The 143,697-nt window shown below is 43.9% G+C and overlaps 3 protein-coding genes across 4 annotated transcripts; 2 read left to right on the plus strand and 1 right to left on the minus strand.

Moving 5' to 3' along the window:
• Positions 1-7,528: 7,528 nt before the first annotated feature.
• TEX55 (testis expressed 55) lies at positions 7,529-20,551 on the plus strand. 2 transcript variants are annotated; one of them, XM_062515231.1, is made up of 4 exons: positions 7,529-7,694; positions 7,956-8,018; positions 20,277-20,342; positions 20,498-20,551. In XM_062515231.1, the coding sequence occupies exons 1-4, from the start codon at positions 7,530-7,532 to the stop codon at positions 20,525-20,527; spliced, it is 324 nt and encodes a 107-aa protein (XP_062371215.1). In that variant the 5' UTR covers position 7,529; the 3' UTR covers positions 20,528-20,551. The 2 variants fall into 2 exon arrangements, with proteins under 2 accessions (XP_062371215.1, XP_062371216.1); XM_062515232.1 differs by lacking the exons at positions 20,277-20,342; positions 20,498-20,551 and adding an exon at positions 8,663-8,771.
• Positions 20,552-26,406: 5,855 nt separating this feature from the next.
• UPK1B (uroplakin 1B) lies at positions 26,407-32,678 on the plus strand. Its single transcript, XM_062512736.1, has 7 exons — positions 26,407-26,475; positions 26,990-27,190; positions 28,679-28,753; positions 29,358-29,468; positions 29,749-29,928; positions 30,695-30,778; positions 31,583-32,678. The coding sequence occupies exons 1-7, from the start codon at positions 26,407-26,409 to the stop codon at positions 31,631-31,633; spliced, it is 771 nt and encodes a 256-aa protein (XP_062368720.1). The 3' UTR covers positions 31,634-32,678.
• A 10,573-nt stretch (positions 32,679-43,251) lies between these two features.
• Positions 43,252-99,408, minus strand: ARHGAP31 (Rho GTPase activating protein 31). The gene is made up of 12 exons (XM_062512748.1): positions 99,309-99,408; positions 62,903-63,005; positions 62,273-62,417; positions 57,545-57,627; positions 56,821-56,928; positions 54,962-55,107; positions 53,467-53,665; positions 51,576-51,700; positions 48,691-48,750; positions 47,239-47,859; positions 46,615-46,916; positions 43,252-45,711 (listed from the first exon to the last, which is right to left on the minus strand). The coding sequence occupies exons 1-12, from the start codon at positions 99,406-99,408 to the stop codon at positions 43,252-43,254; spliced, it is 4,452 nt and encodes a 1,483-aa protein (XP_062368732.1).
• Positions 99,409-143,697: the final 44,289 nt, after the last annotated feature.

Genomic DNA, 143,697 nt, shown 5'->3' on the forward strand with positions numbered 1-143,697 from the left:
GAAGTCGCCAGTATCCATCCTGCCCCCTTCCACCCGTCATCATAGAAGATCACCTGTTTGCAGCATCTGGCTCCCCATGCTCCCAGGACAGCACATCTGGTCTGGTTTCTATAGGCACCAAGAGTTCTCCAGGTTTTCCAGAAATAGTAGTTATTCAGAGCCAGGTGGAACATGCACTTCTCCAATCCCTGCAGATTAGAACATTCATGAAAGTTAAGGTGAATTACTAAAGATGTGAAATGAGTGCATGTGAAAGCACGTTAAGCCCTGCATGGATATTTGGAGATAAAGTGACCTTTGCTTTGCTTTTACTTAATTGTCACCACAGTGAACCTTGACCATTTTCCTTCTGTATCAGAACCCTCACACAGAGGTTAAGTTCACTACAACTTCTGCACATCACCTCATACCTCACACTAACTTGTCTTAACTCCCCATGTAAACAAGCCCTCAGAGGACTGGATTTTTTTCCTCTCATGTGATGGTTCACTTTGTCACAAAGTGAAATGCATTGGAGAAAACCATTTGCAGTGAATTTTCCTTCAGTTGTGCCTGCAGTGACAATTTTGTTGTGAATTACTGCAAGACTTCTCCCTCTGCCTAAGCTTATCTGTTTGTTTTTTTGGGTTTTTTTTCTTTTTCACACACTTATATTGGAACAGCTTATAACTAGTAAAGCAGCATCCCTCTGCCATGCAGAGAGGGAACTTCTGGCCTGGTCTACAGGTGAGGTGCAGAGATGACCTTGGGAGATTAACTGCTGGGCTAAGGAAGACACAGGCTGTCTACATCTGAACATAAAAATAATCTAAACCCAGACCTCTTCTGCCCCTGGAAATATCTTTCCTCCTCCTCTCAGTGGATTTTTCCTTATTGGAAATAGACAATGCGCTTCTTCAAATCTCAGGATCATGCCAGTTTTGTGAGAAGGAAAAAAAAAATAAAAATTACTGCCATCTGTATGACTACCATCAAGGGACAAATCTTCCCCTCTCCCCCTCATATTCTACCCTCCCTTCTTACTTAAGAGTAGTAGGAGACCTTCATATTAAGATATTGAACCCATCACAGCTGGAATAGACAAAGTGAAAAGGGAGGTGATGGAGCCTGAGACAATGTATTTTTAGTCATTTTGATGAATTATGGAGATGTGAAGCTGATAATTTATTGACGAGAAACAGGGGACTCTATGTAAATGTTTTCAGATGAATAATTAATGTGCCTTTCTAGCATCAGGGGGTCTTTAATTAAAGCCTCTCTTAAACAAGGGAAGGCAGATAGGCCTGGTTCCTTGCAGCATCTAACTGCACCTTTCCCCATGTACAGCTACAGCTACAATTCAAAGTATCGTTTGCATCAATAAAGGATAGATCCTACTAGAGTGAGTGATGGGAGACTGTACAGGCCAGCTGAGTGACCCCGGTGGTGGGTGCTCTGCATCGTATTTTAAAATAGCTTGGCATACAGGCCAAATAAGGGGGTGTGGGAAAGAGAAGATGAAGAGGGTAGTCTGGCCACAAGACTTTGAGGAATGCAGAAAGTCCCTCACAACCATATGTGGATTACAGCCTCTTCAAGAGGGACCTACTGATAGGGTTATCCAGGGTCTTGCTGTCACTGTGTGATACATTCGCCCTCCAAAATCCTGTTCCATACCATACCTGCCTCCCTGTTCCAATGCCAGGAATAGGTCCACAGCAGAGGGAAGCACAGCAATGATGCAGTGTTCACAGGATGGAGAAAAAAGACAAACTAGAGTCTTCCCAGTACCCAGCTGCTGTCCTTAAACCCAGCATCCTCCACAGGCTGAACTTCATGTCTGGACCCTTCCTTCCTTCAGGGGTTTCACTGCTGATGGAGACAGGATTGGATGAAGGTTCACTGTGGACTTCAGCCAGAACACAGCATCCCCTCCCTCTCATGCCATGCAATGGTGAGACCAAATTTAAGCCTTCTGCCTTACAAGCACTGGGGCTCCCTGAAGGTCTGTGATTAATTTCCAGGAGAATGTATAAAACCATAATAGTTTCAGGAACTAGAATGGGACAATAAAGGTATGACAAAACCTGTCTCTGTTAATACTACTGAGGAGCTTCTAATAAATTGCAAATTTGACTTATTTAAATGCCACAGGTATAGCAGGTAAATTTCCAAACAAGGAACAGTCTTGTTTTTCTTGAGAATGTTATCTAAACTAGACACAAATTAACTAGTTTTGACACCCTGGCAAAGAAACTTTATTCCACATTTTTCATACATCATTATCTCTAATAACATTCCTGGTAACATTACAAATGAGGGAATGAAAGTCAGCTGAAACTTTATTTTTAACAGAAGGGATTAAATCTAAGGTAGGCTAAACAGGTTCCCAAAGCAAATATTTCCAAACACAAGCTAATAACGTCTCTCTCCTGCATTGCTGAAGACTGGACTGAAGGATACCTCGAGGGGCTACCTAGTCTGTGCCAGTCATCTATGAAAGAGGTTTGCTTATCCTGTTGCGCCCCACTTTCTGGAGCCATACTTGAGGCATTCCTTTTCAGCAAACTTTGAGCAGAAAGACAATTCAGAGAACACCCCTTCAAGAAAGGTCTTGCTGATTTCTGCAAACATTTTGGCTTTCAGGAAAGCCCCGAATCTTCGATATTGAGAGCATGTGTTTTCTGTGCCCACACCAATGCTCTTGATAAGCCTGACATGCCTGCGAGCTCAGCGAAGGTTTACGGCTGTGTTTTGGGGAGGCAATCATTGCCAGAAAGTCCCAGAGGCTGCCGCACTCCGTGGCCCGGCGAGCAGCTACGAGACTCTGCTGCTCTCTGCTGGGAAATGTGGGCAGAGCCCGAGCTGCTGGAAGTGCTGGGGGAAAAGCTGCCTTTGCCAGCACGCAAACACTAAGAGCCACCTGTACAAGCACAGACACATGGGTATAGTCTCCTCTTCATCATCGCTGCCAGAAGCACACCCACATCAACGTTTGCTCGTACAGGAGCAGTCTGGATGCAAATCAGCAGCCCCAGCCATCGCTCTTCCCCTTGCACCCCAGCCTTCTACCTCACAGAGGAGTTGGCTTTCTCCACTCTCTTGCACTTACACCTGCTCTCCTCTCAGCCTGTTTTCTTCTCAAAAACCCTCTGGATCGAGAGCAGAACAATTAACCCACCACTGAGGCAAGGAACCAATGTGCAGGGCAACCACATGACCACCACAGAGTCACTGGTCAGGACACAGATGAGCAGAGATGTCTCCCCACAGATCCCAAGCCTCTGCCTCACAGCCTGGGGTCTTTTTATCATTGTTCCATGACCTAAAGCTGCTCTTTGTTCACCAGAGTTCAGGAAAGCTTTAACTATGTCTGGATGCAACTGTGCAAAACCAAAGGTCAGAGAGTTTTGGGACTCCAGTGTGCAGAGAACCACGAGGCCCCAGCTGTGGGTATTGACTGGGCTGCTGCAGCTCATGGATCATGAGGCAGGTGAGCTCCCTGCTCCAGCCACCAACTTCAGCCTGGGGAAAACTCCGGCTTCTGACAGCAAATCCCGCACAAAGAAGGGGGATAAATAGCCCAGCCTGGTGCTGATGAAGGCCCTCTACCCCTTTAAGCAGTGACATTCAAATTTGTTGACGTTTCATCCCATGCATCTCATTACAATTTTCAAGTAGCGATGAGGCGACCAGAATTTGAGATTGGCGTTTTCAGGATTTGGCTATTATATATGTATATTTACAGCTCAATAAAACCAGAAGAAATATTCAAAGTAAACAGACTGTGGAAAGTGATTTCTTCCAACTCTCCACTTCTTGCAAGAAACCAATCAAAGAGGCTCAAGAGTGGTTTGAGACTAATTTATTAACCCAAAAGGGGCTGCATTGTTAACCAACATTATTTATAGTGAGCAGCTCAACCATCTCTACTGAACAACTGTGAGATACTGCAGCGACAAATGCAGTGAGTTACTACAGAGATAGGACAAAACCAGCAGCAGGTCTTTGTTACAGCTGTTAGAAAAAGCGTCCCCAGGAGACACACATTGAATCTCTAATGGCTATCTTATTTCTCTGACAATTTATTTAAGTTTTAACTTAACAGCAGGAATGATAGCCACAGTTAAACAGTGACTCCCAATAAAGGATTGTATTGCTAATCTGCAGCTGGTGTTTTCTTATTTATTTCAAAGTGTTTAAGTTCCAGACTTAGCATATGGTGCCATATAAATAATAATATAATAATACGTTTTTGCTTTCCATGTGCCTGTGTAGAAAAAAAAAAAGCCATGTTATTTATCTTACATGAGCATTATATTTAAGGCATTATTTTGCTCAGAATTTTTAATGCATTTAAAACACATCTTCTGCTTTTTTTAATCTGTTCTTTTGAAAGAATAAACAAAGCAGTAATGTTTATTTAATAGAGTAATTCATCTTACTTCCCTGTGCAAAATCCTAGCTTTCTAGACCAAGCAGCCAGATCTCTGCAGTAGGCAGTGGGGCTGGAAATTGAGAGATCTGCTGTTTACCAATGAGGCACAGATGAAAGGAACACATGCCGCTCGAGATTTACCCACAGCATGAGACTATTTGAAGCCAGCAGGCAGCTGAGAACTGAGGAGAAACCCATGGGAAAAGTCCTGCAGGGAGCTATGCTGTGGAGAACATAGCACTGGGATGGCTCAACACACAACCACCCTAACACACAACTGATATCAAGATGCCTCCTTCAGATAAACTGTATCAGCCTGCACAAAAAGCCAGCACTCCCATGCTGTCTGGAATCATCAGTGTCACATGGAGAAATGGGAGATGGAAGAAGGGATCAGAGAGGGCATTCTGGCATCCCATGAGTGCAAACAGCAGCGCTCCAGTCCAAGATGATCTGAGTGGTCAGCATGGCTGAGGATATGGACAGCACTGTCACGAACCTGGTACTGGAGCAGTGATGCAGCCGTTTCTCTTAAAAGGCCAATGGCATAACCTGGAAAACACACACAAAGTGAACTGCTCTGAATGGAAGAGACATCTATAAGTTTAGAACAGCTTATGAAGTCCTGGATCTCTTCTCTCATCCCCATAAGCCCCCATGCCAGGTTCACCAGTTGTTTCAAACCCAGCTCTTGTCAGACTGGAGCATGAACCAGAATATGTCAGAAGCTGGTTCCTGTGATAACCCAGCACAGCTTTTATCTTTATCCTTTCAGCTTCTCTTTGGGGAAAACTGGCAGTCTGTTTATCTGCTTTTTCTGAGGAAGTTCATCATGTAGAACACCAACCATCTGGGTATGTGTAAAACTGCGAACAGGAGAAAATACCTCTCACATCAGTGTACATGAAAATCTTTCTCTCAGCACTCTACTAACCTACCTTTTGCTTCCCTGTTTCCCTGCACAAGCTACTTGACATGTCCTTTCCAGGACCAAGACCATAACTAGAACCAAGACCAGAACTAGAACCAAGACCACAGCCAGAGCCAGGACCAGAGCCAGAACCAGGGCCTGTGCCAGGCAGCACCACCAGTGATATCCTGGCCTGTAAAATTCCTGTATCAGGAATTGTGTGAGCAGCAGGACCAGGGCAGTGATCGTTCCCCTGTACTCAGCACTGGGGAGGCCACACCTCAAATCCCGTCTCTTCTGAATTGAGCCCACTTCTGGGTCCCTTCCCTACAAGACATTGAGGTGCTGGAGTAAGTCCTGAGAAGGGCAATGGCACTGGTGAAGGGTTTGGAGCACAAGTCCTACAAAGAGCCGCTGAGGGAGCTGGGGGATGCTTCGCCTGGAGGAAAGGATGCAGGGGGAACCTTAACAACCTTAAAACAGATTGTAGCCAAGTGGGGGTTGGTCTCTTCTGCCAGGCAACCAGCGATAGGGCAAGAGTCTTAAGCTGCGCCAGGAGAGGTTTAGGTTGGACATCAAGAAGAATGTCTTCACAGAAAACGTGATTAAACATTGGAATGTGCTGCCCAGGGAGGTGGTGGAGTCACCGTCCCTGGACAAGTTTAAGCAAAGAGTGGACGTGGCACTTCCTGCCATTGTCCAGCTGCCATGGCGGCGCTCGTTCACAGCCTGGACTCCTTGATCTGGGAGGTCATTTCCCGCCGATTAAGTCCGGGATTGCCCCCACCCTGCAATTCCAGCCTCACCCAAAATGGCCGCGCGCCACTCAGCGCCCGCGTGACACTGGCGGCACCGCCCGCCGAGCACGTGACGGCGGTTACCGCGGCAACGGCCGCGGCTTCCGCGCCCCTTCCCCACCCTCGGCCACGGCGGGCGGCAGAAAGAGCCGGGGCCGGCGAGGAGCCCCCAGCTCTTCCCTGCAGAGCCGGGGGCAGGTGAGGGAGAGCCCCGGCTGAGAACCGCTCCTCCCGCTTCCCTGGCTGCACCGCCCGGCCTCGCCCTTTGCCCTTCCCTGCAGAGCCGGGGGCAGGTGAGGGAGAGCCCCGGCCGGGATCGGCTTCCCCCGCTTCCCTGGCTGCACGACCCCGCCGTGCCCCCGAGCGCCCCGACCCGGCCTCCCACCGTCTCCCTTCTGCAGGAAGCGAACCCTGTTATCAACAACCCATTGTCCCCAGGAACAACGCCCTTCTTCCCAGATCCAGGGGGATGAGCGCAGGTCCTGCTCCCCCTCGGTCCTCCCCCAGCGCCCCGCTTCAGGCAACACTGCAGCAACCGGGACTCGGTATGCGAGGAAGAAACAGGACAGGACTACCCGCACTCAGTCACAAGTCTAGGGGTGGGAGTGTGGGGCGAGGGTACAGCACAGTCCACAGCCAGCTGCTCAACGGGTAGATGGGTAAAGCCTGCACAAATTTCTGCTGCTGCTGTCAGGGAGAAAACGTGTTTCTGCACAAAGCAGGGAATGAACCAGGAGCTGAGGGCAGCCACAGTGCAGGCAGTGTGCACATAAGAGGGCTTGCCAACAGTCACAGGCAAGGAGAGGTAGTGAGTTGGGTCTGGGATCCATCTAGGGGACTTCCATAGAGAAAAAGCTACCTAGAATATACACTCAGAGTCACCCTAAAAAAACTAGTCAGTAAATGAGTATCAGGCCAGAGTAGAGTTCCTGTGAGTATGCAGAAGGTGCAGGTTGGACCAGTTACAGAAATAACCCTATTAGTGCATGCTTTAAGTGTGGTTGCAGCATATTTGCAGAGGATGGAGTAATGTGCTGTGTCTAGTCTGTGGAGATAGATGCTTAAAATACTCTTGTTCTTTATCTGCTCAATATTGTAGCAAAGGTTCAATGATCATTCAGAATCTGAAGTGGAGGAAGCTGCATATCACCAGCTGCTGAACCACCTGAGCACCACACATTTATAGTTGAATCCCCACCATCACTGGATGACTTACCTGGCGTGGAAGCACCAGAATCTGTAGCCTAGCCATCTGTAGTGGAATTGCCAGTGTCTGCAGACCAGCTGGCTGTCAAGAAAACACCACGTTCTGAGCACCACTTCCTGCTCATTATATAGTCTGCTCAGGGAAAGCTCACCTGAGATCAAATCACCTGTGGGTGAACTTCCAGGTTTCAAAGTCAAGATGTACACCTCTGAATCCACACAGGATGGCAGCAACACTATTGAGGCTGTGTTGTCAGCAGCAGAGATTACATTTGAATCATTGGAGAATCCAGAGGCTTTTGGAGACCCCTATCAAGTCGCCATGAATTATGTGGAGGAACATAAAATTCTGCAGATTTTTCAGGTAAAATACATATTTCTCATCTCCTTCCAGAGGCTTACATGAGAAGTTTGGCCTAAAGTTAGCTTGAACCAAATTATCCCTTCCCCAGACCCCTCCTTGTCATGTACTTGTAAGTATAGACTTAAGAAAAAGCAGTAGAAAAGAACCTTTGGTCATCTTTGATATCTGAATTTAAAATTCAAATAGCATTGGAACAGGAAGTGAAGGCACCCATCTATCCAAGGATCAATAATTCTTTCATTCTGTCTATCTCTGTCCCAGGATATCACAGAAAAAATGCTGATCCAAAAGCCTGATGACCCCTTGCAGTTCATATTGCAGGAGGTAGGGTGCCTTGCTGGGGCTCTATGGGGATGGCGTCAGCTTTGCTGAGCACACCATAATCATGATCAGCCTGGGGCTCTTTCTCTGACTGTGTCTGCTGTCTTGGCAGGAGGAAAAGCACAGGCAGCAGCAGAGTGTCTGGCATGAAAGGGACCATGTGTGCTCTGAGAAGAAGGAAAGGTTTGGGAGGGTGGGGAAAGGATGGGGTGAATGCGCCCTGGAATTACCTAAGACATGAGGGAACCTTCATGGCAGAGGTCTCTGTGACCCTTCTCTAGCTGCCTCTGTCCCAAACTGGGAGGGAGCACTTTTTCTGCCCACACCCCCCTATTCAAGAGAGCTGTCTTTGCTGATCCTGCAGGGCATTAAAACACAGGTAATTCAAAGTCAGTGAAGTGAGACAATAGTTTGGGAGTGAGTTAGAAATGGGGGTTGCTTCTTAGGAGAAGGAAGAGGTTAGAAGAAAGAAAACAGAGAGAGGAAAAGAGTGTCTTCCTTCATTGCCCTCTAATCAGTCAGGTTTGCTATTGGGTTTGTGGTGTACCAAGCACAAAAACTCCAGAGGAATAGCAAGATCAATTCTGGGCATCAGTGTGAAAGCAAATAAGCTCCCAAATGACTCTTCTCCTTTTCCTTTTGCCCAGGTGCAGTCTATGATAAATGCCAGGCAAGCAGAACCGGAGAGACTATTGGAGTAGAACAAAGATGTGTAGGTGTTTCTAGAAGAGGGCCTGCACACTCCTTTTGGCCCCCATTGACCTTGCTGTTGTGGTGTTGCCACAACATGACTTCAGAGCACCATTTAGTCATTGACAATAACTTGGAAAAGATCTGCTTGTCTGTCTCTTGCCTGTTTTCTCTGTTTTGTATGCTTGTGCTTCCCCTTGGCTTTAAAACCAGCAACTGAGTTTTGGTTTGGAATCACAGATTGAGATCTAGGTGTGCATAGGTCTGTATGCACATCTGGCACATCTTGAAGAGGCAAGTCTGCTGAACTCTATGCGTATAAATGCGTAAATCTCATATTTAGGCTACTCCAGATTCTGCCTTTCTATGCAGCTCAGACAATGCAAGGACAAAAGCAAGGAGAGTCAAAAAGCAGTCCTGGACAACCCACCACCTTCTTTTTTCATGCTGCATTGGTGGCTGAGTCCAGTTATGCAGCAGCACCAGTGCTTATCTAATATGCTGGTAGTTTGTGTCTGGGCTTTTGCACTGTCTCCAGAGCTCCTCTAATGCAAGAAGCTGTCTCTCTGCCTCTTCCACATACTGTATACAGCTGTCTCACCCTTAATCATTGCTGTTGGACACTGATCGCTCTGCTTTTTCAGGTTGCCCTGCTTGTATCATTGTAAGTACAGTGAATAACCAGAACAGTAAAGTAACAGTTGCCCCCACCCTTTATGCTTTCAGAAGATATTGTCACTCAGGAATGTGGGAGGTGAATAAAACTAAACAAACCAAAACCAAGCACTGGTAGCCCAGAGAACTGAGCGTCAAGGTAGATTTTGCAAACACACCATTTGAACTGTGTTTGATTTTTGAAACACTTACAATCCTTGTTTTCATACTATCCAAGTGTCTGTTTCTACCCTGTAAAAAAACCTTTTCCTTTCTTCTTCTTCTCTCTTGCCTGACAATTATTGTAAATATGCAACAGAGCGTTCTGTTTCTTGAGTTAATAGATTGTCTGTGTGCAGTAGATGCCAGAAAGGGTTTTTATGTCACTATAGGCTTTTCTTTTTTTAGGCAAGTGGTCTAATTTCCTGATGTATGGTGGTGTATTCCCAAATGACTGTCTCTATGGCTATAAAGAGAGCAGCATAAAACCATCCATCTATCTATTTTTTAAAAAAATAATAAATTATTATTGGGTTATGAGATTCTCCACAGCACAGCTGGGGCACCAAAAGTCTGGGAATAACAGAGGGCAAGTATTTGGCATACAAATTCCATGTGTGAGATGAGTTTCCTTTCTATCTGAGTTTCTCAAAAAGGGTCAGTTAACTCATGTGTTTCAAGATTGAAGGCAGGTAAACACCCCTTTCATTCACAGGGGAGGGATTTTTTTCAAGGTTATTGTGAGCCTAAAGATGGCCCAAGACTCAGATTAAATTTTCATTGGTTTTATAAGAGTGTTAATGTAGACTTAGGCATCTAGTCCCACTGCAGAAGTGAGATGCTTTTGAAATCCCTACCTATCTCCAGCAACTGGAAAAATCTGACACTGAGAATCTGAGATTGATCGCCTCACAAATTCTTGACCAAAAATGTATCAGGCTGAAAAGCAATGTATCTGTGACCTGTCCTAATGTATCTCTGGGGAACAGGAAATGTATGGAAGATGAACATAGTGTTTGAAGCCTTCTCATCTCTATGGTCATTTGTCAGCACATTGTCCCGGGAGATGGAGATGTTGACATGTCTTTGAATTTTGTTATAGAACAGGATTAGGGTGCCTTGGGGTGCACCCTTCACTGTATATTTCCTGCCTCTGTCATTTGGATATTTCCTTTTGTTGTTCTCTTTTACTTACAAAAAAGCTTTTGACCTGTAATATGTTCTCAGACTATAAGTATATGCCTTCAACTTCATGTCAGCATTAAGGAAGTTATGCAAGGGAAGATCCTTAATTCCTCTTAGGTAGGTTGAAACGAGCTGGAAAGCAGTCTTCTTACAGATCACAGAAGTTTTGCAAGAGAGGTTGTACCCGGTGTTCCTCAGTGATCTCAGGGCCACAGTTTTCCTTTGGTGGCCTGGCCACCTCATCTCATGCTGTTGGTAGCCAGAAGTCTTCCCCAGTACACGTAAGAGAGAGCGTCTGTTGTGTTTCAAGAAAACAGTGTTTTCTGTTATTTTCTTTCTACTAAGGAGAGGTCTTTCTCCTTTGAGGAGCAGTTTTCTAGAAATGAATGAGGCTGTACTTAGGACAAGATCTATGGGCTTGGAGTTGGCATGTGTAGATGGCATAAGACTGGGGAAGGCAGTGGGCCAAGGACAATCCTTCTGTGTTTACAGCCTTGGGGGCCACAGGGGGATTATATCATCTCTGAGCAAGGACTTTGACCAGAAATCTTGGGGTTCTTATCAAGAGCTAAGGAGAAATGTCACTTCCTTTAACTCAGCCTCTCAGATAATCTAACTTGAATTTATGAAAACAAAAAAGCATCCTGCAGAATGTTTGCAGATTAAGGTGTTTAAGGTAGTGTCATACAGCTGTATTTTTTTATCTACTTCAGAATTATTCTGAAAAACACACTCTAGCTCTAGAAAAAAATCTACTTCACATTAAGGCACTACTATTTGTGTATAAGAAGGCTTTTCTGTGCTGAAGAAAATTTAGATTTAAAATGGCAACTTTTAGTGTAGTCATAATTCCAGAATGACTGTCCCTTTTCCACAATTTCTTTCCAAAACCATTGGATCCTTAGTTCTTCTAAGTGGACATTTATCAACATGACATTAAACTGTCATTAAATTTCTTGCCTTGAGTGCTCAGAAGGAATTTGTAGTTCCTTGTGTGTAACTGAAACTATTCCATATAAGTCCTTATAGCACACTAGTCGCAGCGCATTTGAATGCTCTCTGGAGTGCTAAGCAACATGACTAACATCTGCTGTTTGCTTTTTCTCGTCTCCACAAGGGAAACGGCTGTGCACTGAAGTGCATTCTTTTAGAAAGGGTAGTTTGAGGGGTTTTTTACCACACCTGTGTATTTCTGTGTAGAAAAATCATGAAGTAGAAGGTGTGGAAGTTGGAGGTAGTTTGTAATTCCCAAGGATTATTCCTCTGCAGTATGAGCTGGGTACTGAGAAAACACATTATTTTCAAGGAGGAGATTTTTTTTGTTCATCCATGGACAGGCCCAGGGTGAAACACCTAGTTCATCTGCTAAATGTCATGATCTCATAGTGCCCATAGTGTTTCTGTTGTGAACTTTGTGCTCCTCCAGAGGAAGGATGCAGATGAGCCAGTCAGGAAGAAAGTGTAGTCCCTGTAAAATAGGTCTCTTGGACCAAAACGTCAGTTCTTTTTTCTGCCATCTCTGTATGGAACTTGAAAAGACTCAGCTGCCCCAGGCAATACTGAAGTTGCCTGTGTACTGCTTCTAACCAATGGGGAAAAAAATGTTACAACAGCTGATTAAAAATCCTTTGAAAAGTTCACACAGCCTCTGCTCTGGTTCTTAGGTGGAGGGCACAGGCAAGACCTCCCTTCAATGAGCAGCTGCTTACAGCATGAGACATTCTATTGTGACTCACTGGATATGAATCACTGCTGCATAACCCCAACTTTAAGTTAGTTAAATGCCATTGATTTCAAAGTTTCATAATTGTTTGAAACTCCTAGTAGGCAGCAGCAACTGCTTTCATGTCTGAAATAGAAGAAAGTAACCGCTGGGTAAAGTTTTAGAAAGAGCTTAGCTAAAGAGAACTCTGGCTGAAGACTGGAGAATGTGGAAGTGCTCAGAAAGGGAATATACTGAGGCAAATTGATCAAACTCTGTCTGACATGCCTCCAGGTTGTATTCCAGGGAAAGCTTCTCTTGACCATTCTTTCATCCAGATGAAAAGTACAAGAAAATGAAGAAACATTTCCTTAAGGTCAGGCATTATTATCCATGGCTGCATTCCTTTTTTGGGGACTGTACTCATGGACAATACTAATGTAGCAGCATCACCAAAAGTTTGTGGCCACAGATTGACATACAATAATGAAAAGAAGAACTTAGAGTTGTTGAAGAGACATGGATTGGATGAATAGTCACTCATCATCTTCTGAAGAAAGGTGTTTGGCTGGAATGTTACTGCAGAACAGATTAATTTTGGTGAAGCAGATACAAGAGATTTCTGTATATATAATTCAGCACCAGAAACTGACTGTGGACACCCCAGTAGCTGATCTGTCTTAGGAATTCCTGGTATGAATGAATGGAGTGGCTTTCCTCCCTCAAGGCTATCATCTCAATTCCCCATGCAACTCCTCTCACAGATGGGAATAGCTAACCCTCCTTTGTCACAAACCTTTTTGTTCTCAAGCAATAGGAAGGACATCTCCATGGCTTATTCCTCCAGGAGTCTGGGGTAAACTATCTTCCAGGGCAGAAAAGAGGAGAAATTGCTGGTGTCATCTCATAAATTGCAGTGAAATAATACCAGGAAGGAAACAAATAATGAGATGGACTTATTTTCTTTCTGACGTTGCTTTGAAAGCAAAATGAGCATCTTTTTCATTGTCATTGAAGAGGCGAGAGGTGGAGGAACACAGAGCTGCCACAGAGCCAGACTTTTGAAGGTGCACAGCTATCTAGTGCAGTTCTCAAAATAAAAAGGGATGCATTGTAGCAAAGGAAGTGCAACTCTCAGTTTACACTTATCATGGAAACTTACAAGCCTTTAAGGCAAATGCCTTATTTAGAATCATGTGGTCCAACATTAAAAATTATTATTAACTGGGAGGCAGGATCCACGTTTGGGTTAGGGAGTTTTTAAGGAAAAGAGGTGACCTCTGTCCTTCCTCCTTCCTGTCCCTCATCTTAACTTCTAGCATAAAACAGGAAACAGGTGAATAAAGGCATGTGTAGTACTGCAGTTGTTTGTTAATGGAAAAAAAATGCATCATACAGCCTTTGAAGAAAAACAGTTCCCATCTTGAGGAGCTTTTGGAGTTTGGACAGGTGAGTAAGTAAACATAGGGAAAGTTGTATCACATGCAGGCAAATGGTCAGTGATTCAAAGGTTTTTAACAGTGCCTCAAATTTATATAAACATCATGAACGCCACAGTCCCTCTGAAGAGCAGATCGATGCCAGCTCTATCCCACTATTGTTTAAGCCTACCCTTGGGTCTAGCGTAGTATCCTGCCCCCTTGCAAGGAGATTTAGCAAAGGACAGCATTGCCAGTTTGCTGAAACCCCACAGTATTGAAAGCAAACGCTGCCCATTGGAGAACTCAGCTTTTGGCCCTGTTTTCTGAATCCTTTGCAGCATAACAGAGCTACCTTGAAAGACTGCTTGACCATGGTGTGATTCCATTATGCCAATACATGTTTGCCTTGGCAGATAGGAGTGCATATGGAAGAAGTTTAGTGACAGCTTCCTATGTTTTTGCCACATTAGATGTTTAAATCTTTGTAAATGAAGAGCAAAACCCTTTAGAAAGGTAGAAGCTGAGCAGGGTCCAGCACAACTACAGATAGAATAACTTTTTCTAGTTAGCTTCCATAGACCCCTTAATAGTTGTTCTAAGCCTTCCTGGTTTTTCAGAAATCACTTGTGAAAAAACGGCGTTGGAGTAGCAGGTTAAAAAGCATCTTGAACGAAAAACAGGATAAAATGTAACCTTTCCTATGTGTGCCCGTGAGAGGGCAGCACAGACCGGCTGAGCCTTCGCTAAAGGCTGTTCAGGGGCATGAGTTTGCATCCAGCTATGGAGTAGCTAGAAGCAGAGGTGAAAAGGTCTGTGTAGAAGGGCTAGATAGCCTAAAGCATAAGCTCATCCGTCATCCACCTGAAACTGAAACCCAGCTACAGCTCAGTACAGGCTTGACTAGGTCAGACCTCAGGTGCATGGCAGGATTTGAGTCTCTCCAATTTCTCAGGGAAGTTTCTGGTTAGGTACTGGAATCTTGGAAGAGGTTCTGTGGAAGAATTTTGGACAGTGCCTACAGTTCTGTTAAAGCAATGAGTCAGTGTGAGACATCAACCACACCCTTGCCAAGGCAGAGGCTGTCACCCTGGGAGCACTACAAACTTGCCCAAGGCAGGTGCTATTTATTTCCATTGCAGTGTTGCACCAGCCAACACCCCTCTGCTTTTCCCCATTCCTCCCACTGCCAAGACTCCTGTGATGCAGCTTTAATTGATTGTCCTCCCTCTTTCTGCGTCAGACCTCTGGCAAGGTTGATGGTGGAAATGCTGAGATAAATGAGACATATGCTTACAGCAAGTGTGTTGGAAACTGGGTACTGACAGGCAACCATATGTAGATGGCAGTACTCCACTGCTGGCCCCTTTGTGGCCTCCTGCATCAGATGCAGCTAATGCAGAGAAGGCAAGTAGTGGGTTTGGCAGCAATAAAGTATCCCCAAACACCTTTCAATAATAAGCTAAAATCAATGTGATCAAGTTTCTTTAGGCCCTTGCAAACAAGCAGTAATGGTTCCCAAACAAGACCTCTTTGAAGCTCATGATTGACAGAGGGGATTTTGGAAGAGAGGTTTTTAACCATCAGCAAGACAACGCAGTCAGCAGATCCACACAGAACAGCTTGTTCCCAGTCTGTTAGGGAAAACTCAACTGAACCAACATTAGTAAAGGACAATTATAGTGCCAAGGCCGCTCAGGAGCTGGGACTGCATCCTAATGGCTGTGTTGACACTGACATATGCAGTCTTTCAGAGGCCTGGTTTCATAACCAAAAGAAATACAGAGACACTGGCTAGCAGATCTTCCATGGACAGCCTTTTAAAGAAGGCTTATCTAAAAGACAAGCAGAAAATTTCTGCCTTCTCAAAAGTCTTTTCACCTGCCAAAGATCTCCGCAAATCCCAGGCAATCATTTGCCAAGGCACAATGAGATTTCTATCCTCCTGTGAGCCTTCCCTGTGAGATCCTCTCCTATGAAGACAGGCTGCAAGAAGTGAGGTTGTTCAGCTTGGAGAAGAGAAGGCTTAGGGGAAACCTCATTGTAGCCTTCCAGTACCTGAAAGGGGTTTATAAAAAGGAGGGAGATGGACTTCTTATATGAGCAGGTAGTGATAGGACAAGAGCCAATAGCTTTAAGCTGAAAGAGGGCAGGTTTAGATTACATGTTAGGAAAAAAATTATTTATTCAGAAGGTGTTGAAGCACTGGAACAGGTTGCCCAGAGAAATTCTGGATGCCCCATCCCTGGAAGTGTCCAAGGCCAGGCTGGATGGGGCTCTGAGCAACTTAGTCTAGTGAGTGACATCCCTGCCCAGGGCAGGAGGGTCAGAACTAGATGAGCTTTAAGGTTCCTTCCAACCCAAACCATTCTATGATTCTGTGATTCTGTGGTTGCCTGTGGCTGGGCTCCTCTTCAGAATGAGCTGGCCTGCCCTCATCTGAAGATGAGATGCAAGAGAACACCATGTCCCATTTACTGGCCCCTTTATGCCATCAAGGGTGGTGGTTGTGGAGTGTCACTCTTGGGCTTGGCTCCTCTTCCCTGCCAGGAGAAACTTCTGCTGCTGGGAGGGGAATCAGGGTAGAGGTTGACCTCTGCACTCTCCCATGCTCCTCCATGCTTATTTTATGTTCTGGTTCTTGTGTGTACAAAAATGTGACCTATGGATTGCTGAAAGACCTGGGTGAGATCAGAAGCTCTAAGATGCAGATGGTCTGGATTTTCCTTTGCAGATATTTGCCTTGGGAATGTGTTGAGGCTCTCCTACAAATTCCCTTTGTAGTCAGCAGAGTAAGAGACATCCTTAGGGTGAGATGTAGAGCCTAAATCTCTCTCAGTAAGTACAAGAAAGCACCCTGAGGGTCTCCCTTATTAACAGTAACAGCAGCCGATAGAGATTAATCTTTACAAGAATCCCCTACTTCTCTAGGCTTTTGGGCTAAGACCACTGAGGAAGGGAGCAAAAGCAGATGGTCTAATTGTTAGCAGCAGAGTATTGTGATTTAATTTTTTACTCCATTTACCCACACGTGCAAATATCACTATGAGTACTAGCCCAAAATTCCATAGGGAAGCAGTTCCTTGCCTGACCTCAGTTCTTTACCAGATAGGGCAATTTTCTCCAAGTTGTTTGTCCTTTCTGCTTGCTCAGGAGAAACATTCTCTTCTGAAAGGCTGAAAGTACAGATTTTAATGCAATCTTATTATTCCAGTTGCTTGGATTTTACGCAACCACCCAACACTGCAAATTTTAATGACACCAAAATACTGACATGGTTATAAGCTCATGAATAAAGCTATCCTACAAAATTGAAAAGATAAAGTGCATCCCTCTCCTAAACCAAAATACAGAAATACCCCAGTCCTTGAGAGTGGGCCCTATAAGCACTCTTCTTAGGAATGAAGAGTGCAATGCCATATTCATTGCTAAATGCAGAACCCCAGGATTACCAGCATCACAAAGGTGCTTGTATCTGTGTTCTCTGTAATGCTCTTTGCCAAGGTAGCTGAGGTTTCAGACATAAGTTACTGACTGCATTCCACATCATGCTAAATATAGGTATTCAGTTCTGCTTTTCAGCTTATATGTTTGCAGGTTTAGCTGGGGTGGCCAGCCCAGTAGCCCAGTGGTTTATCCTAACCCACTATAATTAGCCCATGGTTGTTGCTCATGGTATGCCGTTTGTCTCCCAACACTCAGCACTGTTTGGTAAACTGTTTCAGAGACATGGTTTCTCTCCCCTGATCTCACTAGGTGGTGGTCACTTATTTATTCTCTGCACCCTGCAGTTATTCCTCTCTCTTGAGGTTGTTAGAAGTGGCAGAAAAAGGGCAAAAATGTTGCCAAAAGCAGGAGGCAGCTGTAGCAAAAAATACAACTCAACTGGGGAGGCAGGAGGCAAGGCTGGCGGGAGGCCAGGCCAGCTGCAAACCCAAGAGGCACAGTGGACATCTGTCCCCCGCAGCCTGCATCCTCACTCCCTGTGCAGATGCACTGAGATGGGAGAGAAGGCAGCCATTAGGAATTCTCTTCTACTCCAGGGAGGAGCTGGCTTCTGGCCATGGCACGTGGAGAGCTTGGGTGGCGGACGCAAGCCTCAAACCCTAATCTGGCCCAGGGAAGGAAGGTCAAACTGCGGACTGGGAAGCAGCTGTTCGCAGCCCTCTTGGGAATGCAGGAGCAAAGCTGGGTGGCAGCAATTGGGACTGGGGCCTTAGGGAGCATTGTCCTCAAGGAGGAGGTTGCTGACTCAGCTGATGAGGTCAGGACTCTACCAGGAAAGGTGGCAGCCCCTCCACTCATCCCTCTGCAGCATGCTGCAACAGGGATGCTTGGCTTTACTCGCAGCAATGCTGCCGTGAAGTTGCCATTGTATACTGGAGAGACAATCATTTAAAAAGTCCCCTGCCTGGGACAGTGCGTGTCCAGCTGAACCTGTGCATGGGAGCATTGGGTTTGGCCAATACTGAAGCCACACTGGTAGGAACAAGGGATTTCCTAAGCCTGGTCCCTCAACTATGAGATTTGATTTTACTGTGCAACGTCAAAAATGCAGTCAGGAACCTCCTGCTCATGGATGGCAGTGGATCTGTCATGACACTGACATGAGGGGGTCACAGAGATGACTCCTGGGAGTCTGCTACTTTGACCACAAGCTCCTTTTCCTCTCTGTGTGTTCACTGCCTCCCTAATTCCTCCCACTCATATTATCTCAGCCTTAAATCATTACTTCCATGCTATGAAGAGAAGAAATTCAAAGGATTCAAGAAGGCAGGAAAATGTTCTTAGAGATGAAGAGTGGAACCAACACACTGGAACTATCAGCCACTAACATCTAATCAGCCCTTTTCAGCAATTTTGGGCATCCTCCAGCATGCCTTCCATGCCAATTTTGAGTAAACACAGCATGCTTTGTGACAGGTATGTTCTAACTTTGCCCTGTCACCTACTGAGTGTGTTGCAATAACCAAGTGATAGATCTCCTGAGAAATTTCATTTTCCACCTCCATCTGAAAATAGGCCAGGCTGGGACCTCAGTGTCTGACTGTCCCTGCAAATGAAACCCCAAATGGCAGTGTGTCTTCACTCCCAAATCCCACTTTGCCTTTAACTTACTCCCAGCAGAGGTGTACACGTATGTGGGCCCACATATCCCCTGGATACACAAAGTACATGTGTATGGGTTTGTACCTGTGCATGTACACAGGTATGGTTTTGTGCAAAGTGTGCACACTCAGGAGCTTTCACAAGTGCAAGAGCAAATGTTTGGGTGTGTGTAGAAGTGTTGGTCCATCTGAAGTAGGCCAGCACAGACACAGTCCTACAGGGGAGGCTAAAACAGCTGCAGGTATCCCACTGGAGATACACCCCTGTGGGAACAGGGTCTTCCCAGCACTAACTTGTCAGCCCCACTGTGCTCCCTTCCCCAGACAACGTCTCTGTCTGACCCTCTGCTCTGCACAGGCATTCATGTAAACTCATAGTCTGACCTTGTTGGCACACACCAAGAGAAGTGCAAAGAAACAAACAAAACCCCCAGGCCTCTCCTTTCCTTATATCATATTTCTCTCCAGGGACCATAAAAATATTCTTACCCAGATTCTAAACCAGATTAACAGAGAGCCAAATGGTGACGACAGCTGAAGGGTGTCCACCACCCAGTCCAGCCTAAACCACTCTTCCAGCCCAAACAAGTATTCACTCTAACAGCTTTTTGTAGTGTCCTGGACAGGGCTACAGAGGAGCAAGAGCTCAGCTGCACCAGTATTCTCTCCCAGCAGCCACTTTCAGTGCTGGTGATTGGCAAGACTGTGAACTTCACTGCCAGTTTTCACTTCCCTCTCCTCTGTTTCCTCATCTTGTTTCCCCAAGACCATATTTCCACAGTTGAAGCCTCTTTTCTCCTTCCAGCTGAGTTGTGATTGGGTGTTTTACCATGGCAGGCATTTGTCTAATCATTACTCCCGAGATCAGCCCGGCTGTGATGTTCAGGAGATGGATGCACTGCTTTTACCCTTGCCAGCTGCTCTCAGTGTCCAACAATGATAATGAGAGCCTGCCTTTTCAGAGTCCAGGACACAAGCTGGTGTGAAACACCTGGTCCCACCAGCATTGCCAAAATATGGGGTGGCAACTGCACTAAAATAGACTGCATGGGTTGTAGGGAGCAAAATTAGCGGGCAAGAAGGTCTGAGTCATTTAAACCCAGTCAAATCTGCATCTGTACTCTTGAGGACCCAAGGGACTATTTTCTTGTCCTTTTCTACTAGATCAGGCTGGCTGCAATGTCTGTGTCTCCTTTTACTTATGGCTGTGATACCTTATGGAACTGGAGATGTCAAAAGTACTGTCCTTTCTTCAGAGTTAAATCTCACGGAGTTCTCCTGGGAGAGCGGGATCTCTCTTCAGTTGTCTACAAGTACCAAGGGATCAATAAGACTTTAGAACAATTGCTCACTAATTTCACACAAAATATTTGCTGGATGGCCACTGATAGGACATATACATGTTATTTTTGTGTTTGTTTTTGACTTGTGGAGGGCTGTAACATCATGGAACTCCCATTACCCTTCCCAAGCCCATTATTTATTTGGCTGTTTTTTGCATCAGCAGATGAAGAACAACAAGTACAACCACCTGAGCTTTTGCCAGAGAAATGTTCAAGGCACCAGTAATGTGAGTCCTGACTTTTGGCAAACTTGTGCTGGAATGAGGGAGGGAGAGGAAGGTGAGGGACATTCCTTTTCTGTTGTATTCCTCAGCTGTAGCCATTCTCAGTTGATCACAGGCCAATTAATTATCTGTGCTTGACTTTGCTCTGTCTTAAGAAGACTGACTTTGTGAAAAATCCAGAGTGCTGAAGGAAATGGAATATTCTCCCCGCTTCTCAAGTCATCCAGTGTCTTGCAGAGTAGCTAACACTTACACTTCTGTTTCAAAAAAAAAACCCTAAGATGAATAAAATTAAAATGGATCCAAACCAAACCACTGTGTCTTTCCCATGCTACATAATTAAATGAAAATATTAAAATTAATTTATTTTCTTTTTCTATTCAGTACATTCTTCTTATATTTACATTCAAGCAGTGATCCAGCAACCCTTATATATTTACGTCCTTCCAACTTGCCCATCCTCTTTAAAGTTCAAGTACTTCATATGAGTGACTCACTCATCCACCCTTTTGAAAGTATAATAATAGAAATTCTTTAAAGCTTTGTGTTTTCAGCACAACAGCATTCCGATATGATCTAAGAATCACAGAGACACCCTCCAGTCCCAGGAGGACTGGGGAACAGGTTTGGCTAGAAAAAAGTTTTCCTCATGTGATGGGCACCCCACCAATCACACAGCATATTCCTCAAGCAACCTGGGCTCTTTAAAGAGCAGCAGAGGTGGGAGAAAGGAGCCTTTTCAGCTTTGCAGGTGAGTTGGAATTTCTTCTGGGAAGCATCACAAGAAGAGAGCGGTGAGTGCCTTACTTTGGTCATGGTCTTCCTCTTAAAGAGGCATGTGAGCCATAAGTGTCCATTAGGAGAAAAGACAGCTCTTATGTTTAATGTTTTTTATTTTAGTCCCTGGATTGTGTTTGGTGTGTGGGAGTCTAGTACCTGAATAAATTTAACTACAGCAAATTATTAAGCATTTAATTTTTCTTACCTCAGGCTGTGTCTTCTCTATAGCTCTTTTAATTTGTTTCATTTTTTTTCTCCTATAGACTGGGGATGAGGGAATGGAAAAAATTGAATCTGTTGTAAATCTGAGTGTTAAAAAGAAAAAAAATGAAAAATTGTTGTAGAGGAAGATGAATCTTGTAGCTCCCCCTCACTTAATGAAAATAGGAAAGTTAAAAAAACCCTCTTGTTTTGGCTTTGCTGAACTAATAAAGGAGAGAGGAAAAACCTACCTCCCAGCTCTACTTCTGAGGTAATTATGCTTGATGATTTGCCACTCACACAACTGTTCACACAGGCTTCATTTCATAGCAATCTCTTTGTAAGGAAACTTAATTAGTCTGTGACCCCTGCTTGATGCTGAGCTATGTTTTTGCTTTATTTTTCTCCCCTGGTAGCACAAAATAACTGTCTGCCTCTTCCATTTCTGAGTGTGGTTGACTCCTAGCTCACAAGCAGTTTTCTGTCAGTGATGGCTGCATTTCAGGGAAGGTGGAGCATTGGGGAAAGTCCAGCAGGGCAGGAGGAGTGCATGGGTTTGTGTTCATTGGAGATGTTTGCTTTTAAATAAGCAAACATATGATGAATTGATATTCAGTGAAACATTCAGCTTCTTACAGTGGAGTTCAAGTGATTCATCATTAGCATATTAAATTACATCCTCTTAAAAATTGTGTAATTCTCAAGGTGTCCCAAGCACTTTGAAAATACCTTCTTTTTAAGCCCCTTAGAGGCTAAATTTTCCATGATAACAAATTTTTTAAAAACCCCAAAAGTAAGTTTATTGCTTGATGCATCAGGGTCCATAGGAGGTCTTGGGTGTGGGCAGGTCTGTGGTTCACAGAGGCTTCCCATGGCACCAGCACTGGCCTTGGCACAGCATCTCTGCCAGTAGTTCCACCTGGATGATTTCTGTCCATCAGCACCCCAGGGCTAGCCTGGGCATCTTGCTCCTGCCTGTAGAGACATGCTCTCCAGTTGGGCTTGGACAGGGGTGGTGCCCAGGCTTCTGCCCCACAGGGCTGCACAGGCAGGGAGCAGGATTCTGCTGCTGAGTGGCTGGGTTTGTTCAGCTGTGCTCTAGTGATGCAGAGCCCTTCAGCCAAGGTGGGCAGAGCCCGTGAGTCATAAAAAAAATGCATCCTTTTTCTCTGCCTCCTTGCACCAGGGCATAAGAATGCAACGCCCTTAGCAGGAATGCTGAGGGAAAGGGAGGTAGCAAGGGGTGATGTGAAGCCCCTGCAAGACCCACCACCATGCTGAGAAATGTCCAAGAGCAGGGTGTAGAAGCAAATGATGCTCACAGGGTTGTTTTGGGATGTCCCTTTGTCACAGTGCTTGACAACTAGCATAAAATGTAAGGCAATCAAAATGCCACCTGGTTCTGTGTTGGGCAATGCCAAATGAATTCTTATCCTTTTTTTTTTTTTTTTTTTTACTAGAGGTGGAGTAGAGCTAGGCTAAGAATGGGAAATTCATCTGTAAGTCCACTTAAATCCTGTCCCAACCTATAGAAACAGGGTGTGGAGGCTTCAAGAGATTGACCAGCACAATGTGTGTGAGGGATGCACAACAAACCCCAAATCCCATTTGAATCTGGGAAGTGTTGCCAGAAGAGCATCCTTTCAAAGCCTGCATGAGTTTATCACATAAAATACAAATGCAGAAGCCAGCCTCTGCAGAAAGGAGCTTCCTTTTCATCTCCCACAGTTGTGCTGAGGGTCTCAGGGATACTGAGAGTAAAGGAAGCAAGGGGATGTCAAGAAAGCTTCAAGGGCATGGAAATAATTGATTATCTGCAGCTTGTGGGGCACCAGGGGGAGGCAAGGCTACCACTTCTCCTGGGCTCTGGCAGGCTCAGCTGGACCCCCATGAGTATAAGGGATGTTTTGGGGTGTGAGAGGAGAGGAAAAAGAAGTTACAACTAGTTGTACTGGTTGTGAAGAATGTCAGGAAGAGTAAGAAGTACGTGCCTCAGGAGGGACATAGGAGTTTTTGGTACAATAAGAGCAACAGACACCTTCCCAAAGCTGCTTAGAGCATGGGGCAAAGTCTGCGGTAGTGATAATTGAATACCTCAGACTTAGATAGGTCACACCTAAATTTCAAGGTTTCTAGGATGTGCCAAGGAACAGCCGGTCAAGGTTGAAATTCTGGGACCTGGCTGCCTTCTTATGTGGAACTTTTGGGTAACGGTTGCAGCTGAAGCCCCAGTTTCCTCAGGAGTTTCCCTGAAACCCCAGGAAACTGCGTTTGGGTCATAAAACTAATTTTAACAAGCCCAAGAAGAAGGCTCCTCTACCTCCAAATGTATTTGTGTCCACAGGCAGAGGCTGCTGGCAGCCGTGTCTCTGCAGGCTGGGAGGAGGGCTGCCCACCACTGTCACACCTGGGGGTGCCTGTGAGTCACATCTGTGCACAGCCTGCCCCGGGCACACCAGCCAAGTTTGCCTCATGCCTCTGTAGTTGTGTACCTGTGCTAAGTGCTGTGCAATCCACTCTTGCTAAATGGAGATCACCTCTGAAACACAAGGAGCAGGTGGGAAGCTCCCAGTCTCCCACAGCTTCTCCTCTGGGACATGTTGGAGAACGGGCTCTCCAGCTACCCAGCTGTTGTCATGGCCTTGGAGAGACCTGCTTGGTCTCTCATCACTGATAGTGATACTGGACCATCTGAAAGGGAGAAGGGGTCAGGCAAGGGGTTGACCCATGTGGCACAGGTTAATAAAATGGACACCAAGCAATGAACTCTTGGTAAGAATCACTTGGAGGCAGAGGAATAATTCATAGAAATATGGCAACAGTGGGGTTTTTTTAGGTCTAGAGTAAATCCTTTTTCTTTCTCTTTTCCTCTTCCTTGTCTCTCTGCTTCCCCCTGCACTGCAATCCCACTGAACTTAGTTAAAGTACTGAAGAACCTTAGGTTGTCTGGAAACTTAACATTTTCCAGCTGATACCTGTGGCAGTGACTGTGTCCAGCTTTCCTCACAACCATAGTAGCCCACTGGAGGTGAACTCACCCCGAGAGAAGGGGCTTGCTTTCTCCAGCTAATGTGACTGCAATACTTCCTGCCCAAGGGGTGAGAGGAGTGAGCCAGGTTCTGCCTGCCAAGGAGGAGAAGAAAGCCAGCTTGTGGAGAGGCAAGAGCTTGGGTTGGATGGACAGCCCACGTACAGGGTGTGAGCACTGTTGTTACACTGAACAGGATAACACACTCAACCTTGCTTTATACACTGCAAGTGGAGCAGACCCACTTTTCCATGTAGCAGCCAGAGTTCAAGTGCCTATGTTCGAGCAGAAAAGAATTCCTTGCTCTTTATACTGCTGCCTGGCTTGTGATGTCCCTTAGATGGCAATAACTGAATGGTTTTTTAATGCCTCTGGAGCTTACAGCACAAAGATCCATGAGCCAGGAAGTGGTCTCTCCAGCTTTCAGATGAGTGGAAGACCAGGATTCATCTTAGGTTTGGAAGACTTTGCAGTGTTGTATTATAGAATACATGGCTGGACATGGCTCAGATTTAGATTTGACCTGCAAGACAGCCCTTGGACATCCTGGCTGGTCAGGAAGTTTGTTAGGGACAGAGATCCAGGTTGATCATGACCTCATGAGCCTGCCATTTTCAAATACAGAGCCATAAAGTTTCATGTATACTGGGTCTGGCTTCCAAACAGCCATCTGGGACTAAAAATGTTTTCTCAGCTTAAAAATAATGGCCACATATTATTTAAAAAACACACACATGCTATCATGCAAAAATACTTAGATACTCTGCCAGTATAATGGTGAGAGCACTGGAGATGTCAGCATGCCTAATCCTCTAACTACTGCAGAAAGAATGGTAGGAAGTGCCTGGTTTTCATCTGTCACTGTTGGAAGTCCTGCATACCCCTAAAAGGGCAGCTGCTAAGGAGGCAGGAGGTAGCATGGTGAGAGAGGTCTCACAATGCTCTGTTCCTCAGAAGGTTCCCCTTCATTGACAGCTTTGTCTGCTCATATTTCTCAACACCTCCTTTGAAGAATCATGAAGTCAGTGGCCCTAGCAAAAGAGTCACAAGTCCAGGTAGTCTGGCAGAAGAAGGATGTTCAAGCAGTTTTTCCAGTTGTTTGCTCAAGCTGGGCTCACTGCACCCTTTCTTTCCTGATTTATATTTTCTTTAGCCACCTGATGAATACATTTGTCTCATGGTTGGGATTTTTTTCCCCTTACCGTCTCCATGCACATGTGCTCCATCCCTTTGAAAGAAAAACTTGGTGGGCTCTGGTGTCTGAACTTCTTTCTCCAGGAGGTCTCATACCTCTGACTGATGCCTTTATGCTGCTTTCTCTGGAAAGGGCTGAATTTGATGCAGGGCACCTGACTCTAGATTGCAGGATATAACATTCAGAAATTCAGTAGGAATGCTACTTGGCCTGGCTCCCATGAGCCAGCTGCAACCTGAGCTGCCCCCTCCTTCTTTTTCTTCCTACTTCACACCTAACTTGGGAGACTCAGCTCCCATTCCCATCATGGGTTGGAGATGGGGCTACTCCTAGAAAAGCCTTGTGTTGTTGGTGTGTGTGGGATACAGCCAAAGCACTGTGATTACCAGTTCAATCCCATGATGGTGCTGGTAAAAATGGCCCAGGATAGCATGCCCTGGAGTAATGCTGGCTCCTTTGGAATAGGGGTGAGGTGAGGATGCTGAACTTCTCCCCTCTCCATCCAGATGTCACTGGTGTTTTTGGCCAGGTAGAAATGACACACCATGAGCTGACGTTGTGGGGAGTGCTGTTGTGATGATGAAAATCCTACCCAAAGGGAGCTGAAGATACCAGCTGCCTCCAAAGTGGTCCCAGCCTTGTGTAGCTCAAGTATGAGGGAGAGTTTGAGTTAGCAGATTAACACCTGTGGAGGTCTCCTCTGAAACTTCTATAAAGCAAGGGACGAGAGGTGTATAGACTGGCTGGCAAGCGTCTCTATCCTTTTCCTCATGGATACTTTGTTCTTCTGAGTGAAGCATATTGTACAAATGATTTAATTGAAGACTCCATTTGTTTTTTCTAGGTTGCATGAAGAATTAAAGATGGCAAAAAATGATGATTGTGTACACATCTTGCAGGGTCTGTTAGTCTTTGGGAATGTGGTCATTGGGGTAAGTGAAGTGGAACAAGTATGGGTGGAGGTTTCCTTCCAGAATGACATTTCCTAAAACAGCAGTTCTCCCTCTTTACATGTGAAGTCCACACATAAATAGCGTGAAATAAGAGGATAAGGAGAGCTGTCCTAGATGATCAGTTGGGTGGGAAAGGGACAGCAGGGGCTGATCCGCAATACCAAGATGGGTGCGCAGTGAAAAGCTTAAGAACTGTCAGCAGGAGCGGACCAACATTTTTCCAGCCACCTCCCTCCGTAGTGATGGAATGGTTCTGTTCATTCTTTCTTAACATCCTCAAGTCGTAGGCACTACCTCTCAGATCAAGGCTGGGTGAGATTTGCCTGCAATTCTTCTGTGAAATCCCAGTACAAGAGATTGTAGAGCTGGTCAGAGGAGTTGGGTAGCTCCCATTTGACAGGAAGTTGAATGAAAGGAAAGAAGTCTACACCCATTTCTGTCTTTTCTATTTCTTTGGGGAACCTTGAACTAATCGGTTTCTTGTGCTTCTCAGATGTGTGGCATTGCCCTGACAGCAGAGTGTATCTACTTTGTGTCTAACCTCCACGATCCCTACCCTCTGCTGAAAGCCACAGAAAACAGGGACATCTGCGCTGCTGCCTGGATTGGCATCTTTGTCGGCCTTGCACTCTTTGCCCTGTCTATCCTTGGTATCATTGGAGTCATTAAGGCCAGCAGGACCTTGCTGCTGGTGGTAAGTGTAGCAAAATTTGCCTTCCTACTGCTGCCAAACTGAACAAATGTTGCCTTAGTGTCCCTGGTCACCTTGGGAATCAACCAATGAGCAAAGACAGCTTTTATACTGATAAGGAGACAAATGTTCTTCTTGATCATGGCTGTGGTGTCCCAGAAGGTGACTCCTGTGAAGACTGATGCACAAGAAGCTCCTGAACCAGGCTGAGGGAATCAATGGAGATAGTTAAGGTTTGACTGGATTGACCCTGACCTTGCCCTGAAGCAATGCAGGAGCACTTTTGCAATCCCATATGGCTGGGATGTGGTTTAGATCCTTGTTTCTCCTCACCCCTTACTGCTTTTCAGCTGTCATACACTATTCAGTTTAGGAGTTGATCAGCAATGACTTCTGTACAAGGCATTAGTAAGTGTCAGGATACCAAATATGGGTGCAATTAAGAACATAAGACATCAGCAGACAGACAGAAATTATAGGGGAGGGGACAGAGCTTTGGATAATGCAAGGCCAATGTTGAGATGTGGACAGTCTCTGTACAATGTCTTACTTAGTCCTTTAGTTTGGCAGTGGCAAAACTTAGTTGGTCCTTGCATTAGGGTAGAAGGGTAGAGACAAAAACTCTGGAATGAGCTCTCTCTGGATTACTGTGGATTTGCAGGGTATCTGTTTTAGACAAGAGGCACTCACAGATCTGAACTCTTGGGCCAGGGAATATGCCAGCAGACAGATGAGGAAACAGAATTCCATTAACTCTGAATTTTGGTGTCTTGGCTGAAACCCAGGGCTCTGGTTTAGGATATATGAGAGGCTACAAGGGACAGAAGCTGAAGTAGGAAAAAAATGCTTTAAATCAGACAGGAGCATTATGAATTGTGGAAGGGGGAACAGAGGCATGAAAACTCCAAAGAATATATTGAAAATGTCAAAGGGATTATGCTGGAAAGGGAAAATAAAGAGTGAAAGAGACTGTAAGAGGTGACCCTTGGAATCTATTTTCATGAAGGATCTTTGCTCACAATGTAGGATTGTTCAGGAAATCTGATGATGAAAAATCAGGGGGACTGAATGATTACACCTTCGGTTTCCCCAAAGTACAATCTCTCCTACTAGAAGTGAACAGCTTCCTTCTGAAAAGCTTATAGCTGGTAAGTGGAAGTGAAAGGAGGACGTATAACACAAACATAGGTTGCCAATGAGACACAACAAAGAAAAGGACAAAGTATTTTCCATGGAGGCAGGGGAGTCTTATTGCCATGAAGTTCAGATGAAATCTTTTCTGTGAGATGGAGAACAATTCCAGCTATTCACCTTCAAGAAAGCAGATGGCAAATTAAAACAAAAGGGAAAGGGCTATGAGAACATTCAGGCTGAGTGAGAGGGAATATGATAGCCTGGCCACTTTTGCATCAAGCAGGGTTTCCAGCTTAATCTTGAAAAGAATGCTCAACTGTTTCTCCAAGAACTCATTCTGCTCTCTTTGTCCCATAGTACATCATACTTACGCTGATCACTTTTGCATTTGAAATGGCTTCTTGCATCACAGCAGCGACTCACCAAGACTCTGTGAGTATTTCTTTCATCATGTATTCTTTTAAATGCACTGGGATTAAATTTCTTTAAATTTAATCAAATAAATAGTTTCATTCTTTCTAACATAATTTTGTTATTTTTAACATTTAAAAAATGTTTACAAATTTATAGTTAAGGAAATAATAGCATGGGTTAGTTCAGTCATCAATACAGTGTTTAGTCTTTCATCTACAGACTGATTAATCTATCATACACAGAGAAGACAAATCTTCAGTGTTGCCCCAGGCAGTGTTACTGGTGAGGAAAAGATTACATGGATTATTTGAGATGCTGTGGGGAGAGAAATTATTTGAGGTACTTTAGTTTCAACATACTAGAAGCAATCCATAGCTTCTGCACAGCTCTTGCAATCTACATCTAGTAGTGCCTGCTTGAGATCTTCATCTTTGTTGCTCCTGCTCCTCAAATCCTACTCTTTATTCTCACGTGTAAAACCAGAGAAGCGACATTCCTGTTCTCCAGCAGGACACTGAAATAAGAAAATAAACCCTCCCCAAATAACCCTGTATTTGCTCTACATGACCACTTATTTACATAGTTTCTGCATTTTTCTCTGTTGGCTTTTTTTTCTCTGTAGCTCACTCCAGAGCATTTCCTGAAGCAAATGCTGGAGAGATATCAGAAGTCAGAGCCAGCCAATAACAGTGAAAATGAGGTCACAAAGACATGGGATGAACTCATGCTTCAGGTAATAACACTGAAAAGTCACTAATTACTAAATGTTCTGCAAGCCTGGAATTTCAAGTCCTCCTTGGGGATGCTGGATAATAAAGAGGATGGCATCTGCCTTGAACCTTAAAGTTCTGACACAGCCTCCCTTTAGCTCATTTATCAGATGGCAGACTGACAAAGGCAGGCACTTCAAAAATCTCTCCCATAAATCTGTGATTGATACCTAGCCAGTGTCCTGACATGTGCAGGACTCTGACCTGGGCCCACAAAGATCTTTCCCTTCTCTGTCCCTGCAGAACCACTGCTGTGGGGTGCTGGGCCCCTCCGACTGGCAGGAGTACACATCTGCCTTCCGCGGCATGCACAGTGACGCTGACTACCCCTGGCCACGGATGTGCTGTGTCCTGGATGCACAAGGGCATCCCGTCAACCTTGATGGCTGCAAACTTGGAGTGCCTGGCTACTATAACAGCAATGTAAGATAATCTCTGCTTTTTTGAGTTATCATATGTCAGTCAAAAGTGCCTTGCTGGAAGGGAAAATCACTGTGAGTAGACTTTCTCCTTCACTGTAAGCCACAGGTGTTCAAAAGTTTTCTAGAGGAGCAGAAATGCCTGTAGAGTCCTGACCATGTTGCTAAGCACAGGACGGGAATTTTTTTTTAGGATAAAGGCTTTCCTGATGGAGAGAGACTCTCCCAAGTAAGAAGTGACATTTCTAACAGGTAGATGGGCAGTGACTAAATCAAACTTAGCCCAAAGGTGGGTGTATACAAGATGAGTGAGCAAATCAGCAGTTCTCCTCAAGGAAGAACTTTTCAGTAGACCATCATGTCCTATTCACTAGGTTGCTGGGTCATGAGCATCACCTTCTGCACCAGCTTGCATTTCTAGTAGGCATTCAACCTTCCAAATTTTCTTGACATTTCTTGATTCTGGAGGTCAATTCTGTGTCAACTGTGTTTGGTTATCTAAGCATGCTTGGCAAAGTGGATGGCACAACAAGTTGTCCTTAAGTGCTTGAGATGGGCATACTTTGTATTTGGAGACAGAAATAGGTAGGTTATCTGCAAGTTGTCAATAAGCAGTGTAGCTCTGGCTTGGCTTTTTGAGACCTCCTGAGCTATCCAAATTGCAGTAGGAGAGGAGCATGCCACCTCAGTCTCTCTCAGGGGTGGGTAAGTTTGTCACCTTACAGTGCAGGCTTAGTGCTGGTGTTGAGTCATTCCTGGTTGCATTTCAGGGTTGTTACGATGCTATTTCTGGGCCAGTGAACACACATGCCTGGGGTGTTGCCTGGTTTGGCTTTTCCATCCTCTGCTGGACTGTAAGTACTTAATATTTGCCTCTCCTCTCCCTCTCCTCTCCCTCTCCTCTCCCTCTCCTCTCCCTCTCCTCTCCCTCTCCTCTCCCTCTCCTCTCCCTCTCCTCTCCCTCTCCTCTCCCTCTCCTCTCCCTCTCCTCTCCCTCTCCTCTCCCTCTCCTCTCCCTCTCCTCTCCCTCTCCTCTCCCTCTCCTCTCCCTCTCCTCTCCCTCTCCTCTCCTCCCTATTCTGCACCCAGTTGGGTGGAGGTAGATGACAGGACTGATGCATTTAAAATGTCCATAGATTATAATCATTCATTCATCACAAATCTGCCTGTAGCCTGCTCCAGTAAGGGCTACATTTACAAGTTCCCCTCCATTCTGGCTTCCAGAGGTGAGGAACTAGATGGCCTTCCAGCCTGCCGTGGCCTGCTGCAACCTGTTGCCATCTCAACAATACAACACAGCAAATACAACTTGCAGAGGCTTCTTTGTGAAGGGTATTGGATCATCATGATAGATAATTCAGTTTTTAGTTTGAAGATTTTGTATGAGTGTATTCAGTACTCAGGGCTCAGCAGCTTCATGACAGATAGTCCCCAGTGAGATGAGTGATACAGTCAAATAGTTATAGCTGAATGTATCTTCTTTCTTTACTTTGTAGTTTCTGTGCAGATAAAAAACTTTAAGCTTCCTCTGCCTGGACAGGCTTTGCTTTTCAAGAATTTCTGTTGCTCTCTCCTACTAGTAGGACTAAATGGGGCTGGGGGAGAGGTGGGGAGAAGGAAATGAGGGCCAGAGAAACTCAGTAGTGTTGTCATTTCAGTTCTGCGTCCTCCTTGGCACCATGTTCTACTGGAGTAGAATTGAATACTGAAGGCCTGGTGTCCTCAGTGCTGTCCTGAAGAGCCATGTGAAACTGCCTTTGTTTGTCTCCTGCTCCATTCTCTTCAGGCCACAGAGGATTTGAAGTTTTCCCACTACCTCTCCTACATATACTTTTTCCCCTCCAAAAACTTGATATAAAGAACTGATGACTGCACGAAAGGATCTTTTTGTCCCTCATTTGCCCCTTGTTCTGCAGCCTTAATGCCTTCTGGTTGAGGCACAATCCTTTCACTGTGCAAGAAATCCTGGAGCATGAGATGAGAAGAAAAAGTGATCTGGTTTGTTCTTTGATGACATCAGAAAAGAAAATGTCCATATACACTTGCTCCAGAAAAATGTCTCTCTAAAATTAGTTTGAATTATAATGCTCCAGCAAGGGCTATGTGAGCAAAATTGTAACCTCTTGTGACCAATTAGGATGGATGTTGCAAGGGAGAAGACTGCAGACCTATATATATTTTACTGTTCAACTTCTCTTGATGGTCACTATTACTCTGGCCTTAGAATAAGGAAGATATTCTGAGCATTTAAGTGTGTCAGCAGTAAAAACATGTCACAGATAAAAAGTCTGTTGCTAGTCAAGCCCAAAAAAAAGGCTAGCTTACTCCTCAGCAATATGCTGCCTATATGCTAGCCTACTTCCTGTCACTGTTGAAACTACTGCATGTGATCCTACCTTCAGAAGTGCCACTCCAGGAAAAGTTCCACTTGCTAACAAGCAGCTCCTTCAAAAAAGCTGTTATGTACTCCACACAAGATTTCATACATCTACAGGCTAGAATTTGTGCAGAATACAAGTGGTTCTGTGCTGTAATTGCCTTTGCAAACGTGGCTTTATCATGCTCCTGGTTTATTGTACTTCTTGCTTTAGCTACCTGTGTGTAAATGGGCCCTGTGCCATTTGCCTTCCACATCCCTGGATCAGGGAGGACAAAAGGCAAAAAATGGCCGTAACTCTTGTGGAAAAAAAATGCAAGCAAGGAGCTAACTGAACAAAACCCAGTCCTTGCACTAGCACTTGCAGTTTACACTCTGTTCAGTAAAGGCTTCTTTACTTTGGCCCAGACTGAGCTGGTGTCTTTCCTAGTGAATGGTTCAGTAGTTAAATGTATTGTGAGAAATGTGCTCCCAGAGCATAGAGTGTTTTCTAGAGCAACACAAAGTGTTATAAGGTGAAGCCTCTTCCAAAATACACTGGTTCAGGTCCTGATGCTTGCCATCTGCTTTGATTCTTTGTTTTTGTATATTCACCAAAATACTAATTAAAAAGAAGTGGAAGTGAATTTTTTTCTCTTGTTCAAGATTGTGTCTTTGGGAAGGGCAAATAATAAAGGTCTGTGTCTGGGACATGTGGGGCAGGACAATGACAGGTTTTAACATCCTGTAACAGAGATGCTAAAGCACCAAATGCAGTGTGCTACAGAAACTCAGCAGCCAAATAGTTCCTTTCCAGAGTGCTGGGGGAGAGGAGGAGGAAGATATAAGGGTGAAGAACTTGAGGAAGAAATGGGTCCTTGCAACACAGAAGGAGTTCTCCGTATGACTGTGCCTTCAGAACTGACACCCCTCATGGATCAGGCACTCCCCTGGTTCAATAGTGTGGTGACTTGTCTTGGAGAATCTGTACTCTGAGAAATTCCATAAGGAAATTAGTCTTCAGCACTTTTGTTGTGAGGCTTGAGTCATGGATTGACCATGCAGACTGTGTAAGTCAGTGGCTGGAGTTTGATTTTCAAGGGGATGAGGGGGAATTTTAGTGGTAGGGTTGGATATTTTTATGTTTATGCTGCTGAAAGCTACTGTAATACCTAAATGTAAAGAAATCTAAAGAGAATCAGCATCTGCCAAAGTTAGGAAGCAATGGTAAAGACTGGATTCTGTCAGAAACTACAAATTCCTAACAATTGCAACAGCAGAGTAGAGAGGAATGGGGCAGGAAGGACACAGCAGGCACAGAGACTCTGTCCTTGCTCGGCCAAACACCTCCAATAACTCTTGGTCATGGCAGCTGTCGTGGATAGCTGCTGTCCTGCATAAGGGCCTCTTGCTTGAGCTTTTTCTGTAAAGCTCAAGCTCTGAAAATGGGTGAAACAACTGGCTGTGGGACTTCCTAGAGGCTAGTAATGCCTTCTGAGTATGGATGTCACTGGACATCTGCCTGGAGAAAACTGTAGGACCACAGAAGCAGGGAAGATCAAATATTATTTTTCTCCTCTGGTGTTTTGCTTCAGACCTTTCTGCTCCATCTAAATGTGGTATGATTGCAGCACTGCATTTAATATAGAGGAAAATGCTGCAGAATTTTGAAGAAGCGAAACTGAGAATACTTTAAATGGATTATTGCAGTATTAACTGCTCCAACCAGTTGCAAATGATACATACCATTGGCCTATTACATAAATTGTGGCTCAAGTCAATTCAGTTTGGGTTCTTCAAATTTGTTTTCTGCTTCTTAAGCCCTTCCCTTCCATTGCACTTTATGATTTGTGTACTAAAAAAATATAAAAGTTTAAATAAAAGTTTAATAAAAGATCACCAAGTGATCCAGGTAATGGTGGATCTGTGCAGAAGTGCTAAACATGTCACAGTGCATCCAGAAAAACTCAGCTTTCTCTGCCTGAACTAAGGGGGAAGGAGAGGATTGGACTGATGACAGAATGATGTTGATCAGGGTAATGAAAAATCCTGCAGAAAAATCAGAAAAAGCTGTGCTTCTGAAGGATGATTCTAGCCTCTGGGATACCAGGGAAAGGGTGAGGAAGGGATAGAGTTTGTGACAGGAATGGTAGTGAACAGGCTTATGTGTCAGCTGAGACTTGTAAAAAAAATCGTGGTCATTCTCAGCTGTTTGGATTGCTTCCTGAAGGCATGGATATATGTGGTCTTCAGAGTGGGCAATATGTATGTGTGCATGAGAACTGCTGGATTAAGGCATCCTGCTAAGACAGGATGAGGAAAAAAATGCTGCAGGTGAAAGCCATTTGGTTTGTTTGCAGATTTGCTTTTTGTCTGTAGGTGTGAATATTCACAGTTCTCTCTTGGCAATAAAAGCACACTTCAATTCTCCCATGGAGCTACCAAATGTATTTTTAGATTATTAACTTATTGCAATACTCCCAGCTCTGAGAAATCAAGAGTCTTGCTGAGAAGCATCCCCTGTTCATAGCTGATGGAGCAGTGTGTCCTCCAATCCAAAAAGAACCCCACATCCTCAGCTCCTGCCCTCCCACACACACAGAAATGTTACCTGGTGTTTTTCATACTGCTGAATGTTTGTTGCTGGCTGTGCTGAAGGTCTCTGTTCCTTCAGGCAAAGGGGCAATGTGGAGCTGCCCTTGTGTATTTTGTGCCTCAACCTCAACTTGTTTTTCCAACAAGTTTTCCTACCCCTTCTTCCTTTCCCCTCACTTCTTCTGCATGAGACCTCTTTGCACAGACCCTTTCAGGCCCTGTTTTTCTTTACCTTGCTGGTTCATGTACTACATACAATGGCTATTATGTGCCATACTTGCATCTGGCTACACCCCATTGGGAGAACTAGGAACCAGGCTGACAGTGGTGTTCAGTATCTTCTGACTTGGGTGATTTGTTCCCTTTCCTGCTCACTGCCCTGGCATCTTAGTTTTTCACATTCCTTACAATAAGGACTCATGCCAAGCAAATGTTTATTGGGACCAATGACCTAAAACTAGCTCATAAATGAATCCTCCTACTCCCAACCCTTGGCAGCTCTGCTCTCCTTGGCAGCTAGGGAAATCCCCTGCAACGTGTGGTATGTAGAGAACCTGCTGCAAGAGCTCCCTGTAATCTCAGGCATCTGTCTTTAGGAGATCCTGCTCTGGGAGGAGTCGATTATGACTGCTGAGGGTTTATCCTTGACAGGAAAAAAGGTGAGGGTGTTTCTGACTTGCTCGCAAGGTGAAATTACATCACAGGCAGTTCTTGCAGAAATTACATCATGTGCAGTACTTGCAGGATCACCAGTTGAGATAAACCCTGCAAGAGAGCAAGTGATAAGCAGTGAGCTGCTCTGGTTACCCAGGGCTGTTGCTAATTGTAGACCAATACAGGAATTCTTTCTTTTTTCCAAAGCATTATTCACCTTTAGCAGGGTACTGTGGCTGGCACAGAGGCTGGATGCTCTAAAAAGTCACTTCAAAAAATCCCTGTAACTAATCAGCCTGATCCTTTTATACTGTCTGACTCTTGTTGTTTAAAGTAAATTATCTCACAGTGTGGAGAAAAAAAAAAAAGTAAAGCAGTTCGTGATCACTATTTTTCCTAATTTACTCTTCTTATCCCTGTGAAGGAAGAGGAAAAGAGAATGTTACCTGATGTTCTTTGGACTTGTTCACCTCAATCTTATGGCTGTTGGATGTTGGGTTTTATCCTTTTGGGGTTTTACTTATCTAGAAACTTCCTCTGTTGAATAACCATCATGTGTATTGTTCTCCTTTCTCCAGTTCTGGTTGTTCCCATATTTGTGTGCCTTGTGGTTCTTTCTTAAGCAGCTACAAAGTTTTTTTTTTTTAAAGTAATTTCCTCTCACTGCATTCAAATAATTCCTGGTCTTTTCAGATAAGGGATTTAAATGACAGAGAAACGCACCCTCTGCAGCAGATGTGCTATGGAAGTAAACAGGTCCCATTTTAAGATGGATCTGGACCAAAATTGAAAACATAATTCCTAGGACTTGTCTAGGTTTGCAAAATGTTGCTCATCTCACACTGCAGTTTGCTAAAAAGACATACCTACCCTGTTTAATTATGGAGTGAGGCAAACATTTGAGTTTTAACACCACACTATGTCTAACTTCTGAGGGCAGCAGGACTTGGACAGATCTGAGCTTTGCAGATCCCATTAATTTCTAATCCTTAACACTGAAACTGTTTATCCTTTACCCTTGTGGTGAGGCACATTCTTTGAAAAGTATATCCTGCTCAGATGGAAAATGAACTCAGAAATCTCACTGCCTTTCTCTATTTTGGCTGTTATGATTCTGTTATTTTTGTTGGTGGTGGTGCCTTGTGCCAGTCTCCCTTCCCTGCAATGCCTGCCTCCCCTTTGCTGCCAGCTGACCTTTAGCACCAGCCAGTGGGATACCAGTGGGATGTCCCACTGCCCAGAGCCACTGGAGTCCTGTGTAGCAGTGAGGATGCAAGAGACACCAGTGTCAAATGCTCCTTGATGCTGGGTAAGATTGGTTCTTGGTTAACAGCCAGGTTGAGGACTTGCTTAATCCTGGTTTTGGCTTAACTGAAAGTATCCAAAAGGCTGTAGCTGTGGCTTTCAATACAACCTACACAGGGCATTGCCCTGAGTCAGGCAGGTAAAAGAAATTGGATGAAACACTTTTCAAGTACTTCCATGTGTTTAAGCACCCTGATTTAGGGCACAGTGCTGACTGGAGCATAAGCAGGTCTGCAGTGTCCCTTTGGCCTAATTTTCATAACCATGGGAATGCTGTGGGGCAGTCTGAGGTTCTCCTCTTGCCTTATGGCCAAGTCACTGCGAGACTCTGTGGCACAAAGAATAGGAAAATACTGGTTCTCATATAGCACTAATAATTGGCTCTGGTTAACAACAATTCCAGAGTTCAACAAACATGGTTTTCTCTCCCAATTTGTATGCCAATTGCCATGGTAAGCAGGAAGCACAACCCAGACATTTTCCTAAAGGGAAACTGAAGTCATGAAGGAGATAGGGAGTCAAGCCCTGAGTTCAGCTGCTGAGTAGGATAAAAAATATTTCATTTAACCTGATGATTCACCGGCCTTTTAGGGAGAGCAGTGAGCAAGCTGTACTGCAGACAGGTCCAGCTGAGGCTACAAGCACAAGAACACCTTTTTTTTTTTTTTCTCTCTCTCTCTCATCCCAGGATGGAATAAGGGGCACATAATAACAATATTCATTTCTATGATACAGCTCAGAGGTTGGTTTAATCAGAGCCAAGGAACTAAAATTCATCATTTGTGTAAGTTCTTGCTTGTCCTTTACAAATCAACAGAAGTGCATGCATGAGGCACCAGAGGCCTTCATAGTAACTTCTCCTGTTCCAGCTTGGATTCTGCTGTAAAAGCACTGGAATCACAAAGTTTTTCCATACTCTACTCTGAGTTGCTCTGCATTATCACAGGCAAGGCAGAATTCTGCAGGAGATGTGCTGAATAGGAGGAAATAGTTGTACATCACTGAAACTTCGTACATCACTGAAGCCTGGTAGAACTAGCAGTGGTAAGAAAAAAGATTATTTTACCCTTGAAAATTTTAAAGCACTTCAGGTAACAGTAATTTTACAGAAATCTCCAAATCTCAGTTCATTTTCAGAGCTGCAGAGCAACTGCAGTTCCCATAACCTCCAATCAGAAAAAGTGTGTGGTCAGGTCCTAACCTTAAGCCCCCACTATCAAAGCTCACACACACACAGATCAGTGCCCTGGCCACTCATAAAACAAAAGAGGGGCTCAAACTCCATGTCAGATGATGACAAAAGCATTTGCACTGTATTCATAAACCAAATCCAGAATAAAATAAAATGTTCCAAAACATCACTAGGGCACAGATCTGTTTTTATAAAAACTCCAGTTTAATCTCATGGCTGAGACCTGGGAAAATGTCTTTCTTTTGTGGCTGTTGTGTTCCTTTCTTATTTTTTTTTAAACATGCACAGAGACAGACAAGTCCACATAGAGAAAAAATGCTAAACAAAAATGTAATTCGTCTGAGCTAGCAGGAAAAATAATCACAAAACCAGAGCCAGTGGGATGGAGACAGTTCTCTTCATAGCATCCAGCTTCCAGCCCTTCTCTTGACCTGGCAGCAATTTATATTTCAAAGCGGGCTAGTGCCTGCAAGCACAAGATCCAGGGTCTGAGGGCTGTATGGAGCCCTCAGAAAGTTCTTGCCTTCTGCCAACCTTCCTTTCTGAGGCTGCTAAAATCCTACTCCATCTTCTGTTGAACTCAATGGAAAGTGCCCCATTCCTTGCTTGGAGCAGAATTAGTTATCACCAATCCTTTACATCAGTTAGGAGCATGCAAAGGTTAAACAAAATAGGGATCAGCTACAGTTTGTCCCCCACCCCTAGAGATTTTTATTCATTTTTTCCTAGAGATGGAGAGAAGCAAAAAGGACAACTGCAAAACCTGGGCATGCCTGAAAGGTAATATATGCTTCAGTAGATCTTTTGTATTTTCAAGGCCTGGGAAAAACTTGTGGTGGAAAGCTAAATCAGCCCTTGAACTCTGGTCTCCCGTGATCTTGTCCCTCTTTTCCCAGGACAAGATCCTTCTCAGGAAGGCACATTCAGGCCTTCTGCCCACCACAGATTAACCAAAACTAATTAGCTGCTTTGTGGGCAAAAAGCCATTTGACCTCACACTCTCAGTGCTCCAAACATAGCAGCAGAAAACAGTTCCACGCATCTGCTCAAGTTTCACAGATGTGTAAAATACTATTTAGGCAATTCTGTCATGGTAATTACATTTCCTTTTTTTAATACTTTTACATAGAATGATCTTTTATATATAGATATAAAATTTTAAAATATTCACTATTACACGCATTTCAGAATCCATAAAAGAAAAAAAAATTGCACCATTTGGACACTGGTTGAGGGAAAATGTTGCAGGCTTCACGGATGTTCTCTAATACAGACTTAAGTTTCTCTGAAGTTCTAAAGGTGAAAAAATAAATACTTCAGTCCTTCTACAGCGATAGCATGAGGTGGACAGCAGAGAGGATTGGGGCTTACATGGTAAAATACAGGTTTCATGGTAAAATACAGCCTTCATTTCTGTTTACTCTCCTGCCAGTAAGACAGCTCCCACACGAGCTAACATTATCCATGTCCCTCCTTTCCATCAGGGATTCTCACCTTTGCCAGCTCAGCCATTTCACTCTGAACTACATTTAAGAGAAGCTGCACCAACCCTCCATCTACATGGGAAGAATAAGTGACATTTACTCACTTGTCTTCCACTTGTAAAAGCCCACAAGCAACACATGCTGGTGATAATTTGTCATGCCTGATACTGAGACCATCTGCAAACTAGGGAACAGCCTTTACTTTTTCACAGTCTCAGGAAAATTGAAATGTACTGCAGGGTCTCTGAAGTGATCCTTGTGGAGCTGCAGATGATGAACCAGTCTGTTTAGGAAGGTCCTTTCAATAATACCAAGGAAAATCATCTTAGCTCTCCTGAGCAAGACTCATCTCCCATAAATCCAATCTATCCCTCTTCATAATGCTTCACAGATAAACAAAGGAAAACAGAAACAAAACCCCCAAACAAACAAACAGATACAATAAAAACCAAACCCAAAACCAAGGAGAAAAAAAAACACAAGAAAGAAGAAAACCCTTTCTTAAAGAGATTAGGTCTGACCCTGAAACTGACATTGAGGATAGGTTAGTAAAGCTGGATCTCAGGAAGTTCCTGCCACCCAGTCAGAACCATTCAGTGGGAGGTGGCATCTGTCTTCTGGCCCTGTCCACCTCCCAAGTTCTGGTCCTTCAAGCTGACTGCAGGTATCAGTATCAGCATGGGTCCATCATCAAGCTTTACAGACTCTGTAGAAGGCTGAGTCTGGAGCTGAGAACAATTACACCTGTGCAACAGGGCACCTTGCAACTCAGATCGTCCTTTCATCTCTGCAGGGCCTGGGGCTTTATTTTAAGTGCTCTGGATACATCAGCTGAAGGCTGGAGATGAAATTGTAGATAAGAAATGGGATCAAGCTACAAAATAGAGATATCATTGCAGCATCTCTGCTTCATTAAAATCCAGGACCCAGATCTGAGTTCCAATGCTGAAACACCCTTAAAAGGTATAGTCTGGGTACAGATTTTAGTTGAAGCTGATCTTTAATATCAAGTCAAGATTTCTAATAACTTTCTGTTGCAGGAGTTTCACCACTTATGCCAAAAGCGCTGTTACTTACTGAAATGCTGTTAAGAGTTGAGACAGTGTATTATATACAAATTGTCAGACCTCACTTCTTGTTCATAGATCAGCTTATATGAGAATAAAGAGGAGAACAGAAATGGTTTTAACATGTCAAGGTTAAACATGCCACATTTTCTTTTCCTTCTGAGGCATTACTTTGTGAGCTTCTTTAGCTCCCTTCCAGGTGCCTTGGCAGTCAAAGCTTCTAGAAACAGAGAGACTATAAGTTCTTGTCCAAAGTAAATTATTTTGTTGATGCCAAAAACCTGGGCATCATTTCCACAACTTTTACTTCCTCTGAAACCTTACCACAATACCTTGTATCGCACCTTCCCTGTGTCATTAACCCAGCCACAGTGATTAAAAGTTTTCTCATGAGGCAGAGCCATGTAAGTGCAGTGTGGAGCTGTGCTAACTATGAGGAGCATGAAGGACTGGGAATTCCCTAGTTTTAATAAGAGGCTGCACAGGCATAATATGATCTGGGAGTAGAATAATACGATTGTCATGAAGCTGCATATTCTGGGCCTGCTGTCCACAGTTTGCCCAGGTAAAGCATAGGCTGCTGCCTGTGAGAGAACATGAACCCAAACAAGAACTCCAGGCTCTTGTCTGGTTCAATAATCTCCCTCAACAAAACTGACAGCAGAGACTTAACTCTCTGCTCTGTTCCCACGTGGCACTATGCACAAATAATGCGGGGGGGGAGGATCAAAGACTGCAACTGGTGAGGAGGAAAAGCCCTCTTGTTTTTTCACAGTCCCTTTGGAAGGAGAAAATTCTGCTGAAGATACATTTCTTGCATTTGTGGGCCTATATCTTCTCAAAAATACTCTGGCAAATCTCTCCTATAGCAATCAAAGAGTTGAAAGTACTGTGTGGGGAGGCTCAGGGCCCTCCAGCCACAATGGCACTAATAATGTGACACAGTCAGTACAGACTAGGAGCTCATGGATTGAGTTTACTAACCACTGGAAAATGCCACTACTTCTGAAAACAAAGCCCTAAACACACATCTTTTGGGAAATTCTGGCTGACACTGTTGTGGTGGCTATAGCACTTCCTAACAGTTTACTGCTCAAACTAGCTCATCACACCCATCTGAGGGCCTGCAGCCTCAGACATCTCCAAGAATGATGGCTCCTGCAAGCACGTTACAGGGACAATGTCAGTGCTGGCAGCAACACCTGTGTTCCCATCTTCTCTGTAGTCACCAGTGACACTTAAATTGCAGAGACAGCACAGGCTGTACCTGACTGCCATCGCCCACAGTCATAGATCAGGCAACAGAGGAGACTGTGGTGAATGGAGAGTTAGAGGATTTATAAAGGAAACTTTAATTTCTATTCCCATGGCAGCTGCTGCATATCTGAACACGTATTTGCCTGTAACATTAATGTTCCCTTCAGGAGAGAGTTTAATTCACTTCAAATCCCCATCTCGGGACTTGTTCATGGTCTGTTCTGCAGTCCCATAAATCTTCTTTACATTACTCTTAATCAATCGGAAAGCACAGAGGTCCAGGGAGGTGGCAACCAGCCACACTCTCAAAGAATAACAGTGTAAAATCATGGGAGACAAAATTTAAATGAAGAAGCACCTGGGACATGCCACACAGTGGCAATGAAAAACCAAGGGTCAAAGATAGGTCAGTCAGGGTGCAAGAGGGCAATAGCACAAGGACATGGAGATAAGAAGATCCTCTTGCTTTTGTCTGCTGTTGGCAGTGTGAAGCTTAGCTGGAGACAGCTGCAGAGGTGTCATCTGGCTTTAAGCAATGATGAAAATAGTTGATACTGGCCTTCGTTATGACCTTGCATTGGCTTTCATTGCCTTCAGCCTGAGGGGTCTCTACTGCTGGGCAGCCAGCTGCACACTCATTCCTCAGCCACATGGATCTTGTGTTCCCAAGGAAGGAGTGACTGAGCACACAAAATTCATGAGCAAGACCTGGAAGACTGAAAGAACAACTAGGTGCTTCCTGTTCAGCTGCTTTCATTCCAGCCCTCGCACATGCTGGAAAGAGCATGTCCCTGATGCAAGGAGAGAGCTGGAAGCAGTGTCTTCAGGTTGTATGTTTAACACTGGAACATCCTTGGGTGTCTCACAGCCTGTGTGATTTGCTCCCGCCAGCTTCACCTCCTCTCCAGCTATCCCCAACTCCTGCACTATTTATTTATACTGCATAAATCAGGAAGTCCTTCACTGGTGTCTGGGAAACAATGGCAGGAGTTTTCAAACATCTGGACTTACCTCCTTAGCAGATGTGCCCCTGCACCCTGAGCTGCAGTGTTTTGTAACAATGTTTCCTCTCAGCCCTATTTTCTAATTATACAGAGATTTACTTTTCCTTTTTTTCCATAGAGAGGATAAGACTTTCACAGGGCTTGTTAGAAAACAGGTGTGAGAAATGCAAGTTCCCAGGGACTGGCTTACTATGAAAAAAACAGACAAATGAGGGACTAGGCAGGAGCAAAAAACGGAATGAAAAGCAAGACAAAGATACTATGACCTTCCATAGCAAAAGCTTTGCAGGAAACCATAAAGGATTCAGGTCCATCTTGCGCAGAATAGTTCTAACAACAGCAAAATTGCAACAGAGCTGGTCTTGGACACTCCCATGCCAAGCATCACAGAAAAGGAATAGGAGAAGCAGCTGCTACTCAATCTGCCTCCCACTTCGTCCATCCAGAATCACAGAGCGCCTCTGGGGCTGGTAGAAGCAGCTGGTAGAAGTCTCCAGTCTCTGGCCATTCTTGGGGATGGTCATTTTGTTCCGCAGTGTCACCCCCTCAGGTGGTGTCCGCGCAGGGTCAGACAGATCACCACAAATGGGGCTCAAAGAGGTGGTCTGAGTGGGGCTCCTGATGGGTGACAACAGCACCCTGGAGTCTGCTGAGGAGGTGGGGTGGTCCATGATGGGGAAAGGGGGACTGAAGAGAATCAGACTCTGGGGCCTCCCAGGCCTAGATCTGTAGGAGGGTTTGGAGAACCCTGATGGCCTCTCTATCTTTGAAGACTGTGGGTTATCTCCAGCTGTCTCCCCATCAGAGGTGCGCTTTCGGCGCAGAACAGGGGCATCCAGAGCAGGGTGATGACTGGACTGAGACGGCTCCAGTGGAAGGCCCAGGCTGCCATGCCAAGGACAGGCTGAGTCCTTTTGAGCAGGGTCACTGTTTTCTTTCTCTGCTTTGGCTTTCTTCTCTGTCAGTGGGCTCTTGGGGGCCTCCAGGTGGCTCCATGCCACCCGTGGAGCTTGCCTGATGGCCTGCTTGGCTTCTGCTTCCTTCTTCTCAGTGGCTGGAGCAGCATTCTGAGCTTGCAGAGGCTGGGGGATCTGGGTGTACTGAATCTTGGGCGGTATCACAGGTACCGCTCTAGCCTGGCACATCTTAATCATGAAGGAGGTCCTGACTGCTGACACACTGACAGGGGCAGAGTTACGACGGCCAGTGGTGGCATGGGCCACTGCCAGGTAATCCAAGTCTAAATCCATGGGGGCATTGAAACGAGACCCCCAGGAAACACCCCTACTGGCAGCAGGGCAGTGTGTCAGCAGGGTTGGGACAGAATCACTGCTTTTTACTTCCTTCTGCCCATACAGGAGGTTCCCAGGGGCAGATGACATGGACAGGCTCTCAAATGTGAAGAAATCTGGGGCTGGGAGGAGTGAATCCAAGTTGAGGGATGAAGGCCTGGTCTTTACTTTGTGAGGCGTTTCTTCACCTTTATTACTCAGCTGTAACTCAGCAGCAGAGCACAATGCTTTGGTGACAGTCTCTCCTCTCAGGGCAGTGTCCTGAGAGATGGGTAGCTCCGCTTTTGCATTCTTAGTCTGTGAAGAACTGCCTGGGCTATTTTGGTATGGCAAAGACAACTCAGGCTTTGGGCTCCAGGGATTTTCTTTGCTCACATGCACTTTCTTTCCCTCTGTCTCTGAAAGAGTGACTTTGAAGGGTCCTGCTTTCTCACCTGGTGCTTTCTCCCTGATAAGGGGGTACTCAAGTTTTGAAGGTTCTTCTGGAGGACTTGGGCCATTCTCATCTTGCATAGCTTTGCCCGAAGCAGAGGGGGACATGGGTTGTGTTTTGGACAGCTCACAAGTCACTGAATGCAGAATGTCACTATATGGCTTCTGCTGGTCAGTGGCATCTATGAAAGAGAATGGGATAGTCCACGTACTCAGCACTGTGTCTTTACTGTCCAAGGAGAGGCTGCGACTGAACCGCGGTCTAAGAGAAAGGCCAGTCTCTGCTCTTTGGCTCTGTGGGTGAATCTCCTGGGTAATCTCCTGAATGTCCTTAAAGGTGGGGGAATGGAGAGGGCTTGTAACCCACTGGTGATCCTCCCAAGGCTCCACAAGTTCTAAGCTCTGCACATTATCTGTCCAGGCATCCTCATCATCCTGGTCAACAGCATTCTGGGTTCTGCTAACAGCACTGCCTTCCTTCACCTCCTGGATTCCAGCTCCACTCAGTGCCTTGGAGGACAATGTGTCCTTTCCATCAGTAGTCATTATCTCATGGTTCTCCCTCTGAGTCTCTGGGACTCTGGTAACACCATCCTCTTCCCTCTGGAGCTGGTAACTGCCATCTTTTTCTTTCCCAGAGTCTGGACATGCTCCTTTGGAACAAGATAATCCTTCACTAGTGGAAATCTCACTAAATTCTGATTGACTATGAAGCTTCCAGTCTGGGGTAGGAGTGAGACATTCACTCCTGCTCTCCACCATTGACTGGTGATTCTTTGGAGTGGCTGAGCCTGTTGGAAGACCGCCCAGTTTGGGCAGGGCTGAAGCACCACTCTGCTGTGCAACTGCATCGGACTGGCAGCTGGGGAGGCTGTCTTGTTGCTCCATGGCACTGGCAACAAATAAAGGCATCCGAGTTACCTGTGATGTTCTGCTTTCAGATCTCTGCTCATCAAGTGTTGGACTCTGACCTGGGCCAGAGGAAAGACTCTCTGTTTGTACTGAAGGAGAGGATTCAGAAATTGAGCTTGTCTTGGGGACTGCTGCTGGCAAGAGCAAAAGCTCCTCTTCAGGTTCAATAATTTTCAGTTCCTGCTGTATCTCTTGCCACAGCGGTTCCAGAAGGGCATTCGTTGGGTCCTCCTCAGTCTGAAAAACAGAAGAAATGACATCACCTGGGAGCTCACAACTCACCACTAAATACCCCTGATCTTCCCCAAACAGCCCTCCTAGAATAGCCAGGCTCCTGGATGAACAAACTCACACTTACAGAAACACAGACACACAGACTGCTAGCAGTTCAAGGAAGAAATACATCTATAAACAAGTGGGTTTATGGAGGAGAAGGTCTGAGGTAGGTGCAGCCAAAAGGAGGCCTAGGACAGACATACTGAAATAGTGAGCTGAATAAGTAGCTGGAATGTTCCAACCCATTTCTCAGCAATTCCCATTCAGGCTCACTTGGCCTTGCCAAAGAATATGAATTCCCAAACTGCACACACACTTGAATGAATAATCTACTCAAGGAGATATGCCAACAGATCTTTAAATAGCTGTCCAGAGATGAGTACTGCTGTAAGAAACTTAGTGAAAAGGCCTTGCTGGAGATACAGAGGAGGCAAAAAATAGCAAGAATTAAAAAAAATTAAATTGTGTGTAGAGAATGGGAGTAAAAAGGACTGTTCAGGCTGTCCAGGACAAATGGGACAGCAAAAATAGAAAGGGAATTCAGAGACCACAGGTCAAAATGCTCAGACATCTGGACAGTCTCACATCTGGAGAGTCTCAGAGCAGACAGATGGTACAGACTGAAATTGAACAGTTATAGGAAAATATGACCAAAAGGGGACAGTAGGTAGTTATGTAAAGGTAAATCACCACATGGTGATTTCACAGAAGGGAAATAAACCAGTTCATGGTCAGTCATTGGTGCTGCTTTGCCTAAGTTATAGACTGAGTTTTCACAGCTACAGACACACAATGAAACTTCAAACAACCTCCCAGTCACTACCATGACATGGTCCCCCACCTTTCTCATGCCTTCTTCCTTACCACATCTCTTAGGTCCGATCTTTCTTCTGTCTTAGCCATCTCAATCTCCTGTTGGTCACATCTGCCTTCTGAGAAGACATCCTTCATCTTGAACTGTCCTTGCTCTGCTTTCCCTGCTGGGAGTGGTACCTTGTGGAACTCCAATGCCGGTGTTTGTTCCAAGGTGGGACTCTGCTCTGAGGACTGCTGGGGGCTGCTGGTGCAGCTGCTTTGCCCACATGTCTCCTGATTTTCTGCTGCTGACTGTGGCATTTCTAAGGACTCTGGTTTTCCAGCTGCCACCAGCTCCTCAGGATGAGACCCTGGATCAGAAACACAAATGAATGTATCTACCTGAGACTGAAAACTTGTGCCCTGGGACAAAGCAGTGCTGCCAAGGGCCAACACCAACTAACAAAGCCAGAGAGCTCCCTCTGAGCACAACCAGATATTCCTGCAAGGTCGCCCACCTCCCCAGGCTCCTTACTGCAACAAGCACCATCCTGACCTTAACACCCATCCTGCTACAGGTTGGTTTCTTTCCTGCCACAAGCTCAAGCTGGAGAAACCTCCACACCACCAAGCTGCAGGGCACTTCCAGCAGCCCAGCTGAGAATACATACCCCCCTCCTTAACACAATTTACCTCTGGATGCTGCCACTTGCAGGGCTGGCCCCAGCTGCTTCTCCTTGCATTCTGCTGTTTGTTCTGCCTTTGTGTGGGTCCCTGCCTCCAGGGCAGAGGGGTTTGTGCTCTCCACCAGAGAAGACAACTCCTCTAGGCTGGAAAGGGAATGTTTTTCTTTGGTGGGCATGCGGCAGGGTGTGCTGTTGGTGCTGATGACTGCAGATACCCTTAGTGGGACAGAGACAGCAAATGGCTCTGAGATGTTCAGGGCTTTCCTCTGGTGATGAGGAGAGGCCTCCAAGGGAAAGAGGCTGCTTGGAAAGCCTGACTTGGTGGCTGTTTCAGACGTGTAGAACATGAGCACTCCTTTGGCTGAAGCCTGATCATTTTCAGCATCCTCTGCTACCCGGAAAACCTTCAGCTGCTCAGGGGGTGACTTCACCTGCAGTGTCTGGGGAAGACCTTTCTCCCCACCCAGCTCTGGACTTCCTTTGGCCCCCATGGCAGATCCTTCCCGCTCCCACTCATTCTCCTTGCTGAGGTCGTATGAGCTGCCTGTGCCTCCTGTCCGTATCTTGGTGGGAACAAAGAATCCTCCAGTAGTCACTGACCGTTTGAACCTGCTTTTGTCATCCTCCCCTAGAGATGGGAACATAGGACCTAGTCAGTAGGAAGAAAAGCACATGCAAACAAAATTTCCTCTGTGAGGAGCCCTCCTCAACCCCACCAGGGATGAGTCCTGCCCTGGTGAACATTCACATGTTCCCAGATAGATGGAGACAACAGGCACTGAAGACTTTCCGTGCTCTATCCCTAGGGCTTCCTTCAAAATGGGCAGACAGGACAGGACTGAATGCCCTCCAGTGGAAATCAGCTCAGACGTTTATTAGACATTCTTCTCCAACAGATGCAGCCAAGTCTAGGACTATCACACACTGCCCACAATGCATACTCCAGGCTGTACTGGCATTTTGTAAGCCTTTTTCATCTATGAATGGGAGTTTTGTGTCCAGAATAACCAAGAAGGAAATCAAAGCAGTCCAACTGCCAATAAAGGTGCAGCTAAACATAGTGGTAACTCTTAGGTGGATACACTGAGATAAACAACACAGAAAACAGCCAAAAATGCACACACACAGAGGTGGGGACACACGTCAGCAACCATGGCATAAGTACATGAAGATACACACCATGGTGAGATAGATACAGACTGCTCATCCATTGAGGGTGGTGAGACACTGGAACAGGCTGTCCAGAAAAGCTGTGGATGCCCCATCCCTGGAAGTGTTCAAGGTTTGTTCAAGTGTTGGTACCACCTGTTGTAGTGGAAGGTGTCCCTGCCTATGGCACGGGTGTTTGAACTAGGAGATTTCTAAAGTCCCTTTTAACCCAAACCATTCTGTGATCCCTGCTGCTGAAAATGCAGAGCTGCAATCCTTCCCCCTAACAGGCAGGCTGTGGATGTCTCACCTTCCACTGGCAGGGAACACAATGAGTCCATGCTCTTTGCAGGCCGAATAGTTGCTTTTTCTGTGGAAAAAGGTTTTAGAAGCAGGTATTAGATCCTGTGGCTCTGCAGGCTTCAGCCCATAAAGATCAAAAGCTGTATACATATAAACAGGCATGCCACGCAGACATTTTCCATTTCCAAGCATTCCCCCATGTATCTACAACACTTGGCTTATTACCCACAACACTTGTCCACACAGCTGGGGATCTGCGAGTGCTAACAACAGCTTTGCACCTGCTGGACATGTGGAGAGCTATACTTAACCCAGCCAGCCAACACCACCTCCTCTCTGAAGCAGTTAAGCATCCTCAAAGTTGTCATGTGCCACTCCCCTCCCTGACTTAATCACACTATTGGTTGTGGGGGACTTTCTAACTAAACTGACATAAATGCCTTCTCACCTCTCATTCCTGATAGCAAATGTTGGGTTATTTTTGCATTGCACTCCCAGCTCTTTTGCTGACATGAGCATACCCCGCCTCAAGCAGGAACTCTGGGAAATTTCTGAGGGCAGTAAGTGACCTATTTTGCTGGCCATCCTCACTGGACTTACTTGTCCAGAAACAAGCTGTCATTTGTTACTATACACTGTACAGGTCTGTTCCTGAGAGGTTTTAGAAGCTTGTAGCTGTTACTGCTCTGAAAAAGGAAGGGAGGTAGGGAAATTTAGCTGGCAAGGAAGACAAGTTAGTCTCTGCAGCCCAAAAAGCATCCATAGAGTTCTGGAAAATGTCTGAGAGTAAAGTTTGCTGTTTACAAAGTTGCACAAAAGTAGGCAAAGCAGAAAGTTAGCAGGCTTGTTGGACTTCATTTGTTTATATAATTGAGGCTTCTGGCTCTGACTCTCATGTGAGCATAGGAGAAACTCCAGCTACTTTTTACATTTATATGGAGCCCTGGCTACTTTTAATGTTCATAAAACACGATGTCTTGAGCACTGTTTCTGCTTTCCAGGAGGAACAGAATTCAAGCTGGGGAGCTGTGTAAGTCACATATTAGGTCACTTGCAGATTTGTGTGCACAGATTCGAGCTGTGCTAGAACATGTGCTGAGTTTTCGCAGCAACTTCGTCTGTTCCCTCACATTAGCCTCTAAGCAGAGAGCACTGAAAAACATAACACAGCAGCACAGAAGTGCAGCTTCTGAGAGGCACTGCTGCAGTGCTGAAAACTCTGTCCACGGCTGTGCATTTGTGTGTCCTGCTGGTGAAAATGACCCACCCACTGTCACTCAGTACTGTCCTTGCAACACGGTTCAGCCTCCATGATCTCCAGGGCTGCCATCATTCCTGGGCCTCCTTGGGTTAGCACTATTTTAAGACAAGAGTATTCCTTATGAAGGTGAGAAGGTGATCCTGTGATCAAAATAGGACAGAGAGCTATTTGGAAGTCTGTCTAGGCACACTGTGTGAGACCATCTGTACATGCAAAACATGGGGAAGGCAGGGATCCAAAAAGAACTGGATCCAGCATTTGGCTTCATGCTCATTTCTGATCCAAATACAGTCTCTTTTATATGTGGTGGTAGCTAATGTTGCCAATTTTATCTACTTTATTTGAAGTCTTGCAATGTTAGGCAGGTCCTCCAAACACCAGCTCCTGGAGTCATGAGATTATATAAAGAAAAAATCCACCTTCATCTCCCTATAGAAAATAAATTCCTTGACTTGGAGATACAAAAAAAATCTAGAATATATAAACTCAAAACATTTCTTTATGAATTCAAATTAAAAAGGCATTCTTTCTTATTAAAAATGTGATTACTTTTAAGTCAAGTTCGTGATTTTTAGAGCTTGAGTCATCATTTCTTAACAGTGGGAACTGGCACTGCCATGTGATTTTCTAGGAAGCAGAGTGTTTAAGAGATTGCAACACAGGAGAGGTTAGAATTTGGGATTACAGCCAGGAGAAAACACAACTTCTCTCTTGTAAATCCTGCAAAAGCAATGGCTTCCCTCAAAGTGCTGAGAGCCAGAGCTGAAGGCACCCCTGGTGCCTTGCTTTTCACAAAGACACTGAATGCAGTTGGTTCTTTAATGTCCTTTAGTGGAAGGACAGCCTAGAAGAACAGCCATTCACCCAGTGTCGTGTAATGAGCCTTAGGAGATAGAAAGAGAATGAAATTTCCTTTCAGGAAAGAGAAAGAAATCTTGAAATCAGACAACAAAGTCTAACAAAGTCTCTGGAAAACAGATATGATCAAATAAAATGCAATGGAAAAATCCCAGGAAATGTGGAAATGGAGTGACTACAACCAAATGGACCAAGATGGAATAAGGGGCAGTGAAGAGGACCTAAACTTCGCAAATTTAATCCAATAAAAATCCTGACATTGGAGAAGAAAGGTAAAGTGTGAGGAGAAGATGGTGAGGAAATGAAAGGATGAAAAGAAAGAAAATGGAAAATTCCAAAACCAAGTGGAAACACTAAAAGTGAATGGGATGACAAGAAGTTTAGGGAAATGGACTGAAGCTTGCCCAAACAATCCTCATTGAAATTGCAAGATTTCATTCTCTTTCCTGAAAGGGATTTCCTGGCTGAAATAGTGGATTAATCCAAACCTACATAACATTTTCTAGTTCCCAGACTTAACAGCTGGACAACAGGAGCCCATGTATCAGGTACCAAAATGCAGTATTTATTGTAGCTGGAAGGATGTTTCCTGGAAGGGTGTTTCTTCCCATCACAGAAAAATGAGATGCGCATGAAACCAGGCAACAAGTATGACCCCATTAGTCTATCTCAAGTCTATGGCTTTAGTGGCAAGTGAATACACATTGTTCCATGCTACTAACAGCACAAGAGAAAGCCTCAGAGCAAAACATTCAGCTTAAAAGTGCTCTTACCAGAGAGCTTCTGTGCCCTTACAAAGACACTCCCATTCCGACTCAGTTTAGACTTTGATTCTGAGCCAGAGCGGCCCAAATTAAATATTGACTTCCATTTCTTGGACTTGGTGGATAATTTCCTCCTAGAAGGAAAAAAGGCTCAGGTGGTCACCAAATCTTAAGAGATTTTACCATTTTAATACCCTCCAAAGGCCCCTTCAAAGGCATCTGAGCTGTCTCCCCTCAACACTTTGCATTTTTTCCTTCTCACACCACTTTTAATTCTAAAGCATGCGAGGCACAGCTATACAAACAACCCTTGTTGGCTACATAGGAAGCAGTCATGCTGTAAGTTATTTATCTGTACTGCTGATTTAACTTTTCATGGATGGAAAGACACCTAAGCCTTCACATAGTTGGCTCTGGTATCATGTTACAGCAACAGTGATGGAGCAATCAACCATACTTGTCTCCAGAAAGGAGAGGTTTCCAAGGCTCAGGCTACCCTGCAATAAAGCAAAGTAAAATTGTCTTTTTAACAGGTCTTAATGACAATGTATGATAAATTCCAGGGAACTGATGGAACTGTGCACAAGTTATGTTTCAACTCAGTGTACAAAGTTATGCTTTAAAGACCATGTCTTATGGAAAAAATAAAAAGATACCTTAATGAAAACTAGCTATTAATGCCAACATTAATTTAATCATAGGTGTTATATACTCATATGCAAGTATAATGTACTAACCAAACAGGAGGAGGTTTAAGGGAAATAAGTCAATTTCTCATAACTGTCAGAGGAAGTGGGACAGCAGTTCCCTATGTCTCTTTGGAAATCCCAGCTTTTGCAGAAAGAAGCTGCTTGTCTTAATGCATTTTTTTCTTGTATACATATTTCTTCATGATGCTCTGTTTCAGTTCCTTCATACTCATTCTGACTCCTCCTTCCATCTCCCTTCTTTCAGAGAAAGAATTCTCTTATCTTCCTGTCTTGTTCTCTACATTGGGCTTTCTATCTCCATATTTCTGCTTTTCTTTCTGATGAGTACACAGAGAAGCACAAATCAGTACTACAAAGGGGACTGTTTCTATCTTGGGGATAGGATTTTTCTCTTCAAATGATGAAGGAGAAGGCACTCTAGAGGGACAAACATCCTTTTGTCTTAAGCTGGTTATCCTCTTGCCAGTATTCTCTTAGATGACTCCTTTTTGTTTTAATATATCAAGTGACAATAAATATTTCTGTTCTGGTGCTTTCTGGGTCAGTAGATTAATGAGTCTCCTGTGCAGAGGCTATAATCGATCAGAACCAGGCAGTAGAGTGGCTATATATTAACAGTTTGATAGACCAATAGATAAATACTTATTCTGGGCAGCTGTGCCAACAACTGCAGCAACCTCAGCTGAAATCAGACTCTTCTCCTGGCATAGACATAGCTGGCGTAGGTGCCACTATGTAAATATCTTTTCATGCTGGGAGTGAAAAAGAGCCTTCCTTCTTGGGTGTAATTGCAGGGGAACCAGGAGCATGAAGAACCTGGAGCAGGTCAGTGGCACCAGCAGGTAGAACTTGGAGATGAGCTGTGCCCCAACCTGCTCCATGCTCATCCCATGTTTAGCCAACTTCTGAGTTGGCACAAGGATGCAGAGAAAATTATTTTGCCCTGCAGGAGGTCTCTGAGGTTCTGCCCTGATGGAGATGAGAACTAGCGAAGCCATGAACTCAGCATCTGCAGTACTTCTCAGGAGTAGCTCTGCCTCTTTAGAAAACACTGAATTTTCTTTGGATAGTGGCAGTAGATTCATATGAGCTCAGGTGTGGGGGTATCACATTAACAAAAGTATCATTCCAAATTACGCTGGGGAGTCTGCACTATTTTGGTTGTGCTTTAAACTCCTCATGGCACTTACTTGCTGTCAGGAAGGTCAACAACTGTGTGGAAGAGGGACCCAATTACAGGCACAATCTCAGGCAAGCTATTCTCTCTCCTCTCCTTCCGAGCAGGATGGGATGCAGACAGACTCCGTGCCTGGGCTTCTTCTAGGCTCACCAGTTTCATTGGCAGAGAGGCTGAGGGGAGGGTCAAACTTTTCGCAACCGATGCACTCTCTAAAAAACAAGAAAATACATTCCAGCCTGGGGTGAGGAGAGATGAGAGCAAGAGCTTCATGACTTTATTTCACTGGAACATCTCCTGTGGAGGGGGGAAAGAAGTGGCACGTGCAGGGAGAAAAGCTTTTTGTCAGATAAGCCTTTCAGCTCCCCAGCAACCTTATCTATTTGAGTATATTCCCAGCAGGAGCCATGCTTGCCAGCCAAAGGTTGTGCTGTATGGATTTGCTTCCTCTGCTGCAGATGCTTCTGTGTGAAGGACGTGTCTCTGAAAACCACCAGGATTCACACATTCCCTTTACTCCTCCCTACTCCCTTCCTCCATTCTGCCCCCACCCACCCCTGATTTTGAAGCAGTTAAGTCCTTGATCCAAATTTGGTGCCCAGTTCTTTCTCTCACTTCCACATCTTTCTCCTTGTCTTGTTTCAGGGCAGGGGATTGTCCTAAAAACCAGCATTACTTTAACTTTCTAATCCATTTCAAGGCCACAGAAAGCAGTGTCACTGATAGCCCAGGGAACTGAAAGTGTCTGTTTATGGGGGCAGTGGCAAAGCCACGTTAAGGTAAGGATGGGCAGAATGAGCTGACACAGGGCTGCAAAGGTAGATACTGCCTAAGTACTGAAGGTATCAGAAGTCTTTCAAGTGCATAATATGGGAAGGTGCATATTTCTGCAATTACATGAGGTCACTGTGGATCCATTCATTCTCACTTCCCAGTGTTTGCCAACATCACTAAACAGCAAAATCAGCATCTCTGAAAACTATTGATGTCCCAGGAAAAAAAACAAATCTCTTTTATAAAATGTCCTTAGGAACAAGTTTTTGGAGCACAGGATTAATTTTTTTTTTTCCTGGGAGTGCCTGGGAGTGTGACCTCTGACTTGGGTGGAAACAGTCGCTTCAGGGCAGGTATTGTTGGAATGAGGAATTGTAACTGGGGGAATATGAGAGAAGAGCCGAGACTGTGGCTGATGGACTTAGAGAGAAAGCTTAGACAAAGATTGAGAATCAATCTGGTGGTCTTCCTTTTGTGGAAAGGGTTAAGCCACATCAGATCATGCAAAAGATGAGACATAAGGCAACCTGAGAAAACACTAAAGGAGGCTAGTATTCAAAAAGAAAATGTTGAAGATAGGGATGAAGAAGACAAGAGAAATGAGATATTGGGCTTGAGGTGTCTTTGGGGAAGTTTGTGGTGATAGCAAGGGTTACTGTGCCTGTAGTAATAGTTGAAGGGACAGCTGAACTACATAGCAAGTGACTTGGTAAGTGGCTCAGAGAGGTTGCTACCAATGTTCTCTGGAGAGCTGGCTTTCCTGTTGTTGTTGAAGATCTGATCCACGTGGTTCAGGATGAACTCGATCACCAATTGCTGCACTCGCACCTCCAGGAAAGCTGCATCCCCATTGCAGCCAACTGCCTCAATCTCCTTTGACCTGCATGAGGAAAGAGGGGTACCAGTAATGAGCATTGCCACACACAGCCCCTGTCAAAGACAGACCAGATTTCTTCCTGCAAGCAAATCAACAGGGATGATTTCCCCACTCTTACTGTACTTATTCCTCTCATTCCCTCACAGGCCCTCACCCTCTCTTTGTCTTTTCACTCTTTAAAAAATTATTTTCTCTGTTTTCTTTGCCACCTCTGCTACTTCCTTTCCTGAATGTGTTATTTGCTCCACTTGGCTTTTACATTCTTCAGCAAGTAAAACTGTGACTAGTGTCAAGTTCCATTCTTCTCCCTTTTTCCTATTTTACCTATTTCAAGGCAGGGTCTGAAAGACAACACAGGAGCCTTCAAATGCTGATTCTAGATCCCTACTCAGTGGTTCAATCACCTCTCAGTGAAATCCTTTAGACCCTGCTCAGATCTTCCCCATGCCAACTTCTTCAATACTTTGCCATGTACCCCAATAGTGTCTTCTCTGCCCCTCTGTGCTCCCACATTCTCAATCTTGCTCTCAGCAAATGAAAATTCCTTATCTTGCCAAGGTGTTTCTGAAGAAATTATCTTTGGGCAATGGATCCTTTGTAAAGTTAATGACTGGTGCGTTAGATAACAGCTTGGGGCATTGCCAAGAGGATAACCCTGTAAGGAGACTGCAGTTGCATTGCTTTCTCCTTTGTTTTCCTCCCTGGGGTTTGTACTTATGAAAGATTGTAAAGGAAAAACAGACTTCTTTTTTTTTTTTACAAGGACACATGATAGAATGAAAATGTCTCAGTAGTAAAGGCCCAATTTATGATATTCAATAGAGCCAACATTTGATTCATTTTCAGAACCTGCTCTGCCATTTTTGTCATTCAGAAGGATGAGATACCTCTTTAGAGCATGCTTTTCAGGCCTGTACTTCTCTAGTCAATGTCCCCTGCCAGCCCAGGGCTACCCTGATGGCTTTGCCATCACCCCTCTCCTGCAACCCTCCCCTCCTCCTTGCCTCACCAGCTGCAGTCCTGGACTCTCCCGGAATACTTAATTCCTCTAAATGCAGGGGTATTGGATGGATGGAAAGGGAATTTTGACAAGATATAAAGGGTTTTTGGGATTTTTTTTTTCCCCAGATGCTATTTTTCCTTGTTCTGCTTAGCTCTACAACATAGCAGCCAAACCCCTGTCTGCATCTAATCCAGGCTTCTTCACAGTAGAGTGCCAGGCATAACAAACATGAAAAACAAGCTGGTGGTCTTGAGATCTGATACTGGCTGCCATTTCAAGCCCAGCAAGCTCATCTCACTTTTGCACAAGCAGAGCTGGGAACAGGTCTGTAATATTATTGCCCTGTATTTCTCCCTTCTGATCCTTGCTGTCTCCTGCTGCCCTGCTGCAGAAGCACTGGCACCAACAAAAATGTCATTAGCATTCCCAAGTTATGAGTTAAGTCCTCATTTCTAAATCTATACTCAACTTGCAAATAACAACTTTAAAATAAGAAACACACAAACCCACAAGCTTCCATGGATGCTGTCAGTGAAACTTTAGATTTTTCAACCTGGAAAAAAAGCTGTTTGCTCTGCTATGCTCTTCCCTTTAGCTGTTCAGCTTTTCCCTATCTTTGCATTTCCCTCAGGTGACAGGTCATCAGGCTCAGATGCTGTGACTCCCCTTGTAGCTCTGCATGGTGCTCTGGATTAGAGGAATCTCTACGGTACCTGAGGAGATTTGGAGCCCACACCAAGGCCAGGTTTCTAGTGTGCATGTTGGTCATGCTGCTGAAGGAGGCCAGATGAGTCAGGTGCTTGATCAGGTATTCCAATGTTCTGCAGTAGTTTCACACAAAGAAAGAAAAACGTGTCACATTTCCAATGCCTGCCTTCTGGGACAGCAAGGCTCAGACCAGGACCAGCCCAGTCCCCTCCCCAAGTGTCTGCAATGGCACAACAAAGCTTATGGGGCAGAGGAGACAGCACCAGCATTTACATGGGATGACAGTGAATACCTGAATAGATGTGCTCTGGTATGGCCAAGGGTGGGGCATGAACCAAACTATCCTTAGCATGATGGGAGCAAAGATGATGGCAGATGGGTGAAAGAGGGAATGGGATGCTGCCAAAGCTGAGCTTTTAGCTCTTGCTCAAGCACCTCCAGCAGATCATCTTCTCCTTACCACAATCAAGACACTGCCCAAGGCTGCCACAGTGGTCATACTTGGGGAAGGAGGATGGTAAGACTGAAACAGGGAGACCTTGTTCTGTCTCTAACAAAGGTTTGTTCGTATTTAAATGCTAGATAAATTGTTGTCAGATTTGGAAATGGTGACTCAGCCTTTGGAAATTGATTTCTGGAAAGTAATACCAGAGCTATTGCAGGCAATATTCCCTGATGAGAGTGCAGTCACCATGCTGATCCTCAGCACCTCTGCAGACACAATCTTACCTGTAATGTGATGGTGGGAGCTCCTGGATGACATTTTGAATTCGTGCCAGCTGCTCATCCTTGGGGAAGCGTGACACTGCTTCCTGCAGGGATACAAGGAAAGAGTACACCGTACACCCTGGCAGTGGACTCAAGAGGAAAGGACGAGGGATAAGAAGGGTCACACAAGACACCCTTTCTCAGAAGGAATGCTCTCTTGTTACCATACAGAGCTACTGGAAGAAGTTTTTCTGTCCCCAGCACAGAAGAGATTTCTTGCACTGTTATTCCATGTTTCAGCACACCATGCCCTTACATAGTGGTCAGTATTTATGGGAGAGGGGCATTCAAGGACTTAGACCTTCAATTACAAATTACAGGGGTTTTTTTTTGTTTGTGTTAGTTTGTTTTGCTTTTCTTTTAATGGGATTTTTTTTGTTCTTTTCCCCTTTTTTGACTTAGGCAATGATGGGTGAAATAGAGAGGGGAAACAGAGAAGTGAAAATAATGGAAAAAGCAAAAAGCAATGATAACCCCCAAAAATAACCTGTCAAAAATAAAACACGTTTTTTTAAGATGTGTTATAAGAGCACCTTGGATATACATGTTCTGTATTCAAAATAAGCACTATTTTGACTGTCATAAGAACACCGATAAAGGGATTGTTTGTGTGGGTTTGCATCCTTCATGATGGAAGAAATCTTAACACAGTCCCTGCCCAGAAGATTAATAAATTCTTATACTCAGGATTAGACAGAACCAAGGTTATACATCTCAGTCTTGAGCAAATATCTACAGACCAAGACCTCAGAGAGCCATGAGAAGCTTTTGTCAGCATGCCTAGGAGTTCACTGCACTGGTATTCATGTGTTCAGCTATTCCCTCTCAGTATTTGTGCTGGGGGAGGACAAGCCACCAGCCAGTTCAAACAGAGCATGACTGCCTGGGAACCTTCTCCTACCCACCCGACAGCCTCTGGAGCTTGGAGAGATTTCAAAGTAAGATGCTGTGACCCACACTGCCAGCATAAGCTTTGCCTCCAGAGAGATGTCAGCACTTCTAGGGAAGGAAAGAAAGGAAACAACCCTTCCCAAGCCACCTGTCACTTAAACATCATGAACCTGAAACTACCAGCCACTGCTAGAGAAGCTTCTTCTTGCAGCAGCCACCACAGCATCCACCATGATGACACTACCACTGCTGGTTTTGTCACTGCCCTTTTCCCTGCAGATCAGTTCTCCTCTACAACCATCAGCTAACCAAACATTTCCAGTTTCCAGACCAGAGAAATGATGGCAGATCAAAACAAGTGAGCTCACTGGTTAGGTATATAGGACATGCACGTGTATTTGGTGTGCCCAAACAAAAGGCAGGTTAACTCCTTCTAGTGATTTTACACAGGGCTACAGCCTCCCCCACCCACCAAAAAAAACAAAACAAAAAAAAGAAACAAAAAAAAAACCAAAACCAAACCAAACAAACAAACAAACAAACAAACAAAAAAAAAACCCACACACCAAAAAAAACCCACAAAAACAAACCAAACCCCCCCCTAGAAATCCAAAGTATAAGAGCTCTTGCAATCTTGTAACCTTGTCCAAAGATGGAGACTGAGAGAAATAAACAATTAAACTGGTGCACCTAAAGCATTAGATTTAAACTAGTTTGTAAACAGTATTTTCTTCCCTGGTGCACATTTTAATTCCCATATTCAACCTTCCAGGTCTCAAAGACCTAATAATAAGACAGCAAGCAAATATCAGCTTCTCTGAGGCCCTGACCCATTCAGTCCTCCAAGCCACATGTCTCACCTACATAAGCTGTGCTTTTGAAATCTGAGGAGCCCTTCAAAACTGCAGATTACAGCAGCAGAATACAGAATTCAAGGAAGAACCAGTATTTCCAATTATTGTATATTTGTTCATCATGGTATGTGAATTTATGCCATTTAAGATTTTTTTCAACTCCTCTAGTGATTCTGGGAGTGCACGAGCCCTGCTTAACAAGTGTAATGAAGTCCAGAGAGAGAGGGAAGGTAAACTTGACCTCCTAGAGCTGATTTGCTCTGTGGGAGTACTTCATCTCTCTATGCCCAGGCTAGAACAAGCCAAGCAGAGTCAACTTATCTGTCCTGAGAAACAAACATCCATCACTAGGATACAAGATGGCAATCATCTGGCAAAAATTTATAGCCAGTGAGGTCATGACCAGGATGTTACAACTGAGAGCTTGACATAGTGATGACCAGAAGGCCAACCCCTCCCTAATCATTAAGAATTTGATTTTCCTTAGACAGAAATGTCTGAATCACTTTGGTGACTAACAGTTCAGCCTATCCCAACTCAGAGACAGCTCTGGCTCAGTCAGGCTGGGATTAGCATGTGTTCTTTATTCCTACCAGCACTCACCTGCTGAGGTACAGTTGCCACTGTTCCCTGTTCAGACACCCTATGCACACACACCTTCCTAGTGAGTTTTCTGCTCCTTGGGGAATTGTTTCTTTCTTTCCTCCTGGTATCTGACTGTGCTTCCTGTCAGCTGGGTTACCAATTATAAATCCCTACTGAGCAGGCTTACATGAATAATGGATTTTGTGGTTAAGTGGAAAAATTTAAAATCCAGAGATTAAAAAAGAAACCTTTTTTGGTCAACCCAAAGTGGTAACATTTTGGGAAGCTGGCATGAGATTTTAGAAAACAACCGTTCAAGGTTGACCAAAAGCATTGCACTCAAACATTAGTTACAGAAATTATAATTTAATTTTAAACTATTTAACCCTTTTCTGAAAGACATTTTATGTAGTTAGATGTGTTGATGTAATGTTGAAACAATTCCTTTAGAAATTACTTGTAAAAGAAACACTCAATTACAGAAATGTTTTCCCTTTTGTTTTTGAATAAAGCTATTTACCAAATGTATCTACTGGAAATCTGCAAGTCATCATCCCAAAACTTCACTTTTCAGCAAATATTCTTTCCTAAAAAGTTTCTATCTAAATCTTAATGTTTCCTTTAGAGCATTTTTTCTTTCATAAATCAGTAGTGATAGCCAGGGAGACACCAGCCAAATAATTCCAACAAGAATGAGATTCATCGGTTACAGTGAAAGGCTGAATAATACCCTGTATTTTCAAGATCCTATTCCTCCTGACTGTCTCCAGCAATCCTACTCCATATTTTCAGAATCCTTTTATCCTGAGGATACAGGTCAACATTTCAAATCTGCTCAAGATTTTCCCTGAAGATTTGGCTATACGTCACCCTGAAACAAAGACCAATCTTAGTTAAAAATTTAGCATTGGAACAGCAAAACACCTAACATTACTGCACATCTGTCAGGCAGCACAGCAAGCCACTCTACTCCTCACCCCACAGCCCTAGCAGAGTCATGTCCCTAACAGCTGTCTGACTTCTTACAGCAAGTTCCTGCTTGGCTGGTCCCATCCAGCTTTGCTGCATAGCAAGCACTCCTTACACAAATGCCTCTTCCCAGACCAGGGAGTCTTTAGAGAGTGTCTCCTTGTAAGGACCCTGTGGATCTCTCCCAGTGCCTCCTGTGCCACAGCAGTGTCACTTGGAAGTGCTTTTTTCAGGACAGAGGCAACTCAGACAGCAACACCTGATGTTGCAGAACTTCTCTGCAACATCTGACATTTTTGGCAGTGACTGTCTCCTCCTCCCAAGCAAATGGGAAAGAGTAGAATGACAGAAGTTCTTAACAAAGGACGGATGTTTCTAACATTGTGAAAACAATCTTTCCCATCCCCCACATGAGTTACCTTGAGAAGTTTGTGAATTCTTCTAGCTGAAAGTGCATACCTTCAGCACACAAGATTTCAGCCTCAATGATGGGGTGCAAATTTTTTGATGTCATAAAAAAGTGAAAGTAGATTTAGAGTGCTAAGAAATAGGCAGCTTTAATAACTAGCAAAGCTTGCTGAGCCACCTTTTAATAAAATATTATCTGACATCAAAATTAGCCAAGTCTCTTAAAAATTCGACGTTTGTGGTCTTGTATTTCTGCTCCCCCGCAGTCAGCTCCTAAGCTCCAACTGTATCCATGTATAATGTATGGCTGTTTTCCAGAATCAAGTAACTTCTCTTTGAATTGTAATCTTTTTAAACAAAGTTAGAGATTTCTGCTTGGCCAGTTGCCACTTTCCTCTGCCATTTATATTTATAACGTGATCATGATGGACCTGATATGCTGTATCTGGCATAACCAATATACTCATTTGCAGTCCAACAAACAGTATGAAAAATGTGACAGATGCAGAAAAAATCGATGCTTTACATATAGGCTGGGAAATCAGTTTGTGCAGGTGTCAGGGACAGTTGGAGGGATAGGGACAAGGAAACCACACCCCTGTGATTATGATCACAAGCCCAGGTGGCCCAGAAGACTCTCAGCAATGGACAATAATGAGGAAAAGAAATAGAATTAGTAGTGCTGGGAGGAGATGCACAGTGGGGAGAAAAGAGGCAGCAGGGAAGCAATGCGGTGAAAAAATGAGCAAGATGAAGCGGAGGAAACAGCAAACTGAAGGAAATAAACATGAAATGGTGAAAAGAAAAAAGGACAGGGAAAGAGAGCCAACATGAGATGAGAAGGGAAGAGCACTGAGAAGTGTTTATATGGACAGATGGACCAGAAGCCAGGACATTGGAGTGAATCCCAAACAGCTGTCATGGAGGAATCTGCAGCTCATCCTCACTGCTGGAGAGGCATAAGAACAGCCAAGGGTCTCACCGTGAATTTCTTGTAGAGCTCATAAGTGAGGAGAGGGTTGGGCAGTTCCCTGAAGTATAGCTTGCAGAGTGACCCCACACAGTGGATGTCCTGGAGATAAACTTCCCTTGTCAGATCTGGGCATTGGTCAGAAACAAACTCTTGTCTGAAACAATATGGAAACATAACAATAGGGGTGAATAAGAGTGGTAGCAGGCCAGTACTCTACCCTAAGTACTTGTTTACAGCTAGAGAAAAAACAAATGGGAAAGCAGATCCCTGGAGGCTGGCCCAGATTGTGTCCCAGGTTCAGGGCCTGAGGTTTCAGTCAGCCTTCATCATCCCTAACACAGGGAATGGACCTCAAACTGATATAAAGAGATTGCTTTGTCCCAAAGTGAGAGAAAGCAACTCAGCATTTGTGCTGAGACCCTCCATGCCTTTCCCACTAAAAGATGCAGAGGGAGACATAGGGTTTTTTGGGCTAATCCCTAAAATGCTATCTTCCCCTGTTACCAGCTTCAAAGACGGTTTATCTTCTGCATCACTGTGGAGCCCTGTTGGCCACATTCTGTACCTGAGGGACTAACACCAAACAGGTACTGAGCAATGTCCCTGAATCCCTCTGACACTCCCAAATGTTGCCCTTACCTCAACTTCTGTATGTTGGATGTCACTCCTGAGAGCCGGTAGATCCCATCCACAATGCCATGAGTCTCAATGAACTCTGCACAGCTCTTCAGTACATAAGGGACTATGAGAGGAAAGCAAAATGTCCAATGAATACACACTGACAGCTCCCACAAGCCACCACAGAGGAGACAGTTCCATGAAAAAATAGCAGACGCTCTCTGAGGATGCAGGGAAGGGTATAGCAATGAGAGAAATACAAATACAGGGCAAATAAAAAATAACCCCTGCAAAGTGGCTTTGAGGATATGTTGTGGTTGTGCCATGCAACGCTCACTGACATGTGACTATGACTGACTCTGAAGTCACAGTAACATAGCAAAAAGAAAGGTAGGGTTTCCCTCTCTTCCTTTTCCTTCCAAAGTAAAATAAAAGCACTTTAATTCTAATTGAAAGCATGTGGTAAAGCATGAGGTCCTGGGAACCTCCACCCTCCCTAGTACAGAGCTCCAGCCTAGCTGAATTATGCCAAAAGGTCTCACTGGCTTGGATAAAAATCAGAGAAGCATTCACACTTCCATATAAGCCTACATACCCACAGTTTAGTGCTCATAAATCCCACTGAGGGGGTACAAAGTTCAAATATTGACTAGATCTGCACACTGACAAAACCTGACATTGGCTTCAAAAGAACTCCATCAGTACAACTAGACAAAGACTTAACCAGCCTTAAAGCTGAGAGGAGCCTGAGGCACAACATTTACATCCAGACTTGGACCCAAAGTATATGTTTATTTTTTCCCATTATATAGGTATAAGAACCCCCATTCTCTTGGTCAGATCAAGCCTCCCCGTCCCCAGTACTATAACAACCCAAGCTATAACAATAACAGTAAGAAAGCCCTTCCTTATTAGGTGCTAGAAACTACTGTGTATTTAATGCAGTACTTCACAGAGCCATAGGCACCAAAGTCGGTAAATGCACAAGTCAAAAGTTCCCTGCTCTAATGCTGACTCTGCTGCACTGCACATTTCAAAAGCTGTATGGAGGGAAACCAGCTAAGCCATAGATTTGACTGGAAAGCCAGGCCATAGCAATTACTGCATCTTTGTGACACCCTGGAGACAATGCCTCTGGCTGGACCTTCCCTGAGTTCTTCTGCTCAAAGTTCAGGAGTATAACGACATATTAACATGTGCTTCATCAGATGGCATCCAGAGACAGCACTCCAATGATAACCTGAACAAAAACAGTTGGTACATTATTAATTTTCATCATTTTATTATTTCTCATGGGAGCCACTGAGACCAGAGCCAGCTCATGGGTGGACCTGTCCCTACCAAGAACTGCAGGGCACAGGCTCTGGTGAGAAGGGCTCCAAGCTTGCACCCACCTCAGTGACACACTGCTACTGAGCCAGTCAGTCAGGGAAGTCCTGCCCCTCTGCCTCCTGACTTGCTGAGGGAAGTACAGAAGAAGTGCTTTTGTGTGTTCCTTCTCTTGTCTTTTGGCCAGCCCAAATGCAGGAGTACACAAAGTCTCAGTGATTACTTGGAAGCCTGAATGGTCCAAATAGTCTAATTCTTCTCAGTCAAAAGAGCTTCTCCAAAACAACAGGGAAAAATTGACTTTATGGGTTTTTTGAGCATGCATTCATAGCATGGGTACATTGGTCATGCTGTGTCACACTCAAAGCCTTTGTGTTGATTTTCAAGACCCCCAGGTTGTTGGGTGGAGCTCATGGCAGAGGCCCTAAGCCTACAACAGTGTTCATGAAACCATGAAATTGCAAAGAGAACAGGTGAAGTCTACAGATTCAAAGCTTTGTACACAACGGTCACAGAGTTATGGTATTGTCTCCTCAAAAACTTTGGTGGGGAAGGTGCATCAGAGCCTTCCAGAAAGGAAAGAACCTTGGAAGCATTCCTTTCAAGGCATGTAAAACCTACTTCCTATGGAGCCTAAATAGTGTGGAAGGAGACAGAGCAAAAAAAAGGTAGTATGAAATTTCCTTAATGCCCTTCCAAGAAAAGTCCAAGTGACACATCAAAGAAAGAGGATCTTCCTGTCTCTGAGTAAGTCCTGATTATCTGGAACTGCAGTAGGGAACTCAGATCATATGATGATGAGAATGCTAAAAATAAAATAAAAAAGAAGAAGAAAAGAAAAGAAAAGAAAAGAAAAGAAAAGAAAAGAAAAGAAAAGAAAAGAAAAGAAAAGAAAAGAAAAGAAAAGAAAAGAAAAGAAAAGAAAAGAAAAGAAAAGAAAAGAAAAGAAAAGAAAAGAAAAGAAAAGAAAAGAAAAGAAGTTACTTCAGGCCTCATCTTCATTTCTGGAAAATCAGGCTTTAACATCTTTATGGCACAAGTTATGCATACATGGCATATTAAAATTTCCTTCTCGTTAGCGCTCTCAGAATAAATGACATGTAACCAGCAAAAATGAAAGATAGGCAGATCCATGTTCACCTCAGATCTATCTGGGTCAGAGAATAGAAACCATTGAACTCCATGCAACATGAAAAAAGAAGAATTAATTGAACAGAAAACATATTTGATCATGATAGTCACGTTATATGGTTTGTTTAAAGGCTAACAGTCTTTCATGGAGACAAGGCTCATACAATTGTGCCTGGCTGCCAAAAAATGGGGTCCATGCACAAAACATCCTTTATTAGATACTTTTTAAAACCTCAGTGTTAAGAATAAGAAAACCAACTAAAACTGCAGATGCTGATGTTTGTTGTGACTAATTTGACCTCTTGAAAGTAAGTTCTATTAAATCACACCATTTTTTGGCTGAATTCTAAGTTTCCTTGGAGTAAATGAGGTCAAGAGGCCTCAGGCAGGTAAGCAAACCGCCTATGCAGAAGAAGAAGAGAAGGCTAGATCTGTCTGTTGAGGACTAGTAAGTAAAAAACAGGGGCCTGAGGGGAACGATCTGTACCAAATGTGTAGAATTCATCCCACTTTTTAAAGTGGGTGAAAACTCCACATCAGAGACACCATATAGTTTGCAAATAGACAATATGCACTGAACTCTGCCAGTATCTCTTAGGGCAGCCCTGCATTTTTCCTTGCTTTTTAAACCCTGGGCTTCTCATTTATCTCTGCCAATGCCTTTCACTCATCATGTACAAGATTTCCTGCCATACCAGGTCTTTGGCTCAAAGGAAGAAAAACAGTCAGTCATGCCAAAATTTCTGGTAATTTTGTAATGTCAAAAAAAAAAAAAAAAAACAACACATAGGACACTTTTCACTTGCAACTGAAAATTACAGACTTCAACCTCAGATCCCTGGAGGTGAAGGGACTACATCAACTTCCTGCAAATCAAGCCCCTAAATGCAGCACTTGTATGGAGCTGGAGCACAATAAATGTTTTCTTTGAGCATGACCTGTAGCTTTGGCATTCCTGAGCAGCTCTGATCTCCTACAAAGCTTAGTCTTTTGGGCTTTTGGGGGTGGTAAGGTTAGAACAATAGTGAGCAGCTCTCTCCCACTTCGAGGAGTTTCTGAGCTGGTAGGATTATTTCAGATGTGGCTCCTGATGAACTGAGGCTGGGACCAACCCTGAATGCAGGAAGGTATAGGCTCTGGCATGTGCTTTACAACAGGTCTGTATCAGAGTTACAGGGCATGTAAATCACAGGGCTGGGTCTCTCCCAAAGGAAGATGAGATGTGTATAGGGATTTGAAGCAGGGGCTGTACATGTAGGCACAGAAAGGAGATGGGGGGTGGGGGAGGGATGGTATACAGTCTTGACACTCCTATAATTAAAACTGTGCTGGAAGCTTAGAAGGCTTAGAAGCTGGAAGGGGCAGCTGGTGTCACACAGACCCCGCTTGTTCTGCCAAACAGCCAAATTGTCCTCGTTTAAAACTACAATAGAAACCAGATGGAGGAGGACAAGAGGCCGTGGAGCAAGGCATCAGTCAGAAGAGAAATTGAGTTATAAACATACTTCATACAAAAGACAATACTTCTCTTCCCCTGGACAAAAATAAACCAGAAGTGCAGTCACAGTAACTCGTCCCACTCTCATTGGATGTCACCTCCAAGTTCAGTGTACACCATGGTCTTTTCCAAGACAACAGCTCATGCCAACCTCCTTTACTCATGCCCGCTACTCTCACTGGGTCGGGCACCGTGCTGTCCTTGTTCTGATCCCCCCCAGCAATAGGCAATGAAATTCCCACCTTCCAGCATTGCTGGATCTACCTTCTCTTGTCCCTTCCCAGCCACGGTGCTGCTACCCATGAAACCTCCCCACCAGCAAGCAAGGTGTCCATTCTTTGCCTTCCTGACAAAGGCTTCATCTGGCACTGTACTGAGCATTTTGGATCTAATCTGCAGAGACCTCTAAGCCACGTCCCTATTTAAATTCTCAAGCAGCCCAAGCAGGAGAGGTCACTAAGAAGAGGGAGTGACCCCATCCAGTCATCAGCAGGAGGATGGCCTCCTGGCCTACCACCAAAGCCAGCAAAGAGCAAGGAAGACACTGGTCCAGCAGGAGATGCAGGCAATATTCAATGCCTCCTTCCAGAAGGAACTCTGTGTCTTCATGGGCTACAGAAGGACTCCAGGGAGGAGGTTGCTAAGTCAGACACCCTAACCAGTCAGTGTGAATAGTGCCCAGTTAGAGAATAAGCTAACCTGGACTGGACCATGTGTTCAGGGTACACTGCACTGAACAGCACTGAACAGCAGCAGGCTTAATTTTTACTTTATCCTTCTGTTATTTTCTCAGACTACTCTTTGTAAGGATAAGCACTGGTGACAGTGATAGTCAGGGCCTCCTTGGCAGCTGGTTTCTGCCAGGAGGTTCCATGTCCTCTCTAATTTTATTTTAATTTTTCATCTATTTGGACGACAAATACAGACCTTTCATTTCACCTGGAATGCCAACTTTTTGATTTTTGACTTGCAGGATATAGTTCGGCTTTCTTTTTTTTTTCTTTTTTATTTCTCCCCACAATGAATCCTGCACTGTAAAGTTGTAGGCATTTTTATTTCAAAATTTTGATTTTGTTATACATCAGTATTTTTTAAATTGTCTTCAATTACCCTCAATAGTAGCACATGCTTCCTATCATGCTATGTCAATACCACAACAATAAAGGCCAAAAGTCTCCTGTTTCAATTTAAATTACTATAAAGGAAATATTTCCTTTTAAAAAGTGTTTCAGTCTGTACTAAGCAAGAGCTGTTATTTTTTACAAAAAACAATGAAACAGAACAAACTAATATATTCAGTTGGTGTCCTAATCACAGGAAAGGAACAATATTGCACAAATGGCAACATACTTGATCATCAGTATCTCTGATACATTTTTCTGCATTTCCTAACTTTCTACTGTAAATCACGAGTTTTAAAGCTGATTCACTTTTTTTTTTCTTTTTGCTGACATTGCCTGGTTTTCACTAGGCATAAGGTCGGTTGAGAAACAGATTCGAGAGCAGATCAAACTGTGCTCCACTCCCTGCAGTTCACCCGAGCCCTGGTGCAGCACATCAGCCACAGAAGTAGATTTTCTCCCAGTGCATAGCCCTAACCAGTGGCAGCTAAGGATAAATCCTGCCTTCCCACAACATAGCATTTCCTTTGCCTTCCACTGTCTCCTTGCCAGCAGCAGCCAGGGATGGAAGGGACTACAGCATCCAGACAACCTGCAGAGGGTCTCTTTTGCCCTGTCAGGACATAAATGCAACAAGGACAAAGAGCTTCAGTCTCCAGAATGTCTGTACATGCTTCTCACCAGCACTAAATTAATTTTACAGAATCAAAACAACAAAAAAAACCAAACAAAAAATAAAAAAAAGCAAAACCTGTCTCACTTTCAAATTTCAGTGTTAAATTTGGCTGTTAGCTGTGGCTAAGCTGACACAACCCCTCCATACACACACACACCTGTATTTAAACAGCATGAGAGAGGTAAACAGCACCAAACAGGATTAAAAACAAAACAACTTGCTACAATTCACCTTGGCTTTCCCCCCTTAGATGCCATAAACACAGTTTAAAAGAATGAATGGTTGGCACTAAGGTGATCCTGTCTACATGGACAGCACAACTGACTCACTGTGTAAGTCATACACTTTATGTATTTTTTTCTCCTCTGCTTCTGTGACAAATGCCCCTGCAATGTCACAAAGGTGCCATTCCCTGCAATCAAAGTGCCATCCTGTGCACGGTTGTGATTTGGTGGGCAAAAATGTAGGAAAAACAGATCTCAAATCCGTCACATGCTGTGTACCATCACCCTCCATGGCCTGTGTGGGAAATGGAAACACTGAGTGCTATTTTGGATGTGACCGTCTGATTTCAAGCTCCTACATTTCAACTCAACCTGCAGGCTCAGCTGTGAGTTTGAGTGAAGTCAGTGGCACCACCATCAAGGATTTTTTTTTCTCCCATTGATATTTTACTCATCTTACATCTAACATATTTTAATAAGACATGTAGGAACACCTGATTTTTCCAGAGCAGATCTGACAACTGTTATGTTTGAAGCCGGAATGAAAAAGCCCGTGGCAGATCTGGCCAGCTCACAGATAACACACATCAAAGAAAGCCTAAGAGAAAGCACTGCCAAAGCAGACTTTGAATGCTGACTCTCAGCCCCGATGGTCACTGTGCCTCTCTGAAATGTGACTTTACCTTGACATAGCTAGCAAATTCTGTCATGCAGGCACTTTTGAAAGATGTTGTACTAAACACTAGAAGAGTTTTTCTAGGAAAACATCCTGCTGACAATTTCCTGAAACAAAAAAAAAAAAAAAAAACAGATAACAGAACAGAGTATCACCAGTCCTAACTTCTTTTTATGACTGTGATACAACCACCTCAGAAAACAATGTCTCAGGTTCTGCATGGCAGGTCAATGAGCTGTGCACGTCCTCAGCTAACCATTCAAATCCTAACAACCCACATCCACAGCAGACTAGGGTGGATATTGTACAGTATTTTGTTTACCACAGTACAAGCAATTGGGATAAATAATTCTTAAGATAGGAGTAACTGGTCTGTGTCTGGAAATGGACTTGGGCATAAGTATAGAAAATATCAAAATAGCTTTGAAGCTGCATATAATGAATTGACTTTTGTCTTGGTAAATGCCTAGATACTGTGATGATAAGCAAGCTGTAAGACAGGAATTCTGCCACTGACCTCGATTCTGGCAACATGCACTAAAACCACTAACAAATCCAAAGGCTGCACCAGTTGACGGAGTGCAGAAGGGTGATGCCAATGCTGCAGCTCAAGGGAGCTGGGAGAAGCAGCCTGCCAGGGAAGAGCCCAGGTAAGTGTTGGGTAAAGGGATGGAAAGCCAGTAATGTAGGCTTCCTCTGAAGTGTCTTGAGAGGCTGTCTTTCATCCAACTCAATAAACAAGCTTATGGCATATTTTCTGTATCATGCTTTCCTTTCTTCCTCTCTCTCATCTTAAGCATGGAAACCAAAGTAAGCCATGCTAACCCACTTAACTGTTGGCAACAAAACAACAAAATTATATGAACTCCATAAGTTTCTTCCTTCTCTCACCAGATTTTGATCTACATGTTTTCATTTACAAGAGCTTCAGAAGAAAATTAAAAAACAAGCACAGTCTCCATCTTTACCTGGGCTTGCCTCCTCATGCGGACCTGCTCATTTTATTAGAGTCCCAAAATTACTCTGGAGGCAACTTGTAAGCTTTAACACATGCTTCTTGATTGTTATAAGGGTGTAGAAACCAAAATCTCCTTTGACACTTTGAGATTCCAACACGGGATTCTTAGGATCCCAGAAACAGGAGAGCAGGAATTCAAGGGGATCAGTGCTCCCTACCTGGCTGTCAGTGTTAATTTGTCCCTTAGTCCTTTTCAACTTGGACTCTAGTATGCCAGGCAATAAGGATTCCAGGTTTCTCTTTACAAGGCTTTTGGGGCTGTTAGAAAGAAATTCTGAGTGCTTAGGTCTTGATGTGCACCTGAAAAATACCAGCAACTAGTTAAACAGTTTTGAAGTTTTTTGTACTGTGCCCTTCTCAAACACCATCTCCATACACTGAAAACTGTAGCAATCTCTAGACGACATGGAATCTGCCTACAGTTTCTATGCTGCCCTGTAATGATCTCTCACTGTTACACAGATCCTTATTCACTTTTGTACTCATGGCATGGTGTAATGGGTAATGGGTAATGCACAAAGCAACTAATTCCCAAATAAATGCTATTGGAAGGCTGAGGAAGAGACAGGACAAAGCAAGGAACTGGGTTTTTATTTCATGAACACCCATGCTGCAGCAAAGTGGTTGTTCTGCAGTTCTCTCTGCAGAGCAGAGAGTTCTTCTCCAGGAAATTTCTGTTGTCCCTTCAAATGTACAAAGAGAGGATGGAGGTCCACCAGCATGGTTCTCCTTTCTTCGCTTGCCACATGTTCACAAGCATACATGGCAGCCAATCCCAAGCCTTTAAGAACAAATCCAGCTGTGCCAGCTAACTCGGGATGGCAGTGCCAATGAGCTCAGGTGTCTGAAAGGGAGAATAGGGGCCCATCACCACTGAGAGCCCAGGTTAGCATTCAGTAGCAAGGTACAAAGTAACAGAGAAGCTGGTCCTGGACCAAGCTCTCATGCAGAAGAAAAATGGCATGGTTGAATCTCACAGGACCTATTTGTATCTTCTCCCTTTTTCTTTTGCCCTCTGTCACACTGATGGACTGATGCAGACTGGTGCTAGGTTATGCAGCAGTGCTCTTTCACTCAGGCCTCTCATCGATCTTGCCTCTAGTGCTCTTCTAGTCAAGAGCAGTACAGCAATTTCCAGAAGTTATTCCAAATGGGCTGTTTTACAGACAATCAACAACTTAGGGCAAAGGGTAGGAAAAATCACTGAGGGTCATTACATATCACAGGCAGACAGACAAGGAGCCTAAATGCAAATCCAGAACAGCTGCAAATGAGAAGTGAAAGGCAAATGAAAACAGACTTTTGAGAAAAAGTAAATAAAGCTTTCTGATGTCAATCTGATTGAAAACAAACATGCAAAGACACTAGTAATAATCCGGCATTATAATTTGTAGCCAAGCAGCACCAAATCCATTCCATCTTTGCTCATTTGCTGAGCATATATTTAGACTGAGTGTTTTCATTGCCAGGTTGCCTGGGCCTGACCCAGAGAAACACACTCATACAAAAAATCCCATTGGACTGATCAGTATCTACCACCAAAGAAAATAAAATCAATTTGTTATACACCCTCTTACATTTACTGTGATATGCAAATACTTGCAAAGAAGGTATATGAATTATAGAAGCATTTTCACCAGTTTAACAGGAGCACAAAATGCTGGTGTGAGTTTCAGCACACAGTGGAAAATTAAGACTTCTGCTGGCAGTGGAAAGTCACCTAGAAATGCTCCCCCCAATCCTGCTCAGAGGAGGCTGAAAACAGGTCAGTCTTTATTTGAAGAGGATTAAGCTATGTGTGACTTGGATTGTTGATGTTTTTCTGGTGAAACAAGGAGCTGTTCTACCCATCCTAAGTAGTGCCCAGGGTATACGACCACAACAGTCTGTGGGCTCAGTTTCTGTGTCTGAAAAACATGGAGAAAATTCTGTCGGAAGCAGCACCTGATCACACACACATAACCTTACACATAAATAAATGTGTATATCAGCATATAAATGTGTATGCATACATACACATATGTATTTTTTAAAATATACAAATATATTTGTTTCTGTATGTATATGTGTGTGTGAGAGAGAGGTTTCATGTGCATTACCAAGAAACTCTTCTTACAGAAACTGCTGGGTTTTATTGAGGTGTCAGTCAAAGCCTAACAAAGTCAAAAGATGTGAAAGTCATGCAAGGCCAATGTCATAGGTCTGGAGGATGTATCATGACATGCTGGTGCTCTTGCTTGTTGCTTCAACTGCTTGTTGCTGCTGAAGGATTTTCTGGGTGAAGCACCCACTCACAGCCAAGGAAAGCTGTTAGTCTGGGGGGCTATTCCTCAAGCATGGAGGAATGGATATGCATGGATATCTGAATCAGCAAGTCCAGTACCAGTCTCAGTGGATGGGTTTCACCCAGTAGTTTGGTTAAGAAGGGCAGCCCATGAGATATGGGTCATATTGGCTACACCTTTTCATCTTCAGAGGCTGCAGTACTCTAAGGTGTACTCTTACAGCCATGTTCACAAGGATGTTGTTTTCCTTTCCATACACCAGGGAGGGTAAAAAGCTCAAGAAGAAGCTGCTGAGCAGCCTGGCTCAAACATCTGGATGTGGTGCTGCTCATTCAGGGCTTCTTTCAGAAACAGCAGGGAGCACAGCACTGCTCCATCTGCCAGCCTTGTGGCACATCAGTGCTCACATATGTTGTAAGAGGGCAGTTTGCTCACTCTCCAGAGCCTGAGAGAATTAGCAAGGACAGCAAAGGAGGCAGAACAACATTGCAGATGGTGTCACAATGCCTCCCAGCCTTCTAGAGTCTAACGCTGAGCTAGGATTGCTTAGAATGCTTCCTGCCATGCTGTTTGTGTCTGTCCATCTCCACCTCAGGTTATCAGCACACAACTACTGAGATGCACCCAGAGGACAAGGAATGGTTTCACAAGGCTAAGCTGCAGGGACTTTACCTCTTCAACTGCCTGCCAGAGGTGTAAGGGCATTAGAAATAGAAGCTAATTCTGTTAGATGGTCAGTGATGACAAGATATTTTCAAAGTTGCTTTTAAAGACATTAGTAAAGGAGGAAAATAAACAAAGCTGAATAAAATATTCAGCAAGATGGTAACTCCTTACTTCTCAAGAAGTCTTTTATCCCCTTACCTAGTAAGGACAACTCAGGAAAGATATCCATCTATACAATATTTTTCTTTGTATTCCCAAGACCCTTCTGCTCCCAGTGGTAGCCATGTCCCCATGTCTTTCCTGCACAAAAAATCCTCCCAGTTCCACAGGGGATACAAGCCTCTCACTCCCTTCACCTCTCAATAAATATGCATGCCCGGGACTATCAAACTACGGGTCATTCTCAGTGCTAACAATGGGGAAAAAAAAAAAAAAAACACAATATCAAGCAGTTACTTAAAGCAGTAAATCTAATCACTTGGCAATTGTGTTCCTTGGTTTCCAACCCCCCCAATGGATTCCTGATATATTCTATATTTCACTCTTTATTTTGTTTTCCATTTTGCAAAAGACAGGCCCTGAACCAGTATGAAGAAAAACAACTTTCCAGCTTCCCCTCCCCAACTTTTTTTTCCCCATGCTATCTCTGCTCCAAGTCAGGCCAGGTAGTGCTTATCATTTCCTATGCACAGCAAACACCAGGGTGCATGCGTTTCCTGCTGGCCAGTCCTAAACTGCTAGCTGACATTGTTTTCAAGGCCCCCCTCTCTCAGAGGCAGGAGCAGCTCTGCTCCACAGCTCTTCCTGTTGATGTCAGGGTCCTCTTCCTCCTAAAGCAAATGGGCTTCCTGACAGCATCTGTGTCCTTTTCCATGAGGAGTAGCAGGAACCATTTTCCTACCCAGTGGACGAGAAAGGAAAAAAAAAATGGCACTGGAGAAAGGGATGTAATAGGGAGGAGCAGGGATAGATGGGTTTTTTCCAAGTAGTCTTGGAGAACATCTGGGGTCCCTCTCAAAGAGGAGGAGAGAGAAGAGATAACAGGTCAAAACAACACAGTTATGTCTTAGGGATGCTGGTATTTGCAAGTACCAGAAAACAACTTATTAACAGAGACCATCAGAGACTAATTACAGCTGCCAATTTCCTGCTGCTAAGGAATGTAAGCTCACAATAGGATAGCTACAGCCACTGCTCCTGCGTTCCAGCAGCACTGTCATAAGCTGTGGGAAATGCCAAGACGTTTACTCCAGGCTATTGCCTTCTTTTTTATTCTCTCAAATGGAAGAAACACTACCACTGCTGGCACTGTTTGATTAACAGTGGAGAAAATGGGCAACAAATGTGCAGGACACAGCTCACACCAAGCTGAATCACTTCGACTCCAAAGACTGCCATTGTGTGTGCCACTGCCACAGCAGAGAAGATGAAACCCAACCAGATATTTCAGGCCTCTCCCAGCCCATGATATTCAAGGTTTGCATTTGTCCCGTTAGAGAAGCTGATGGACTTGTCCCATCTCCCACCAGGAAGTCTGCAATTCGCTGCACAGTGTAAGAAACAGCGTGGAGCCTGTGGCTAGAGGGACACACAGCAGGGCAGAGGGTGAGGAGCATGGCCAGTCAGGGCAACAGTGCTGCCCACCCTTCATAGGATTTCAGCCTCGAGGATCCCATGGTCTCCATCACAGGGAAGGACTTCGGTCCCCTTAGCACATACACCCAAGCCAAAAAAGGTTTCGCTTGACTGGGGAAATAGAGCCCCCCAGCTCTTTGTATACCACATCCATACCACTGTATGGTGGCATGGATGTGCTATAGACAGCTGGGTGTGGAGGGTGTTTACTAAGGGGTGAACAGCAATGACTAGAATAAGATCTGTCCCTTAGCAGACTGTCTAGAACTACTGCTTCTAATGGTTCTCTGGGATGAGTCAAAACTATATGACAATAAAATACATTGTTATAATGTGATTTTCTCCTTTTCTCCTATCTGTGGCCTAGTCACCTTCCTGTGACACTGTAGTAATTAAGCAAAGAACAATACTTCCAATTTCTGTCCGCAAATTGCCACAGAGGCCGACAAAATTATTTCAGCTCTATGCAACTGTAGCCAACAGATGTGGCCCCAAGTCTGGCAGAGCCGGCAGAGCTGCCAGAGAGTGAACTGGGGCTTAGTTTTCCTCACCAGAAGAAATTCATACGCAAGGTGTAATTGCAAAATCTTAATGGCTGGTGAGGGTGTAAAGGAGTTGGCCAGGGCTGCTGAAGTTTGCAGTGCTGACACTGGAGCAAGCATTCCCAGGCGCGGAGGGTGTGCCCCCATCGCCGGAGCCGTGCTGGTGCCCACACACGCGGGATGGGGGGACCAGAGATGCTCCGGCAGCAAAACTGCCCTTGGATGAAGGGTCGCGCAAGAGAAGCAGACTGCGCCCACATCTTCCTGTTGCTCCCTCCCCCCTCTCTAAGTACTGCCTGCTATTCGTGAATGAATTACCTCAATCCCTCTTAAACCGTGTACTGACCAGGAAAAGGGCGTGGGGATTATTAACGGAAAAATCCTTGCGTCTTTCAGCCCTGCAGTGTGGTTACAGTTACAAGGAAAACAGGATACCATGAGGCATAAGGGGAGGAGGAAGAGAAAAGGAGCAGAAACTCTAATGACCTACGGGGATTAACTAGCAAAGAAGAACAAAGCGCTGGTGGTAAATAGGCACAGCTGGCCCGAATGACCAGGAGAGAAAGGAAGGCACACAGTAGTGATCCGCACAGGGGAGGCATAACATCGAGGGAAACAGCTGCTCCGGGGTGATCAAGGGCTTGTAGCTATGAGTGATTCAAACTGTGAGAGAATATTAAAGTGTAGGGAAAAACCTCTTAAGACTGAGACATAGTATCCTGTAGAATTGCCTTCTCCGGAGAGGGTGGGAGGCAGGCTCCCTGGATACTCAAAGTCCATTGCGTTCAGATTACTCCGAAGTGAAGGGTTCTGCACAGGCCACTGAGACAAAGACAAAACTATCTCACCGGCCTTCCCACGTCATTATCGGGTGTTGAATTTTAAGCCACAGAAAGAATCCCTGGAAGAGTTTGCTGTTGAAGGAAAGCATAAGTACCAGCACTCGCTACAGCAAGGGACAACCACAACCAGCAGCTGGAGTTTAAATTGGATACTAAAGCATGTGGAAAGAAAGGCCACTTGAAAATCATCCAGCTGAAAAATTTCCAGTGGAAAGTGTGCATTTCACAAAATCAAAATGTTTCAACAGAATGCATGGATTCTGTTCAATATTTCAACCAAACATTCAAATGCGGAAGGTGAAATATGTTCACTCCTTTATCATTATTTTTAATGTAATTAAACCTTTCGGAGAATTTTTATTTAGGGGTAGTTTCTCCCTTTTTATTCCAATTCTGGATGAAAGGAAGTCTTGTGGTGGGAGAAGATGGAGTACAGTATAGTGCAAAATGGGAACCAGCTCTTATGGGCGCTGAGTGATGTCACCAATGCCTGCCTCTCTGTACACTTCCGAGGATGGCAGCACTGTTCCTTGCAAGCTGAAACACAGAATAGTGCATGTGTTTCTTTTCAATGAATGACAAAAAAAAGGAGGTGAGTGTCGTATTGTTTGCTTTTCAACTCTCAGGACACAAAACCCCCCCATTTGAAATCTTGCTTGTATGTCATGTCCCCATTGTGAGGATAAAATCTTAGCATGGTGTCACAAAATGTGCTTTTCTTCTGTCAGCAAAAATCTAAGTCCTCAGCAAGGAGTCATGAATTAACAGAGGATAAGGATCATTCTCATCCCATAGGTGCAAACAGGAGAAACAGAAATGATTTGGCAGCCTGAGTCATGCACTGAGATAGTGGAAGACCTAAGATGCTGGGGAAGATGAAACAGGAAAACCTTATAAATATGATTGCCTGGCAAAAGATTTTGAGAATATGGAAACTATAAGTGAGATTGAAGTGAAAGCCATCTTTGAGATACCAAAGCTTAGTTACTGAACAATTGGAAAACAATAGTATGGCCAGCTGAAAGTAATACCCTCTTGACTGAACAATTCCCTCTGCTTGCAGACAGGTCCAAGGGTCAGAGCAGACCCTACTAGCTGAGCAGAAGGGGTCCAAAGAGTATTTTCAGGGTTTAAAATGTAACACAGTATGGTAATGTAATGATTCCTATAGGCTGTATGTAAATGCTATAGGATTTCTATCTACTATTAGCTTGGTTAGTGACAATTAGAATATTCAGCACAGAAGATTTATTGTATTGTAACAGGAGCCTTGTTCTCTTACCCTTCTTATTCTTCTTGCTCTTGCTCTTGCTCTCTTGCTCTCTCGGGCCTGCTCCGAGCTGCAGCTGGCAGCTCCAAGCAGGGCTCTTGCACTCACACCCTTTGCAATAAACCACGAGTTCCAAGACCTGGCTTCAGAGATCTCTCGTCTCTGTCCATCCCGACTGTCCTACCCCTCAACGCTCATGCATTAAGGTTAAGAGCCAGTCTTCTTGTTTCTCAACTCCTGGCAAATAGAAACTTGCCTTTAAAAACTCAGAAGTTGGTAAAGCATGCAGAAATTGAAATTGGTTTGTCAGAATAGCTGACCCAGAAAGTTGAGTTGAAAATCTCACACAAATGTGTTTTTCTGGAGGAGGATCAATTTCCCCCAAGCTTCCACCAAACCAGAAAGAATCTCCCTACCCAAAGTTCAACCCTAAACCTGAAAATACAGGCTAAAACCTCAGAAAATTTGAATCATAGATCACTGATCAGATGGTCAGGGAAACCTTTTGGGATTTTTGTCCTAGAAGTCAGTTTGTGCCAAACAGACTTCAGTAGCCCTGTGCCCAGCAATGTTTGGAACTGGTCCTGTGCTTTGTGGCTTGGTGTCACTTCTATATTTTTTTTCCTTTTGAATGGTTGTCTCATAACTGAACACCACAATAATAGCAAGACGCTACCAAGGGGTCATCTAGGGAGAAACTGCAATATTTCTGATCATTTCGGGGAAGGGAGGTTGAGTGTGGGATGTGGGTGCAGAGAGGCCTGAATTCCTTGGAAAAGATGCTCTGTCTGTTTACAAATCAGTTATACCATACTTCTTTCATTTCTTGTCTACTGATTTCCTCCATCTCCTCAGCTACCCATTGTTTTCCTTTTTTACCTTTCATTTTGATTTCGCAGCAAATTCAGTTTTCAGCATAATTTTCTTTCCCTAAAATTCAGACTCAAGCCCCATCTTTGGGACCTGGGTGGAGATTTAAAATCCCTCCCCAGGAAAAACGCACTTGGATCTGGCATTCACAATTCAGGCTCGTATCTTCCAACTGCAACTCCAAACTCCATCAAAGACTTTTGTTCCCAGCTTTTGTTCCCAGTTTTTGTTCCCTTCTCTGTTCCCTTGAAATGTCAGCAAACATGATGGCTTTGTTGATACCACCAGGGTGGTCTGACCACTTCCCACGCAGGGCATGCCGATTGGGCAGCCGTGGAGCAGTCAGCAGTTCACTGGGTGTCTCCTCTAGGATGTTGTTCCTCACACCAAGGCAGTGGCCTGAAGCAGCAACATTGCCGTGGAATCAACAGAAAACAAATCCACCTCCAGCTGCCCTGGCTCACACAAGGACATGCAGACTGTTCCAAACCAGCAGCTGCTGATGCTACCAGGCATACAGGAGAACCGTGCTGGGGGCTCAGGGCTCTCCCTGGATATCAGGATGGATATCCACCCCTTCAGACACATTCCCTGCTTTTTCTGGAGGAAGATTCCAAATACATGCATTACTGCTGCCTCCTGAACCAACAGACTGCATGACTGTTCCGATCTCATGACTGTTCTAATCTCATGACTGTTCTAGCTCTGCTGACTTCCATGTGGAAATGCCTTCTTTCAAATCCAAGTGTGTTGGATGTGTGTTGGATGAGGTGGCCAAGCATGTCTCACCCCAGTAACCTCCTCAAATGACCCCAGGACTGCTCTGAGATGACCTTGGACCTTCCTGACCTATGTTGCTCCCTGTAAAATGGCAGGAGAGTCTGCTGAGCCCAGCAGACTCTGCCTGGAAACTGCCCATAAAATGTGTCTCACTGCTATCCAGCAGGCATCCCAGGACAGAGTTCTTGGAAGGAATGGGGAAAATCAGCTCAGTCAACTACCAACCACAGGCCATATTTTCCCACTTCATCACAACAAACACTTTTAGCCTGCACTGCCCAGTAAGGGTTGCCCTAGCATTGCTCCTCAGCCCACCTAAAGTGCTTGTATCAAGGGGGATCTTTATGGCTTCCAGGGCTTTTGTCCTGCTCTCTCTCTCTGCTTTGCCTACCAATATGCTACAAAATTTTGGTCATGGCCTCTCAGTTGCTCTAAAATAACATGTTTGGCTTCAGCCTGAGAAACCTGAGCAACGCTGCTCTACTGCACCTTCCTGGGAAACATTACAGTAAGGATGTGATCCAATTTAGGAATGAGCTGAGGCTCTTCGTGCTTTCTGCTCTCCATCTCTCAGGTTCAGTTGATCTTTTCCTATCACAATGCTTTTTCCCACTCTTTATTAGCAATTAATTTTCTTCAATTACAGCAAAAAGGGACTCTGGCCAAAGAGGAATTTTGCTGTAAGTCTCACAAAAGATCTTACTTGTCTGCAGCTTGGTTTCATTCAAGGAAGGTCATTCTGTGTCAAGCACTCTCAGAACCTTGTCTCCAGGTCTCCAAAACCTCCCATCCAGACACTGTCATCAAAGCTTTTAACTTGAAAACTCCTCTGATCAAGATGCAGCCTCACCAAGAGTTTCTCAGCAATCTGAAAAGTGTTCCAGGCCAACAAAACCTACTTCTCTTGAAGCTGACAGCACCACTGTCTTCCATGTCAACTGCAGCAAATCACAAAAGACTACCTTCTGTTGACAAATCCACATAAAATTTGGGGGTTCTTTTTCATTCTTGGCATCAGTTGAGTTCTGGTGCATTCCTTGGACTTCCCCAGAATTAATTCATGCCTCGTTCTGGCAGTAACAGGGTAAGTGTGGATGTTGCAGAAACACTTAGTCATAAGAGAAATTTGTAAGTATCCCCATCACACAGAAGTTGCTTTTGATCTGGTTTTTCACTAACTTAAATCATAGGCCCCTTTATGGCTGGGAATACTTTCTGTGTATTCAGAGCTGAGTGCTCCCATACCAGTTGGCTGCAGTATCCCAGATTTATAGTGGTATCACTGAGGTCAGAGGCTGGCTCCATGCCATGCAGGCTGTGCTTCTGGAGGAGCTCAGTGGTAAAAGGCAGCATGCTGAAATGGAGGCAAGGGGGCAGAGGGCTACAAGGTGCTGGAAAAATCTTTCAGAGCCACATTAACAAAATGAAGACATTCTTTTTCTGAAAGCATGAAAATCCCTTCAGCTCTTTGTGTCCCACTGTGAAAGACTCTGTGTATAGAGTGCTTGAAAGGACATACTGAGTGACAAGAGCCCCATGCTAGAGAAGGTTTGTGGTACAATGTACAGACAAGGGGTATGTTCCTAACTGGATCCCTCGGCTTGTACAGCCCTGGTCCATCCAACTTTGCCACACTGCTCTGTGCATCCACTTCTACTCCACAGCTTTATACACCAGAAGATGCCAGGCAGGGAACATTCAGCAAGGCCAGCTGTGGCTCTGGCCCACTTGAGCAACGGATGAGAGGAGCTGTAAGGAAACACATCGGTACAAATCCATGAAGTGCAGATTCAGCTGCCAAGGTCTAAAAACCAGTGCCCTGGTCCCCTAGGCACAGATGGCCCCATATAGAGACTGTTTCACACACAGCATTCAGGTCATCACAGTTTCTAAGACGGCTCTGGGTAGAGATGGAAGACAGTTGTATGAATCCTACACATAATGCACTTCCCTTGATCTGAAATGCTGGGCATAATGGCATGATTCAGCTGCATAACCTGGTTCATAAACCAGTTGGTTTTGCAATATGCAAGCAGATATTTGGGTGGATGATGTCTTGTTGGACTAGGAAAGGAAGGGGAGATGGCAAAGCGGATGGGAGTCACAGTCAGGTGTACACAGGTAAATTTGTCCTGCTCAGAAAGAACCAAGGAAAAGCTGCAAAAGATAGTGGTGTTCTCAGGAAATCCAGTTATGAATCTGGCTTGCCTCACCCTGACCTGAGACTCTTTTATAAACTGCATCTGGAAGGCAACACTGGCCAACGTAACACAAGACCTAATCATAAAATGCAAAGAATATCTATTATGTGCTCAGCTAGTGACACTTTAAAGCCTGTAATTTTTTGCATCTGCAGTCTCCTGGCCTGTAGTACTTATTTGCCTTTCCCCTGCAGCCAAGCTACAGACAGACACAGATAAAAATCCTGCAGCTGAATACACTGTATTTTAGGGAAATTAAAGTCAGGCATCTGTACTTCAGCTTCAGCCCTGATCAGAGCAATTTGAGAAGAATAAGTTCAAGGAATGAACAGGACTTCAGAGAGGCATCTTCATCTCCAGCTTCGGCCGAGACACAGCAAAGGCTAGTGTGACAGCTCCAGAGTGTAATCCAGCAGACTTCTGAGGTATGCAAAACTCAAGTGCAACTCAGCTCTGTGGGCTGTAGATCTTTGTAAACAACAGGCACAAGGTCTGTTTCTTCTGACTTCAGGTTTCGTTGGGGAACAGTTTGCTAGCACTTGGGTAACGTCTCTCCTCCTTTACACAAAAGCCTGGGCACTCCTGATAGGAACCTTTATAGAGGGTTTGAAGTAAAGCCATTGGAAAATTCCGGAAACAGGAATGTTATAACCTTGCTAGCACAAAGGCAAAAGCCATTGTGTGCAAACAAATTTAGAAGCAGCAATGGCAAAAAAAAAAAAAAACTTTGAAGGAAAACAGCAGGGATTTTTATTATTGCCTTACATGAGTTCAGAAAGTTGCAAAGTTAAACAAAGCAATTATAGAGCTGGGTATTTAAAAATACTTAATGTTTCACGGTCTTCTTTGAGATGAATCAGGTATCCAAACATCTGGGGACTGCAACATCCATCAGGAAACACAGACAGATGAGACATACCAAGACAGAAAGGTTTAGGGCTGCCATCGGAGAGACAAGGAACAGCAGGAGATTCCCGCAGCTTCTTTTGGGTCAGAAATGTTATTTCTACATGAATGTGTACACTAAACAAAAAGAGGAAGAAAAAGGGAGGGCTAAAAAAGGTTTTTGCAAATCTCCTGCTGTTCTGTGTCTTTCTCACTTTGCTCTGATCTCTCTGTACATGTCACTGGCTAGTAGGATGACTGCTTCCTGATTCATGATTTCATATTTAATTCTTTCTATATTAAAGGAAATTAAAGGAAATTATTACAAATAGTTTGGCCACACTGCATCAAGTCACTGGAAACTATTTCTTTATCCCTGACATTCTTTTTTCCTTTTTCCCTCCTTTTTTTCCCCTCCTTTAAGAGAAAAGTTTGATGCTTTCCTAAACACTTTCCAGACTTGAGCTATTAACAGATTTCATGTGGAAGACAAACAGAGCCCAGGCCTGGAAGAAAGCCTCTCTCATGCTGGTCACCCCAGTAGCTTGTGGCGTTGCAGGCGGTGTCCTCAGCAGTGTTTCCTTTCAGAGAGCTGTGGCTGCATGAAAATGCTTTGGGTGTAGCAATGCTGTGCTCATCCCACAGGCACTTCGTGAAAGAGGCAACTGTTCCGTGTTGGGAATGCAGAGAAACCTCTGGCCAGCAATGGCTGCTGGAGGCACCCTGATTAAAGCCCCATTGTTTTGCTCGCTCCAGCTAAACTGCTCCCTGATGAAGCCCCTGTCTCTCCAGTGGTTTGGGAAGAAGAAAATAAGTAAATAAAGTCGTTGCTGGGAATAATAAAAGACTGGAGGAAACAAGGAAAAAGGAAGCAACCAAAGAAAAGAAATCCTTTAATGCACTACATTTCTCAAAGGCATATGTCCAAGAATTGGGTTTCTGGACTGTGTTTCTTTTGTCTTTCTGACTCTGGATCCTGCTGTACTAAGGGCTTTGAGACACTAATAAACACTTTGCAAACACAAGAAGGGGTGTTGCAGGAAATGGGCGTTGAGATCATACTTAATCAAACTTCCTTACATTTTGATAGCTACAGTACTGCTGCACAAGTCAATCAGCTCTTCACCTCTGCAATTCTCCACAGCCAACACAGCTAAGCCACACACTTCAGGCCATGACCAGTGTCCTGATTTTAGTACACGACTGACATGTTTCAAAGGGACGAAAACTCCAGGCTAAGTTCATATTCTTGCACAGGTGTGTCTCAAAGGGGGATGGAGTGAATGATCTAAAAGCAGGACCTTGCTGGACACTGTAAAATCAGAAAAGTTTTGATTCATAGCACAGGCTTCCAAAGCAAAGGAAGCTGAAGTTCTGCATCCTTCAGCAGGCAATGAAGATGAGCACATTTTAACATTAAGTATTGAAAGTTTATCCAAGCAACGCAAAGCTATTCTTGCTCACATCCACAGACTTTGGAATTAATCAAAGACGGAAGCTCATTTTATCAGTTAGGTGCCAAAAGTGGAATGAAAAAATGTAGTTAGCTGATGAAAAAAAAATGTGTCACTTGCAATGTAGTAACTCAATGGCATCTCCTTTGCACTTCAGAAAGTCAAGCTCATTTCAAGGGCTGAAAGAGTCAGAAATCATTGTTTTACCTCTTGCCCTGTCTCACATTTGGATAAAAATCTGGAAGAAGAATTTTGGATAACAAGAGTGGTTGAACTCTGGGCATGTTCCTTCACTACTGTCTATCCTTCAGCTGTCTGTACCCAGAACAATGTTTCTTCCCCTATTCCACTGCTACTAACAAAGCTGCCAGGATTTTGAATTTTGTTCCCACTTACAGCCCTCTCTCTTCCACCATTAATTAGCAGTCTCCATTTGTTCCAATACAGCCAGTTTTTGCCCTCAGACTAGTTTTTCCAACATTTGCCTCCTCCCTTTCAAGCATATTGGAATTTCCTCATGCTTCTCTCCATTCTGCATTTGCACTTACTCCATTTTCCCATCCATTTTTTCCAGTGTCCTTTTGCATTTCTTTGCCACACTTCTTTCCTCTCAGCTGTTTCTCTGGATGTGTTATCATTAACTTCTATCCATAAATTAAGGTTGGGCCTGATCCCAAAACCAGAATCAATTGAAGTTGCTGCAGGCAACATGTAAGGGGCAGTCCTATCCATGAGTCAGTAATGAACCCATCCCATGGTGTGCAAAGGGAAAGCTGTGTTATTGCATACTCTCCCTTCTAAATCAGAGACAATAAAATGAAGATTGCAGTCTTGCAGAAATTCTTTGTAGACAATTTTTTTCTGCTTTGTTTCCTTTTCTTTTTGTTTTTTTTTCTTTTTTTGTTGTTGTTTTTTGGTGGTTTTGGGTTTGTTTTGTTTTGGGTTTTTTTGTTGTTTGTTTGTTGGGTTTTTTGTTGTTGTTGTTGTTTTGGGTTTTTTTGCAGGGTTAGCAGAAGCATCCTGGCTAAGTTCCAGTCTAGGGTAATTTCTTCTGCCATTTCAGATCCATGCTGTATTGTTTTTTCCATTTCCTAACCCCAGAGGTTAGATGGTAAATGGCTGTCATGTTCTCTTCAAAGCTAAGTTGTCATGTTTCAGGGCAGAAGCCACACCAAGTCAGAACAAAGCACTCTGGGTACGTAATGCCACCCTGGTGTTCCTGACACCTCCCTCGGAGGCTCTTGGTATGGAACCTGCTAAGGCAGGCAAGCTGGGTGAGCCCCATACTTTCCTGCACTCGCTCTCACCCAATGTGTCACTCCCCAGAGCTGCAACAGCCTATTTTTCAGTACTGGGTGATGAAAGCAAGTAGGACTCTTCCCATTTAATAATAATAGTAAGAGCTTTGTACCGAAAAGAAGATGATACTAGTATCATTTAATCACTCAGGGAGGTAGGATGTGGAAAAAGGAGGAGTGCCCTAAGGTCTCTCAAGCCAGGCAGTGGCAGGAGCAGAGCTTGCCATGGACTGTGGCATGCCATGTATGTGACTCCTGCCACCTACTTCATGCAATTAAAACTCTAATCTGAGCAATTCAGCCCTCACTGGCGCACGAATGATGGAATGCAAAGAGAAAAGTGCAAGGAGTGCTTTTAAACTGTTTACATCTCCAGCAGGTCACCAAACTGGATGAGGGATACAGGTCACCAAGCTGAGGCTGCAAAATTTCACTCCACATGTGAAAACCCATGTTCCCTTGTAGCCACCAGGCCTGCCTCAGCACAAGCCATGGAGAGGGTGGCACTGCCCAGGGTGCATGCGGAGCTCTTCCCAATATTTCAGGCAACAGCGCTGCTGGTAGCTCATGAAAGCACTCAGCCAAAACTGCTGATAGGTGTCAAATTCCCCAAGCAGCATTACTGGAACAGCCAAGGGAGTTTGGGGTGCCATTTGGGCAGAGGCATGGAGCCCACGTGCCAGGGAATAGCTTCTAACTCCCAGGGCTGGGATAATTGGACATTGTTGAGCCTCTGAATAGCTTCTCTGTTGGGCTGTGGGCTTGTCTCGTAGGGATGAGTTAATTACCATGCAAACTGCAGAGGGAAGGAGGGGGTCAGGGATGGCACTCACCCTTCTTCTGCCCCAAAATGAACAGGAGGGTTTTGTGACCCCCACAGCACCCCAAAGCAGAGAGTGGAGAATGGGTGGGCAAGGGGACATGAAGGGAGAGGCCTCTTGAGTGCTTCCCATTAAAACACAAACATGGGACCCTATGTCAAACCTGGGAGAGGATTTTCCTGTCATACCCAGAGTTTTGTTTGCAGTTGGTTCCCTGAGAACCAACAAGCAGCCCTCAGCAAGCAGCCCTCAAAGTTGCCCAGAGATCTCAACAGCTCATGGTGCCATGCATTCTACCCTCCCTTCCTTGTCCCACATCAGCCAAAGTGCTATTTTTCACCACCACAGCCGATCCAAAGAGCTGAAAGTACTGCAGAGACAGGGCTGCATTTAAAGTCCCAACCCCCCAGCCTCCACCTGCTGTCACCACGAGGTAAAGTCAGCAACACTACTGCTGTCAGCCACTTTTCAAGGAGGCAGGGTTGGGGAAAGGGATAGAAATAAAGCACATTACAAGTTAAAATATCTTTCCTTAAGCACAAGAATTGATGTCAGGTGCACCTGCACCACTCCTTGAATCACAACTATTCAAAATCTTTTCATACCCTGCAAACACGTTCCGTCAAGAGGCAGGAAGACATTTTTCTGATTTTTCCCATTCTCCTAAAGAAAACATGCATGTGTCTTTCCCCTTTTTCTACCAAAGCTCAATTAGATTTGCTTCACAGATATATAACATTGCAAAGAAAAGCCTTGCAGTCACCCTTTGTCCATCTGCTAAATCCTTCCACCATCCTGCAGTGAGTTCAAATCTGTAGTAAGAGATGCATGAAAAATCCCAAGCAGGGAACCATCATTAGGGCAGGGATAAGCCTCTAAAGCCCTTAGGATCCAGAGCTGCAGTTCACATCTGTTTAATGCCCAAAAGCTAACATCAATAATTTAATGAGTGCCTTCCATCCTGAAATATTTCACAAACTTCAAAAACAAGACTTAGTCCACCCACCTCTAGGCTGGGAGGTGGCAGCTGTTGAGCCAGGCAGAGCAACACTACATGACAGTTTAGAACACTGGATAAAAAAATAAATCCTAGCTCCAGCAGAAATTGCTTCTGCAAAGGAAAAGACGCAGCACAGCATGTGCATGTGTAAAAGAGACCCTATCCTTTAGGAAAGAAAAAGATAAACCAGGGATTTTTTAAAGTATTGGGGTTCCTGTTTTACCATGTGCCCAAATGGCAACATTTCCCCAAATGATGCCAAGACAGCAACTTGACTGAGCTGATACTATGCTTGCCATCTTCTGAATCACATACCCCATTTCTGTAGCAGATTTTTTTGGGCCACTCCCATGCATGCACTAAGCAGACATAAACCTGCTTGGGGTGTAATGGCTGCAAGTATGGCTTAGAGCTGAACAGCAGTACACTTACTGAGCTGCCATTCTGAAGGGCCTCAGTAGTATCCAGTTAATCTTCTCAAATCTCATTATTGCAGCAGAGTGACAGATGGGTATTTTAGCAGGATAGAAATGAGGACTAATTAGGACTCCTAACCCTCCTTTGTGTTTGTCACATCAGTTCCCCCCCGCCTCAAGCAGGTTTATGCGTAGTGATGGAGGGCTGCCTCTACCACCATAGAGGAGGACAGCAGGCACTGGGTCACCTGCGCCCATTTCATCTACAGCTGGGGCTGCAGGGGATTCAATCCCTTATCTAGGTTCTGGCAAGTCTGGAGGGTGACCCATAACCGAAGTTACTAGGGTATGGAACTGAATTTCCTAAATGAATTTCAGCCCCCGTTCATGGCTTTACACGGTGAACCTTAGGCAGAAGTATGTAAGTCATTATCGAGCGGGGAGGGAAGAATGATGGACTCAGTGGGTCAAGACCAGCTCTTCTCATTTACTGCTCCTAAGCCTGCCTTAGGCACAGAGCTTGATTTATTGACTTTGGCAACATGCACATACTGCCATCCTGGAAATAAAGTTATCGAAATGGAGGGAGAGGAGGAGGGGAGGACAGGGGGAGGTAAGAAATACAACTAAGTAGGGGGAAATTGAAAACTTGTGGGAAAGGGAAATCCTTCATGCCCCTTCTGTACCCCTGAGCCATCATCTCAGGCCAAACCCCACGCTCTTCTTAGAGATTCCAAGACATTTCTTTTAACTTTTTTTTTTTTCCCCTGCATTCCTCCTTGTTGTACTTCTGGTTTCCAGTTGGGACTGGAATGTAGAGAACAGGTTACAGAAGGAAGTCTGTTGCTCTATTTCTCGGGCTTGATTAGAAGCAGAAGATGCAATAAATCTCACAAGAGAGTTTGTTCTCATTTAGCCTCTCATGCATCTGAAATTACCTGACCAGAACAAGGGTGAGGAAAATGCACTACCAATTGGAGCACACTGAGAAGATAAAAACAGAAAGAGCAAAATGGTGAAGCTGTTTTCCTCTCTGATTTTGCACAAAGAAAGTAAACAATTCAGTACCACTGACAACTTATTTATTTCATATAAATTGCAGCACAGATGCAAGGGCTCAAAAAGGAAGCTCACCCTGCCTGATCACACCCCCAAACCTCCTGATGTGTGACTGCCACCACTAGAAGCAGCACCATAGTGGGAGAGGAGTAGAAAACCCAGCACTAGTTGCATGTGCTGCAAAGGGTTTCCCACGTGCTGGATGGCTCTGTCTTGCTGCCAAACTGCCTGTCTGCAACAGGACTAATAGTCACATTCACTGCTAAGATGGCAAATGCAGAATACCAATGTATCAAAAATATCCTAACCGAACTATTCAGCTGCACATAAACACACACACACACCCTTCCTCCCAGTGTTCTGTCTGCTAAATCAGCATTTTTTGATGAGCCAGTGAATATAGATGGTGAGTTCAGGCACAGATCCAGCCTGGATTCTCAACCTTGCATCCCACATGTATAGGAGCTTTGTGAGCATGTTCAGCATCTTTCAGGTAGAGAGGCAATATTGATGCTGCTGTGTTTAGTGAAAACCAGCAGTGGCATCCTTTAAATTAAGTTGGTGTTGAAGAAGCTGACCAAGTCTCCTGTCTGATGCTCTTCAGGAAATAAATTACTCAACTTAGTTACAGCAGGAATATTTCCTGGCCATTTGGATGCTCAATCCCTACTTCTAGAGATGGAGGTACATCTCCTTTAACAATTCCCTCATGTGACATTTTCTAATGACATTACAAAACAAAATACATGCACATTCAGAGATTGGAGAGAGCAAATAAAGAGCATGAGATTTAAAGTGAGTTTTGCATTTGGTTTGATGTGAATTTTTTGTTCTGTCTTTAACTCTTCTGTGCTTTATAGAACCAAACAAAGCCTCCTGTTCCAGATGATAAACCTCCATGCTGCCCCTGGCTGTAGAGAGCACAGGAGATAATAGCATTTCCAAAGGCATTTAGTTAGCTGAGCCCTGAGTGTAGAAGAGGGCAGTGAGGAGCTGGAGATAAATTGCTATGAACCCAAGTCAGCTGCTTAGGGCATATTTCTAAGAGCAGCAGACACAGCTGAGAATCCTGCAAAGGGATGCATGTTTCCCCTCCATTTGCTCGATCCCCATGCTGGAGACGTAACATGGCTTCTGCTCCCTTTGTTCCCAGTGCCTTTCTGCTCCCCCTTATTGCCACAGAGGCTGGTATCTAGGACTCGAAATGTGATGCTTCACTTGTGAGAGTGGGTGGAGAAAAAGCAAGATTTGCATTATTAATAATTTCCCCCCACAGTATCCATTTTGGCAGCAAAGTTTCACACTCTCCAATCTGTTGGACACGCTTTGGCAGAAAGGAACTCAGCCACAATGCCCTGGTTCTGTGCACCATTGATTTGGAGGAGGAGAGGGGGAGCTCTTACAAATACCACCTGAGAAAGATGTGCTGCTTCAAAGCATTTTTTGTAGACTTTCTATTAAGCCAAGGCTCTTCATGGCTTTCAGAAGATGCAGCATAGCAGAGTATTACAGAAATCAATTTATTTGGGCTGATCAGTAGCAAAACTTCAGAAACCATTAAAGAATTGGGTCTCTTTATGAAAAGACAATACCTTTTGAGCATTAACCAGGGCAGAAAGAGCATTAAGCAAGTCAGAAAGGATCCTTTACAACATCCTGATTGTACATTAGTTATTGATTGATTGCTAGCAAAAACTGGAATACTAAGGAAAATCTCTGCTAGTAACTGTGCAGATTACTAAGAACATCAGAAGAGTTAGGAGGTGAGCTGCCATCAGGTTGAGGGAGGTGATCCTTCCCCTCTGCTCAGCACTGCTGAGCCCATAGCTGGAGTCCTGTCTGAGCCCACAGCTCTGGGCTCTACAGAGCAAGCTCAGATCAGGGCCACAGAGATTATTAAGAGACTAGAGTACCTTTCATATGAGGAGAGATTGTTCAGCGATTGTTCAGCCTGTATAAGAGAAGGATCAGGAAGGATCTATCATTGTGAATGAGGACCTGCTAGAAGGGAATGAAGAAAAGGGAGCCAGTTTATTCTCAGTTGTGCTATTGGCAATATAAGATATAGAAATTAAAAACCATGAGATTCCATCTGAACACAATGCTTTTTTACTTTGATGGTAGTCTGAGGCTGGATCAGTTTACTCACAGAGGTTGTGGAGTCTTCATCTGTGGAGATATTAAAAATTAAGCTGGATACAGTCCAGGGCAACTGACCCTGTTTTAGCAGGGGGTTTGGTCTACTTAATCTCAAGAAGTCCCTGGTCATCTCAGTAATTCTGTGATTGTGTAACATTTCATACTGCTGTTAAGATAGCTCTTCCTCTATGGACATTAACTCACCTAAGCCGAGGCAGCAATCCAGCCAATCTGACATTGCCTGGAACTGAGTCTGTCACACATGTGACAGCTGGTGACACTAAGATGGAAGAAGGCTGGTTCAAGCCTAGGCTAGGTGGCTGCTCCCAAATGGGAACACAGCAACTGAGGTGGAGGAAATGAAGGTAACTGCAAAAAAGCATGAGTTTTGCTCTGCCCCTTTTGGTGCACTATTAAAATCAAAAGGGACCCCACTTGGGTGAAAATGGGGAAGCTAATCCAGCTGCAGTGTTCAAGGCAGGGGTGTGAAACAGAAGAGGACTGGCACTTCCATTTGTGCTTATGTGCCAAAAGACTTGTAGCATTAGGGACTGAACTCCTTGCTCTCACACACAGGGTAACAGTGCAAGTGGCACTTGAGTGTCAGTGAAGGTAAGTATGGTTGTCTATAACTTCATTGTATACAAAGGCCCCAACATCTGACAAAAAGGTAGGTCTAAAGTCTATGGTTAAGTACTTTCATATCTGTAATCACACTGGTGCAGAAGATGAGAAAATCTGCTTGTGGTTTCAGATAAATGTAGAAAACAGAGGCTACATTACTGAATTAAGTATGAAAATTAAAAACACAGTCAGCACAGTTGCCCAACATTATTTCATTTAACACTAAATTCAATTTATGTTACACTGTTGTCTATCTGTGTCCATTGTAAACATATGGCAGATTCTTTTTTCATTTTGGTTTGGGTTTTTTTGGTCGTTGTTTTTTTTTTTTTTCATTGTCAATGCAAAACACATTAACTGAAGTTATCAGCAGAGAAGCTGAAGACTCTGGCATGCAAGCAAAGGATAGCTGAGGCTTAAGGCTCTGGGAATGTATGGAAAGGAGCCACTAGTAGATGGCCAGGAGCGCTAGTTGCCCTTGAAATAACCAGCAGTGCAGACATTTAGCAGCCTTTGCATTGCAATAAGGTATCTGTAGGTTTCCATGTCAGAGTTCTAAGTGTATCTGGCGCCCTGTTGGTGGTGCTGGACTGGAGGCAGATGCTGGTAGCTCTCCATCTTTTAATCACCCTCCAGACAGAGATCCAGTCCAAGCCGTGATGTGAGCAGACAATCTGACAGCCACGCCAATCCCGGCCCTTTAGAGAGGGCTGGTTGTACAATTACTGACAGGCTGTATTCAATTCCCTTATTACCTTTAAAGGAGAAACACTGGAACATAATTTTTGGCACAACCCTGACTGCCAGCAAATGTTGCTGCTGTAGAACTGCATCATATATGCAAAGTCTGAATTATAGATGAATGCTTGCTGAGCTCTCCAAATCAGAACCAGGTCTACACCAAAGCTTGGGACCCAAGTACCCCAGACCAATGGGGGTCTCCCAGACTTGTTCATCACATCTAGATCACGTCTAGCCCATGTTGTACATCCATCCCGTGCACTGCCAGTGTTTCATCCACTACAGCTGTTTACCTGAACCTTTGAGAGCTGTGATACCACAAGCAGTGAAGTCCCTACTCCTTGGTTTCCAAGTTCAGATGAAATCAGCTGCTGCCAACAAAGAGAAAACATTTGCTAAATCAAAGTACGTGTCCTAATCTAAAATCTGCAGGCAAGATGTGATTTATGCTGCTTGCAGGGAGTGGGGGAGAAGGCAGGATCAAAGTAGGGCTCAGTGCATACAAACCACATATCTTCCTCCTGCAGTGCTCATTAAGGGAAATGTAAAGCAGGAGGCAACATGCAAGAGTTCTCTGCTAATCACATAGTGCTAGTAATGGAAAGTCAATATAGAACAAGGAGCTGAGCTTGCAACATGAATGTTAAACAACAGTAATACTGTGCCAACAGAGACACAAAGGTCCAGGTCCCAGGAACCAGAAACAGATTGAGGAAGTAACACAAACATCATCAAAAACAAGAAGGAACAGCAAAGTAATAGAAGCAAACAGATGGCTTCTGTTCCCGTTGTTCCCAGTGTCTTTTTGCTCACACTTGTTGCCGTAGACACTGGTCTATGATGGGACTCAAAATGTGATGCTCCGCTTGTGAGAGAGGGTAGAGAAAATGCAAGAATTTACATTATTAATAATTTTCTCCACAGTATCCATTTTGGCAGCAAAGCTTCTCATCTCTTGTCCACTGGCCATGCTTTGGCAGACATGGAAAGGCCAAGGAGCTGTCTTCCCCTCAAAGCCCAGCCTAGATCCTCCAACTGCCATTACAGGTATTCAGCTCTCAGGCTCCACTGCCACGTCTGTCGTTCACTGTACAATAACACAGTCCTACCTCTTTTCCCTCCAAACTGCAGAGTTCAACTGTTCCTTTTGCTTCTGTCACAAGGATGAGGGGATGCAGCCTTAAATATGCACACAGTCTGCATGACTAGAGCCAGGAATAGACTTCACAAAGTGCAGGCCATGTGGCTTCCCAGCATATCAGCAGTGTGAAAATGTAGATCAGACCCCAGCAGCACATCACACACACACACAAAAAAAAAAAAGGACTAAAGCATTTCTGAGCCAGCCCAAGAGGCCGTTCTTTTCCTGTTCTCCTCCAAGCCCCTGCCACTTCCTTCCTTGAATGGAGGCAAGTGTTTGCAGAGCCACCAAGTAAGGTAGGTCAGGAAAGTGATCTAGATTGAAGGCAATTTGCCTCCAAAAAAAAGGTTTCTTTTCAGCTTGGTCAGTTCGTGAGACAGAGATCTCCAGTGCCACAGTTTCTAATTTTGACAGCAGGATGAATGCAACTCTTCATTCTTCTGCAGCAGATTAAATGAGTGTGTGGCACTTTCATTTTTCCAAGGGGACTTTAAAAAAAAAAAGGTTCATCTTTTTCCTCCACTTTGCCTTTAATGATTCTTCAGCAGTTTTCCCAGGATTTCTTGCATGCATCACTAACCAAAAGCACCTACCCAAAAGTATGGGCATGCCTTCACTTTGAAACATCACTACAGGAAAGACAGCTTAAGAAAATGTCATAAGTGAACACAAATGCAGCCTTGTGAACACAAATGCAGCCTTATGAACATAAATGCAGCCTTGCGTGGCACACACTTACTTCTGCTATGGACTTGTATGCACCCTCATGTTCATCCCAGCATGCTCCTATCCCAAAAGACAAGCAAGGGTGAGGAAAGAAGGCCACAGGGCCAGAAAAGCTGCTTCACATCTGTATAGCAGGTTTAATGATTGGCTCCAAAGGGAGTCTGTTCTTGAAGCAAGAACATTTTTCCCTGAGTGACAGGTGTCCTTATCCAGTTTTGTATGGACAAGGCTGCTTCACAGTGAAACACATGATGACAAAATCACGCAGAGGACAGTGTGCTTAATGGGCTGTACCAAAACAAGCAAGCAGTATCCCAGCCCAAATTTCCTTTGCACCCAGCACATTACTACTGAATTATTGTTACTGCTTTCCCTCAGAACTACTTGCCTATGCTACAGTAAAGTCTTTGCCTACCACAGCTCTAAGTCACATTTAAGAACATGTTTGTGGAGCCAGGGCTAGCCAGGGCTACCACGTTTTTGAGACCACTAATGCAAAATGAAAACTTTCCTTATTCTTTCATTCAAATGCAGTTATTACAAGGCAGAAGCAGCCACTGCACAGCCACACAGCACAGAAGAGTGTCATATGGGCAAGCCATTTTGTTGTCTCCTTTCCCATACAATCAAGAGACTTATAAGGGTTCCTCACGTGCCTCCCTACATTTCAAGACAACAGCTCCTCTTCACTACCCAGACTCCGGGAGTGCTGCTATCTGCCCTTGCTGTCTCTGCCATGTCAAGAAGGAGCCTCAAGTCAGGAGAACAAGGGAGTTGGTGGCTTCAAAATTTCTCAAAGTAGCCCTTTTTCTAAAGCAAGTAACAAACAAAGCCAATAAACTGAATTAAATTAAGAGATAGAAAGCGTTTTGGGTGCTACAGGCTCAGGATGAGAGCCATTGTGGGAGCTGTGGGGAGTGTGGGAGGGGGTTGAGGGGAAAAGCTGAGCTCATTGCATCCCAACCAGACAACATCAGGCAGGAAACAGATGTGGAAGAAACCACAGAGGGGTACAGCAACAGCAGAATTAACTCTCCAGCAAATAGGGGAATCTCAGACACACAGAATTGACCTGCATCGTAAGAATAAGGCATCAAGTCTGAGATTTGACTTAATGCAGACCTGGTAGCACCTCCTAGCCCAACACCTAGCCACCAGCATACCAAAAAAACAAAGGAAATAGTTCCGTCTTTTCCCAAGTCCTAGCTAGCCCTAAGCATGTGAAGCAAAGGCAGGTTTGGATCTATAGCAGTTCCTATGCAAAAGAGTGGATTATCTTTTACCATCACATTCCAATTCTTGTAGATGCTGTGTGCATTTCCATTTTAAAAAGCAGAAGTTGTACCTACCTGTATACCTGAAATTCCAGCTTGAATCTCCCACAGTTAGAAGCACCGGGAATATTAAACTCCCTTTTGATTTAGTTCCTCTCACTTTAACAGCTTTGGCTCTTACAACAGTGTCCTCTTAGAACACTTCTGTGATATAACCAGAAGCAAGACTGTTCTTTGTGACTGTTTTCTTAAGCAGTTCTGAGTGTCCTGCCCCAGCTAGAGATGGTGCACAAACTTGTGTCTTGTCTTCTCTGCTAGCCCATTCATCACCAGAAAATTATACTGTTGTTACTACAGGAACTGAGTTCCTGATGTGCAGCTCTCACTGAATTCAGCAGAGGCGCAATGCATTTTTCTCCTTTGGAAACCAAGCTGCTCACCAAGAGGCCAAAACATGACTCCTTCAAGACTATTATCTGTTAGCCCCATTGCACTCATATATTTCAATAAAGTTTGGCACAGTAAAATGTTTTAGTACAGGGCGTTAGTACTCACTTCCTTCTGCATGGATGCCTATCTATGTCCAAAGTCTGGTCATGGACACTGCTTTCTAGTGAAGCTTTTATATTCCAAAAGATCACTTGCCTTCAAGCGTGGATTCAGTGCTGGAAGTGATGCAGGAGGGACTATGTAAAATTAGACAACTTTTCCTCATTGGTATTGCCAGCCATCATTCTTTTATGGCTGATGTGAGCTTGTCCTCATACACGCTGCCATTTAAGCTGTTGTTTGATAATTATGGTGAGGAGGAAGAGAAGTTTCTTTTTCCCTCTCACCAAAAAAAGACTTGAAAACATAACCCAGATGCACACTGAAATTTTAGAAAACAGAAAGCAGACAAAGAACCCAGCATTGATTTTATGTCATGGTTTTTGTGGCCTGAGTCATGATTTTAAATGCCTGTGTGCACTGATAGCAGTCTGCCCCCACAAGGAGTGTGACCAGTATCTGTGTAGAGACTAGACTGGCAGCAGGAAAAGGCCAAGTAGGGTCAAATGTGATACTGACAGGAACTGACTTGAAACAGTAAATTCAACACATCTGAGTTTCTAACCAGCCACCAGATATCCACATCTGCCCATCACCACTGACCTATGTCAGATCTGAAGAATCAACTTAGGGCTAAAGACTTTGTATCACATTTTTGGCTCCTGAGCTGCTTCACTGTACCTTCTAAAGTCTTCCTATTTGATAGTTTTTAAATACTTCGTAGTTCTGCTGCAGCTTTTATTTTATTATCATAAAGTTCTTTCTAACAGAGGCTTAGGTACATGGATCTGGTAAGGGAGACAGCAGGATCTTTGGCTGTCTCTGAAGTGAACCATACCGAGTTATTAAAGAGTTAAATGAGAAGAGAGGAAATGCTGATACCTTTAGCAGGATATAATTCTCTCCACTGGAATTTGGCAAAGACACAGGGAGTAAGGTCCTTACAGAAAACACAAGTTGCTTGTCAACAACCACAAGCATGTAGGGACTCAAACTGTGCCTCTCCTCCACAAAGCATCGCACAAGTAGTGCAGCACCCCCTAACTGCAAAGGTCATGTACTAACCCAGAGGGGACAATTCCAAACTGAATCGTCTTCACTAGCCTTGGCCATCCCCTGTGCTCCCTCGGCCAGCACCAGCAACGCAGGTCTCAGCCTCTCCTTGCCTGTGCAACTCCTGTCACACATAGCTGCACTGCAGAACGGTGTAAACCAAACCTCAGCACCGAAAGCACAACCAGTATGACTCACGTCCTGACGGGCCCACAGCATCTCCTTTTCCATTTAACCCTTCTGGGTGCATTTTAAAACCTGCTTTCAGAAAGGTCCACAACCAAACGTTTACTGAACAGCAGCCAAAATGCTCTCCTGCTCTTCATCACTCTCAGATACCAAGAACAGTCTAAGAACTTTGTTACTTCTTAGCAGGGAACACCCTGAGCCTGCATCCCACCAGTTAAACACACAGCACTGTGTAAAGCAGTGAGAAAGCTACAGCTTAATGTAAAACTTGCTGCTTACAGGAGCACTGACTTGTCACTGGAAAAAATTCTTAGCAGGACCATTCAACTCTCCCCAAACCATCTCTCATATCCTAAATGCTCTTCTAATTTGGTTGCAAGTTTCTGATGTCCTGGTGACATCTCAATCTTCATTTCTTTCCCCAAGACACCACTTCAGCATTCTTGGTCATTCCTATTCATCCTGAGAGTCCCACCACCAACAAAATTATTATCTCTAACGCTTTAATTTCTTTTCCTCTTGTCCTCATGAATTGGAGCTTCCAGTCTAACTGATACCCTTAACAGTGAACCTATAACAACTGAGTCTTTCATTTCTGGGTCCCACAGTACTGGGCAATGGGATGTGCTACTGAACAAACAGCAGTAGTGTATAAATGAAAGGAACTTCCTATTCTCCCCCACTGCTCCTCAGCATGGAGAGATAGGTACATTGGAACTGTGAACCATGCCACAAATGAGATTTGAGAAAATGTCCATCCTTCTTGTTCTAAAAAGACTATTTTTTAAAATAAAAGATGGGATTTTAGGTAACAGATTTTGCTTGTCTGGCCTAATTTCAACTGCAGTAACTATGTTTTTGCCTTTAAAATTTCCCTTGCTGCTCCAAGTGAATATACTGCCTGTGCTCACCTTCCCTGTGTAGTTTTCCAGTGCTCCTGTAAACAGTTGTAAATAGTTCCTCCACCACAGAGGTTCATGGTAGCACTGAATGGAATTTATCTGTCTGTACCTCACACTGGCAAAGGGACATCAGCTCATTAAGTTTGTTATTTTTTTGACATTTCAATTCAGTTGCTGTTAAGAGCTATATAAGTTAGAAGATCCAGTACCTGTTACAGACAACCCACAATGCAATTGAATGGCTGGTTTTCCCCCATACCTAAATAAATGCACATATACAACATTTTATCTTAGTGATACATTTACTGCCCTCTTCACAGTGCAACAGAAAGAACTCCTGTTATGCAGTACATCCCTCTGCCAGTGTGGTTCCACACTGCACTTCATCAGCCATGCTCATCAGCAAATGAAAGGCCTGATTGTACAGCTCTCCCCACAAAGCTGAAAATGCTGCTAGAATTAATTTTTTTTTTCTGGAAATAACCTGACATTGGTAAAGTTAGTTAATTCAAATTGGAACATAATGCTAAACCTGGATCATAATGCTAACATCAGGGATGGTAACAGGCATGTATTTATTTTTTACTCTGGCTGAACTGCAGGTCCTTCTGCTGACCAAACTCACAACCGCTTCTCTTGTCGTCCAACCCACCTTAAGAAAAAATATTCTGCCCCTTTCCTCATCAAGAACTGACCATTTCAAATTTAGGACCCCCTTATTTTATTGGAGTTACCTCTTGTCTGAGCTACTGTTCTCATCCAATACCTGGGAGCGTGAAGGTCCCGGGGAGAAGTGAAAGCCAACCAGCAGGGTGGTGAACATGTTATCTCAGATGCCTCCTACACCACACACCCTACTCCACTCCATAACCCAGTCTCTGTCCTGTCTCCATCCACCAGTCCAAGGATAACACGGGATTTCTACTGGAGTCCAGTTCCTCCCTAGAGTCCTCCAAAATTCTAGTCTCATGGACTTAAAGTGGATTTTGAATTCCTGGAGGAGGCAACACTGAGCACAGTTCAGATTGCCAAACCTGACTCCCTAAAAGCCTACTACTCCCTTCCACAGTGAGGCAGATGGGAGAAGGCATCACAACCGATGTCGGGCTGTCTATGTACACACTTAGGCAGCCCGAGAACCCCAACCCAGTCCTTTCCACACACACAGCACTACTCATGCAAGGGTCATGCAGATGCATCACCAAAGCAATCTTCCGATCCTTCATTCATTGTGAGTAATGGGGCAGTGACTCCACTTCCCAGAGATAAATCAGCTCCATGATGTCTAACCCTTAGCTTTTGGAAAGGTCTGGTTTGCAGTCCTACCAGTAAGAATAGGAGGACACGCGCCTGGCTTTTCTGCAACCAGAGTGGGAATAAAGAAGCATTTACCATCCTGCCCAGAGCTCTCGAGATATTCCGTCAGGTCGCAGCCGAACGCGCTCGCGGCTCCCTTCCTCTTGAGTTTCTGCTTGGCTCCCTTGTTCTTCATGAGGTTAGTCCCAAAAGAGGTTCACCCCCCTCCTGCCTTGCCCCCCTCCCCCCGGCCTCACGCTGGGAGACGAAATTCTTGCTCTTCTCCTCAGACCACCGCCCGTGTCCCGCTTCCAGGAAGCAACATCGGGGGTCCCGTACAGCGTCCAGCCAGAGAAGTAAACATTAATCCCCACCAGATGTTGGGCTGTTCCTGTGGCAGAAGGACAGGGCGAGAAAAGGCTCCACAGCCGGCAGCAGCAGCGATCATAGCCTGAGCCCAGAAGGGTTCACATCAGAGGCAAGTAGGTGGTGGAAGGGTGCCCGCATCAGAGCTGGCAAGCTGGGGGTAGGAGATGGTGGGGCGCCGTCTTTTCCCTCAGCGCAGTGCCGGACCCTCCACAGCCACCTTCTGGGTTTCGTTAGTCGCGCTGTCGCCGCTCCAGCAGAAGCCGTCCCAGCCTGGTCGTCCTCCTCTTGGCTTTCGGAGGAGACTGAAAGTTCAAACGGGCTAATGAAAAGGGACTGGGGAAGAGTCTGCACAAGGCTTCTCGTTGGCTCCCCCCCTTCCCCTCCTCCTGCTTCGGACAGTTGGAGGAATGAGAAACCAGTTTCCTGTCCTGACTCCCGCTCGGTCGCTCTCTCCTTTCCCCCGTTTTACAAATACTAGGATTATCCAGCTCAAAAAAGCGCTGAAAGGAAGTTAGCTGAGGAGGGGGGCGGAGGACGGTTTTTGGCAGTGAAGTGAGTGTGTGTGTGTGAGTGTGTGTGAGCGAGAGGCTGAGGGAAGGCGGGGGAGGAGGAGTTGGGGTACAGGGATGGGGATCGGGAAAGGAAGAGGGAAGATTTGCCCCGGCAGATAACGGACTCCCCGGGACGAAATCTCTGCGGGGCGACGCAGCCCCTAGCGCGGACAGGCGCTTCGAACTGCTCTGCCAGCCCGCAGCTCGGCAAAGGCCGAGCAGGGTCCGGCGAGGAGCACGGAGAGCGGGAGCCTCTCCAATAAATCTCTGCCTCTGCGCGCCGAGTCCTTCGCTGCAAGGCGCCTTCCTGCCCTCCGGCATGGCTCTTGTCACCGCAGGATCTACCTTCCTCTACAGAGGCGCAGGCTGGAGCTGCTGAAGTGCAAGGAGACAGAGAGTTGGGAAATTAAAGAGAAGGGGAAGGAGGGAAACCTTCAGCTCCCTCCTCCCGGGCAAGCAGAAACAGATGCTGTCCGGGCATCTAAGTTTGCGTACTTTTGAGTCAGCTCCCCAAGAAGGCTCCCCCTGATCAACAAAGGGATTTAGATAAGGAGCTGAAATTACTCAGTACAGCAAGAAGAGAAATGGGACAGGTCTGCCTTCAGGCCCTGAGCCTTGTCTGTGTCATCTCTCCCTTCGCACCACAAACACTTTTCTGGTCCTGTTTTCAGTACACCTCATAAGAGCAGTTCCTTGCACTTGCTTCACTTTTTTTTTTATCCCAGAAATTCAGATTTCTTTACAGAATTGAGTATGCACACCAGCACGCCCAGGGAGGCAAAATTAACTCTCCTAAGGCTTCACTGATCCTTCTTACTCTGTGCCAAATGTAGCTGTATGGGTCTGGGTCAAAAAATGAAGAAACAAATGAAAAATAGGCTATTGTAGTTTTTACCAAAAATCAGGCCAAAGACAAGGAAAGTAGTTTTGGTTTTGGGGAAAACTGGCCAGGAAATGCAGCCAAGGACACCCTTAAGCCACCTCCCTTCACAAGCCTCAGCTCTGCATTCTGATGGGGCAGAGGAACCCCTCTGCAAACTCACCACCTTACTCACTTGAGAGTAACTTTTCAGAGAAATCAAGCCTCCGTCTGAGATCTGACTACTTCCAAAATCAATTCAGGTCCTGTTAGTATGGTGTAATCGTTTTCCTTTAGAAGTGTTGGATATTACCACTTCACATATAAAAAAACACCAAGGGACCTAGTGAGGGACCTTGCACAATTATAACTCCAACTCTGCACTGCAATTATCATAATTATCCCCATTTTACAGCTGAATGCCTGATGGGTTGAGGGGAAAATTATTTGCAGAATGTGTCATAGGGATGTCCGGCCTGTCACCTCCCTGCCTTCTGCTCCAGCTTGCAGGCTAAGGAGGAAAACTGAGCTCTCACCACCAGACCAGTGGTTGTTCTCAGGAACATGCAGTCCTCATGAAACACTTAGAACTTCCTTGAATTTATTCTGGGCTTCTAACAGCACCTTGATGTTGAGTCAAAGCAGAGGATCCCTCCCCGCACAGGTGTGCTGCCAAAGCCATCGCATGCCACAGTGCATCCTGCCTGCCTGCAAGGGCCACACTTCACACAGCTTGCACAGACAACAGGATGCTCAGACCTGCATGGCTTGCCAGGCCATCTTTCCATTGTGTCTGGGTGGCTGGCTGCCTTCTGTAGGAAGGCAAAGCCCTGTCCTAACCCCCTCGGGGAGGAGACATGTCCTGCTGCACTCGCCAGCCCTTTCCCACATGGCTGAGTCCCCACACTGGACCAGTGGTGAAAGAATAGGTTCACCACGGCGTGTAGCCACACCTGGAAGTCCTGAACTCCCCTCTGCAGAGCCCTCCCTCCCTCCCTCTCTGAGCTAAACAAGCTGTTTAATCTCACTGTGTCAGTCTCCTCCATTGCCCTACATCAGAGGGAGGTCAATCACTTACAGGGTCTGTGCGCACCTGTACTTTCATCTGATGACCCTCTATATCACACTCCTGCCCCATCTCCATTTTCTTGCCTTGTCTTATATATGGTTTCACCACTACTCTCTTGCAAGTTTATCCAAACAGAATGTCTTCAAAAGAGGATGCCTTCATTTTAAATGGATAATAAATTTTAAAAATAAAATCACCCCCTGCATGAGCAAAGCTTCCTCATGTCACCAGTGAGGGAGTTCTGGCCCCAGGGGTGGGGGAAAACCATGTGCAGCATGGACCCCCTCCCATCCCTTGCACAGCCCTGCTCCAAGGCTCACAGTCCCAGAGTATGGGCACTCAGCAGCACTGCTGGGTCACCCTCACCCTGTGGTGTTTACTACAGGCCAGTAGGCATTTTCAGCAGAAAGCACAATTTCTTGGTGCCACCTTTGGAACCCATGGTGGTGGGCCTGCTGGCTGATGAACACTGCAGAAATTAAGTAGTGCCATCTTATTTTGGTTATTTGGGGTCTGTCGTCTGCTGCCCTTATCCCAGTCAGGACCCTGGACCCTGAGTGTGAGCACCAGGCTTCAGGACCCACCGCCAGCCATCACCACCATGGTACTGTAGTGGGGAAAACAAGAGAGACTGCTACCCCTGTGACAAAAAGAAATTGTATTGTTAACACAAGTACAAGGAAGAGAAGCTAGAAACAAAACAGGGAATATTCCCACTTTATTTACAGAAGCTCTTTCAGATGCTGTAGGTTTGCTGCCCTGCTGCCTTGTGCTGCTGCCCAGCTGTTCATTCCCTTGGAGGGAAGAGAGCTGGAGAAAGGAAATGGCATGGCAAGCAGGGTGAAAGAGACATGTGCTGCAGTGAGAGCAAGAAGACATGAGGAGCTCCAGGAGAACACCTGCCAGGCAGGCTGGGCTACAGGGGTGCTTCCCATACCAAGAAGACAGAGGGGAGGTCTCTACAGGATTGCCCAGGGAGTCTGTGGCCAAGAGGAGGAGATGAAGGAGGAGATGAAGGAGGAGGAGAAGGTCAGGCAAGGTGAGTGGGAGCCAAACAAAGGAGGCTTTACAAGTAAAGCACTTCATACTGGAGCCTGAAATCAGTGCTGAGCCAAGGGATTTTTCTGAGGGAAAGGGGCAATGCTCTCCAGAGAGTAAAAAATACAAAGTCTGGATTTGCACAACCCAGGAGGCAGAGCAAGTCTCTGAACTAGCATGAGTGAGCAGGGCTAAGGAGTAAGCCAGTGTCCCTCCTGGAAAAACATTCACAGACAAGATTAGGCAAACCTGGAGAGGAAAAGTTCTCAGGCAAGAAGTATGGAAAGCAAAATGGAATTCAAGGTTGAAACAGCTGGAAAAGAAGGGGGGAATTCTCTCCCTCCTAAAAAAAAAACAAAAACACAAAAAGAAAAAAGTGAGTGCAGAATAGGGGCAACACCAAGCCAAACTGGGGATCTCGTAGCAGTCATCTTTCCATAGAGATTCCTTCCTCACTTCTGCCAACATATGCAGAATATGATTGCCTTGCAGTGCCACAGCCCAAGTCTGGAAGCCATGACCCCTGACAATTACTTTAATTCCTTCCCTTTGAACCTGCAAATATAGGTCAGGATTTTAAGTTAGTTACAAGGGTCTACCTGACAGTGAGGGCCACAGGTTCACACAGGAAAGTGGGGCACCTTCCCACTCCACCTCACTGCTGATCAGCGCTGCCTCACCTGCCCTTCAGCTTGAGAACGGATGTGGCAAACCAGCCTTGTGTGTGTGAATGTACACAGCATGGATAATTACTTTACAGTTCTTTGCAGTTCTCTCCATTCTCATAGAGGAGGTAACAGTGACACCAGAAGCACTCTGAGACCCTGGGGAACAGCTTTGGCCATTAGGTCTAAGTATTTCTTCCCCTTCCACCAAGAGCTGGGGGCTGTGGCTGAGGCGTTGCACAGGCTATTTCTGGGCACCCATCTCTCCCCTCCCTGCTGCATTTCCTTCATTGTGTTTGAGGTCTTTCCTATCTGTGGCCTTTAAATCTCCACCAATCTGCCAGGCGCCACTCAGCACAGAAGAGGGGGGGAGGCAGACTCAGAGAGGGGGAGATCTGAACCCCTAAAAATAGCCCTGCCAAGTACGTCTGTTTTCCTGACACAGACGGTTCATTGTTAGATTCTGACACACCAGTTCACCCTCCCTTCCCACCCCTCAGCATACTCTCTTTCCTCTTCTGCCCCTCTCCAGAGCAGTTTCCTGCCTACTCACATTTCTGTGGCCAAAACTGGAGTGCATTGTGAATCCAAAGGCTGACGTGGAGCCTTTTGTTTCTCTGAGTACATTTTGGACCACAAAGGGCTGATCTTTGTCACAGGGCACCTATCACTCTTGGTTCCTAATTTCACCCATTCCCAGCCACACAAGCCCTGTCTCCTCAGCTCTCATCTCCCTTTTCGCCTTCCACCCTCTTGACCTACACCCTGACATACCTTGTTCTGTGTGTCTCTCTTCCTTATGCAACTGGTTTGTCAGATACTTTGCACAGCCCAGAATCTCAGATACAAATGAAGGACACACCCCACACATGTTACCGGGTCTCTTTGCTGCTGACTGCCTGCCCATGACATGACCGTCTGACCAGGGGTGCAAGGTTTAGTGGTGGCCTTGGCAGTGCTGTGTTAACAGTTAGACTCAATGATCTTAAAGGCCTTTTCCAACCTAAATGATTCTAAGCACTCCAATATAACATGATATTCAGTACTGACCATACAGAGCACAACTACAAAACATGCAACTATGTTTTTAGCCAGATTGCCTTCTCTAATTGTTCACAGCCCTTTCAGAGATGTGTTGGATACAGAAAGCAGGATGAGGAATATATCTCCATTCCCTTACTCAGAGCACAAACTTGTTTGAACCATGATATTTGTCTAATTCTGTGTTTGTCCAGCATCTAGCACAGAGGATCTCTAATTCTTGACTGGGCACTCCAACTGTTTGCTATTTAAACAACGTAAAGACCATTATTGAAAATCTTTATGTCTCCTTGTGTAAAACTCTATTGATAGCTCAGTAATATCTGACAGTATTGTAAAACAAACATTCAGAGAAAAGAAATCTATCAGATGAGCCAAATAGTTAGCAAAAGCTTCCTTCATCTCAGAGGCATGGTCTGAACCTCCTCCTAGCATCTTACCAGCAGGATGACCCATTTGGTGAGGCAGGAAACCCACAAACCTTCCACAATGGAGACATTCCAAAGTTATACAGGCCTTTTTGAGAGCATCCTGCCAGCAAATTTTGAATAACTTCAAAGAGACAACAGGCAACTATATGCTGAGTAGAAGCAAGGTAGTGTGTCACAGAGGTCATTTCTTCAATACATTGCCTCACTGTAAATATCAACAATAAAGATTCACACCAAACCAGGAAAAGTTTTTGCCTGCTTTTTTCTGCCCAATCAGCTAATCAAACTTGCTTAAAACTACATTGTGACTCTATAGCACAGCAAAAAGCCGAATCAGCTACACCTGTGAACATGGGATATGTCTTAACCATGAGGCCATTTCTTCTCATGTCTTACCAGCCGTGAATACAAGTGATAATCAGAATTTTCAAGCACAGATGGAGTCTCTAGGAGCTGAGAAAACTCAATTGGAGAAGAAAATCCTGAGATCAATCGTTCTATCATCTATCTGTCTATCTATCTATCTATTCTTTTAGGGAAGGAGAGTTTCAAGTATCAGTCTCTTCCTCCACATTTGCAACCCATAGGTTTTGTTGCAGTTTCCCCATCCCTTTAGCCTATAAACACTGTTCTAACAGTAATGAAAAATCCGTTGAGCTAAAGGCCTATAATTAAAAAAAAAGAAACTATTTAGTCTCTCATGTCCTCAGTTCTGCCAAACAAGAGCATTGTAACAGCACTCTAGAAAACCCCACGTGCATCATTAGCCCAGCTCACCACCACACAGAGGACCCTGAAACCAGCATCCACTTCAACTGCCTGTATTTCCACTTTCAGATGTACCTCTCTCATCACTCATTCTGCTAATCATGTTGCCACAGAAGAAGGAAGTTGTGGATTAACCTGACTGCATAAAAACAGCAGCCTTGCATTGCTTTAATGGTGATTCAAGGCTAAGGGCTGAGAATTAATCTCTATTATAAGGACTCAGCTGGAAGGGAGAAAGAAGTGGATTTAGGGGTTCACTCCAGCAATCATCCATTTTGGTCACTTTCTGTAGAAGATAAGGGCTGTTTCATAATAATGTTTTTTGTTGTTGTTGGAAATAAAAACCCCAACAAATAGCTCAGGGGACACTTACTATTTTAGGGATAAAAGCTAGCCTGTTACATGCTGTTTTTAAAAGTCATTTAAAATCTGACTTCTTTTATTCTGAGGTCTTCTCTTGATCACTTGCATGAATCATCTTTTGTATGAGAGACTTATGTCTTTCAACTTTCAACTAAGATTCTTTTTATTGTGCCTGAACATCCAGCATAAGAATGAGTTCCTACAAAGAATCACCAGCTATGGTGGTGGTCTTCAGCTAGGACAGTCTACTGCTTAACTCTGTCTCTAACAGGGCAAAGGATGATTTGGGGGCAGGAAGGGGGAAGAGAGGAAATACAAGTTTGCAAAAGTCACACATCCTCTTTGCAGACACCTCTAATGAGGGCTGGCAGCTGTGAGGGGTAGAGAGTGCTAGCAGATGCATCAGGCAAGGCCAGGTGTTCCTGCATGTGGCAGGCTCTGGCACATTTCTTGTTTCTTATTTCTGCTCACTGAGCTAAATCCCTGTAGGAAATGCTCTGGGGGGTCTGCACAAATGATCTCCTATTGTCTTCTCTACAAGGCTGATCATATTCCCTCTTCCTTCATGTTTTTTCTTCCTGCCTCACACCACATCTCTCTTCATGGTCAGGTGTGCCCCTAGGTTAAGTGGAAAAACAACTTGCCTTTCTACTGTGTTTTCAAATCCTGAAGGTACTGAACAGGAAAATCAGCTCTGTGGGGAGATCTTTTCTGCCTGAGATTTGAGTGTCCCCTCATTTAGGATGTGAAAAATTAAAGCTCTCTATATACTCCCTCAGGAAAAGCCACGTTTCTCCTTTAACATTTCCTTACCTGTGCCCTGGCTGTCCTAGTGGAATGTGTTTTCTGTGGGGATATGCCAAGTTAGGGAGGATGTTTTTAAATTTATTTAGCATACTTGTTTTCTCTTTTCCTCAGGTTTCAGAAAAGTCACCAGCTCTGCAGTGCTGTCAGCAAAATTATTATTTTGAATCCTACTGAGTATCAACACCTCCAGGCAAAGGTGTCACAAAGTTATCTTCTTTCCATCACAGGTCAAAAGGGCTTGGCTTGCCTTCATTCTGACACCTCATTGCCTAAATCTGTCCTTCAGGTTATTTCCTGAGTCATGCTGAAGTTAGACTGGGTGTAATTTATAGCAGAAACTACTCTGAGGACTTCAGGCTAAAACCGATTTTATTCTCTTTGTGTTTTACTTAGCTTAACAGGCTACTTTCAGCTTTTATGGCCCATATAGCATCGTTGTAGCTGGCCAAGAGGTCTGGGACATCTAGAGAGCCCTCTCCTGTGTAACTGAGGTGCCTACAGCAGAACTGGTGTCATTTCTGTAGACTAGCAGAGTGAGTTTGTCATTTTTAGAGTAAGCTTGGCTAAGAAGCCTGGCTCCCAAATGCTGCCCTGCTATATTTAGACCCTCTTCTGGTGTGCCCACCCAGTGCTGTTCCCCTTGTTTGTTTCCTACCAAACAATGAGACCTGAAAGAATTGCTTGGAAAGGGGCCAATGCTCTTGCAAACGGAACTGTCAGGCGGCCAAGCTTTGCAATGGGCCCCTTGTAACATACTGTACTGGGAAATGGGAAGCAATTGTGCCTCTTCACTTCAACCTTCACCATGGGCTTTTTCCTCTTGCTAAGAGCTCTGTGGTGTGGCCCTGTCCCAGTGACTGTCTTTGAGGAGGTGTCAAGACACACGGGGGAATGCCAAGAGATAACAAATCAGGATGGCAAGGAGCAATGTAAGATCTGCTCTGTGTTCTCCCTCACCCTAAATCCTGTATTCCTGCCAGAGGCATTTTAGCAGCAGGTTGTTCCTGGAAAGCTTTTGCTATCTCTGCCCTGATTGCAGCAGAAGCTGCTCATGTACATATAGGGTTACAGGTGTGGTCAGATGCCCTTCTCCCTCACCCCATTGTTCTTTTCTGTGCTTCTTGCAGTGTTTCACCACCATTCTCTGCTACAGCAGCACTGTAAGGGGAGAGAAAAAGCAGCCCCAGTCCTACTGGTGTGCAGAGCAAGAACAAGATTACTTCTGCTTGTTTTAAAAAAATGGAGCCAAAATAAAAAACAAAGAGGGGGAGAAAACAAACAAACAAACAAACAAACAAACAAACAAACAAACAAACAATCCATACCAGGAGACGAGAGAATGAAAGTTTCTTTTAAGACTGAGAGCTCTGCCTGATCCACAGCAGCCTAACTGATGAGAGCCTGGAAATCACAGATTTGCATCCAAAATGGATTTGTTTCATTATCTTAAGCTCCAACTTTGCTGCTTCTTTTGGCCCTCTGAGCCAAAATATCCCTACCCAGAAAAGGACATGTGTATCTGTGAGGGAGTTTCCGGGAACATCCTTCAGCACTGGATCGGGTTTGGGTTTTCCTTTAGACCCATAAGCACTACAATGTTTTTCTTAGGAGAAAAAAAAAAAGAGCCAGCATTTCCAGCTTGGTAAGGAAGGTGCCGAGTATCACAATGATAGCAAAATTTAGGGAAAGAGAAAGATTAGCTAGAAATTATCAGCTTAAACCACTCAGACATCTGCTTGTCCTGCCCGAGAAGATGTATAAATCTCTTGTGAGGAGGAGGGCAGGAGTGCATGGACTCCACTGATCACCCCATACAAACAGTTCTCTGGCAAATTTAAAGGATGCTGAAACAAATCCAACGGTTTGAATTATAGTTATCTAGCATGTTTTGTAGCAATACCAAATATTTCCATCTTGGAAATGGAGCCTACTTTTAAGAACAGCTTAGGAAAATGCATGCTCTCAGGAAAAATACAGCTGGAGCAAAAATAAGTAGATAATATTTTAACACCATGGGCACACAGCACTGATTCATGGGCTTTGTAGGACAACAGTCTCAGAGAGAAAGTGTAGGTGAATGGAACGTACAGGGAACTACTTAAGTGCCACAATTCATGTTTTACAGGTAAATCAGTAAATGGGAGAAATTATTGCAGCAAGGAGAAGCTGTATTTCAGACTGCCCCCTAGCAGACAGGGTCTATAGGATACAGCATGTTGTACTTCATCTTATCACAGAAGACAATTTGAGTAACTCGAAGACCCCTAATAAAACTGAGTCAGTTGGCAATTGCCTTTGTCATAGGAGATAAGGGAATTATTAGAAAACCCAGTATGTGTTGGATTTCCTGTACTGTAATATATTATCACACAGCAACTGCTGTGAAGTCCCAGCTCCTGGTGTCAGGGGGTTTCTTGTAAGACTCAGATTTCAGGATAAACCACTACCAAAAAAGCTACAGTGATCATTAGTGTATAGAGACATTTTGAAGATGCAAACCCTAAAAACATGGAAAATTTTGGATGTCAAGCTGAGAAACAAAGGCCTGTCTCTGTAGCAGCTCCTGATTTAGTGCACACAGGCCAGACAAGAAATCTGTGATCTTGTTTTTTTGTTGCAATAGAGAAGGAGGTTATTTCATACTTGCTATTTGTTGCAGAACACAGATCCACTGTGCTCAGTGACTAAAGATCATTTATGGAGCCTTAACAGTCAACAGGAAATTATATTCGTATTTTGCCAAATCACTTTATCATGATGCCATTTTGAAAGGACTGTTCATAGATATTTCAGTGGTTGCTTAGGAGACGTGAAAGGGATTGGTCTGCAGCCACATCCTTTTCTGGCTCTCCAAGACAGTGCTGCAGCCCCTTACCTATAAGAAAGCTACTGGGCAACTGGAACGGGGAGATTTTATGCTTGGGGCCTCTTGTGACCTGTTGTGGCCACACAGTCAGGTGGAGGAAGTCCTGGTCTCCAGCTGAACATGAAACAGAAAAAGTTGCCAGCAGGGAGAATCAGGAGGAGAAGGTAGATTAAAGATTTCTTGAGAAGCTCAGGGATGGCAGTGAAATGGCTGCTAAGATGGTTGCTAATTGTTTGAGGAACATGCAACAAAAACCTGCATTTGGTGATTGCAGAATGGGTCCTGTTTTGGGAGGAGCCTCTTGCAGAAACTTCTGTTTAGATGTAAAATGGGTAAGAGCAAGGGTGGACTGCTAGGGGGTCAATCATAGCTAGTGTGGGGGTTTTTAGTTGTGTTTTTAGCTTTTAAATTAAATGGACCTTCCTTTTAGACAATGAAGCTGTTTGAGAAATCGATGTGAAATTTTGTGTATTAAAGGCTGAACCTCACACCAGAAATGTGAGGTAAGTCACCAGTGAAAAAAATAGAAAAATCTGCTAAAGTCCAAGAGCTCCTTTCCCTACGATTTGCAGCCTTTTCTGGAAGTTCTGAGAGATTTTCTTAAATTTATTCATTACTTGTTATTATTTTGATTCAACAACTACTAGTCTTATCAGCACTACGAAGTTCATAGCAAGTTGGAAAACCAAGGAAGACTGGACTTTCTTCTTTCATTTCACTGTGAGACTGGAAAGTCTGAGATCTATTAGCCCTAAAACCTTGTAAGACATATGAACCAAAAAGAAACAATTAAATTCACACCTACAGATACTATTTCCTTCTCTTGCTAAATCAGTTTTATCAGCTTCTATGTCCTACACAACTACTGAGTAGCTTCCTTATCAAATAAAAAGTAGAATTTAAATGCTGTCTTTCTGCATCTTAATTGATTCCAATTCTTATCCAAAAATAGCTTGACACAAATCAAAATTTAAAAACTAATTATCACATAAATAAGCAAAGCCATTCACTATTTTCTAAGTAAAGGCAAATTGTGGATTTGAATAAAAGTGAATGATTAGATTGTTCTATTTAGATATGCAGGAGGCCCAGTCTAGCAAAAAAATTACCAAATTTAGAGGAAGGGCTATATTTAGTTTCAAATCAGGATGTTTTAATTACCAGCAAACAGGAAGCAACCTTTTTAGTTCATCTTAGTTTTGTTTTCTGGTAATTTTTATGTCTTTTTAGAAATAACTACAAATATGAAGCATAATTAAAATCGATTACACCAATCATCCTTTTTTGCTATGATATTTTTAAAGTACATCATTTAAAACAGACAGAATCATGTATCAGTCATGTGGAAACTACAAATGCTTTTCTAAGATACCCTAATTTGTGCCAACTCATAGTTGTCTCACTTTTACACTATCTAGGCTACCCACAAATGAGTTGGAGCTAGATCATCTCTTTTCAGGTTAACCTTTGCAATAAGTAACATTTCTCATGTGCTTGCTGGCTTTGCTCATTCTTTGCGGCCAGAGAAGACGTAGATAGAGGAGACCCCCAGCACTCAATATGTGCTCAGCAGCCTCCAAACAAAAGGAAAAAAACTACAAAACGTTTCTTTTTCTGTTCATTCTAGGCTAACACTAGTTCCTGCTTATGACAGGCATGTGAAACAACAGCCACTCAATAATCGGAGGGTTGTAAACACTTTTTGAGCTCACTGTGAAATGCCACAGCACCTGAGTAAATCTCTTGCATCAGGGATAGTTAGGCACTGCATTTCCAGAAGACCTTGGAGTCTCTGTCTCCCTATCAGTCCTCCTGCTCTGCCCTTTCTGGGTGCAATCTTTCCCATACTTCGGCTTTTCATGCTGTCCTTGGGTTCCCAGAGCCCATTTGGAGACTGCAGAACAATAGCAATTGCTGAAAATATGAAATGAAAGAAAATATCTTGGTAAAACACTCACACACTGAGAGTAGGATATAAAAATAAGATGTGACAGCTCAGCTCTGGAGCCCCAGGATCTATAGGTCGTGGATAAAAACGGCTTCTATTTTTCTTCTAGGGTCTTACTTCTTGTTGTGCTTCTGAAAAGTGCCAATAAGGAGACAGATCCTCTTTGTCATCTCTCCTAGGAAGTACATTCCTCCTGTGCCAATACCATCATACCTTCTATTACCATAAACATTCTGTATCATTCTCCCTCCTTTTATTTGGTTTCTAATCTCAGTGAATAATTTTGCTATGAATTGTTTACTCAGCAAGTCTCACTTCTTTTTCTACTCTTGGAGTATCACAGAGCAGATTGAAATTTCCTCAGGTTCTTTATTATCTTAGGCTATCTGGCAAGTTCTCTGCAGTTTCTTCCTCTCATCCATGGATTGACTGTGAACTTTGACTAGTTGTGGTTTCAGGCATTTGGACCTGCTGTGATGAGTGAGACTGCAAGGTCTGAGAAAAATCAAAAGCACAGTCTCATGCCAATGTTTGATTGTAAAAAGATCATTATTACTTTCAGGATCTGTTAACTTTTTACACCTGTATCTTTCACTTAAGGAGGATGCTGAAGGGAGAAAAATTTAAGTGTAAGACTGCATGCTATCGAAGGGGAATAACTTTTTCATTATATTCAGAGCAGGATATAGCCTCAGATATAAAATTCAGAGGGAGCAATGATGACTTAGAAATTATACTGTCAAGTTGCCAAAAGCTGCTTCATTTCATTGCTATCCTGGGGCACCCTCATGTTTTCCATGTCCCCATCCCTTCCTCTGTTAATTTGTTTTTTGGTTGCTGAAGGCAGCTCTTAAGGGAAGTGGAGCAGGTAGTGACACAGGGATAACCCCAAAATTATCCTTCTTTTAAATAACATGTGGGTGTGGGTTACTACTGTAAGGAAATCCCACGAAAGGGTGTCCCAGTGTTGGGAAGTAGGTAGGAAGGAGGGCCCTTTGAAGGGAAATGCTTGTCTTGGCTGGCCTCTGCTGTGGTGTGCTGGCTTCACCTTGGTCGAATGAGAGCTTTGGTGCAAAGCTCAGGCCTGCTGCTTGCTCCTGTCATCCCTGAGCTCCTTCATTTACCTTCCAAGTGAGGGAAGGAGAGGCAGGGGGTGGAGAGGAAAAGTGACATGTTTTCTTTGAGCAGTCACTGTCCAAGATCGAGAGCACTTTGTGAAAAAGGAGGAAAACAAGGGAGCTCCACCCTTTTACCAGAGAAACGTCTCAACCACATCCCAAACCTCGGCTAGCTAGAGATGCCTTCTTCACATTGAGAAACAGAAAGGGAGCCAGGAGAAGTGGGATGTGCAGGGACACAGAGATATTTTAAAACATCCTGGAGTTCTGATTACATAGTTTTGGCCTGGTTTTGTTGGCACAAGGCCCTTTCTTTCCTGGTTTGGATAGAGCATGTTTGCTGAGGAGGTCCTCCTCATGTGCCAAGATGAAATTTTCTGGCTGGAGAGACAGCTTTGGGGGCAAGTAAGCAGACTCAGGACATGCTTGTTCTTCAGCCTGTTTTGTCCAGGAGACTCTCCTCTCAGAACTGCTGCTCCATGTAGTAAAGCAGGGCTGCCAAGGAGGACCTGTTGTGGGCCTTGACACGATCTCTTCAGAGGAGGACTTCAGGCTCTGCCAGCCTTTCCTTCCCACATAGATCTTTGGCTGTCCCACAGCCAGAGCCTCCATTCCCTGTGTGGGAGACAGACAGCCACCATGCCATGTTGGACCAGACCCTCTGTCCCTACAGAGCTGTGCCTCGGGACCTCCTACCAGCTTGCCAGCCACAAAAGAGGACCACAGGAGGAGGGAATGGAGGAGGAACCAACTAGGGCCATGAGCCATGCATGCTGAGTGTGTGTGGCAAAGGGACAGGGAAAGAACTGAGGCTGTACTCGGGGGGTAACTTGGGTGCCTTACACATTTCAGATGTGTAAGACACCACTGCTAAATGAGAAGGTTAAAGCCAGATGATGAAATCCTCTGGATTAGGCTGTGGAGGGAGGCTCTGCACCTGGTGTACTTGATCACTCTTGATCCAGTGGGAGCTGATGACAAAGACCTGCAGGCAGGAGAGACCCAGACACTTCCCCAAACACGGCTGATCTCAGCCCATGTCATGCTGTGGTGATGCAGTATGTCATGGTGATGTGGGACATCCTGTGGCACAACAACAAAGCCAAGAAACTTTAAAAGCACTAAAGAAGAAAAGCTTTGCTCTGTTTATTTTTGGTAGAAACGGGAAGGATGCTGGTGAGGCTAAGAAGAGCCCAAACCACGTCCTTTCAGAAGCCTACACCTAACAAACTCTACTTTCCAACACATGGTAAAGGCAAGACCTCATCCTTTACGTAACAACTTTCACAGATAAAGCATTCAGTTCGATGGGAAATTCTTCACCTCCTCTTGAGAAACAGCCCTATCTGGATGGTAAAAGAGCTGTCATTTAAACCTGAAGGTAACAAAAAGAAACACACATTTGAGAAACTAAACTCATGGTAGGTAGGAGTTCAAACCTGTCCAGAGTAATAGCGCCATAGGCTGCTCCTGAGGAAGGAGACACATGACTGGACACTTGACACCCTTCATTAGGGGCTTCAGTGTGCATCTCATCTGCAAGGGAGCACCTCCATTGCTTCCAGATTAAGCTACTCAAAGGAATAACATGCCCTCGTGGGTTTTGTTGCATGCAGGGGAGTCCTTGATCCAAATGTTGATCAAGATTTTTGTGCTTCGTGTACGAATGCTGCTAGACCTGCAGTCCTAAGCCGAGGACTCCTCAGTTTTTCTTGCTAATTTTGGTTTTAAAGCAACTTAAACTTTTCAAGAGGGAATAATATAGCCTCACTTGCTGGTAAATTAACTCTTCCCCTATGGATTTTTTTTTTCCCCTATATTAATGTTTTCTTTCATGAACGGTGTAAGCAGGTAGATTTAATTTTTGAACAAAATCATAGTTAGTAGCTGTTAGTAAAACTTTATCCTGATTCTCTGGGCAAAGTACCCTTTTAGAAATCCCTGTGTCTGCAGTAACTAAAGCCCCTTAATTCAATAATTTGTCTACCATTTTCCTCTGAAATAAAATTAAAGTCTTCTCTGACACGGTTGCTGCAGCAGGAGCAGCAGTAGGGCCTCCATCACCTGGCACTGGATGCATTTGTGGGATTTGGGACACAGTTTGACATCTAGTGGTAATGTGTGGTATAATCCCAGAGCTCATAAGGGGAGTGCAAGGGTCACAATCCTGCATCAGGAAAGGTGGAATATATGCTTGTGTGCTGCATGCACAGCCGCCCATCAGTGTTATGTGTCTTCTTATCCTGCATTCACATTTGACTAAGGCAGAAAAAACAGCTAAGAGTAGCCCCAGGTCACATTTCATCCAGAAAAAAACATCTTTTAATATTTATGTTTTTATCTCTTTGCTTATGATTTCTTAGCTCATTATGCAATAGCAGGAAGGTCTTAACACAAGTAAAACAACAGAAGATGTGCAAATAGTTAAGAAGTCAGGCAGGAGGCTGAATTTAAATAAAATTGGGGTATTTCATCTTCAGGTTTGATTGGTGCCATTAATGATTGCAACCAGGAGAGTCTTCTTAGCTGTTCTGCTGCTAGGAACTGAATAATGATGCACTGATAGAAGCACCTGTATTAAAAGAAAACCTAGGGAAGACCAAAATTATTCAGGTGATTTGAGCAGCAGCGCAAAGTAACACTCCTGGAGGTTACCTCTAGAAACCAGGTAAAACCACAAAAAGATGTGAATATCTAGCAGTAACAGGAGCTTGGCCAGTGGCAACTTTAGTGTTTTCTGGTTGGTGGTGATCATGAAAGAAAATTTTGTGGTCAATAAGCATATGCATGTGTGATGTGATAGAGGTTTAAAGGAAGATTATTAAAAAACAAGCAGTGAAAGATTATTCATAATCAAGGTTCTACTATCAACATAAAAGTATATAGAGTTCTTTCAAAGGGAGGGAGTGAAAGGCAGAAGAATATGACCATTACGTCATAAAAGACCTTGCAGCCTTCTCCTACATATCCCATCTTTGCCATCTGTGTAGCTGCATGTCCCTCTCCAAGCCTGGGAACAGCCAGTGAAATTCCCATTGAGGACTACTGCACAGGAGTACAAACACAGAAAAACTCTAAAATTTTTAAGCATTCTTTAGAATGTATGTAAATCTGTGTTAACCCACTATGAGTATGTTTAACAAGTTTCCATTAATATATATAGTTTTGAAATAACACATTAATATTTTGGAGAGTGGTGACTCATCTGAACACAGTAAGGCCTATATAGGAGAAAGTTGAAAAGATAATGGCTATGTCTTTGGTCTCCCAACACTTAACAACTAAACATTCATATCTTGTTAGTATGATCTTGATAAGGATGATAACCAGTGCTGTTCTTGCTTTGTATGGTGTTGTTCCCTTAAACATTTGTTGCATTTTGCTCTGACTGTACATTACATTAGAATAAAATGACAGGGAAGCCTTTAGTGGCATTTGTAAAATATATGGTGGGGATGTATGCTGCTGTCCCCAGGATAAGAACTGTTCTGGTCTTGGTCTTCAAATTAGGAGGAAGAAATAGGATTTTTATCCCTGTGTATGGGAGTTCTTCCTTCCCTGTTCTCCTCTCATTATGTCTCCTCTAACAGTTATGCAGTCCTGTCAGCTGGGAAGGTGAAATTCTGAATACTCAGGTGAGTGCTGGTTTCTGCTGTGCAGAGAGAGAACCCTGCTCCTGGTGTTTTAAAACCACAAATCTATCTGCCTTATGGGCATGCTGTATTCCCTGCACAGCATCAGCTTTCTGTTCTCTTGTTCCTCAGCACCTTGCTCTCTGTGTTCCTATTCCTGCACATTTAAACAAACACCAGTTCATTTGCTGTGGAGAAATGACTGAAAGAAGTCACATATCTCAGTGCATCAGCAGCTCTGATGCTCTTTTGCAGACACAACAGATCAAGGATTTCTTCATTCTGTTTCTCGGTACTGTTCCTATTTATCAACAATGACTCTTCAGCTTAAAGCTTCCTGTTACTGCCTCAGTCCCTCTCAGCCCACAGAGGCCATGCAAGGCACAGAGCTAGGGTGGCAGGGTACACAGCAGCCAGTGACCATGACCCACTTTGCTAAAAGCAACCAGCAGGAGCCCCAGCATCGCCACAATTTAAACACAAATGGGAACAGCCAGAATAGACCTGCCCATGTATTCCCAGGGAAGTTTCCTTCACAACTCTGCTCTAAGACACTTATTGTTTGCAGCAGTGCAGCTGAGAGGCAGAGCCCACGCAGAGGCACTGGAGAGCTTTCCCTGCCCTCTGGCAGGTGCCCTCCTTTCAAAATGCCTTTGCAGAGAAAGTGCCATTCTTGTGCTAGCTGGGCCCTGTGCCCACCACGTGCCTGGCCATCCTTCCCCTGAGATACCATCCTGCATCATCTTTAAAAAACTAAACTGCAGCAGCCCCAGGGCTGGAGCTCAAAATATTTTTCCTGACAGACTTTCAAAGGAGATGTCAGGGAAGGATTCTTCTTCCCCAGCTGTGCAATGCCCACATCAGACCTTGACATCTACAGCATTTCTTTTTATAATCAGCCACAACTAACAGGCACTTGAAGGGCAGGGTTCATTTCTTTTTGCTGACTATAAAGGAGGTCCACAATGATGAGCCTAGATGCAAACATCTGCATTTAATCAAGGGAGGGAGATGAATTCCATCCCAGTGCCCAAATTATTATTTTTTTTTTTAACCCCACTGCTTAACATTTAGAAATTACCTTACATTTTTTAGGCTGGAAGCATTTCTCTCTTTTTTTCTGGCAAGCTCAGTCTTTCTGTTCATGCACGCTTAAAAAAAAAAAAGAAAATCTTTGCATCATGTCAGACTAAAATAGTGGATGCTAGTTAATAGTCTAACAAAATTGATTGATTAAATTTTTAACTATCTATTTATAAAACTCTCTTAACGCTATGAAGTGCTATAGAAATGCCATGTTGTTGTCAATAATTAATGAAGTAACATCTGGTGGGCACAAAGATGGATCACTGTCCCACAAATAAGGGTAGACTGTTTTAACTTGAAGGCTATTTTTAGGTAAGTGCAACTCATTACAACCCTTCACAGAAAAGTTTTGCCTAAAGAATGGTCTTTACCTCAAAGCTTTTATTGTTGTTCTTGTTCTCAATAATAAATAAATAAAAGCTCAAATAAAACAGTTGTCCAACACTTTGTTTTCATCATGATTATTATATATATTCTTCCCACTTTCTCCATTCTGCTCAATTTCTGGAGCCACCCCAGCAACTGGGATACCTGGTCTCCTGCCAATGCTCCATTGAGCAGCTGCCCTGTGAGCTTCTCCAGTGCTGTCCCCAAGAGGTAACTTCTGTGAGAGTGTGTGATAAGTTTGATAAGTTCAGAGAAATGTGTTGTGCACTTGGGTTCCAATTGATGCCTCCTTTTCAAGGCTGCAGGAGGTAAATCAGTCATGTTTTAAATGATCCCAAACTCCAGTTGCTGCAGATTTGGAAATTGTTAATGAATGCCACTCACAGCATTACCTGCTTGTGGCCATATGGCTCTGTGGGGAGAAACTTGCATCCCAAAGTATTCTGTGCACCTTTCTGCCATTCTGGCAGCACCGTTGGAAGGAGACCATCACTGGGCTGGAGGGTGACAAACAAATCTTCTTCAGTAGCCAGTACATTGCAACAAGGCATGAGGGAGAATTTTATTTTTATGGCTTTTAAACAGGCCACTGGGGCAAATTTTGTTTTCTGTGCCAGTGTAGAGCAGATCTTAAAAGCCTTGACTCCTAATGATGTGTGGACAGCATTGTGCTTGGCATTATAATGCATGAAATTAATCCTTTTTGAAGCTGTATTCTGAATTGGAAATTCTCTGATTCTCTTCTCAAGGCTCAGCAAACTTTGGAACAAATGTCCATTCCTTATCCCTGCATTCCAGTGCCAGAATTCTATCCCTCTGTGTGTCACTAGTGGATTTATCATGTTGAATGTAGACTAGTAAAAAAATATGAGCTAAAAGGGACTTCAAACATTAATTTTACCCATCTTCTTCCCAAAAGAGAATTACCTATATCTGGGCCATTCCTGGCAGATATTTATCTAATGTTGCCATGATGGAAACTCACCCACCCAAGACAATCTACCTCAATTCCTCTTGCTGAAGTTCATTACATTTCCTTTCCCCACCAAAAATACGAAGAAAAAAAATCCCATACTTTTTCCAGTAGCCTTTTATATGTTGAAGTCTGCATCATATCTGCCTCCTCAAGCAATGTTATTTTCTCTAGCTTAGGCAGTACTCTCTGTCTTTTCTCACACATCTTGTTTTCTCGACCACTGACCTTTGTTGGCATCCTCCTCCCAGACTCTGCCCAGCTGATGCACAGACATTTTGAAATGTGATGCCAGTTGTCTAAATGAGATCATACTAGTCACCAATGCCGAAGGATTACTACCCAGGATCTTCACAGGAGTCTAGCTATACATCTTACTATGGTGTTACACATTTTCACAACAGCATGACACTGATGATTCACAGTCTTATTTTGATCTGGTGGAAACCCTTCCCACCCACCATTTTCTCAAACCCCTCTGTACAGGACTGTTATATAGATAGCAACAAGCAGTTGCTTTTTAGTATCTAAGGGACTTGGTTTTCTTTGAATGTTGCTGATTTTCCCCTGGGAGACATAAAAAATCCACTGTAGCTCCCAGATATACCTTAGAGGACCAATTTCCAAATCATTAAAATGATGACACCAATTTGCAGAGCTAATTAAAAATAGACTTCTTCCCTTGTGAGGTCCTTTTAACCCCTGCATGAAGTTTTCAGCCTATTTTGTTTGACACCAGCTGAGCCTTGGCCCTCCCTGGCATCAAGATGGAGCTCACTCCAGCAATGGGAATGTCAGGAAGGGCTTGGCTTGAACTGCAGCACCCCATGGGTAAGAAAGAGAGTTTTGTCACCTCTCCTGTGTAAGGGAAGAGTCTTAGAGTTTAGAGGGAGGACACTCTAGAAGAGCCCTTTGCTAGAAAACCAAGGGCATGGTTAGCATCTTTTGTTGCTTCCTCATGCTATGGAGAGCTGCAACAGTCCCTCTGACATTTCATTGCAAGGAAATTTCAATGAAAGGCCCCTTTAAGTGTTGTTCCTAAGGCTTCAGAGCAGGTCAGCAGTAATGGACAGGGATGATTTAACTACAGACCAGCAGAGGTGAGTTTGACACAACTGCTGATGTTAGGTCAGCCAGTGCCTGTTTTTCCTTTTGAACAGAGGAAGGTCCAGTCACACAGCTTGCTAGGCTAAAACAGGGAGACTGAGGTCAGAGAGGAGCTCTTCACTGGCCCGGGGGAGGCAGATAACTTCCTAATGGGCTGCCTCACCATTTTCATGCTGTTAGCATGGATATGTGGCTGGAAGTGAGTGCTATGGGGAAGGTCCATAGAAAAAGCTGGCTTGCTCCTCTGTGAGGATGATGGGACAATGCTCTGTGCAAAGCAAAAAGTGGGTTACTCCTCACAGTATCATGACCCCACCAAGAGCTTCCTAGGTGCCTGAGGCCCCTTTCCTCTCCTCCTGCTGCCCAGCCAAGTTCTTCGACCCCATATTCCCACCCAGCGGAGAAGGGAACAGCCCTGCAGCAAAGACAAGGACAAGGCACAATTGTCAGGCCCTGCTGCCCGTGTCACGGTCAGGCCAGATGATAGACAAGGAACCGTTTGAGCTCAAGGCTTTGGCAGGCAAAACGAGCAGGGCTGGGATCAATCACACACAAGGCTGTGTGCTCATGGGTTAGAGGTGCTGTCCCCAGAGGATGGTGCTTCGCAGAAGAGGCATCCTATATCAGCCTCCGTAAGAGCTGGAGTTGGGGGGAAGACCTGAACTATACAGATAAACTTGTAGGAAGGTCAATACCCTACTATGTTTATAAAAAAAAAAAAAAGCCAACTCTTTTTTCCTCAACAGAAAATCTCTAAATCTTTTAAAATGAAGCTAGTTGCTGATCTAATTCCTAATGCTCTCTGCTTGACTTGAAAGTGATTTCAGCAATTCTTTGATCTATACCCAAAAGCCACTGGGAATAGTACCAGCTGCTCAAATAGGCCAAAGCCAAGAAAGGAAAGGATCTCTACACTTTAAAAAAATAAAATTAAAAAAAAATAAATTAAAAAGAGCATCAGGAGCACCCTGGTTGTTAGGCCTCCACCAGAACCACCGTGCACCCAGGCCAGCTTACAGGCTTTTAGGAATGCTTCTGTTCAAAACCAGTAATACCCTCTGGAAGGTCATGTGCTGTTGGGAATGATTTCCTTCTCTTTCTAGATCACTCTATCCAGCCTTCTAATTACAGCTGGCTAGATTATTTTTGCAAATAAATTATCCAACTAATTCAAGCCTTTATCCAGCTCGTGAATCATTAGCAAACAGACCTTGCTTTTTGTTGCTCTTGGTAATTATTTCATGAGTGGTTCATGCAAATAGACTTCATTCAGTGGGGAGTGTCTGCAGTTTGCTCCCTTCTCCCATTCAGGCTGTATAAGTGGCTCCCTCACTGATGTGCTGAGCTTTACAGATCTTGAACTACATGTCAGAATGCTTTTAATTACAAGATTTCTACTTCCTAATGCAGAAACCCCCCTGCCACAGCTGTGTCCCAAACGTATACATCAGACAGAACCCCACTCAGACCTGTCCTCATGAATAAGAAACAAAAGACAGTGGGGGAAGAGTGAAGATGAGCAGCTGTGCAGAATCTGAATAAATATTCTCTGATTCCCTTTTCTGCAGCATCTGCTGTCTAAGTCTCCTCCTCCTGTGCAAATAACACATGAAGTGTGTGCACAGAGAGCTCAGAGACAGTATTATGTCACATTTTTTCTAGGTATTGGCCCAAAGAAGTTAACAAGTCCTAACCATGTCTCCAGACAGAAATAAAGATCCTTCTGATTATTATTATTATCCTCATTGCTGCCTCATCTTCATACCCTTTGTTTCAGGCTCCCACAGCCTATCTCCCAGGGGCACGTAGTTTGGCATATCCAAAGGAGCTAGAGGAATAGCAGAAGTTTTCATGCTAGAGCAGCTCTGTTCATCATAGTACACTCTCCTAAAAATGATCTAATAGATTTGTTCTAAGATGTAGTAAAATAGCTGATGACATGCCTCATGTTTTCATGTATATTTTGGAAAGAAATGCTTTCCTGACTGTAATTCTTTAGGACCTTGACACACAACAATTGGCAGTGGTGGTTGTTTTCACCTACTGGGTTGTTGTACAAATTCTGTTGTTTTGCACAGGCTAAAGTATACCTTTCCCCTGTCCTTGATTTCTCCCTAATATCCCTTGCCGTACTGTGTTGAATTCACAGCTGTTCTGCTGAGTGATGTGTAATCCTTTGTGTCTGTCTATTATTGCCTGAATCCCAATGCAAAAAGAAAATACTTTCCACCCTTTACAAAAAAATAAAAAGAAGGAAAAAAAACCACCAGGAAAAAAAAAAAAACAAACCAAAAAAAAAAAAAAAAACTTGAAATAATCAGTTCACACACAGCCCTAAGGCAATTGTTCACAAGACACTATGAGCCAGCTCCCTGTGGTTCAGTGTTCACATTCACTGTTTAATGGTGCTCCCCTTTATTTACAACTTCTATCTGCCATGCCTTGAGTGAACTGACAGACCTGAACTGCCCTGCTGGTTTACCTCTGCCCATTAGTCCAGGCCTGAGCGTCAATAAATCTCTTGGTTTATGTTGCCTGTGTACCTGTGCTCAGTGCTGTCCTAGATTAATTAATTCTTTTTCTGGACATATACTGGGTCGACCTGCTAGAGGGCCTGGTCTTGTTCCCTGGTGGCAACCTGGAATTTACTCATCACTTTGCCTTGCCTGGGGCTGTCACCCTGCCTGGTGCTGTAGGACTGTGCCAGGTCAATGAGGGCACCACCTGGGCTGTGATCACCTCTGTGATAGTAATTCCTCCTGGTTGCTGTATGCCATGATCATCATACTCCAAGGAGTTGTCATTTATTCACAGCGTTGCACCAGGAGTACACAGAGCGGCAGAGATCGGAATACATCAAAATGCATATACATAAAAAATGTATGAAGCTTCTGACTTTGAAGTAATAAGACTACCTCAAATCTCCTCCACTCAAAAATTGTCGTAAGTGGTTACCAGTGGCTGCCTCTTGGGGACAATACTCTTCTGCTGCTCTTGAGGGATGGTCAAGGTTAAAGCTGTCACAACAGTTGTCCCGCTTATACCCAAACTCATCAGAAGGGATGAAAAGTTGTTGGAGTCTGTAATACATTTGGAGTATATTCCACTCTCCTGTGGAAGATGGGGGATTTCAGAATGATCAGTTGTCAAGGTGACATCTTTCAGTAATGATAAACTTGACAAAGAGAGTGAAGGGCGCTATTATAAACAATTAATCTGATTTCAGACTATATATAGCCTCTATATGCACTGCAGACATTCACAGAGAGATTCCTGCCATGTGTAGGGATTTCTACAGCACAGTAACCTTAAGCTGGAGGTGGGAAAGTGTCTTGAGGAAGCAAAGTAGGAGCATGCTGTGCCAAGTTCATCAGTCCATAAAAAGCTATCACAGGCAGTTATCTGTTTTAAGAGGCTGTTGGGCTCTTTCTGCTTTGAGAGGATTTCATTTATTATCCTGGTTAGAATGAACTGCTAATACATCCATCAAAGGCTTGCTTTTTTTCCTTTTTTTTTTCTGAACAAAAACTAAGTTTTCAAAGGAACAAATGCTCATGAGAAATGCTTGTTCCCTTATAATTTTAATTTTTCAGAATAAAAGAAGCACTTCTTGATTCTTGTCTATTTTTTTTGTTTGTTTTGGCTGAGGAGGGGATATTAAAACAAACAAATATTTTTGTATTAAAAATCAAATAGGATGAAATTGCTTAATATGAATTATGAGAGATGGTCCACATGAAATGAAACAGAAATTATGATTCAGTGATCATATCTAAATGAAACAAAGTTAGGGGTGGAGGAAGCTTTGAAAAAAAATTAAAGCTATATATTTGTAAGGAGATGTCATGAGTGGAAAACAGGCACTGCATTTTGCTATTCCTAATGAAACATAAATGTATTTGGGGAAAGTTGATGGTAGTTTATAGTTACTGTTCATCAGTTTTAGTCAGAGCTCTGGCTGTGAATTTCACAGCCACAGATACCCTGTTGATATTCTTTTCCTAGTCCTTTGGCTTCACTGAATGCAGAATGTTTTTGAAGTGTTCATTGCAAGGAGTGAAACTAATAGCAAGACTGGAGTCAGCTAAGAAAGCATGACTGGCTGAAGAAGCTCTGGCATCAGAGCACTGATTTGGGACCCTGGCAACAGGACCACAGAATAATTTAATTCAGATTGAAAAGGAGGACCTCAGGATATCATCTGGTCTGATCCCCTACTCTATGCAGGGCCAGCTATGAGATCAGACTGAGTTGCTCAGGGCTTTGTCTGTTCTAGTCTTGGAAACGTACAAGGATGGGGACTGCACTTGACCCATCAAACTAATGTTTAGTGACCTGAATCTTATAATCCTGAACCATTTAATCTATTTTATGCATCTGTTTATCTCCTCATGTTCCCACCACAACAGTATCTCTGGTCATAGCAGTAGAGTGTGATGCTAAAAGAGCTGTTTAGAGAGGAGCTGTCTCTAGCCCTGCTGCCTTACTCTAGGTTTTGGGTGAATTCACTATTAAATGTTCAGATTCTTTGGTGATAAACATGAGTAAGATCAAATGACAGACTGAGAAGTTCTCCATGTTGCTTTGAAATGTGTCAAGTCTATCAAACTCTTAATTCAGAGATATTTGCATGGAGCCCTAACTTCCTTAGATGTTATTTTTTGCATCCCTGTCTGTTAAGCATCTGAGCTGCCTGGTGATGGGTAGGCAGACGTCAAACACATGTTGGCTAAAATTCAGAGGCACAACTGTTCTTAATCCCAGACATACACTCAGAGTTAAAGATTCGTTCTTGGTTCTTCTAAGTCCATACTAATGGCTCAGTGCTTGTAAAGCACCCAGGAAAGATCTTTATGTATAGGACACCTGCTAACAAAAGTGATATAACTAACTAATAAAGTTCTGCAAATTTCTCATGTTCATTTCTGTAGTCATGGTTATAATGGAAACTGAGGTTGCTCTCCAGGACTGGATTAGTTCTACACCAATAATGATAACTTCATCTGACTTTCAAATGCCAAAAATAGAGTAAATGACTGGTTATTACTCACACAGCTGCCTGTTTTTATTATGGCTAACTCCTGAACCATTTAGTGGACCATGCAGTGTGGCTTGTGCATTGAGAAACTTCAGCACTGCTCTCTGGAGAGGACAACAGACAGAAAGGTGGATGCAAAGTTATCTTACTGCCTTTTTCATTACATATTCTGTGAGACGAGGCTCCTGGTCATTAGGGGTGTCTGGAAGACACTTGATGACAATGACAAATGTACTTTTCATTTATTTCTTGTCAATTGGCTCCAGCAGACAGCCTCAACATGTAGCCATACACTCTTTTATCTACACTGGCATATGCCAAGATAGATAGAGTCGAAGTTTCTGTATGTCTACAATCTTCATCCTTAAGTCCTTACACAAGGAGAAAAACCTGAGTCAGCAGGAAGGCTGCCAGCATTCAGTCCACAGCTGCCTGTGAGTGTATCCACACTGCTGCTTTAGGGACAAAAGGAAAATGCTCCTTCTACTCTAAAAGTCCAGCTGTTAGGGACAGATCCACCTATTAGGGATCCAGGAGATGGCTGAGAAAAGCATGCCAGAGGTGGCCAGGAGGAGTCAATAACCGTTGACTTCCTAAAAGTTCATGATATTTATTTTCCACAGGAGATGGTGTAAAAGAGGGTGTCCTCTTAAAATTATGTTTTTAGACATGACAAACTTTGCTAATGTGTTGCATTTCAGGGGGTAGTATATTAATAGGGGAAATTTCAGAGCAAAGACCCTAAAGAAAAAGAGATATTTATTACCTAGTCTGAGAGCATCTGTACATATTCTGGACTTCAGGAATTCTGTCTAGCTATATATTTTTATGTATCATATTTATAACTGTTATGGGTTACCCATATATTTTATATGAGAAAAGAATACTTTATTTAAACAGCTACAGATGCTTACTGCTAAAATCCACTTACAGAAATGGTTACTGGCAAAGAAAAGTCCTTTAGCATTCCCTTCTTTAACATATCTCAGCCCAACAAAAGCTATTTACATTTTCAGCCAACTGAATCCCAGTTCTCAGGTACTTTGCAAATGGGCAGTAACACAATAAATACCAACTTTCTTCTAAGTCACACTGAAAGTCAAAAGTTCACCTCTGAAAATCGAAGATGGATATATACTTCCTGCAACACAGATGGTGTCAGATGTGATACTTTTCCAGAGGGAGGAAGAGATTATACTTGAGATTTTCAATTTTTGTGCATTTGAGAGATATTTTTTATCCATTTACTCCTCTGACATCAGTAACAAGAAAGTGTGCGTGGAAGAGATTACTGAAAATACAAAGACATTCGATAAATCAATAATGTGCTTTCATGTGGAATATTGTGTTCATTGCTAGTCACCAGCTATCAAGTGGTAGCACTAGAAGTAGTTCAGAGATGGGTGACATGAATGATTATCTGCTTGGGACGCTCCTGTTAAAGAAAGTTTGAGAAGGATGTGATCTCTCAGTTTAAAGAAGATACACATAAGAAGAGTAAGATTAGTGAAATATGTAACAGAAAATGGAAGACCAAAAATAGGGTTAACGTTTCTTGGGACTCTTCCCAACAACATAAACACTGTGAAAATTCTGGGCCTGGATCATTTTTGCATGTGTATATTATTACAATAACTAGTGTTTAATACAGTGTTTTTAAAACTGTGAGCTTTACAGACAGACTTAAAGACACAAAGCACCCACTCATCATTCAGCCTCACCATCCAGTGGAACAGCTGTAACCACTCTCAATCAGCACAAGCCACCACAGAACAAAAATTCTGTATTAACAAACATAAGTTTCAATATAGGAGTGCTGTACTGTTCTTCCTTTTCCTTTGTCTGTTTGGTTTGGATTAACATTGGCATGAAGCACAAGTTTTCAATAATTTGATTGTTAGGGGCAGCTAATTTGGGATCTGTAACATTTAGTGCCCAGTGAGATGACTTCCTTGAATGCATCAGTATTGAGCAGTTGAACTTTCTTTGCCACTGTGGCAAGTATCTTCTCTTTGTTTATATGCTTCTCTTTGTTTATATGCTTCAAAGTCTTTCATAGCCCTTGGTCTCATGTGGGGTCCAAGAGAGAGAAGGGTCAAGCCACATGGGGCTACTGGGGACTTGATCAGTTTATAAGAAGCCTTGTGGTACAGTTGCTTTTGTTAGCAGGGACTGGACTGTATCACCTTAGAAAACTCTTGAATTCAAATTACTGCACTGCATTGTAGCAGCTGGATAGTAGTGTGTCCATTATGAAAGCCTGGAGGAATTTGTCCATTGAAAGGTAAACTTCTGGTCATACTCCTAGTTCTTCCCACTGCAGTCTTAATATATGACCCATAGGACAGTTTACACACTTAAGTGTTATCTGCTATTTATTTTATTTACCATTAATATCTCATTCCTGCTGGAAGAAAGAGAGCCACTAGTGATGGACCAAAGTAGAGCTACATACTGGGGGAATTGGTGGGATTTGTGAGATCTAGTTGAAGATACAAACTTGTCATATTATCTCAGAGTCTAGTAGAATAAATCCTGACACTTCAGACCTGAAGGCATGGAACACATTTGCACAGGAAGGCTTGGGATGTAAATCAAACTTTGCTCAGATCTTAAGCAGTAGAAATTGTGGTGCCAGTGTGTTAATTTGGCTCCCTCCATGAATGCTCTTTAAGCACCATCAAGGAAGTGCTGTGATTTTTTTTGTCTGTAGTCTTCACTGAGATATCAGGGTGGCAAGAAAGGTAACAACCACCTGACACCCCTCATCATCACAGGGTTTCAATCCAGAACCTCCTCCCAGCAAAGAGGAGCTCTAAGCTGTTGTGACAAATACGCTTCTCTTCACCCACACCACGGCTAAACCTTTTTGCCCGTAGCACTGCTGACAATCCAGCCACAATTAATACTGTTTGGATGGAGCTCAGCTCCTCTCCCATTTTATCATTTCACAGACACAGATGAAAGGCTGAGGAAACAGCTGATTTTCCCCTTCCTGTGATGTATTCTCTTTTATATACTTTATTCATCAGAGAGTTGACCAAGAATCTCCTGAATAATTTGCATTGCAGAAGGCACCTGGGGTTTTCTTTAGCCCAGAGTGACACAAGTGCTGGCACCTGGTGACTTGACACTTGCAATGTATTGAATGTGGCAGGGGAAGAGGTGAAGGCAGGCCGAGAAGATGTTTGCTATCTGGGGCAAAGGAATAATAAGATACCTATCCTGACCCATGTCCAATGGCAATGGAAACTATGGCTGGCAGAAAGCTGGACAACAATATCCCATATATTTTTGCACAGAAGCTGTGTTGTGAACATACACAGGAAGCAGATTTCAGAGTAATTGCCATTTTACATACTGCATTTCCCAGATAAACCTCTTATTACCCTCATGGGTGTTTACTGTTTGTTTGTTTATGCCGAACAAGAGCAAGCTGATGCATGTGAGCAAATAACATCTCTGTCTGGTTTTGCACTTAGTGATAAAACATAGTGGCTGAGAGTCTAATGATAAGCGTGGACCACAAGCAAATTTCTGATAAAGGCATGTGTTTTGCTACAGAGAGCTGTTTTTCCTTGCTTGGGTTGGTTCCCTAATAGACATTGTTGGAGTGTAACCAGAGTCTTTCCCTTACAGAAGAGGTGAGGATGCTGGTTGAATAGACACTTATCTTGCTTCAGGAAGAACCAATGCTGGCTCTCTCCCTTTGGCCTGCTCCTGGAGACCCCAACAAGCAAGCTATGGGCTAGGAAATCACTTGTCCATTGGGCCACTTCTCTTTCCTGGTGATCCCAAGGATTTCAAACTGATGAGTGAGATCACAACACCTGTGGGATTGGCCATTTATAAAAAACAAATTTTTTTCAAGGGATAATAAAGAAATTTCAATCTATATTATCACTCTATATGTGTATGACTATCAGTACTTCCAGATCTCCAGTCTCACATTTATTATTGATGCTTGATGTCTTCTGCTGCAAAGAATTTCTCCCATCTGTCTGTCCCCTGCTCAGCAAACAGTCCATGTAACCCAGACCCCAGGGAGGCTGCAGACAAGGCATCCTGTTATGATGGACATTTGCTCATCTGCCTTGGAAGCTCCTGCCTACATGACTTAAAACACTGCCCTCTGAAAACCCTTGGGAAGATGGATAGATGCCACTCATTTCCAGTGAACTGCCAAACAACTGAGCGTGCGACATGGCCAGCACCACTGGCCCCATTTCAACAAACCATAATAATAATAATAATAATAATAATAATAATAATAATAATAGTAAGCTAGAGGGGAAGCAATTAGACAAGAAAAACATTTAGCCGAAAAGCAGGTAGAGAAATATTCTGTCTTGCCTATGGCTACTCTCTAAGGCTACTCTCTACTTCCTCCATCAAGAACAGTTGCACAGATCCAGTTGTACCCTGGACTCAATCTCATCATCTTTGGACCAAAACACGAGAAGTATCTTTTCCACTAACACCCATAAAACTCTGCTGCTGCAAATATGACAAAGACATCTTTGCTTTTTTTATTTAGTATGTCTTGGCATTAAATATCTTATCGTGAGCTTACTGAAGACAGACAGACTTGACAGGTGCCAAGTTCCAATGCAGTAATTTTTATGGTTCTTATAGGCAAAAGAGCAAGCCATCTTAAAAGTTAGCATCTAGCACTGTTATTAAAAATGGATGTTGATACAACCCTGACACCAGATCACACACTCCACGCCCTGTGAGACAAGCCATGAGTGCAGGAGTGAAAAACTGACATGGAAACTCAGCTCATCACAGACAAACTGCACTGAGATGGCAGCATATAGGGAAAGAAATGTTTCATCTGCTCATGCTGCAGTGCAAAGAGACTCCGTAACAAGCAAAAGAGTTAGAAATTCTCATTGACATATCTGGCATTGCTGAAACCTGGTGGGACAATTCACACGGCTCAAATGTTAAAATCCATGAGTTTAATTGGTTTAGGAATAAGTGAGCAGAAAAAACAAGTGGAGGTAGCAGTCTGCATTAAAGATGTCATTACTTGCTTTAGAGTTATCGATAATCCAGAACCAAAGGATGTTGAAGGCATACATTACCTAACAAAACTCAGGAAGCATGCAGGTACAGGGATGTTCCAGAGTGTTAAATCACAGCAGAAATTAAGGTGAGTTAGTCTTTAAGCACCTATCTCTTCTTCATACGTAATGCAGAAGGGGGAAAAAATGAAAACACTGTTTTAATGAGCTTTGATTATAAGGATATATGCTGGGGCTGACAGAGTTTAAAGGTTTCTAAAATTACAGATTATAATGACTGTGAGATGATTACATTAAATGTGGGCAAACAGAGGGCACTTGCAAAGAGCTAATTGCTCTACAGCAGAAGAGTGAAATTGATGGGGAAAAATTAGGCATGAAAGAAGAATGAAAATTGGCAGGTCTTACAGAAAAGTTTGCTAGAAAAAAAAGTATGTCTTTTCAATCAACGAAAGGGATGCTTTGCCTTGAGAGCTCATCATCCTTACTCAGCTGCAAAGTCAAAGCAGCAGTCAGAAACTGGGAAGACATGAAAGATAAATTAATGTATCAGAAAACAGATGACAGTCAATATAAATTAGAAGTAATGAATATAGAAAATTGATAAAGGAAACTAAACATAAGTTGAAAACAAGTAAGATTAAGGACAATAACAAGTTTAAGTGTCTAAGGAATGAAATAAATTCTATCAAGGTTCATGACTAGTGGACATAATATTTTATTATATATTTGTCTTAGGTCACAATACAGGATGTGACCAAAAGTATGTCCCAGATGCCCCACCATCTGTTAAAGCCAGGTGGGGCAATGATCCTTATCTCCATGGGAGATACCCTCTACTAATGGGCCATCTGTTAAAACCAGGTAGGACTATGTTCTTTATCTTTTCCACAACCCATCCTTCCTCCAGGAAGAGATCGTGTGTTAATGGGCCATTGAGTCTCACTGTATGACTGACAAAATTACATCATCCCACTGAGAGACGCTCCAGCCAGGGGGAGGAGCCAAGCCTTTCCTACCGAGATTTGGAACACCAAAGCAGCCTTTTTTCCACTGGATTCCAGAGGAAAACCGAGCCTTCCCACATCATCACTGGACTCCATTTAAAAAAAAAAAAAAAAAAAAAAAAAAAGAAGGCTCCTGACTTTCTTAGCAGACACCTGTCTTTCAAACCAAGACAATACTGGAAAAAAAAAAAGACTGACTTAAGTACTTCTTCTGGTCTGTATTTAAAAAAAAAAACAGAGCAACATTTTAAGAAGATGAAGAATTGCTTTCTAGTCTATTAGAGTCTTAAGCTATTAAATATCACCTGCTATGGTTAGATATTTTAATGTTTCCAGATCAGAATTACTTTTTACCTTAGAGGCCAAAGAAGTTCACTGTGTCAACTATTGATTAGAGTCAATAATCTACAGTAAACAAATCTTGGCCTGAAGGCAAAATCTCAGGAAGACTGAGAAAACCCTAATGCTGTGTTAATGTAAAAAAAAAAAAAATGCAAGAAACTTGTTCCAGTAGCAGGTCAGATGGCCAGATGTCGACTGCTGACAAAGTAATGAGCAGAAATATAATTAATGACAACATGTCAAACTGGTTGTGATTTTCTTGGACTTGCATGTTTAGCTGAAGAAGTTAACCACACAGATTTCTCTTTACTTAGTACTGCATGATATTCTGATTTTAAAAAAAGACCTGTGATGATTTTAGGACACCCATAAAGCACATCATAAATGGATTAAGAATAAACAGCTGTAAGGCCTTTAAAAAGAGTTGTCGGGATGGGATGGGGATGGTGTCTCACACAGCTCCACAATCAGAAATGGGCCTGAAGGCTAGTGATCTGGAAGTAAATAAAAAATCACAACCAGTAAAGTTTATAGGGAGATAAAGTTTGGCAGAGTAGTAAATATAAGAAAAAAAGCCATCATGGACCCTGAATTGCATTCAATAGCAAGTGGATGCTTACAGACAAAATGCATTTTGACATGGTTCAATGAAAAACTAAGAAGAAAGTGCACAAGCTACTCCTACCACAAATGTCTTGTGACACATCAACTCTGAAATGTATCTAGTAGCAAAGCCAGACAAGCAGTGATCATCTTACACCGCTTTTTGACAAAGAGTGATAATAAGAGCTTTCAATGGAGAAGTAAAAAGTGTTTCTTACTTCTCTGTTGTAAAAGGGTTATTTTATGTTTTCATGACAGTATTACAGAATCACAGGATATGCTGAGTTGGAAAGGACCCACAAGGATCATGGAATCCAGCTCCTGGCCTTGTGCAGGACCATCCCCAAGAGCCACACCCTGTGCCTGACAACATTACCCAAATGCTTCTTGAACTCTGTCAGGCTTGGTGCTGTTACTGCTTCCCTGGGGAACCTGTTCCAGTGCCCAACCATCCCTGTAGGGGAAGAACCTTTTTCTAGTAACCAAACTAAACCTCCCCTGACACAACTTCAGGCTGTTTCCTCAGGTCCTGGTTGCCAGCGAGATTTGTACCTTTCCCTCCACTTACCCTCAGACAGAAGCTGTTTACTGCAATGGGGTCTCCCGTCATTAATCAGACTAAGTCAAGGATACTACTTTCAGCTCTGGTGTCCGTCCTCTGAAAAATCAAAGAAAAAAACAAAGAGAAACTAAAATCTTTAGAGGTCTGTAGAAAGTGCCTTTCTATGTGAATCTCAGAGTTGAGTTTGTTTAGTTTATCAAAACCAGGGCAGAGAAGTGATTTGATTGCAACCTTCATGGGGAGAAAATACCAGCTACTAAAGGGGTCTCTCTAATCTAACAGAAAAGAAATAGTGCAGGAGTCACTGAAAGCTGGACAAATTTGGGCTGGAGGCAAAACATGAATTTCAACAAAGAGGATGGTCAGCCAGGAAACAGCACTGACATAAGATGTGGATGTTACATCCCCTGCTCTCCTTGAATCAAGACTAAATGCTCATCTAAAATAAAGATGCTTTCATGAAACACTAGTTCTTCCTGCCATTATAGTAGCAATGGAATAAGAATATGAAAGACCCGCAGTGCACAGAAGGTCAGACTGTTTGATCAAACTGTGATTCCTTTTAGCCTGAAATGTGGCAGGCCCAGGAATTGCATTTGTGTTCAGTTGGTCAAATGAGTCACACTGTAAAAATCTAATTTCCAGAAAAATAAAAATAGGGTCTTTTTCTGCCACCTGCAAATGTGTTATTCTCCTCTACTGACCATCCACTGTGGAAGCAGATGGAGGCCTTAAACAATGAAACCTAACAGTTTGCTGCTCCTTCATCTGTCTTCTTTATTGTTGCCTTCAGAGTTTTGGGTAGCAATCCCTGAAAATCAGCAAAACATGAGAACAAGATCAGCTGTGGAATACCTTTGTGGAGAGTGTTGAACTCACTTAACTCATTTGGAAGTCTGTCTTTTGCTAAAAGTCTCTGGCATTACTTGCTAGTATTGCGTTGTGCTGTAGTGTAGAGGGAAAGAATTTGTAAAAAGCAGAACTAAAGGCAGTCGAAGAACCAGGAAAGATCTTTAATTCAAGGGGCAAAACAACACTGATAATACTTCCAAAGCTGGTTTAGTGGTCGAGCCAGACTGGCTGCACAGCCCAGACCATAGGAGGGTAGGAATTGCCCAGATTTATGAGGTATCCCTACCAGTGATACACCACGTGGTAGTGCCCACTTGCCAGAGGCCACCCCAGCACCTCACCTCTTGTTTGAGGTATGAATGCCTGGGTATTGTTCCTCTGCTGCCAGCCCAGAGGCTGGCTCCTGAAGGTTGATCTGGTGAACTTCTTGCAGTTTGCGTAATGGAAAAAGAATGGAAAAAGACAAAAGGAAAAAAAAAATCAACTCCTTCTTGCAGCTAGTTATTAATTATATGCTATTTCCCAGAATTTCCCGAGTAGTTCCTTGGTACCCTCAGGACCGGGTGTTAGCCTTGTGTATCAGAAACAAGCTTTTCTCTTTCTTTCACCACATAATTGCTACATATTTTTTCATCCTTTTGCCTCTTTTCTCCTCCCTATCATCAATACACCTTAATTCCTTTCTTTGATCTCTCTTTCCCCAGCTGTTACTTTCCAGTTTCTGTTCCCTATATCTCTTCTCCCATCATCTCTTTTGCTCCATACTGTTTTCTCTTATATTCCCTCTCTCATAGCTCTACCACAGCAGTGCCCTGACACAGGAAAAGTGATCTGTTTCTGTAAGAACAATACAGCTGTAGCCTCAGCCTATTTAATGAAAGCCTGGAGTTTTATGGCAAGAACAGATCCTCAGTCCCTGAGGTAGAAGTAGTATTTTGTATTAATATTTGATATTTTATTTAGGACAGTAAATCAGATGCATGAAATCTCCCAGGAAGAATTGAAGGCAGAGTTCTGTTTAAATGATATAGTGCTAAGCCAGGCTGATAGACTACCCCTTCTTGTGCTCCAGCCAGACCTCTCTGACCTTCCCTGGTTTTAGATGGAGCACAACCTGCTGTCAGTCGGAGAACCAGAGGAACAGTGTTTATGAAACCCCTATACAGCTTACATTAAGATTCCCTGTAACTTTGTCATCTTCCAACTTTTGTCTTGTCTTACTTCTGTCTCTGGTAGAGTGCCTAAGCCCAAATGCTGAGTCAGATGTCTTCACACATACCTTAAAAAGCAAAGAAGCAAAGAAGATGACTGTGCATTTTTTAATTCCCTCTTTCTCACAGACACACATGGACATATGCAGAACAGTCCCCCACTGTCTGCATCCATGTATGTGGCTGGAGGAATTAAAAAAGACCTTACACTCATTGTTTCAAAATGCATAAAGCCAAAGTGATTTGGACCTTGTTGAAGATTAAGATTTCCCAGCTTTCCCCTTTAAGCCATATTCAATTGATTCTTGTACTTTCTTTCATGTTTGCCCCAAAAACATGTTGTCTTTTCTGCAGATGTTTTGGAGACCCTAAACTCCAGCGCAGCCTCATTTTTCCAGATCTGCTCCTGCAACTTCTGGCTGAGGTCTTCTCTCTCCTTTCTGAAACTGCATCTCAAGGTGGCATTAACAGTAGGCTATTTCCCTTCCCAAGCCTAAAAGGGCTTGGTAAAGTTAACTCAAAGCATAATTTGCTCTCTTTGCATTTTTCTCTGCTTGAAGGGAAGGGGAAGATGAAAGGTAGATGCATTCTCTATTTGTCTCTCATCTTCCTGAGAGAAGATGATGGGATACTATGAAGTAAGAAAATAGAGGGGGAGGAAGAGTATGCCTCTTTTAAACCCTCACTGCCTTTTCTGCTCCAGAAGATCATGTCACAGGCATGGCTTGTGTTCAGACAGGCATCAATGCTGCAGGACCTGTAGTCAGACAAAAATCATGAGTCTCAGAAACAAACTATTTCTCTGACCTGGGGTTTTGGTCTGAAGAGGTCAGAGCTATAAAAAGATGTGATCTTTGTGTACTGCTCCTTGAAGATAACTTTTCATCCACTCTGCCCCGGGGAAGCCCTGGCACGATGACTCCTCACTGCATGTCTGCTACCCTCCACAGAGACCTTTTTCAAAGAGCTATACCTGACTGGCTTCCTTTTTTCGGGATGCAGTATCTCAGCATGAGAGACACCTCAGCAAATGGGTCAGTGGGAGAAGGCAGGTTACCTGTCCCACAAACACCCAGAAGGGCAGTAACAGGAGTAGTGAGGAGAAAAAGAAAACCAGTTTTTTTCCTCCCTTCTGGGCTTGGGCAGACTGACAGGCACAATAAAACGTGTGGGTGTCACTTGGCAGGTGTGAATAGTTCAGACAAGCTACAGTAGACATCTCTAGTTGTTTTAAACTGTCTTCATGCATCAGATCTCACCGCCCCTTACGTAGATTTATTGCCACAGCCTTTCATTGAAAGTATTAATGTCACCAAGACCTGGCCACTTTGGACATCTGCATCAAGGCTGCCGGCCTGGTAGTCAACTTTTCCTCCATGGCTAATTCTTCACCAATTCTTCATTTAGGAGAAGATCAATGCAGGGAAAGGGAAATTCTGGCATCTTTCAGGTGAAGCAGTGTCCTGTCAGCAAAATGACTGGCCCTCTGCAGCTCCTCTCTGCTAATGCACAGTGAGCAGAGATGCCTCACTGAGCAGAGAAATCCCACCCAGGGCCTGGGAGCAGTTTTGGGGAGAAGTACAGCCAGTGGTCTGGGCAAACATCTGGAAAGTCACATGTTCTCTGGTTAAATTCTGAGGCTGACTCACTGCCTGACCCCCAGGCAAACCACTCCCTTTTGCTGACTTTTTTTTCCTGTGTGAGTTAGAGCTGATGTAGGGGCACAGCCTAGGGAAAGATGGGAGGGGGGTTTAAACTTACTACTGTGAGCAAAAAATCATTGTTGATGTTGAACAATTAGGTGTGCGTTTGTGTGTAGTGTTTGGCAGATTCTGGTGTTAGATCTGGCTTCATGCAGAGGATTATCTTTTTCCTGAAGAATGGCGATCAGCTTTATCTTAACAATAAATCAGAACAGCTGTCCAGTTTTTTTTAATTTCCTGATGAAAGCAACACAAACGTTTTCCCACCTCAGAGCTAGCACTTCCTCCTCTCTCTCTGCTGGCTATCCAGGAGCCCGTGAGCAATTAGATTTCTTTTATCAGGATAGCTGCCAGCACGATTAACCCATCAGCTCCTCAGCAGAACCATTACACTTTCAGGGAAGCAGAGCCCATTGCCACTACAGACAGATGGTCCTGCCTCTCTTGCTCTGTGCAGTGCACACCCACAGTGGCTCCCCATATGCATGGAATACATCTTCCCTAGGATTAACCTCTTTTAAATGGCTTTTTCAGGCTTTTTTCACCTCAGGACTGTGCAACTGAGTGGCACCTTGCTCTGTGTGTATACGTGTCTCTCTGAGTATTTAAGTAAGCCAGAGGATGCTGGTGTCTCACTGCAACAAGCACAGACATAAAAGCTCTGCAGAACTGCATTGGTGCCAGGCAGCTTCTCTACAGTACTGTACCGTGGCACCAAAGGGCAAATTTTCTTGCTTATATAAAATACATAGTTCTTCATCTCCTTCTTTTGGCTACTGTGACCAGTCCTATTTTGGTCATATACATTTGTGCCATAAATGGTATCCTGAAGTCAGAGCTTATCAACATTGGCTCTGGTCTCAGGACTTGCTTTATTGCATCAAAGGTGTATTGATATTCATCCATCTAATTTACTTCTCTTATTTTTGTCCTTTTTTTCTCTCTTCTTTTTTTTTTCATAGCAAAGTGGTCAGGGCACATGGTAATAAGCAAAAAATCAAAAATAGGCATCTGATAATGATCTTATACTTCTAAAATTGTCTTGTTTTTTGAAACTAGTAATTCAGCACTTCCCCTACAATTCCAACTTTAGAAACTACTTGGTTTTGATTTTGCCAGTGTCCTTAAGACACTTTTAAGTATTGACTCTCTGTACCAGTCAGTGTATGTTTAGCAGGAAGGTAGAAAAGAAAGCTGCTGATAGTTATTCCCACTTTGACTGTTTAGTTTTCAGACTAATTCCACTGAGGTTGAACATTGCTGCAGTCAGTTCTGTAAGAGATCATGTCCTTTAGGCTGCTATATCCTCCACTTAGAGCTGCAGAAATAAATCCATGAGAGGTTGGAAGGCCACCTGTGGCCTCAAGAGTCCAGACATTAGTGTAATCTTGCAGAGATGGAAAAGCAGATTTCCATTTGCATCCCAGCTCCCAGGCAATCAGCCATAAACCCTGGCAAGGTCTCATATGTAACTGCTTCTGTTTGGCACATCTAGCAGGCCACCTCAGTGAAGCAGAGGTAGCTGGTGCTTCAAAGGGAAGCACCAGGGAAGCACCAAGTGCTGTGAAGATGCAGCAAAGGCAGTGATTCTGTTCACTGCTGACACCAAGAGCTGTGCTGCTTCCTTCCTTCACCGCGTGTCTGGAGGAATGTTTTGTGGGAAGAAGCATGTATTTTTTATACGATGCATTGCTCTGCATTGCTGCCTGTTGTAGGTATGTACAAATGTGTTGACAAACTTGCTAAATATGTTAGCTCTTTCTGCTAACTGTGCCTTTGGCTATATATCCCCTGTTCCCTCCACAACTGTGTGTTTGTACCTACAAAAAAACTTAAAAACAAGGGTCTTTTTTTCCACAACTGAAGTGCAGTTCAGAGCTTCCTGGGAATTCATTGAGGCTGGAGACATAGTAAATCAACTTCAATGGCTCTTGCCATTTTGCCTGCAGTTTATCTTCAGTTGCAGGTAGTAACAATAAAGCTCTTCCTCCTTGCCTTCCTGATAAGTTTTATCAGCCAGCCTGCCTTGCCTTTTTTTTGTCTGGGATTTTTCTTCACGCTTCTCTCTCTTATCTCTAAACTGTGATGGAAGTGGTTGGGATTTAGCTTTGGACTGAACTCCAGAAAGCTTTAGATTGTCTGCCATTTAAGACTTCAAACGGAGAAGGTCTTGCTGAATCATGTGCAACCTCCCACTGGGCACAAAAAATGTATGACAAAAATCACCTGAGCTCCATTCACCCGCTTACATTTCTTCTTAGGGCTTGATTCATCCTCTTGACTAATTTTTCCATCCAGTGATGATCAAAAGGCTTTTCTTGGGTGGAGGAAAGACTGGCAGTGCTCTATTCCATCAGAGTTTCTCAGCCTACTCAGAAATGTTTAACCAAGCTTTGCACAGCTCTTTCTGCTGTAGTGCTGTGTAGTGGAGGTCCCTCTGGCCTTCAGGTCATATTATCAGAAATAATCAGAGCGTAACAGTTTCACACAAAGCTCAGCCAGACAAGCAAGACAAGACAGTCTCCAGTGTGCCATGAATCTCTCACTCACATCACATATCATTTTGCTTTTAGTGAGACCACCTTGTCACAGCATATGATGTGTAGTATCCATCTTCTTAGAGGGCAGCAGTGAAAAACAGGTTATAACTGTAAAATGTTTCATTCTTATGGCCTATTTCTATCCTCATTCTGAATCTGAACATCTCAGTATCTATCTTTCTGTGTTTGTTTAACTTCGTTTCACTGTCATGCCTCAGAAAACACTTCCTTCTGCTCAGTAACACCAGGCAATAGAGTTTTCCAGATTGCAGCAGGGGACGACCCCGTGTGCCACAGTATTGATGACTGCAAGATAAGCAAACACAGTTGGGAACCAACATGGTGCAAGCAGTTTCTTACCCGAAGGGAAATTACTTAAAAGGACTGTGTTTACCTTCATCCAGCTTCTTCCCCATCTTCCAGACTTCAGAGAGCAAGGAAGGATCATGTGGGATCATAGAAACATGGTAGGATGTTACTCACAAATGGAGGTCATGGATGTTCTTCAGGAAGGACAGGAAGGGGTGAAGAAAGAAGCATGAGGAAGTTGCATTGGGGTTCCATCACAAACCCTTGACCAAGAAGAGGAAGTAAATCAGGTTTCTTAAGAAGAGTTAACAGAAATCTCCTTAGTGCAGATGCTGATCCTCATAGGGAAATCGACCATCCAGACATCTGCTGGGAGGACAACAGGAAACCCAGGTATGTCCTAGGAACCCCAAAACACTGCAGGGATAAAGCAATGTTCTTCCTTCCCACAAACAGGAGTAATAGTGGTGAATGATGTCACAGAAAGTAGTGTGGACCACAGGGACCACACAATTACTGAGTTTAAGATCTAGAGAATGTTTGGGAAAGTAAACAGCAGTTAATACTCTGGATTTTTCCAGATTTTTTTTTTTTTTGAGACTTTCTAGGCAGAATCATATGAAAAAAGAAGCTGCTGTGAGGGACTAAGATACCAACAGGGCTGACTGATTCTTAAAACAAAATTATTGAGAGCTTAGGAATAAACAATCTTCTTCAGCTGGAAGACAGGGTATTTTAGCATAGGGCCCATTTGGATAAGCAAAGAACTTCTCAATGAATTAAAATGCAAAAGGAAAGTATACAGGCAGCGAGACAAGGATAGACATCAAAGGAGGACTACAGAAACCTTTTGTGGTTCCTTGGGGATGAAATAATGAAGACCAAAGCAAACCATGAACAAAGCAAGAGAGACTGGAAACTTCAGCAAGAAACATCCAGATGGGATTAATTTTTAAAAGTAAAGGCTAAAATATTGCTAGCACATACTCAGCAAATAGAAGATATGTGGAATGTTTCTGGTAACAGCATAGGTCCTAGGGAGAGGAAGCACCAACTAAACAGGTTTTAATACAAAAATGTGCTGAAAATGGTCCTTGTTGCTTTGGGCACCTAAGAAAGAGGGGAGGAAATCTGACAGGCAAGGGTTTACATCAGCTGTGCACTTGTGGCACTTCTGGCAATTTCTGGAACTGGAGAACAGAGAAAAATGATGAGACCAGTCAGAGAGCTAGAAGGTCAAATTTACAGCAAGTATTACAGAAGTTAAATCTATATTTGTGGGGTAATAGATGACCAAAAGCAAACACAGCTATTCATCAATAGCTAAAGGGCAAGGTTGCTAGGGAGGTAGGAGACAAGCTAGGAGCAAAAGAGGGTATTTCCAACTCAGTATAAGGTAAGTTTTATGGCCAAAGTTGCACTGGGTTGTGCAAAAGTTTCCTGATGGTAGAGATGGAAGCTCTCTCTACTTCATTTCACTTGTATAGAGGGCCTCTGTTGTGAGTATCACAGAGTGTTCTGTGCCAGCAGTGGGTGGGAGGTTTTGGAGTCAGGACATGAGAGGGACAAGGAGAAAATGGTGTCAAGTCCTAAGAAGGGAATGGCATTACTGTGTTTGATTGCCTTGGGTTTCTTCCTGCTCTTCTGTCTTCACCTGAACCAAAACACCCATCAGGGATTGCTGCAAGAAATCAGAATTGGGCTCAGAATACAAACCTGATTTCTTGTAACCCTAATTTTTGGTCTCACTGCAACAGAACTAACTTGTCTCCATCTAGAATGACATAGCAAGAGCTTTGAGCATCTCCCATGGACCCATTCCCTTTCTCTACATAAGATTGACACTGAAGTCTCTGTTTATTTGCAGTAAAGTCCAATTCAGCCAGACAAAAGGGACACAAACAGGATTTGGATTAAGGAGGTGTTGGAAAGGAGTGGGCAAGATTGCTGCATCTATGGGAGAAGTTAATTCTTCCTTACTGAAGCCATTTGGGGACAGCAAATTAGAGACATTATAGACATAGACCCCAGGATCTGAGACCTACACACCAGGTGAAATGAGTGCTGTGTAGGGAAGGGAGAGGCTGCATCATGATTCCCCAATCCTGTCCCCTCTCCCCACCACATACACACTGACCACAGACTTTTCACATCTTGTTTCCTGGCTCTTCCACACCAGGCATGAGACTGCAGATTTAACTCTCAACACACACCTCAGAGAGAAATGGCAGCTTTGGACAATTGCAGTCTGTTTAACTGTAAAGCTATGTTGTCCATGCAGATGGTGAAAAGGAGACAATTCCCCCCTCCCCGGACCAGCTCACACCTTGCAGCGTCCCGTCCCTACCGAGTGCTGAGCTGCCAAGACAGGAATCCCTCACTTGCCCCTGGCAGCTGCTGAGCCACTGGAGGGAAGAGCACTAGGTAATGATATGTATGCTTTGCTCTGTCAACGCTAAGATTTGTCTGCCTGTTACCCTCCCCAGACTCACCCTGCAGCTGGATTCCAGCTAGTGGAAGCCCTTTAGAAAATGGAAATGGATGTGTCTCTCACAGTCATCGGTTCGGATTGTGCTAATGGGATGTCATCATAAATACTGACAGCTAGCTGAGGGCAACGGTGCTCACTGTGACTCCAGTTGAGAGGGCAGCAGATGCTACAACAAGCTCCAAGTGCAGCGGCCATAGAGGGGGAGGATGCGCTGGGAAGGCAAAGGCAAGCTGGTGGGCAGGCAGGCTGGTGAGGAGATAACAGAGCTTGCTGCTTCAAGGTCACCAGCTCAAGAGCAGTCCTGGGTGCTGACAGTGCTGCAAATGCAGAGCAAGGGGGTAAGGGATGCAGTGGCTAGGGATTTTGCTTGTTTGGAAGGTGAGGGTCTAAAGGAGCCTCAGGGGAATCCCAGCTGTTGTCATATATGTGGGGAGCCTGGGAAAGGCAGACCAGGGGGCTGCATGGCAGGATCAGCTAAGTGGTACTGGGCACCACTAGCTACGGTAGCTACAGGGAAGAGATGAGAAGCATGTTCAGGGGAGAGGATTACTCGACTTGCATTATCATTTGAGCTTACACGCACACGAAGAAATGAGCTTAGAGCTTCAATACCTCAGGGAGCTGACCAGCATTACTATAGTTAGATAATTATACCATTAAATCTATGCTAATACTACTAAGGCTGGTCATGAATTTTTTAACAAACCAGTGTTTCATTGGAAAATACCAACTGATTTTATCAAAGATGAAACTTTTCTCAAGGACAAGTACACTTCAAATTTAAAGAAAAAAAGAGTAAGACAGTAAGAGTCAGAACACACACTTATTACAGTGAAGTGTTTTCAGGGCATTTCTCTCTAAGCAGGATTTCCAAGTAAATGTCCGTCCACAAATCAGAGAGTCAAGGAACCTCAAACTGAGGACTGTCCACCCACAGCAGATACTGATCAGTAGGCTGTTAAGGAGCTCTTCCTGATCTTGTTGATTTATTTTCACTGATGAAAATCTCAGAATAACCTGACTTTTATTCTGCTGCTGATCAGAAAACAATTTTTGCATCCTAAAGTTGGGTAAGGCAGGAAAAACTAGTTCACACTCTGCTCTCAGTATAATTCATCCTCAGGGGGAATGCTGTTCTGGAATAAAAGCATTTTCTTGCTTTGGAGTAATTACTATTATTCCAGAACAGATTATGCACATGAGGGAGTTAACATAACTAGAGCAATAACTGCTATTCTATTGTCACACGACTCAGTTTCCCAGAACATTCAAGTCTTAAAGGATACAAAAGTACATATGTAGTCTTTTTCTCATTGAGAGTATTAGCTCTTTTTAAGACAGTGTTTCATATAGAGGCCCTATTGACAAAATCAGTCTTGTGTGACAAAATTAGACCTTAAAATACAGGTGACATGTGACCCGTGACTTACTTGAGGAAGCATCATTGACTTTATTCCTTGTGCAACACAGGTACAGACATGCATTTACACACACACAGAGCGTGTGCACATTTGTGTTCATTTCATATCCCTCACCTGATCCTTTGCTGCTTCTGAGATGAAAAGCAAAGAAATAGCAAGGAGGCCTTTCATCACAAATGAGACTGAAATAAAGAGTGGGGTACAAGGTGCATGTGTTGTTAGCACATTACATTACATCCACCCATCAATTTTCTCCCAATATTTCTCACTGGAAGTAGCTCTGAAGACATCACAATAA

The sequence above is a fragment of the Cinclus cinclus genome, chromosome 2 (assembly GCF_963662255.1).
Source record: "Cinclus cinclus chromosome 2, bCinCin1.1, whole genome shotgun sequence".
Lineage (NCBI taxonomy): Eukaryota > Metazoa > Chordata > Aves > Passeriformes > Cinclidae > Cinclus > Cinclus cinclus.

What these genes read in the sequence shown, in the direction of transcription:
- TEX55 (XM_062515231.1), top strand. Translation starts at nt 7,530, where the DNA reads ATGTACACCTCTGAATCCACACAGGATGGCAGCAACACTATTGAGGCT. An exon ending in TGCAGTTCATATTGCAGGAG is followed by an intron (nt 8,019 to 20,276) that starts GTAGGGTGCCTT and finishes TTTTTGCATCAG; the next exon opens with CAGATGAAGAACAACAAGTA. An exon ending in ATGTTCAAGGCACCAGTAAT is followed by an intron (nt 20,343 to 20,497) that starts GTGAGTCCTGAC and finishes TGTCTTAAGAAG; the next exon opens with ACTGACTTTGTGAAAAATCC.
- UPK1B (XM_062512736.1), top strand. Translation starts at nt 26,407, where the DNA reads ATGGCAAAAAATGATGATTGTGTACACATCTTGCAGGGTCTGTTAGTC. An exon ending in CAGCGACTCACCAAGACTCT is followed by an intron (nt 28,754 to 29,357) that starts GTGAGTATTTCT and finishes TTTTCTCTGTAG; the next exon opens with CTCACTCCAGAGCATTTCCT. An exon ending in CTGGCTACTATAACAGCAAT is followed by an intron (nt 29,929 to 30,694) that starts GTAAGATAATCT and finishes GTTGCATTTCAG; the next exon opens with GGTTGTTACGATGCTATTTC.
- ARHGAP31 (XM_062512748.1), bottom strand. Translation starts at nt 99,408, where the DNA reads ATGAAGAACAAGGGAGCCAAGCAGAAACTCAAGAGGAAGGGAGCCGCG. An exon ending in GTGTTCCCTGCCAGTGGAAG is followed by an intron (nt 47,860 to 48,690) that starts GTGAGACATCCA and finishes TCCCATCTCTAG; the next exon opens with GGGAGGATGACAAAAGCAGG. An exon ending in GATCGGACCTAAGAGATGTG is followed by an intron (nt 45,712 to 46,614) that starts GTAAGGAAGAAG and finishes TCTGTTTTTCAG; the next exon opens with ACTGAGGAGGACCCAACGAA.